Genomic DNA, 128211 nt, shown 5'->3' on the forward strand with positions numbered 1-128211 from the left:
GTGCTCGAACAGCTCATGGCAACACCCACACCCGATGCATGGGCGAAGAGAGGACCACGGGACGCGGAGCACATGACAGCACTCATAAAAAACAAAGACAAGTATTTAATTTTGTAGCCAAGCTGACAAACTGACAACAGTGGAGGCAGAAAAAGTTTAGCAATCAGCAGAGGCGTCGTTGGGAGCAGGGGGTGGAGAGGGAGGGTGCCAGCAGCAGCAGCAGCAGCAGCCACAGCAGAAGCAGCAGCGCATAAATAAAATGAAAAATCTACTGCCTGCGAAATGCAGTAGAGTCCAAGTCGAAGCGACGCTGTACATGGCAGTCGAGTCCTGACTTAGTTACTCGAACTGGCTGCTAGTGTCAAGTGGAGTGCTGCTGGCTGCTATATACTTGGTTACAGTTACATAGCAGCAGCGGAATAGACACATTATGTAGGCTACCTTGAGTTCCACGCATGCGCCAGACAGTAGAGCAGCACCTCGCTATCTCTGTCGGGCTCCCTTCCGCCGGTGGCTTCGGTGGCTTCGGTGGGTGTGTGCTCAGCGACTTCTGTAATAAACCAGCGAACACAGAAATTATAAAGTGCAGCTCTGCGCAGGAATTCTTGAAATGTAAATTTAATGAGCAAAAAATTAGCCATGTCAAGTCAAGTCGATACGAACCAAGCCAAGTCAAGTCAAGCCAAGTCAAGTCAAGCCAAGTCAAGACGCGTCAAGTCAAGTGAGGCGATGACCAAACATGGTCAAAAGAAAATTTACTAGGAAACCAATTAATGCCCACGATTGGTGGGGGAAATGGCAAGAGGGGGGCGCTGCTAAGTGCTGACTTGACAGACAGAGCCATAAACATGTCAAAATGCTTTTTGCAGCCAGTACGGCACAGTCTTATCGCCATTTTTTCGCATTTCTTTGTGAGAGCTAAGGCATTTTTTGCTTTTATCTGACTAAATTGCAACAAAATACTTTATTTAGTTGGCCATGTTCGTGCTCACACATACATATGTACATGTACATACTATATATATATATACTTGCTACTGAAAGTGGCGATCAGGCCCGCCATTGGCTTGGCAGTGGACTTAGAGCACTAGTGGCTGGAAAAGGCCAAAGCAGAAGCTGCTCTTTTTGTTGTACATTACATTTTGGAAGTGCCTGCAAATGCTGTCCTCGTTATACCCTTCACTGAAAAGTTGAAGTTATATTGTTTTGAGCGAGTGACAACATCTTGTAGCATTGATGCTATTAATTATCTATGATCACAATGACGATACGAATCCAAATCGCAAAGTCATTCTTGCGGTGCTTTTTTTTTGAAGGACATATCTAAAATGTCGAGACAGACTATCTCTAATATGTGATAAAATCCTGATGATTCTTGCTTATAAATATTTTGACACCAAATTGCACATTGACAATGTATTTGTTATTCTCCAAATCCTAAATTAAGAAACATTGCTTTGTTATAAATGTTTATGTAATACGGATACAGTTCGTGGCCCATGAGAATGGACATAGTGAGGGGTCCATTCAATCAAAATAATTTCTTAACTGGTTTTTATAAACAAAGTATGTTCGGAGACAACTAGGTATTTACAAAGTATATATTTAAACAACGCACGTCAAAACGTTAGGAGGCAAGTTTTTACGAGCTTGGAAAACACCAGAACAAAACTAGCATCTTTATTTGTAACTGGTGAACTTACTGATAGATCCACGTATGATCAGCACTACAGAATGAGTGCCACGACTTGGCGTATGGGTTTGTGTCTCTCTTATTGAAGATCTGATCAAGCTACACCATCTGTCAGATATTATGCAAAATTAATATGACTGAACAGCTACTGAGTTGGAAACGAAGTGCCTTTGCGAATGATCCAACAGTTGCATTGCAAGGTTGAATTGGTATGGCCATTTCAGACTTCATATTGCTCAATATTTTTCGTACTAGAATCTTTATGAATATAGTATGAAATTATCTCAAATAGATCTGCATAATAGCTCTAGACCATTTTGTACTTAATATTTCAAAGTAATTTTCCTACTTAGATATTCTGGAATTTGCAATAAATTTGAAATTCAAATTTATAATAGAGACACAAATAGACTAGAACTCCCAAGTGGGGTTTCAGCAGGTGTTACGTATAAATACAAAGCTATTAATATGACAAGTAGATATAATTAGTTGTTCACCAACATTGATAATTATTGAGAAATTTACGCAATTGTACATCAATAGTGGAAAATATCATTCTTTATAACAAAACGGTCTTGTAATGAAAGTATGTATGTATATATGTAAGTATAATATAATCAATCAATATATATAATATAGTCCTGCTATAATCGGTCGTTTATTAGGTATTCGAATACTTCAAAATACGTTCTTAAATTGGCATCGAACTTCCATAACAATTCCATACTTACCACATGTATGGACGTACTAGTATAGTACAACTATTGCTTGCATTCTCCTACCCAAAACTCACCAACAACTTGCCAATAACTTGCCACAGAAATGTGCTATATTAAGTGTCCAATGTATAAAAAGGCAACACAAGCTGCCAGCAGCGCTGCACTGCCGCAAAAAAAAATATATAAAAATCTCAAAGATACTTGCAGTCACTGTCCAGTCAACAACAACTACAACAACTACAGATACAACAACAACGAAATGCCAACAGCAAGCATATGCCAAAGTAAAAATGCTTCGCCATGAGTTTCAGCTTCATGCGCTGGTTTATTTACACAAAATGTCAGGCAATGGAACCCAGGTGGCTGCCAAGCTACAACAACACTAAGAACAACAGCAGCCAGCGGCAGACAAACAGGCGTAGAATAGCCAGAGATAAACAGACAAACAGGCGGATGGTCGGTTGGTTGGACAGTGGGCGGGTAGCCGGACACACAACCATTTTGGAATAATAATACACAAACAAACTGACTAAAGAGGTAAACATAATGTAAATTTTGAGCAGCAGTTGCTTGCTGGCTCTGCTGGTGGTGGTGGAGGACGCAGTTGCCTGATAAATGAAGCGCAACATATGGAGCGTACACAGTACACAGGGAGTAAGAGAGAGAGAGAGAGAGAGAGAGAGAGCGAGAGAGCAAGAGATAGGGAACCATATTGCCTGTAGCTGGATGTGCAAGCGAGCTAACAGTAGACTCAGGAACTGCTGAGCCAAACCGGTTCGACTTCGCAGCCAATCAACGAATGATGAAGGCGGCGATGTCAAATACACTGCGCAGCAGCAGCGACTGCGGCAGCGAAGAAAACTCGTTTTTATGGACTACACAGCAGCCAGCCAGGCGGCAGGGCTGTCAGACAGGGAGCTAGGCAGAGGCAGTCAGTTTGACTTTTGCAACGCGTTCGTGCGGGTGTTGCAAGTTGAGCGCGTACGGATTTTTGCTGCTGTTGGTGCTGATTTCTGCCGACGCGTGTGTCACGTGTCATAAACAAACATACATACATATAGTACATACATATGTATGCATGTAATTGCATATGTATATCCTCACACCTATGCATACATACATACGAGTATATGTATGTGTCGATTAAGGAGTTGATTAATAAAATTAACTTCGTTTTCATTTGTGCCACAGTCCCGACAAGTCACGCGCGTGCCACACAAAATGTCAATAGCAATTTTTAATGCGACTCACAATTAATAATAACCAAAAAAAAAAAAATACATAATAAATTGAAACTACTACAACAAAGTATCGAGTGAAAGTGGTGCAGCAAATGTTACGCATACGCCACGTTGACAGTGCCAAATTAGTTGAAACTAAATAAATAATACATCCCCACAGGCGGAGCGGCCGCTCTGCTCTGCCCCCCTTTGCTGGTGGTTATGGAAAGCAACGCATTTGGCAACAGCCATTTGCCTTCACAAGCGCTTGTTGTGCTCTCCGAGGCCGCTTCCGGCTTGCATGAAGCTTTGCGAGGACAACGTCCGTTTCCAGCAAGAGTAAGTAAATACAACCATTCCGAGGGGGGGAGAAGAGGTCAAGTGGTCCAGCGGGCAGGGGTGCGACATATTTATGACAAATGCTACCTCGCTGACTTCGCTTGCCATACAAAATTAAAATCATAAACTGTGCCGATCGGGGCAGTAGCCAAGTAGCCAACTTGGCCACCTATAAATCAGCACACCGGCCAACACAATGCTTATTGTAAAACAACAACAACAACAACTACTACTACAGTCAACAAGCAGACGAAGCATTGTAGCAAACAAAGTTCGATCTCAGCTTGGCAACATTCAAACCGTCCGAGAGACAGACAGACAGCCAGACAGTCAGTCAGCTTATGAGCGCATTGGCAGTGCTTCACATTCCAGCGCACGGAGCAACAACAACCACAACAGTATCTGAAACGGTTCGCGTTTAACCAAGTCGGACTGGCAATTCAGCGATCTCGGAATGCGTTTGCAAACGCCCCATTGTGTGCAGATTTTTGCGACGAACAGATTTATGATAGCTGTCTGATGGACGTAGGAGAAGGCCCGGTCGAGTAGAGAACCGGACCGCTGCATAGCTAAACGTTTTGCGACTACCGAAGGAGGCAGCGGCGGCGTTGCATTCGAGTCCTCCCCGTTCTTGTTGACGTTGTTGCTGTCATCATTTTAAACATGAGCAATAGTCTTGACGCTGATGCTACAAATGATGAAGAAGGGGGAGCTGATCAACTCGGACGAGCTGCCTCTTCGGCACTATGGCGCACCTAACTGGCGTTGTTTGAAACTGGATGGAAGTAGAGTTAAGATATGTTAAACATGACAACAATATGTCCAACGCTTTGGATGTGTGCTCGTTGATAGGAAAAGGAGCACAATGGCATGCTGGATGATCAGTTGGTATAATGCTAGAATTCAGAATTTCGGAAATTAAAAAAATAACTGCAATATCAGACTTTTTACGCAATTAAGTATGAAAATACGAAAATACCTGAACATACACAAAATTAGAGAATTCAGAGCAATCATATTCTAAGCCAGCGCTGAAGTATTAAGGAACAAATGGCATTTGGCCATTTATTTGAATGTATTAACTGCTTTGACTGCTTCTACATTACATTTAAACACTTGGGCGGATTAAATAGATGAATTGGGTGGTGGTATACCTTCATATTTAGCTCCAAAATGTAGATTTGTCGACTTAACCTAATTTTATTGTTTTATTGTCAAAACGCTCAGAAACGACTGAAGTAAATATAATCTAATGAAGTGGCCTTTTCTTTCACATCTTGGATATTCTGAATGCTCTAGTGAATGATGTTGCTAGTCATAAATTTAGCAAACAAAAAACCATTAACAATAAGTAATTTGAATTATTGATTCAATATTGATCCCAAAACATATCTTGTTTTATAAAAGACGAGCTAAGAAACTGTCTCCATCTGCACGAATGCTATATACGCTTGACTGTAATATAAACTTGTATACTTCATAGTCATGGATCGAGAACAATATTCCATTCTGTGTCCATACTATCTAATCTTTCAAAATGAAGTATTTTATACTAGTATTCTTTTAGTCACTATCCACAACTCATGAATGGTATTAAAAATATTTTGATAAAGAAACTCATTTTAAATTATACCTAATTCTGTTTTTACACGGTAGATTGGTTCCAGAAAAAACCGTGCAAAAAGACATTGATCATATGCAAAAATAGGTGATTGGTTCCTTATGTCTGAAATCCTTAAAAATCAGTGAAAAAACAACGATTTCTGTTTATTTTATTAAACCAGATACATACATACATAATGTGCATAACGACCCATATAAGAATGGTTTCATATACATATATAATTTCCATGACATTTTCCAAATACTATAGTGATCAGACATTGTCTGTGTCTATCAAAAAGAGCCTCGATGCAAAGTATTATACATACATATATGGTCTACCATTGTGCTTCAAATTCACACACAAAACACAATATATTCAATTCTAGTGCTGGATTTACGAATTTCATAATTTATTAAAAATGTTGTCCCTTAAGGATAGTTGTTTCGATGGCATTCACAAATTCTGAATAACAAGTTGTTAAAAAGGGTCATCGTTGTTCATCGCAGTTGGAGAAATATACATACATATATGGGTTGAACCTTTCGGAGGCATTTCGGTTGTATTCATAGTTTGATTATTCTATTGGATACTCAAAATTAAAATGAGATGTATAATCGTTGAATGGTTTTATTGGAAGTCCATCCATAACATGTGGACTTCCATTCTGTACTTAATTTAATACTGGCTTAGAACTGAACAGTTACAAAGACATTTTATTTCGACAGTGGCATCTTCTTGCCTTATCGCCTTTGTCATTCATGAGATCGTACTAAGACTTGTAGACTTAAGAGATTTTCAAATACTCATCTGGTCTTCCATAAAGAGTTCTCGCCAGTATACTCATTGCAGATATATGAGCAGGTCACTACATTGTTAAAGCCATACCGAATTGTGAAAATTTTGTTAGCATTCCCTCTGGATTTAGTTTACAAGTTCGTTTCATTATCTTTGTGTCAAACACCAAGTATACAAGTATATCCGACTAAACAGGCAATTGGAAAACCTGCTAATCATAATATTCCAACAAATATTTCACTCTATTCAAAGCACAAGTATCCCTTTCGGGTGTTCGCCACAAAATTTATAGCCATGCGCAAAATCGAACAATAAAAATTAATAATATCAAGTTGAGCGGGCATATTAAATCCAATGTCAAATGGTTTAATGTCGCCCTCACGGCACAGTACGAGAACGAGGACATGCACACATTTTAACCACCATCAGACGGGCGGGTGGACGAATAAAAAAGTCACCATAACAATTTTGTAACCACAACAACGACAACAACAAAGGTAAACAGACGGACGCAAAAAATACTATGGCTGTGGCGCCCCGGCCCCTGCCACCCCGGCGAGCAACGTGCAGAAAATTATGGGACAGGCAGACAACACATGAAATATAATTTTTTCCCGGCACTTATTAAATACGTGTAGCTGTGTTTTTGTTAGTGCGAGAGCGAGTATGTATGAGTGTGCTTAATTTAATTTATAGCAATTCATCAGGAGGTAGCACCAAGTGCCCAGGCAGCCAACCATATAACAAGCAGTCCGAGCGATTAATGGTGTTGGTACAAGTGGACAGCAGAAGGGAATTCAGTTCGAGGCGATCTGCAATCTACGTGAAACCTAGGAATGAAGGCAAATTTGAAAACTGAACCAGCATATCTTTTAATCTTAAATTTCAATTATTTCGCTTTTCTTAAAAACAATATGAATTTACAAGTGAGGTAAAGATATCTTAATGTTAAACAGGCAGCTTAGACTTTTCTACTTAATTTAAAAAAAATGGAGAAATATAAAAAGTTGAAGAACAATTGTGACGGGAAAGCGGGAAAAAGTATACAAAAAACCCATACTCTTAATGACTTAAACCTAACTTAACACTCAACTAACTTAATACCATTTTTTGTTGTTGTTTTATAAATTATATATTGTATTAGCAAAGTCAGGTTTTTAAATATATATGTATGTATGTATTTATTTTAACAAAGCACACTTTACGTTTACAACCGTCTTGCATAAGGAAAGATTAAAAAGTGATGTTCTCTTTATTACTTGTGTACCTCTGAGAGCGAGCATGCTCTCAGTGTGTACACTAATGCTTATTAAACTATGGATAAGAGTGTGTACACCCTTACTTTCTATGGTGAGTAGAGTAACGGCCAGCATCTGTTTCGATTAAACTTTCCATCACTTTTAAATGTTTGTTTGAAGAAACCAAGTATACCAAGCAAAGTATTGGAAAATCGTGTTCAGTTAAAAAATATTATTTTGAAAATTGTTTGACATCATCTGACATTCCCCTAACATAGATTATGGGTGCATGCTTAATATTTTATTAAGTGAAATCAATTTCTCATAAATACAAGTATATGTAGCTTTGAACAAATTCGTTCTAATTTACAAGTAAATGAATAGCTGTTTTTTTTAGTAAAAAAAACTGTTGTTTATTAAAAATGTATATGCCTGTATGTGAATTCTTTTAATTCAATACAATTCTAGTTAAGCCAAATATTTGTATTTTTTATTTGGAAATGAATTTTGAAAATGGTTTTAAAAAATATTTATAAACCTAATAAGATTTTGTTTTCTGGTGCTTAATGGACACATCGTACACACTTCCTTTCCTCTCCCCTTCCTCCTCCTCCTTTCCTCCTCTCATTGTTGATAGTTGGACAAAAAAAAAAAAACAAAACAGTGAACAAGCCTAGGCTTATGCAGCAATATTTCTTACTACGACTGCCAAACCAAGCTTGTAAGTCAAAATTGCCGTTTAGAACCATAAATCGAGGCATTTAGTGAGAGAAAATTGCCAATTGCTGGCTCAAGTTTTTCTAGCTTGGCCACAAATTGAGATTTATTTGCGGCGTGTTGAGAGTCTTTATTTGTGTCTCTTCTACTTTATTGGCAACTTAAATGAAATTGGCAATTGTATGTATAGAATGGCTCGCTGCTCGTTATCGTGTTGTTGTAATTAAGCCATTATTGCTGTCTGCTTGTGTAGCAGAGAGTTGCAAGCCAACAACATACAACATTGTACTTGTGCTATGTATCTACAAGTTTGCTAAGCTGGCCGCTTCGCACAGCTGCCTGGCATTGACACCAGCCCCATGATAAATGCCAATAATTCAAGTGTTAAAAGCAAACAAGCGCATTATGCAAATCTCTGCAATGCTAACAACCCTCAGCGAGGAATTTTCATTTTTGGTAACAAATCACCCGGCTACATTTTTAATGCCTCTAATAGAAAAGCAAACAATGAGAGAGACGGGACGCCAGTAGCTACCAGATTCAGAGGGTGTATGAGCACAAATACCAATGGGGGGGTGGGGAGTAAAACGACACCTGCTGCCTTGATTAACACGCATAAATCAATAAGTGGGCAAATATTAGCGCAACTCATTAAAAACGCATCTCCAGCGCTGGCAGCTTTCCAAGTCGGCACAGCACACAGCCATATTCAAGGGCCACAGTGGTTGACCACTCGAGGCAGTCCCCAGCAGCCCCATCATGGACACAACCACGACCAGAGCTTTGCATGTACCCCCACCAAGCGGGTCACACATGTGTGCCAGACATTTAATCAGTGCCACTCATTGGGGCTTAAGTGTGTTTAGGCAAAGTGCAATTCATACAATGGCGATACGCACGTTGACCAAACAACCCGCCCTCGTCCTGACACCCACCCACCCACTCACCCACTCATACAGATTGCAATTTATAATTGTCTAATGGGTGCCGTGATGACTTGCATTTGTTTGTGGCAACAGCTTTTAAACATTTTGGCACTCATTAGCAACAGGAATAAGAACAATCTGCACGGCCATGGAGGCATATGATGATATGGTTACTGATATGAAGCAATCTGTTTTGGATTTGTCAGTAAGCTGAACTGAGGTGCTAAGTTTTGTGTGTCAACGTTTCGATAAGCGTTAATTTATGGGAAAATTGTCGCTACTACTTCTATGCTTCTACGAAAAGGGAGTAAACTGAGACTAATGATACACAGGGGTATAAAGAAAACTCCTGACATTTCGGCTGCAGTTGTTTTTGAAATCTCAAAGAAAAATACGTCGGTGCTACAGAACTTCGAAGGATTTCATTTATTAGAACTTTCCCTCCCACAGCTGACTGACTATGAAGTAGTCTAAGAAACTAAATAGGGTTGACAGCGCACGAAACTAAACCTGGCAGTTCCGTATTTTCATATTTTTCTGTTCTCGTTCCCAGTTTTAGTAAATTAGCTACTTAGCATAAAATATTATTAAAGAGTTTTTTAGATAATTAAACGCAATAATTTAAAGTTATTTTCCATCAATACGAGACATACGAGATCCCTCCCAGAAGAGATTTCTGTGGCACTGAGAATTGATTTTGAGGCGAAATTTGGAATACCTACATAGTCCATACTTATAACGGACAACAGCATTTTCTGAGTTAGACTATTTTATATTTATTATTTACTCAAATAATTAAGACTGTCATCCACAAAAGAAAATTGTAAGTATAGATAAGTAATAGAACTCAAGTATTGATGAACATAAAAAATTGGAATCATTTCCAAATTGTGGCACCTACACATTTAACCATTTCTTTCCGGTAGCAATTTCATATTTAATAGGGTTGTTTTTATGTTTAATATTTTCACATCTGACTTAAATGCCCTCATTTCTTGCATAGCCTCATAAAACTCTAACCTATCCACTCTTATGGGCACCTAAGAGTATGGGTTTCTGAATGACTCTATAGATTCTGTTCCCTGACGTTGCCCTTTCACAGACTAAGTAAGCGTAAAATTTGCGCATAAATATGCGCATTAAATGGCAGCTTGTAAAAATTATGCGCTCTACATGACTTGGCGTAAAAATTATGCAATTATGTATACGTGTATGTGATGGGTGTGAGTAAAATCTTGAAGACTAGCAAGAGATGCTAAGAAAGAAACATTCTTAGCACAAATAGAGACACATGGGTAGAATGTGTAGAGAGTAGTAAAAAATAAAGATCTCCAAAAAATTACTATCTTTAAATACTGTAACTTCATCGACCAATTTCTTAAAGCATATTCGGATTGCAATATTCTAAAATACTTTCCGATACATACTTGTCGAATCTGAACTATAACTTGTGAAATTCTAATTTCACATATATAATATTTTTATAACTTTTATAATTGATTTTAATTTATATTGAAACTATTAAAAATATTATTTAGATTATTCTTAAAATGGATGAAGAATATTTGGAACAAAATTCTTCCACTATCTACATTCGAATACCTTTAAACCATACAGATCGCGACAATCAGCCTGTTACAATCATTACTCATTTTTTAAACGGTCATCGAAACAATATGATTTAAACAGAGTAGTAAGAAATAAAGAGCTACAACAAATTACAATATTTAAGTACTGGAAATTAATCGAAACCATTTCTTAAAACATTCTAATTGCAGTATTCTAAAATAATTTCCGATATACTGGCGTACTTTTCGTATCTGAACTGTAACCTGTGAAATTCTGTAAAAAATTAATCATTTTGTAATTGTTTTGAATTTTTCATTGAAACTATGAAATATATTATTTTGATTATTCATTAAAGATATGAACTATATTTTGAACAAAATTCTATCAACATCTACATTCCAAAACCTTTATAACTTTTTAGTTCGTTTTACTGAACAACGAAATTTTGGTTTATTACAAAAATATAACGCATTATTTAAATTCATATGAAGTTCATATTTAAGTATCTTTAATCCAAATAGCTTAGATTTAGAAATCATAATTTATATGCAGGTATACGTTATAGGGAACTTTTGTCTTATATACTTATAATACTTGTAAGTATATCCAGGATTCGAATAAAGATATTTTTTTAAGAAGACAAATTTTTGGGATTCCAATCTCGAAAATGTATGTTCGCTATATCGCACCAATAATCTGGCTGATTTGTTTTGAAAGTTTGAAATGAAATAATATTTTGTATGTTGCTATCCGCTGTCTCCACCAAGTATTTTTACTTCACTCAGAAGTTGAAATGAATAAATTTCAACTTTTCAAGCCTTAATTAATGCGTGAACTTAGCACGTACCTATGAAATATCCTAGTTTTCTAAAAAACAGTTTTTATCGTTCCTGTTTAATGGGAAAAAAACATTTGAAATCTAAGAAATGGTATTACATACGGTATAGAAAAAGGATAAATAAATCTAAAACAAAACAAACGTTAAGAATGTTTCCAATGAGGGGGAAATGTTTAATTTACGACAAATAAATGTTAAACGGCGCAAAATTGAGAGATTTTCGAGTGACGATATTGGGGCATAAACTGTGTCATGCGTGCGAGGGGTGGGGGCTGTGCGATTGGAATGGAAATGGGGTGTAAAATAACGAGAAAAATTCGCACCACACACACACACACATACACACATGAGGGCTTTGTAAATGATATGGGGTGTGTGTGTGTGTGTTTGAGGGTCGGGCACCCGATGATAAAAACAGCAAAGGATAAACACTGGGAAAGCGTTTATAACAAATTGAGCCAAATGAGTGTTAAGCGGCAGACAGACAGACAAACAGGCAGGCAGGCAGGCAGACAGACAAGCAGACTGACGAAGAGATGCGACATAAGCGACGACATGTGTGACAAGTACTAAACCCACACACACTCATGGATACATAATTTGCAAAAATTTACATACAAATTTGTCTGCAGTGGCGGACAAAGTTTGCTTGAGTGGAAAACAAAATGCTGGCAAGTGGATGTGGGAGCTCGGGACACTATACAAACGATTACTTGTACATCAAAGTTGCTCTACATGTCTCTCCATTATATTTCTCGGTCCGCTCCTGCAGCTACCTGACGCCAAAGATCTACATAACATGTCACTAGTCGGCAACTACGGCACGCACTTGCTGCACAACTTCCATCCGCATCTGCTGCAGACCCTCAACCATGGTATGCTGGCAGCCAATGGGGCTGCGGCTGCTGCAGCCGCCGCCGGAGCTCCCGCCAGTTACTTTGCCAGCGAGCGATCGCCGCTGGGCAAACACTCAGTGCTTTCCAACTTCTCATTGCCGTCGGCCTTCTCGCCACCCAAATACATTGGCATATCGCTGGATCAGGTGAGTTCAGGCAAAGGCTTCTTTCTAATCGCGATAGATTGACACTTGTCATAATTGGATTTCTTTGGCATCTTCACAGAATCTCTTCAATGGCAGCGAATCCTTTCGCACGGACTCGGCCAGCCCCACATGCACATCACATGAGTCCATGGAGGGCTCACAGGATTACGATGCCGTTGAGAAGGGTGAAAGTCCGCGCAGCAATAACTCTCAGGATCCCCGGGATTTGAGACGTAAGTTCGGGCTGCCTAAAACAGGGTTGGGCTTGTACTTTTATATTTACTTTACAAATTTGCATGTTGCAAATATTTTGCGATAAACGTGAAAAACGTCCGGAGGAAGGGGGCTTGGTGGCTGGGCGAACGACAGCCTTTTTGATAAAAATCTTCCTGTATTTGTTTCAATTCCACTTGCACACATTTTTTTCCTTATTTTTGGTGCGCAATTTTAACGCTTCAGTAACTTAACTTTGACAGGCAGGCAGGCGAAAAGGAGTGGGGCGGCTCGAAGGTCGATGGGCAGGCCGCTGGCAGTGGAGGCGTTTTACTTTTTTATTAGTTTTTCGCATTCATCCAGACATTTAAATCAATTTAGAAATATTTTGTTAGCTATATCTGAGGGCAGTGGCCACTTATCTGGGTTTAAGCTGATCAAAGCCGTTCGTCCGAGCCAAAAGCAGAAATCCAAATGCTAATTGTCCTCACGCTTTAGTTATTGCAAAATTTTAAAAAGTAGTAACGACAGACACAGTCTTAAAGCATAAAACATTTAGATTTTCCACTATTTCCAACAGATTTGTTTGGAAATTTTAAAATTATACCAGAGTCGCATTTAAGTCAAAAAATCTGGTATCTACTTACAATAACCGATTAGAAATTTAGCTTAAGACAGTTTAAAACTAGAAAATCGAATTAGCAGCAAAATAAATGTGTTTATATAATAATTTAAATATTTATTTCATTTATTAAATTCGGAATTGTATTTCGTTTTCTCTCTTATAATTAGAAATTCAAAATAATTGATATTTGGGTCGAACATTCACGATTCATTTAATCAATGCAAATCAATAAATCCAATATTGCTATCATGGATTCTATGGCGCGAAAAGGAAGCAAAATTGGCATCCTTTGTTGAAAAGTAGGTTATCAACTTTTAAATTTAAATATAAATAGCGACACAAATGGATACGATAAGGAATCGTGTACTTATAGTTTTTTGTCATCATCTAATTCTAATTATGGTGCTATCTCTAAGAATTTATGTGCTTTTTTGTATGTCCCTCAATGATCCATCTATCAATATTTAAAATTAACATTGCTGATTTGGCATTACTTCTCGTCTTTAAATCCAGCCATGTAAATACATTCTCTGTATTCAGAAGAAGCAATAGACTTGAATATAAGTATATACATGGTCTATTCAAAAGAAAAGGTGAATTTGGATTTTATAAGTATTTTTTTATTTATCAATATCCATTTTATCCCCGTTAAAACAATCCACCTTAGATATAATGCACTTATACCAGCACTTCTTTGAATCCTAGAAGCACTTCTAAAATGCGCTTTTCGGCATGGCTTCGGTATGGCCATCAGCTCGTTCTTCGATTTTATCTCATCAATTGTGGCAAAACGCTTTACTTTAAGTGGTCTCTTCAGTTTTGGGGATAGGAAAAAGTCGCAGGGAGCCATAAGCGACATGGCATAGTTGCATTATATCTGAGGAGAATTGCTTTGAAAGGGACAAGATATTGATGAATAAATAAATACTTTTCAAAGCAATTCAAAATTTATATGTTTTTGAACAGACTATGTACAGCGATATACACGCAAGGGTTCCAAAACTTTCTTGTAGTATTCCTTAGTAACCGTATTTTTTCATTGATCGTATGCATAAGTTATTTTTTAAATGCATCGTGCATTATATAAACAAAATTTGGTAAAAGCTACCTACGCCCTTGTATATGTTTATGTCTAATTGCATATGGATACCCAGCTGCCGAGGTCTGTCTCTCCTATTTAAAGAACAGTCACTAGTTTACGTTTTCACATAATTTGTCAGCTAAAACTTTTTCACTTTTCATGAAATTATTTTTTTTGCGAGCACACACAACCTTTCCTCAACAGTTCACTTTTCTCTACTTTTGAGAATGCACCTCTGTTCCATCGCTATAATCCCCCTTCCTGCATTTCTACATGAATACTAAATTATTTATCATCGAAACTATGTATATTGAGTTGGACGGCTTTTTCTAGTAAATTACTCATTTTTATCCCAGGTGTTGCACTCTTTTCTCAAAATGTTACAACTATAGGTATAAATCTCATCACATATTATTTAAAGCTCCCTTTCCTGTTTTTTCGATTCATTTTCAAAAGCAGACAAACGTACTCTCGTACCATTATTTGCATTTGCGCTTAAAACAAATAACCCCGCCTCTTACATAGCTAAGTATTTGCATGTGTGTGCCAGAACTTTGTTTGTCTTTGGGATTTAGACAGTGAGACTGGCTTACTTAAGCCCCTTAATTAATTTATATAAATAATACGATTTTAATTAGCTGCGTTTTATGTGAATTGGGTCATCTATACTTGTATACACATATCGATTGTATGACCGATCTGTATCCCCGATATACTGCTGTGTGATAACTAAGATAACGGTTTGTTGCCTTCACACTTTGCATTCCAGTTACCTGCTACCACCACATACATACATACATAATCGTATACTCGCAGCATACCCCTAACACGCGTTGCAAACTGTTTAGTGCCAAAAGCCAACTCGAGGCAACTCGAGGCATTTCAAATATTTATTTTCGTAAAGGGTTGGCGAAGGGTGCCCATAAAGTGTTTTGAGAATGGCAAGCTGCTTATTGAAATGTAGCGCTCACAACCCCAAACTCCAAGCGGAAGCCCAACCCTTGCCGCACTTCACAACAAAGTCAAACCACAACGCATCCTTTCGGCACGAACGACGTCGACGACGGCCCTCTGAGCTAATTACTCTGCCGATGGCTGACTCAGATGAGAGAGAGGCTAAGTCAAGCAAACACGCGACTGCACTTGAGCCAATTATAATTCTAGCCCCCACCCCATCCCCTACCCTCCCCATCCATCTGCTTAACGACATTCTCGTAAAATTCATAATGCCTGCTCATTTGTTGCCGCCTTTTTCTGCTAGTGCTCCTGCATATCCCTTCAAAGGATGCGCCGCACGTCACATGGCAAGTGTGGCAAATCGCTTTGATTGCATTGTTAGTATTGTGATGTATTATATTCAATGCACACTTGGAATTTTCATATTAATTTCTGTAATATTAATGGCAAAGCAGCAAAGAAAAAACACGAAACGCATATTTCATATGCGTGTCCGCCCCTTTGGGACATGTTATGAAATTTTTGGCCAATGTTTAAATGGCAACCGCGGCTGTTTTTGTTGGGCGGTTGTTTTTGTTACGCCATACCTAAACCACATTCATATAACAAAGCAGGAACAGTAAAACATGTTGAACTAACACCACCAAGTCACTTATTTTTTGCAGCCCCATCTGATACATCGTTCAGACGGAATAGTATTGCTGATAGGGTTTATCCAACTGTGTTAGCTGCCCTATTTAAGGCTTATTGCGCAACCTAAATGGCTGTTTAACTAAATGGGGTTTATAAAATAAATGAAGAGCATTTAAAATACGTTGACATTCCTTCTTACTTTCATTTTATTTACCAAATGAAATGATACATTTGGAAGGAAGATTCATAGTTAGATTAATTATAGAAAATAAATAAACATGGAAGATCCTTTTAATTAAATATTGCAATAAGAAGCAACTCATAGTTCATTTAATCGATGTTTAACATTTTTTATAAGAATCAATTTGTTTGTGAAATATTTGTTAAATATTTAAACTAGCACGTCATTATTTGAAAGCAATAATGACAACTTTTGACGCAAAGGAGAGCGAAAAGTAGCTGACCAATTTCCCAAAAACAAAAAAGTGTGCAAAAAGGATATATTTAAAGAAATAGCTTTTTCAACATTTATCACATTGATTATAACGTTTAATGCTCGATTTTTTATAATTTTATCTAGGTTTATCTAGCTCTTAAATAAAATAAAAATACTCCTTCCAATCTTATGTAAATATTTAGAAGAAACTTCGTAGCTGTAACAGAATTTTCATAATATTGGTTTTCATAATATTGGTGCATTTTGTTTGGTGTAGAAGTTAGTTCGTCTAATGTGACTTGCACCTTCACTTTCAAATTCTTGGCCAAATGGCACTACTCGCTCGTCCGTGTCACTGCTGTGTAGCCAGGACTTACATTTTCGGAATCCACACATGCCGGCAGGATTACATTAGAAACTTTACATTTGAAAAGATGGTAGTTTTGTTTAGACTAGTGGTGGCACGGGCAGGCATAGATAAAAACAATGATATATTTACGTAGTTTTTATATACAAGTTGGCAATATTAAAACAAAAAACAAGTATTTCTGGAAAGCTACTTCTACAATTTCGAAATTTACCGCAATTGGTTTAAAAAATGATCAGATTAGACAGAGAAAAAGCCCAGCTGGCAACACTGCTTTCAATCGGCTAACGATTAATCGATTTTGTTTTTGAGAAAATCGAAAAAGATCGATGCAGTCGACTTTGATCATCTTGCAACGCTACAAATAATATTATTACTTAAGATTTGTCATTGATATCATTTAATACCTTACTAAAATAAAGTAGAACATTTTATAATAATAAAGAAGATGTCGCTATTTTTGCAGACTGCAACTCCTTGCTCGCTGCGACCAAATGTTTTTATTCACTCAGAGGGTAGCCAAATTAACGTAAAAAATAAAATAGAATTCGTTAGACTGGTTCAACATTTGAACCAGACTGAACCAACTCTTTGCTTTTAAATACGGTTTTCAATTGGATGAAAAATGCAAGTTGTGGCAAAACCGAGCTGCTAGTTACCATTACGTGTTATTCCTGTATGTGGCAACAACAAAAACAGCCATTGTCAGCAACAATTGCGGCTTGGCCAATATAATTTTTATTTATATATATTTTATATTATTTTAATTGCAGCCACCGAGTCACGTGCAGATCACAGTTTGCATTTATTGTGGTCGCTGTCCGGGTCGGTTTGCTTGGATGCCTGGCCGACTCCGGGTCTGGTTCCGTGCGTCTGACAGTTAGTCAGAGCCGAAACAGGGTAGGGGGAAGTGGAAGTTACCGTGTCCGATATACGAGTCCGAGCAGAATTAATTGACGACTGCTACAGCCACACTAAGTACGTGTTAAAAATATGTAGCATGCAATTAGAAAATGCCAGAGAGAAATTTATGGTTGAATTGAAGGGGGGGGCAGGGGGTAGCAGTGTTGGAATTTTCAATTGCCAAACTTGAATCAATGCGAGGGTTACTCGGGGGCTGTGTGCGGCGGAAAGGGCACACATATTTTCCGGCAGGCTGCGCACATTTAATTTTTATTGCTTTACGCGACTGATTGATGTATGCGGGAAATGGTTAGACTAATGTAATGCCAATAACTACAGCAACAAGCTACACTTGCTACTTGACAGATCTGCACAATGCGAGCAAGGCACACACTGTGGCCTCCTCCTCTTCCAGCTCCAGCTCCTGCTCCACCAGTTCGGTTGTGGCCGCCATCAGCACGGCTGCCTCGATGGCCAACAGCAACAGCAACAACAGCGTGACCGTGAGCACGCATTTGGCGCATCAACCACCGCTATCACACCATCATCATCACCAGCATCATGTAACGGCGACACCCACGCATCACATTACCGTCCACTCCCACGCACACCCACACCCGCTCTCCCACCATGCAGCGCATCATGCGGCACTGGCCAGCCTCAGCATGGCCGGGCTGCGGGCCGTACCCGGTGGCCTAAGCCTGGTCAGCGGTCTGACTGCGGCCGCAGCTGGTGGTGCTGTTCCCGAGCTTTGTCCCGTGTGCGGCCTCAAGCTGACGGCTGAAGAGTGGCACACACATTTTCTCACCGAGCTCGACAGACTTTACAAGCTTAGTGCCGGGTTCGAGCGCGCCAATCTGCAGGCCACCTACATGTTCGCGCCTCCATGTCCGGCACAGGAGAATGCCATTCGCACCAGTCACAATCGCTGGGAGGTAAGTGCCACTTTTTTACCTTAAACAGCTACTATTCATTTCATACTTTAGCATCTTACTGATATCTTTTTCGGTTTTTAATTAGGCCCCAAGAACATTTCCTGATCCAATTGCATGTTTCGAATATGTTTATGTCTCCAAAAATATATCATACATCATAATATAAACGTTAGCTTTTATGCATCGTGGATCTTAATGTGCTTTACCTTGATTTTCTCCAAAAGAGAGAATCATTAATTCTCATTTTCAAACCCCTGTAATTGCAGATATTTTAGTTTTTTATACCCTGTACCCAAAGGGTATACTAGTTTTAGACCTATTTGTAATCAAAAGATCTTCTGTTTCCGTAGTAGTTTCCGAAGTACTTCAAGAACCAATGCACCTATTTAATTACCCAATTCTATTTTGATGCAGACGTTTCAACGAATACGCAACAACCGCCAGAACCGGTTGCGACTGAAGGTGCGGAAGCGCAAGTTCGGCGAAATGTACATGATGGAGAGTCTCTACTGCAGCTCCTGTCCCATATGCAAACGGAAATATGCACTGGAGGCGGGAAAACTGCCCTCCGAGGTGCGCAGCATAGTCCTAAACCCAGTCATTTTCATCTTATATATTTAAACACTTTGCAGGAAGAGGGTAAAATGCAGGATGAAATCGAAACCGTCGATGTGGAGAGCTGCAATGACGACGTGCCTGACTCGGGCTCCGAGCTGCCAAGTACTGCACAGGCTGCTGGCTCAAATGCCCAGTTGCACAGCAGCCACGCACAGCCGGGCAAGCTTGATGGCATACTCTACCGCACGGCCTGTGTCATTAACCAAAAGGACGTGCACAGTGATGAGCAGGATGTGACCACCAACGCCAGCAGCAGTAGCTGGCAATCGGAGGTAGCCAATCAGGCGACTACAACCCAGGCACATATCAGCGGTGAGTAGAGCTACGGCTTAATTAGCCGACACAGAGCTCAACGAATCTCTAAAACCCCACCCACAGTGAAAAACGTCAACGAGCTGTCATCCACAACGCATCACTACTACAACGCGGATTCCTGCGGCGTTGGCGTCAGTGAGCACAGCAATAAAGAGCTAATTATGGATACGGCATCGTGCCAAAACGACAGCGACGAGGATGTCATTGTCGATGATGACGAGACAGTGAAACTGACAAGCAAGTCAACGGGCTACAGTAAACAGTCACGCAGGCAGGAGGAGAACGTGGGAAGCAGCAGGTATGATCCATTGCAAGAGAATCACAAGCCAAATCAATCTTCCAGGCATTAGCTTATTTATGTTAATACCGATAACAATTAACAACTCTTCGGTTTCGTCTGCAGAAGCCTGGAAAATATATCCCCCGCTGAAGAGCGTCCGCGCTCAGAGCCCCAAGTCAGCAGCACCGAACCTGGCCCCATGGAGATCGGTCACAGCAACAACAATAACAATAATCCGAACACAGCCACCAAATATGGCGAGCATATGGATAGCAGCAGTCTCTCACAACTCTCCGCCATGGGCGTGCCGGGATTAACGCAATTGGACACAAAGGTGGGAATTAGTTCGGATTTAAAACCGGACGATGAAAACAAATGTTTCATTTGTAAGGTAATTTGAGTTTGCTTCAGTTCTCTTTAGTCGTCTATGTATCACCGCACCATCTCTCCGCTGCACTTTTGCATGCCCAGATTACGCGTCCCTATGCTTCACAACTCTCTAACCTCAGCTTTCTGTCTTTCTCACCCCCCCGTCTCGCTCTCCCTTCAAGACAGGCATAAAAGATCTCAACACCGATGCATTTCTACGCGGTCGTAACTTCTACTTTCATCAAAGCTGTGCCAATGTTATGAGCAGCTACCGTCTCAACAAGGAGCTGATTAGCCAAGCCCAACAGCGCGCCTCCGAACCCCCCACGACGGCAGCCACACCCCGAAGTCTCTCTCCCGCACAATCGCCCCAACAGAGTGTTCCCTCAAATGTTGCCGAGTAGATGTGGCATGATGGCATGGATGTGGATGTGGATGTTGGTGGGTGCGGCAGTTGCAATCAAAGCGTGAATTTATTAAAATTAATATAAATAGTATATTGAGCGTTACTGTACGAGAATAGCTAATGAGCGCGAAGCCTCTTTTTTTGAGCATTTCATCGTGAGACAAATGTCTGGGCTCGCCTAAAACTAGGCAACGGTTTTTCGCACTCGCCTACAATTGGCGCGCAATCTATTATTTTTGATTTCTGATTTTATTTTTCGGGATCTAAAAATCAAAAAGCATATTCAAATTGCATTCAATAATTGAACTTACAAAACATGTATTTAGCAAAATAATTATATATGTATGCAGTGGAGTTTTGTTTTTAAATATGAACATCCCCGATGTGCTATAATTGTTAAATAAATCCCCATAAATAAGCAATTTAGTTATAAATTTAAGCGTAAATATTTATGAAAAATCTAATAAAAATGAAATAATACAAAATGTGCATAAATTCTTCCTATTGTTGTAAATCCTGCATGTTATAAATCTACCAGCGGCTGTTCGTCTCTAGGAAGGATCTTGAAAGGTTAAGGTATACCAAACTTGGTATTCATATTCACGTAAGCCCTAAATATAGTAGGACAAATGCGTGCTTTTCCTGATAGAATAAATGAACAGCGAGGCAAGCAATGGACAGAAGACTGCACTAATATCGCTAAGGAAAACACAACAGACAGTGTTTCCGTACAGCCAGAGGAGTCAGCTTAAGATGGACTATAGTTTTGAAATTATGCAGTCCAAACGATCACAGATAAGTAAATGGGTTATAAATGAGCAGAATCGGGATTGTTGCTTCAAAATTCAATTTAAAGTTCACTTCAATTGGAATTAAACAATTTTTTTAATACAATAATAATTGTTTTTATTCGCACATGAAGTAGAAACAAACGATAAAAGTTTACAACCAGCTGTCGACAGTGAAGTCAACTCACACAGAAGCTACAATTCACCCCGATATAGTTCGTGTACATATGTACGTAAGATTGAAATAAAAAATTGCAGGAGAACAGTACGAAAATATAAAAATATTAACTCAAACGAGTCAAGTGCTATGTTGCACAGTCGACTCTTGGACACCCTTCACCTAATTTAGTAAATAATTAGCATTAATTACAATTTTTTAACAATGGATAGTTTTTTTACCGCAAATTGAAAGATATTACATTACGAATATGTTTGTAATGTATGCCCGTATGTATCAGAATTACAACAACAAACGGCAGAGATGCCTTTTATTGCTTTAACGTCCTCTGAAGTTATAAACCTGCTTATGTAGCTGTCATGGGACCGATGTATTTGTCTAGTTTGGTGAAAAAATACAATAAATCAGACGAGTTATAAAAAAAAAAACACCAATAGGGAGAAGGTGCTTCGAAAAAAACTATATTTCGTCTGAGTTGGGAGAAAGTGCAAAGCAAGCTTACTATCTCTAGCTGGCACAAGTTAAAATCAGTATTCTGCATCAACCTGTACAGTGTCGTTGAAAACTAAAGGCCCTCTTATAATCAAGTTGTAAGCTTTCACTTCAATCGACTCAAGCAAACGGCATAAGAAACGCAAATGAAAAAGCTTTTTACAGGGCTTGCTTTCAATACAAGTGGCAGTGGAAAATTTTTGATAGATTTCAACAGCTTCGCTTGCTTTTTCACTGATTGTGCTTGACGGCATGATGGGTACTAAATATAAACGCGCTATATAACTTCCTGCCTTTGTACTAACATAACCTTTGCTCAAAAAGATAGTAAAATGAAAGCAGAATAATAAACAAGACGAAGTGTTACAGTTGAGCACGTCCGACAGTTAAATACCCTACACCCAAACAATCTTCCGACGCTGTATTATATGCAAAAGGAAGGTGACTTCCCTAAAAAGTGACATATTTTGATCAAATTAAGAAAAATAATAGTATATTATGCATATTAATTATTAAGTTTAGTTTTTGTTGTCGACAATCCCGGCATTCATCCACACAGACTAACTAGCCTTGTGTCGATTCATCTCGTCATGCCGATGGATAATATGGGGTCGGAAATGGTTCCTTCTGCATGTAGCATACTTTGCACAAACCTCTCTGTACTCTTTTTAGCCTACGGGTGCAGGGTATTAAAAGCGTAACTATAATAAATAGAAGAATATAAATAGATGAGCAAAATGACGCAACTAGGTTGGAACTACGAAGCCGCTACATCTATCTCCTATCAATCCTATCAAAAGAGTACAAAGTTAGTCAACAAACAGCAAGCTACGCTGGGGGTAAAAAGCTTATCAACGGCTGATTTGGTCGCGAATGTGGACAACAACAGCAACAATTACCAGCAATTGCCTGACGAAGCAAAAAGTATAAATAGCGCCACAACGGCACCAGCGAACTTTCAGATTTCCATGGGAGAGCCAGCAATCTAGTGAACAAACAACTGAGTCGCTGACAGTACGAAAATGTTAACCAAGCTGAGCACACGCGGCATTGCGACGCGCCTAACCCAAGTGGCCCAAAAGGCGCAACCGAAGCCGCAGCAGAGCACCATCAGCTCTGAGTCGGTGTTCGCACGTGAGCACAAATATGGAGCTCACAACTATCATCCGCTACCGGCGGCGCTGTCCCGAGGTGAGGGCGTCCATGTCTGGGATGTGGAGGGCAAACGCTACTTTGACTATTTGAGCGCCTACTCGGCGGTCAATCAGGGTCACAGTCACCCCAAAATAATCAAAGCACTAGTGGAGCAGGCACATAAACTCTCGCTGACGTCACGGTAAGTTCATGAATGAAACATTTCGACGATAATTCTTTATGGACGTGCCCCCAACAACAGGCCAATGGCCATGCTTATCGAACCCACTGTGCCTATTTTCTGCTATATAGTGCTTTTATCAGCAGCATTTATTTTTAAATTTTGACTTTGGCCTTGAACGCAGGGCCATATGCCAGAAATCGGTCAGTGCCTAAACTTTCCATTCCAATCGAATGGAATCGCGTATGACCCGCCAATTGTAGTGATTAGCATTAATTTAGATTGTTGCCAAGTCGAGTTTAGGCCGTTTGTGTGTGCTTTAGAATTACTTGTGAAGACTTTATAAGTGTAACAATTCTATCACACAGCAGTTCTCCCTCTCTCTCTCTCTCTTTTATAATAGCGCCCCTAAAGAGATTATCTAAATAATATAACGAAAAATCTGACCAGCAACAATAAAGAATCAAAGCCAAAACGTACACGAAGCAAGTACAGTACTAGTTATTAATATACCTTTAGATTAATTTGAAAATAGCAAAACATTCCTATTGGTATACACTTAAAAAAACTGTCCGAACGCTTCATAGTTAAAAAGGCAACTCGCACTACTTGTGGGATAGTTCCGTAAAGCAAGTATTCTTTCAACTATATACACTGGTCGGCACAATTATTTTGACGAGAAGAAAATCATACATTTTTGTCAATAACTGGTTATTGGTTTAAGATATCAAAGGAAACTTTTTTTCTCAATTCCATATTGGTATTACAAACTTAAAAATAATTCAAAGGATATATTTTTATAAGAACTTTTAAAATTATAAATCAAGGTAATTTTCATGGGTTGGCATAAGTATTTTGACAATGGATATTAACAAAAAAAACAAAGCTTAATACTAAACAAAACATAAGAAATTGATGGTAGATTAATAAAATGTATACCCGCCTTTGGCTTCGATAACTTTTTGAAGACGTCTTGGAACTGAGTCCACTAAATTTTGAAGGACCTCTAATGGTATCTCTTTCCAAAGAGAAGTGACCTCGGAAATAGTTTCTTCTTCGGTTTTATGCAAAGACGCATTTCTTTTACGTTTTACAAGAGACCACACATTCTCAATAACGTTTAAGTCCGGACTTTGTGGTGGCCAATCCAGAGTAGTAACACCAACATCGCTTAAAAATGCTCTTATCATTTTGCTTTTGTGGCATGGGGCGTTATCCTGTTGCAGGATAAATGATTCTCCAATCAGCCTGTCACCGGAAGGGAATGCGTTTTCGTTAAGGGTACTCAAATATTGTTGCTGGTTCATTGAGCCGGTGATGGGAACGAAATCACCTAACCCATTGTACGCAATGCATCCCCAGAACATGACTGAGCCTCCGCCATGGCTCACTTTTTGACATACGGGGATATTTTTTTGTCTTTGAAACTGTGGGAGCCTTACAAAAATCTTTGTTTTTGATGAATTATATTCAAAGGAGCTTTCATCTGTCCATAGAACGCTTCTCCAAAACTCTTTTGGCTTATGCAGATGCTCCTTTGCAAAAGCCAATCTTTTGAGCTTGTTCACCTTTGATATGTAAGGTATGTCCTTCGCTTTGTATGTCTTAAAATCTTCTTCTTTTAGGCGTCGCCGAACAGTACGCTCACTGATTGGAGTCTTGGTCGACTTATTCCATTGATCTGCAGCAGCTTGCGGCTTTAAATGAATATTTTTTTTAAATTCCCGCAATAGGACTCGATCTTCAATGGGTGTTGTTTTGCGGTTAGCACCTGATCTAGGCAAGTTTTTGACGTCATTGTGGGTCTTATATTTGTTAATTTGATAGTGGACTGTTTGCCGCGACAAATTATATTCATTTGCAATGTCTTTTGGTGCTACGCCGGCATTAAACTTCGCCACTATTGAGGCTCTAACAACATAACTTAATTCTGTCTTTTTTACCATTGTATCGATTACTTTTGAATCAAATTTTAATGAAAATAATGTAAAAAGGTCAACAAAAATTGTTACACCAAAGTTATTTTAGTATCACTTGATAAAACGTACGCGAAAACGGCGACAAGGTTTGGTCAAAATACTTATGCCGTGCCTGAATCCGCAGTCAACTCACATTGTCATTTGTAGAAAAAAGGTGTGAAGAGTAATAGACAAAATATTTTGCCTACATATTGTTGTTGCTATGAACTCAATATCCCGTATGAAAATTGTACCGTTATTCCTTGAAACTAAAAGCAACCAGCACCGATAGTCGTGAGTACAGTTCGTCAAAATAATTGTGCCGACCAGTGTATGTATAATATTATTAAGTTAACTTTGCTCTGTCAATTTAAGAAATATTTCAGAAGCTAGAAAGGACTTTTTGTATAAAATATATACAAGTATAACGGCATATTGAAAGATTTTATTTTATTACATGTTACACTTTATTTATTTTTTGCGATATTTGTAAGCCCACACACATGGCAGGCGTTTTTTTGCGTTTAGATGTACATCACTTTTTTATAGTTTATTCAAATAATCTTGTGGACACACCAAAAGATGAAGATGACCCAAGCGCAATCACTCACAGTTCATATTTAGTCCATAAAGAGAAACTAGTGGCGAATTATACGTAAATAATTGTTAGTTTACTACTGCGCAAATAATAGAAAAAAAAAACATCGCAAACAATCAGCGATTCCATAATTGCGCATTTTGTAATCTTATTATTGTCTACTTGCACTCACATGAATTGGAAAAGCTTCTCTGATTTCAAGAGAAATATTTTCTGGATTGTATCTCGAAAGCAACACTTTTTATTTTAAATTGCGTTTCGAGTAAGATTTCTCCGTAAAAACTAAATAATATTCGTTTGGACTAAAAGCATTGAATTTCAGAGAAATAAATTTATAAATCTAAGAAAAGCATTTAGAATATTCTTTTCTAATACTAATACTAATACTAATACTAATACTAATACTAATACTAGAAAAGTGTACTAATTTTAAGAGCGCTTTTAGTTTATCAATTTTTCAAACATCTAGAAATATTATTTTTCTGAGTGTCGGAGTGAGACATCAAAAAATTGTTTACTGCGAAAACAAAAAGCGCGAATTGATTTAAAAAAAAACTCGCGATAAAGTCATCGCTCAATTGCGATCTGACCTGGCAACCTAGAAACTGGTGGAAAAAAACTAAATAAAACCGGCGACAAAAGCAAGACACTTAAAACTCAAGTTCACTTATGTCAACTTATTATGATTATTATTTATGGGGCGAAATAATGATCATATTGACGGCGGTTAAGCGTTGATAGCCCTAACAATTACTCGATTGCTCTATAATTATCAGTAGTGAGGGAAGCAATCTTATCTCTCAGAAACTTTCTTCCTGGTTCGCAACAACTGAACTAAACATCCATATACACGTATGTACATACATATGTTCTCTTTTGTCTATTCCATTCCACACAGGGCCTTTTACTCCGATGTGCTGGGCGAGTACGAGGAGTACATAACAAAACTGTTCGGATTTGACAAAGTCCTGCCCATGAACACAGGTGTTGAGGGGGGAGAGACGGCCTGCAAGCTAGCTCGCAAATGGGGCTACCTGAGAAAACAAATACCAAAGAATCAAGCGAAGATTATCTTTGCGCGCAACAACTTCTGGGGTCGCACATTGTCAGCGATCTCCGCTTCTAATGATCCCACTAGCTACGAAGGATTTGGTCCCTTTATGCCCGGCTTTGACCTCATTGACTACGACAATGTGACCGCGCTTGAGCAGGCTCTGCAGGACCCCAATGTGTGCGCTTTCATGGTCGAGCCCATACAAGGTGAAGCAGGCGTGGTGGTGCCCCAAGATGGATATCTGCGCCAGGTGCGAGAGCTGTGCTCCAAGCACAACGTGCTTTGGATCGCGGATGAGGTGCAGACTGGACTGGCGCGCACTGGCCGCATGCTGGCGGTAGACTACGAGCAAGTGAAGCCGGATATTCTGATATTGGGAAAGGCGCTCTCCGGCGGCATGTATCCTGTCTCTGCAGTTTTATGCAACGATGAAGTAATGCTGTGCATTAAGCCTGGCGAGCATGGCTCCACATACGGAGGCAACCCACTGGGCTGCAAAGTAGCCATGGCCGCCTTGGAGGTACTGCAGGAGGAAAAATTGGCTGAGAACGCCTTCAAAATGGGTGAACTGCTTCGCAGCGAGCTGGCAACCCTGCCCAAGGATGTGGTCTCCACTGTTCGCGGCAAGGGCTTACTCAATGCCATTGTTATCAGTTCAAGTAAGTTAATCTTAAGTTAAAGAGTCTTACTATTATTTTGTCTAACTCTGAAACCCTTTGCAGAACACGATGCTTGGGATGTTTGCCTGAGGCTCAAAGAAAATGGGCTGCTGGCCAAGCCTACGCATGGCGACATCATCCGCTTTGCTCCGCCCTTGGTCATCAATGAGGAGCAAATGCTCGAGAGCGTCGACATTATCAAAAAAACCATTTTGTCTATGTAAACGTCATCATCAAAATACATTTACCTGTTAAGTTATTGAACGCAAAAGTCTGAATTGCATGTACGAATTTGTAATAATAAAATCAAAGTAATTAATTACATCTCTATCCTTTCATGCTCGTAATTAAATCCAACACGAAAAGTAGGCTGCGCACAGGTAATGTAACGATAAAAAATCATATAGAGCTAAATAGAAACCTGAGACGAAATTATGTAGGGGCTGCCACTCAAAAACAATGGATCTTCCAAGAGGTTCGATGGGAAAAAGGGGGAGAAAAAATAAGTTAATGTTTTATAACTCCGCATCCTAAACTTAATTTTATGTTTATTAATTATATTGAGTTTTTGGCAACTGAGGCTTCTTCTTCTTACAACGGTAGAGCTTCTAATTTTTAATATGAAATAGGGGTTTTCAGGTTCCTAATAAATAAAAATACATAATAAATTTCACATATTTGTTTTTGATTTATTATTTTCTTCACACAACCGACTTAGTTTTAAATATACATTATTGTATGTATGTATATTTTTAAATTTCAAATTAAAATATTAGAAAACCTTAAAAATAAATAAATAAAACTACAATAATGTCCATAGCCGTCTCCGACCCGTTGGGGGAATTTTATTTGCCATCTGGTCAGCTATTGCGGATTTCAAATTGAGAAGCCTGTTTTATTTCAAAGAAAATCGGCATTTAGAGGATTTCAAAAGTTCTGCGAGCAAGGGCGTAGGCAGCTTTTACCAAAAATTAAAATTTTGATTAAATAATGCACGACGCCTTTAAAAAATAACTTATGCATATGATCAACGAAAACACTTCAACAAATCCAACTCAGATCCATTTTAAGGCGAAATAGTGCGTCATAAATGAACGTGTGGTCGACTTTATATGGCAAAAGTATTTGTAGGGGGCCCCCCCTGCCTACGCCCTTGACTGCGAGTATTAAAGGGTGGCAGGAAAAAAGGTTAAATTTTTTATGATCTTGATCACTAGTATGTTGAGGATTGTGACCTTTGATGTAGCTTTGAATGAAATTCTGTAGCGGGGGAAGGGAGGAAAAATGGACAAAGGGAGAGTCACCAAGTTTGGTAAATGTGAGCTCAGCCGTTAGACGGACATGACTAGATCGATTTCTCTCATCGGGCTGATTAAAAATTTAAGTTAACGACACAGAAGTTGACTGTCCCGTGCTCGGGCCAACAAATTGCTGATCTAGCGTCTGCATGATTTCCCGTGCACGGCCAAGTGCAGTGCCACCAATTCAGCATAAAACCCCGAGTGTAGTAGCTTAAAGCTTAAATTAGTTTAGTTCTAAAATTGAATTCAAATAAAGTGGACTTGGCACAAGCCAAGAAATAATATTTGCTTATTTCCGTGAATTAATGTTTCTTTAATTTGTGTATACTTTATAGAAGGCGGAGATGCTTTCTTCTCCCAAACCTAATTAATCCTTTTTACCCTTTGTATAAGGGTTCTTTACAAAGCCGTAAAAAGCGCTAGCACAATATATAATATCGTTACTCATCGTTTGCAATATATATAATAGTTTCAAAATTGCCGCATGTATTACTTTGATATTATGGTTGATTTCTTGTATTTCAACAACGATTTAATTAAAATATGTTGGTAAATGGAATTTCAAACTACATGGTATTTAAGAGTTGAGCCCGCTCGAGTCTAGCATTCCTATCTTGTTATTTATTGTTAGAAGCATCGCGATGGCTCACGTCTCGCCACGAAACAATAACAGCTCATACCCATCCTTATAACCAACAGTCAGGAAACGTCAAAGTATTAAAAAGTATTAAATTTGTTACGAAATAACGCATATGATTAACAGAAAACCTTCAAAAAATCCAACTCAGCTCAATTTTAAGGCCAAATAGAGCGTCATAATAATGAATGTGTTAGATATTTTGTGGTTCAGATATTTATTTCTAAAGATTTGAGGTGGGGGGCAATTTTGTATAAAGCCTGTGACAAATATATTATTCGTTTATTGTTTGATTGAATATTTGATTTTGTTTTATTCATTATATTTTTAAAATATTCATATTACTTTTTTGGGTAACATATGTACACTAATATGTATGCCTAATAATTGAACTATTTTCTTCGCAAAACTTGCGACTTCTACATTTGTCCTCAGCTGGATTCAACTTTTAATTAAAATGTAAAAAAATACCAGTCGAAAACGTGCCGCGGTCGTTAGGTAATAAAGTTGGAGCTGCGCAGACAATTACAAGGCGGAAAATGTCGCAACATTTTGCGTTATCAGCCGAGCACTTGAAAGAAAAGAAAGGCGCAGCACATAAAAAACGAATTAACGACGGCCAAGAGGCTACAAAAATGTCAGGACGAACCCATTGCGCCCGCTTATCGGCGAGGCAAAAAGGTGACCACCCCCCGGTCGACCTCGCCGGGCAGCTTTCAACGCCTTGACAAACATATTTCCGCTTATGCACAGGAAGTCGCAAGAGCAGTGGCAAAATCTTTTGGAAAATCTTTATTTTTAATTTTAACGCTTTATTTAATTATGTGAAGCTGTTGACAACAGACTAGACAACTTCAGCAAGTTCAAAGTTGCTAATAAAATGCTTAAGAGCGGCGGGTGGCGCATAATAAAACCCACAAAAAATGGGCTAAAAATTGCATTTTTTCCTTTCTGGGTCCCCTTTTTTTTAATAAAGATGTTTGCTGCCGCATCAAGCAGGCGGCAGCGATAAAAAGCCAAAGATTATGGACAATGGCAGAAGCCAAGGGGCAGACAATGGCAACTGGGCAGCCATGTGGCGTGTGGCTTTTAACACCACCAAACAAAAGCAAAAGGTACAAGTACTATACAAACATTTTAAGCAGCAGTCGCCTTTAAGCTCACACTTCCCCCTTTCCGGGCTGCATTCAAATTTAAAATAGCCATGGTTCTTGGAGCTGGATCAGCCATGCAAACCTATGGTTATCAAGCTCACTGCTTTTATGACTTCATAGATAAGATTTCCTTGTTTTTCAACGCCCTGTGCCCTCCATTTTATGCGCAAAGTTTTAATTAGTAAAGCACCGACTTTGGCCGCTCGAAGCCCTAGTCCTCCCACGCAGTATTATGCAGCTAAGAATCAATTGCACTGGCTTCTCAATACAGACCAAACAAATCGTGCCAACAAATAAAAATCAAAACAGAATCAAATCAAACTCAAGGCGATAAAAATCACAAATCGAAACATTTAACAACTCCCCATGGAGCGGCCACCCAGCAAATTGGTGCTAATTTTCCCGCTTGCTGCTGTTGTTGTCACAAGCTCGAAAGCAGGAAGGTCGAGTAGGAGAACCAGGATGGCAAGCTAAATAAATAGGGCATCAAATAAATGTCTTCTGTATACGAATACGTGTTTGTGTGTTTAAGTGGGTTGGGGAGAACCATACTTATGCGCTCTTCTTAGTCACCTGTTGGGTCCCCCAACGCAGGCTTTACGATGTGCGGCAAATCTTTAAAATCAATATGCAAGTGACAAGCACCTGGGCCGTGGGATACAACCCCACTAAGTGTCAGAAGCTGGTGGCAAGAAGCACGGGAGGTTGCAAGTTAAAAGTTATCTTGATGCTGACACCAAGACTGGGCTCCAATGCCTTGGGTAACAGACAGCTTGGCAGATTGAAATGGTTTTTTATTAAATTACATTTGTAGTGAAATTTTCTGCTCTGTAAATGTTGATGTGACAGCTTAAAAATAAGAAGAATACTTAAGTTTCAAAAGTAAACCAACTTAGAAACATTTTTAAAGAAAGCAGGAATTTATAAATAGTTAAAGTTATAATATTCTCTGACAGGCGTTGTTCAGAAATTTTCAATTATTTCAAATTATCAAATGAAAACATTCTTTTCGTTAGTTTATTGAAAGAAAACTTGGCAAGTAACTATCTGTGAAAACAAAATAAAAATAAGTTACATTTTGTTGCTCAAAAACAATGATTATTGGTTAAGTTGTAAAGTAAAACTCTATATAAATCATTAAACTTTGAGAGAATGAATAAAAATTAAAATTGTTTAATCATGGTGAAAATGCATAGATAATCCTATAAAAAGGATATTGGTAGATTCCTCTATTTCTTAAATTTACTGTAAGAGAAGGACTTTTTTGTTAAAAGAAACAAAATAATCAATTTTAGCGGTACCTGTTTTTTATCAATTCGAAAAATTGTCATTGAAGTTACCTCTTTTTCATGGCACAATTGAAGAATTGTTTATATAAATCAGAGGTGAGTGAGTAACAAAGTTCTAACTGTCCCAGATCCTTGCAGATGGATGAACATATTCATATTGGCAATTCTGGTTCGGTTAATCACGTCAAGCAAGCGTTGCAGACTCTAAGAAATGTTTTATCAGTGTGAATAGTATGTGTTCTAATTCGTGTATTATTTTCTTTTTAGATATTACAATTCCCATCTATGACTAATAAAATCTATTTGATGCTTCCAGTCGTCTCATACTTATCTATGTGTCTAAATAGGGCGTATTATAATACTTTTTATGTAAAAAAATCAACATTTTAATAGGAAATTGTGCAAATTTTTGGCCTAAATGGTCGTAAATTTATTAGAGCTTAGCGGAAAATGTCGTAAGGATCACATGTTCACATGTGTGAGCAGCCAATTTTCGTTGATTAAAGGGATTTGCACAGTAACCGAAAAAATGGCAAAGTGTATATAGCGTGAAAAAAAAACAACAAGCAACAGTGAAAGTCAAATGATAATATGATGAGCAATGTAAAAGGCGAATGAGGGTGCAAAGTAGACAAAGACAACGAAAACGAAAACGACTCGAGCCGTACATTTTGGGGTAAAAAAACGCGCAACACTTGCGGTAAGCTGTCTGGGGGTGTGGGCCGCAATATTTTTATGCTTATGATGCGCACGCTCATTCCATTTTACCGATTTACGTTAATAATCTTGAGGCGACTGAGGCCATAAACGCCTTTGGGGCTGCCTTTTGTAATTATATTGAGTTTAGATTAGATCTATGGTTTTTATTGTGGCCACAAAGCAATGAAGAGCAAATAAGTTACATTACATATATGTTTTTTTTTTTTTTTGATGTTGGAGTTTGTTGAAATATTTAGCGCCAGTTGGTGAGTACAACATTTCAATTGAAGCTCGACCAACAATTAAAAATGGCACATGGTGCTGGAAAATGTGGTGCGAGTACTCGGCACTACAGTTATAGAACTTGATCTGCATATTAAGTAGTCGAACGTAGGAATCAAGCAAATCACGTACCAAGCGAGTCCTTTTTTTTGGTTCTGCGGCGCACAAAATGTATGCAACACATTTTTAAAAGTCCGAGAGACACGTGCATTAAACAGCCCTACAACGGGGACAAGAGTGAAGTAATTTACCAAACTCTACAGGAACATCAGCAGTGGACTTCTGCCGTTTGTCTGTGCCGGTGCGCAATTAGGCAATTTTCCATATGCATGCATATGTATGTATGTTCATGTATATGGATGCGTGTGTGTGTGTAATTGATAAAAAATGACATGCAATTGTCCAACGAGTCCAACGAGCGGTAAAAATACACCAAATTGATTTCTATATGTAATGAGTTCAAAGGGGTTAACACGCACTTGCAGCCTGGCTGTTGTTCAGTTTTTTTTTCTGCCTTTGCGAAACATGCTGACTGCATATTAAAATGTGCGTGGCGCAGTGTGTTGACGTATTTTTATTGTTGCGTGGATGCGCGACCATCAATTTTATGAAGTCAAATTTTTCTGCCGGCAAAAGAGTGCGAGACTTTACACATATTCGTACCTACATACATAATACATATTCGTATGTATGTATATATTTGTGTATGTATGTATGAGTTGACGTATTTACAGCAAGTAATGAAGCATATTATTTTAATTGAAATTAAATGAATTTGAATTCAGGTGAAAAATCTGCCCAATTACATTTGGTTTCAATACAAAATAGGCAATTATTAATATTTTTTAATTTATTTATTATCAGTCGGCCGCAATAAAATGTACAGGCTAACAAAGCTAGTAGTCTATAGCAATTAATAATATTTTAATGGTAAACTGTATTGCTTAAGGGCTATCTAATCAAATTTTTCATGTAAATATATAGGACGGGGCTTAACTTATATGTTTGTACAAATTATGTTATAATGTGTTAAGGGTATTGCTATTATTGAGGTATCAGATTATAGTTACTATATAAGAAGAGTTGAGATCAAAGCGATTGAACGGGGCTTATTATAGAGAAGTTTTTACACATACATACATACATACATACATAGGTATGTATATTTTGTGTCTTTCACTAAAGACTGTATAGAAGTGGCCATTTGGCTTTCGACACAAAGGCTTTTTGGCAAATTGTCGGCAACCTCATGGCATTCAAATTGTCAGTAACGTAAGCAAAGTGCCAAATCCCTTTTTTGAGAAGCAACCCCAAAGATTAACCTTTATTAACCACTTCGCACAGGCCCGTTGTTATGTTCCAAGTCCACAAGTAGAAGCTGCAGCGGAAACAACAACATTAATGCAATCGCGATCAATAGTCTCTTTTGCCCATGCGAGACGTTTTACGACGTGCTTTTGAACGAGCAGTGGGTTTTTCATTGTTCTTCGCTACTGGATATTATTTGAATATAAATTTTCCCGCCACATGAGATATGAAGTCCGTTTTCCTGCAATTTCATTTGCCAACTCTTAGCATACGCGGCACTCTTTACAAAGCTAGTGTAACCACTTTAAAATATCAAACACAATATGCTCTTTTCAAGTGATTGCGTTTCATATTTTCGCCGATATATAAAAAAAAATTGTTTTGAATTGCGCACAAATTGTATAGCACAGCTGTTTGCAACACTACAGCATTTTATAGCACTGTTCTGCTTCCAAAATATACTTGGTATCGGTAACGTAAACAAACTCTAAGGTTGCCACTAGGTATTTAATAATTAGTTGGCAACACTTCTATAAATTATCATTTATTTGTTGTTTCTCGTTTACGGTGGTTTTGGATTGTGAAAATCTCGCTTAGTTGGAAGTATGTCGCAACAACGAGCAACAAGTAACAATGAAGGCCCCAGCAGCCGCGCCCAAAACACATCCTCCGAGACAACAGACACAAATACCAGCGCTATTATAAACCTGGATGACTCCGAGGACGAGGAAGCGGATGACACTGTGGAATTTGTAGGCATTATTTCCCCCGTAAGCCAAACAATCGATCTCTGCCTGTCACCATCCACTTCTGCTGCTGCAGCGGCTGCAGCTGCAAGCACAAGCAGCACGAACTCTGGTGACACACTCCTCAAAACTGCCAATGCGGAAGCGAGTGCAACTGGTACTAGTACATTATTAAAATTAGTATTTCCGTCTTAATATTTAGATATTGACTTGTAATCCATTATATTTGTAGCTGTTGATACAGTTTTGGAGTGCCCTATCTGCCTGCAGTCCTGCATTCACCCTGCACGGCTGCCCTGTGGTCATATCTTTTGCTTTCTATGTGTTAAGGTGCGTATTATTCGGCCGTAGTTATGAGCCGGAAAAGACGTATTGAATTGAGCATTCATGACGTGTTAAGTGGTGCGCACGCCATTGTATCTATGTGGGCACGTAGCAAGTTCAAGGCTAAGTATGCCCGTCGTAGGCGCGTACGCATGTGTTCCGGAATATTAAAACGCTTGGCAATTAATTGGCATCAGCTCGCTTTTTATCTGTTTTAAATAATTTAAACAATTTAAGTAAATTGCAACTTATTTTGATGAGGTATTTTGCCATTCCACTCTTCCAGGGTGTTGCCTACAAAAATCGGCGCTGTGCCATGTGTAGGCGCGAAATACCAGCCGAGTTTTTAGACCATCCGCAACTTGTCAATGGCATCGACGATATTTGCTCGACCCGCGCCACCGAGGATGGCTACCAATGGTATTACGAGGGACGTAATGGTAAGTGTGTTGTACTGATGGTGGTAGTGCCCCAATACTTCACGCCCGTTTCCCCAACCGTCACCAAAAAACGCGTAGGCGGCTGGTGGGCCTATGATCTGCGAACCAATGAAGATATTGAACAAGCCTTCCGAGCCTTTGAAGAATACAAAGAAGCACCCCTACCTGATACGACAACAGATGCAAATGTCAATCCGAATGCAAAAACTGCTTCGTCTAATCGCATAGATCAGCACGACTTCATCCTTCTAAATACGATTGGTATTTCATGGTTCACGCAGCTTGACGGAGATGACGAAGACGACTTCGATGATATGGGTGCAAATGTAGCATCTGATGCCGTCGATCCTAGCAAGTTGCAGCAGCAAATCTGCGGAGAAATCTACATAATAGACTTTAGAAACATGGTACAATTCCAACGCTCCCATCCAACACGCAAGCGCAACATCCAAAGACGTAAAGCCACCAATCCAGCCCCCAGAGCCAAAGGCGTGGCCGGTCTAAGCTTCAACGACAAACATGCCTAGACTTTAGCAACTTTCAATACAACAAGAATATCTGTTTCCCCACCTCCTAACCCCACACAAAACAAAACAAATATCCTTTAAGCAAATGGGATAAAACACATTTAACTACTTCCGCACGCAGGTTGGTGGCAATATGACGATCGTACCAGCCAGGACATTGAAGAGGCCTATAAGAAAGGCGAAAAGTCATGCACTATACTTGTAGCTGGATACGTTTACATAGTTGATCTGGAGGCTCTGCTACAACAGCGCCAAAATGAACCCACTCGTTGTCGTCGCGTAAAACGTGATCTAGCAACGATACCAAAAAAAGGCGTCGCCGGCCTTCGCATCGAAGGAAACACGGTAACCACCGACACGCATTTCTTACAACATCAGTTCGGCAGCAACACAACTTCGACATCCACGATGACGACAACCTCAGCAACTCCTGCCGCCAACTTCATTTCAACCATAGCCGCCACCGATGCAGCCATTCGCATAGCGAGCGACATCATCGGCTCCACGCTAGCGCATGCTGACGAGCTAACCCGAGGCCTTACCGCCAGCAACATAAGCGACAGCGTCGGCGATCTGAGTGGTGAGCATGCGCACATCTCGAACTCATCGATTGCTGGGTTAGGATCGGGGCCACATCACAGTTTAAGTCAGGGCGCAGCCCGCTCGCTTGCCTCCTCGCACTCAAACTCCGTACAAGATCTCATGCGTAGCGCCACAGAAGACTTACTGCACAGCACGCATCAAGTGTTTGAGGACAATCAACATGCAGTTGATCTCTTCGAGCAGACCTTAAATGACATACAGGCACTTACCTTGCGTAACTTAGTTGACTCTAGCGAGGACGAGAACGACGTGACGCATGAGACGGATGCGAGTGAGCAGTTGGAGGCGAGCAGCGAGCCAACAGGGTCACAAATCATTCCCAGTCGCGAGCCCCGTAGCTACAATGAAGAATTTGGTAATGGGCCATTGGAGTTCTAAATACACCTTTCCAAGATTTCCTAATGCTAGACCAGTGCTGGCACAACCTTACGCCTATTTGCGATTGAAGTTCCTTAGAATATATCACTAATTGTTTTTCCAATATAAATACAATGCCGCGCGTACCTGAAAGAAAGAGAGTTAATGTTAAAGTTCTTCATATGCGTGAGCAAGAAACAGTACAGGGTAACAATTACAAACATATTCCTCTGAAGCTATAGCTGTATGAACATATAAAAACTGATAGAATTCAGTAGTTTGAATCGAAATTGTATTTGTAGCGGCATCAAACGCCACCAACGAAGTTGGTTATTAATATTCGCGATTCAGTAATCACACAATGTCCATGCCCCAATTCGAAACGAGTGTGAAAACGACAATACAAGTGGGATTTTCCAATGATAATCTGTTAACACATACATTCTCACATACATATTTATTTAAATCGCCCAAGCGCATTGAAAGAGTTCTGTGAATTATATTTTAGGTTCGTTTTAATTTCAATTAATTAACATACTATTTATGACTAAATTCTTATAGATACCGTTTGTTCCCCGCCATTACTTCTAACAGCGAAATGCCTATTCGTAGTCTCCCTAATATCCACGATATTTATAAAGCTATGCTGAGATAAAGCAGCCAACATGGTAATATCACAAAGACAATTTTCAATACTTGTATGTTTCAAACAACACAATACATATAAGTGCATTTTTAAATACGATTACTCTCCACTTTGAAGCTCTTCTCCGTTCTATGGTGTTTTTTTCGCCCTATTCACATGCTCGCATCGCAGCCTATTCACTCTAAGGCTCTTTAGTCTCAGCTTGATACACCATTCTTACTTGTCTATCATTTTGGGTTTCCCTATCACCAGCTATATACCTATAATGACTTAACCCAATATTTCGCTACATCTAAAATTCCATGGCATATAAGACGCATCCATATTATTAATATGTATATTGCATTAAACATATTACATTTCACATATGGTGACAGTGGCGGCTAGAGCACGTACTTAATAAGATATCCTTAATGTTTTCCTTTTGTGACAAACAAAATAGACAACTTATTTTTTAAACTATAAACCAAGCTGTGCCAATTTGTGTAATTAAAAGCAGTGTTAAACTTACAAATGTTTTTGTATTTTAAGCAACACTTAGATTAGCAGAGTTATAGAAATGTATTGAATTGTGCTTTGTATTAGTTTTAAGCGATTCGACGTCTTATTTTTAATTCGGAACTAGATTCTCCAATGTCATTTATGTTGGAAATAAACATGATCCACAGTCGTAAGACAGTGTTTGTTGGAGTATGTTATTATATAAAAATAGTCAAGTCTAAAAAATAAGGTGATAGAGCCAACATTAAAATATTCCGCAATAAATATACATACGTGTACTATAGGTCGATAAATCACAATTCATATGAGATTTCTTCGGCATCGAAAATGTTCATAAGATGGCAAAGGAGGCATTTTAAATAAATGTATAACTTGTTGCCATATATTTTGACAACCAGGCCTGAGGGGGCCAACCATCCCGGACTCCAGAGGACAATCAAAGATTAACTGCATTAGAAAAAATGATTAAAATAGTCCCGAAATACTTCAGCCGCGCCCGGCATGTCCCGCATTACATGTTCCATTTTTAATTTATAATCCATTTATCATCTATTGATAAACCGGGAAGCTCTCTATTTGAAAATAGTACCTATAAATGTTTGGACAATTTCAGATGAGGACAGCCGATAAAAATCTACGACCGCTTTTACTGATTCCCCACAGCCCTTCTTAGAAGTCTTTTCTCAAATTTTAGTATTACATCCGGTTAGTGCTTATAAGTGCGTACATCAAATTCTATCGTTATAGCTATATTTAAAATTAAATTATATGTTTCATTATGTTGGGTCAAGCGTAAAGGAAGTTATAGCCGTAAATGTAATCTCTGCCAGCAGTTATTTTTACTTTAACTCAATTCTGTACTGCACACATAGACACAATTTTGCTGTAAATGTGCAACGTAGATCCTTTAAGTAAGTTTGAATTCAAAAGGATTTTTTCTTCTTCCAATTTTCTTAGTTTTTTTTTTTCAAATTTATGTAAATATTTTACTCATATATTCATCAGTACAGAATATTTTTAAGTCGGGGCCATCCGTCCTCCTGTTTTTAGTTGCGGTATTTATGTAACTATTTGTAAGTTTTTTAGGTATTTTTTATGAGATAAAATAATATATGGTAATATAAAGCACTCGAAATTAGGAAAAATATGGTTTTCTGATGACAAAGTCAATCTTTGAAGCTATCACCGGACTTTTATTCGATCAAGAACTTTTGGCATGAGGTGGAAGGCTAAAAGAGTAATAAACAAGCATTCCCTCCTGTTACTAGAAATGATAGAATGGGAAACAATTCCCCTGCCACGCCTGGAACTGATATTTATTCTTTTTCGGTTTATTTCGAATAAGTATAAATATAGATAAGCATAAACAAAATAATCATCAACTTAAAATCTGTGGAACTATTCGTTTACTACTTATTGCGTATTGTACTGAAACAACGTGATCCCGAGGTCCCTATTATTTTCAGGTGACTGTCTATAGAAATGTACATAATAATGAAAACTCAGTGCCATTTAGGTTCATGGTTCTGAAATTGTGAAATAATAATAAATGTAATAAATCATCATGACATTAAACTTAATAATAAAAAGGTATGTATGCAGAAAAATTTAAAAAACATGGCCCTGAAATCTTTGTAATTTTATACTTTCAGTGTGATTTTCACAAGTAGTTAACAGAATTGATTTTTAAAGAATCAGTTAAGAAATTGTCATTGATTGAGCCTATTTAGTTTTTTTCCCGCTTTTATTTAATTTCTGAACTAGCCTGGAATCGATCTGCAAATGCTGATCCATTGAGTCATGCACAATGGTCCAAAGAAAATACCCCAAACACGTTGCCAGCACATTAATTTACTCGGCTGGACAAACAAGAAATCGACAGAGGCAGGTAACATGTTCTGACGAGGAGCAACGACGATGCGAAGGGGAATTAGGGATCTTTAGTTTGAAATGTGTGCGGATGAGTCATCTTTGTTTACATAGAAATTATGCTGCATACCTGATGCAGTTAAATTTTACAAACAGCAAGATCAAAAAGCCAAACACTACCACTTTTTTTCATGCACATGTCGCATTGTTTGCACGTGCAATAGGAGAACAATTGAGTTTTATCTGAGAAACAAACTACATACATATGTATATCGAAATACATATGTATATGTATGTGCATTCATACATAGTATGTATACACTAGTATGCGTAAAGTGTCAATGCGTGGGTGAAATTCACTGCAAATCTATTTTTAGACGCATCAAAGCATCGATCCAAACAAGTAGAAACGCACACAGCGCGGAGGCTAAAAGCTTTGAAATCGTGATCGTACATGCTGGGCGTTCTATGCTTATGCCTCTGAAGGTATAACTCGAACTTTGAATGAAATAAAAACAACAGCAATAACAAAACCACCACCTTGCTGCTGGCCAAGTGTATTGGTGTGACTTTGTTGGTAATGCTGCTCACTTGACGTCGTTTTCGACACTGTTTTCGGCTCGCTCTCCCACTCTCACACACACATGCGCAGTGCAAGAAACAACGCTCCAAACTAAACTGGTTTTGAGGGAGGAAATTGGCCCGCCGCGCTCCCAGCCAGTCTCAGAGCGTTCGCCCGAGAGTGGCAGTGTTCAGTTAATTTGTATCTACCTTTGGTGCGGACGGTTGGTCGGAACAATCAGAAACCACTGCGGACGTTATCTAAAGCGCAACTTAAAAACCAGTCTGTAATATTGTGAAAAATCGTTTCAAATATTTATGAAAAACTGCATTCAACTCACGGGAAAAGTAAGCAAATGCAGTATATTAATAATAATAATAAATACCCGCAAAAATGTGTGCAAAAAGTGCAGTGAAATGTGTTCGGAAAAACAATTTATTGATTTTCTGCCTTAGCTTTACTTCAGGCACCACTGTGAAAGAAGAAGAAGTACCACCAACAAAGCTCTAAGCTGCGCTATAAGGTTTCTATGTGTGGGAGCGTGAGCACGCGAGTATATGTGTGTTTTTTGTCTTGGTGTGTGTGGCAAAATTTCATTATGTTATTGTTGCCATTATTATGTTCTAGCTTTAGCCAAGTTAAAAAGGCAAAGCACTAAAAAGAACCGAAGAGCAAAGTAAAACTGGCGAACGTAGAAATACAAATAATTATAGCAGCGAAAATTGAATGCGCTTGCGAGCTCTGCATGTCTGTGTGTTTGTGCTCTTTCTGCAGTTTGCCTTTAAAGGCAATAAATCCAGCACAAAATTTGAAAGTGAAATAAAAGACTAGGATACAGAATTGATGGACGGATAAAACAACATTGCCTTCTGAGCCTCTTCCTATATGCATATGCTTGAATGAATGCACATACATATATATGTATGTATGTACATTTTATCACAAGCAGCTGTAAATGCATGTGTGTGCGTGCGGCTTTAACAGCCCCTCCGCACTCTACCGAGTGCAGCACTCTTTTTTGCGTGGGTCGTCCCTTGTAATATTCGCTTTAGCCTTACACTGTCGCCTGCCAAGCGTACTATGCTACCGACGCCAATTCGACTGCTCCTGACCCGGCGCTCATCCACCTTACACCCACATAGCCACATTATTGATTTTATTCGCTTTTCATTGATAAAAGATTATCATTTGGGTGCAGGGTAAACAATTTACGCATATACATACATACATATGTACTATACATATGTAAATATGTATATAAATTTGTTCTGGGGTTATAGAACTACTTATTAGTATAAGCTGCGAACATATTAGTTTACATGCTTCGTAAGAAAAACAAGTTGAATCCAGTGAGGGGGGACCTTCATACCAAATTTAGTAACTACCTCAAGCATGTTCAAATCGGCTCATCTCATTATGCTGATCAAGAACATTGCATGTTTATACTTTTGTGACCAAAGCTGTAAGACGGTATAAACTCTTTATATGCATACATAGTTCCATAGCTTCAAGAAATTCTTCTGTTCCTAACCAGTGATGCTTCAATAATACATCTCAAAAATATATACATATGTTTGTATACGATAGATTAAAACAAAAGTAAAATGAGTCGACGAAAAAAATAACCAGGAAAAAACCATAAACTAGTACTTAAACAGTAGCGTATCTGTTTTGGAAAAATAAAAAAATATATGTATGTTTGTTGGAGACGAAATGTAATATCGGTATTTGTGAGTAGTCTGAATACTCCGTGTTGCTTCTAATGTCGATTTATTTTGAGAAAAGCCGCAATTTCCCGAGATTTAACTGTCTAAAAAACGCGAGCACACCGAAACATAAGCCCATTATGCGTTAAAAATTTAAAAACGGCAGCCTGTTTTAAATTTAACATAGGAATCAATCTATTCTCACTACCTACTGTATCTGAAAGAAGAAAGGCACACACCTGAACGTCTCTCCCGCCTTGATCCACAGCTCCTCCAATATTCATTCAGTATGTCTTAAGGCTTCGGGAACCAAAACAATTCCAAAACCTAACGGACCATGCAACCATTTAGCGACAACTTAAGCAAAAGTCGCGATGATTTGGTCAGTGTTGCAGCTTCGCAGCGCCACCAACAACTACAGCAGCAGGGACGTAGGAAACATCATGGCAGCAGTCCCAATTTGTCGTTGGATCAAACCGATAACTTGCGTAGAAGGTGAGTGCGAAAAATTATTAAAGTTACCTGCATAATTTGAACACGTGCAAAACCTAAGTACTGTTGTGAAATAATCGCCACTGTAAGCAAATATGTATGTACTTATGGATATTTTAACCCTTTTGCAACCACTGGGAAGTTGTTGCTTAAAATTCAAAGAGATTTTTTCAATACTTAAGATCAGACAAATATAACAAAATAACCATTCGTTCTACTACACAAAAAAATGATACAAGTATACACATAAAACACACAATTTGAAACATCTATGTATGTATGCATACTCTTATTTGAAAATACGCATGTTTTTAATGATATTAGTTTATCCAGTTCATGACGTACAAATCAAGTCTAATTGGCTCAAGGGAATACGAGTTTGCACTCAAAGTTATACTTCTAACACTTTTGGAAATTGAGATGCATACATATGTATGTATGTATATATATATACATTCTATATAGTACAAAGCAAACGAGATAGACTCAGCTCCTTTCCTCAATAAATGTACTTTGTCGTGGAACATAAAGTTAGGTATGTACTATGTTTTTGTTCGTACATTTTTGACAAAACCGTATTCTCTTCCAATGTATACAAATTCCAATATATACTTATGTAGAGCAATCTAAGCTCAATCTAAAAATGAAACAGGGATCTCTGAATGTATAAAAGCTAGAATAACCAAACTTGGAATTCATATTTCCCTAAGCAAGTCATGATTTTTTTCAATTTTTTTTGTGGTATGTTCATGCATAAATGCGTTTATGAGCTTTCTTTTGATTAACCCCATGATTGATTTATTTTTTGTGTTTACGTAGGTTTATAGAGAAATATTCGGTGTATAAAAGTATAAATGAGTACAATAATCGACGATCTTTTCATGATTAGTTAACACATCTAAAGAAAACTGTTTGCCAAAGAGGGTTAAAGAAAATCTTTTTGTCCGTCCACCGCGCACCCGTACGCACTACCCTTTCTATGACAAGTTTTGTGTTATTTGTGTTTCTTTGTACATATATATATGTATGTATGTATACGTATGAGAGTACGCACGTATGTATGTATCGATCATGTGCACAACCAGGCAGCCATGAAAACAGGTTTCTAAAGTTTCGGGTGACCATTAGCGTACCGACAAAGGCAGCAGCACCAAGACGAACGCCTATTTGTATACGCTACAACAATTCGGTCACCCTAACGCTCCACCAAGAGCGCGTGATAACAAACTAAATCGAGAATCAGCTCCATACCCCAACTTTGTATGAATGTATGTATGTGTGAGTGGGAAAGAGAGTAAAGGCACAACATCTCATGAAGCTTTGCTGATAATGCGAAACCCAACAAGGCAGTCCATTCGACTGGCATACATTTTGAGCACGTTATTGCGCTCGCTACTCAGTCTGCGAAAATCAATCGTTTACTGCGGTCGGACGGACGCGAGAAAACCCGCATTGAGCCTGCCTTAATGTGCGCAGCGTCATTAGGCTCAATGAGTACATATGCATGTATGTATGTATGTATGTACATGAATGTGTGTATGCGTGCCTACGTGCGAGAAAACAAGACGCAACAACAAAATCGCTGCTTATCGCCAAATCAGTATCTTGCGCCTGTACGTGTATGTGTGGCGCAGTTTTTGGACACCTTTTGCAAAACAATTATTACAACTTCGCAGCACTTAAAATAAAACGAAAGTGTTACGGGTCTTGTTGTTGCTACAAATACGTATTGTAATTATCACTCTACAGCCCGAACAAATAGCGTCAACGGTGGCGGAAACCAACAAGAGAGTTTACCATTTACCTTGACGTCACTTTTTTTTTTATTGTTTTTCATTGTGCGGCGACAAAAACCAAGCACAGTAACAACAAGAGCAGGCCGTGAGTTTTTTGACCAATTCGCAGAGCTTCGACTGCTTTGCCACAACTTGGCTTGGTGACGGTGGCTGGCGGTGCTTGGCACGGCGACTAGCTTTGTTGTTGTTGTTTTTGCAGTGCGTATAAATTGTTAAATATACATACATATGTATGTATTTATTTATATTTTACTACGCACGAGTACAAAGTGTACAAATTTGCATTAATGCAGAGCGTATGAATGAACAAACACATCCGAGTATGTATGATAAAGCAGATAAAGCGAAAGAAAGCAAAAACTAATTACGAAAACAAACACAATTAACCGTGAAAATTGTAAAAGGAAAATAGTGCAAATAACAATATGGTGTTCTACATTACGTCTCTTGGCCGAAAATCTGAGCCGCCTGATAAAATTATAACGACAGAAAAAAGGTAAAATAGCAGTTATTTTGTTGAATCTTATATACATACATATGTATGTACATATGTTATAAGTATGTATGAACGTGAACGTTGGAATTTAAAATGTGTAGAGAATAGACGTCAGAAAAGTCGGTTTTCTATGGTTCTTGCCAACGTTGCAGATTTGGCCGCCAGCTTGCACTGGTTTTCTGACTCACTGGCCGACTACGCCAAGCAAGACCGCTAAAAGCATTCCACAATCATTTAAAACTGATGAAAAACTCACAAAAATTTCCGCGTTCTATGTTCCGTTTGAGCTTTTAAAGTACCTGCAATTTATACAAACATTTGTAAATGTTTATACATACATACATATGACGTACGTACATAACTAACTGTCATAATATACAGAACATGCTGCACGGCCGCTATTGGCGTACCATATTTTATTTAATTAATGTGTTTAACTTTGATAGTAAACACAAAAGGTTTTTGACATCGGCTGAATCCAAAAGAGCTGATGGGATGAGCATAAAGAGGTGACAACAGACCGGTAGATTAATATGTGCAAATACATACATACATATACATATGCGTGTGTGGTGGTGCCTTTATATGTATGTATACATAGATACATAGATGGGTAACAGGTAATTTGCCTATTCACACGCGTCACAGATTTCTCCTCAGAGCGGTTGTTGCTATTGTTCACCTGCAAAAAAAGAGCAATGCGTCGTTTTCCTATCGGCGGTGGTGGTGTACTTTTGTTTGTTTATCTTATCGCGCAAAAAAGCAAACATACATTCCAAGCACGGCACAAGTTTGACAGTCTGTAAGTGTGTGTGTGTGTGTGTGTGTGCTCGTGTGGCTAGAAATTAATTTCGTTTGGCAAAGAACTCAAGCGCTCGTTTTGTTATTTATTTGCAACGCCTAATCAATGTACATACATACATATGTATGTACATATGTATGTATATGCTGCTTCTTTTTATGTGCTCATTGTTTCAGCTCAAATGTCAGCTAAAATAAATAAGCAACAAGATAATAGGACGAGCATACATATGTACATATGTATGTATGTAGAACAAAAACTCTGAAAACACTAGTAAACTTTAACAAAATACAAATGAGATCTTTAAAATCTGAATTACCAAATAATATATAATTTCTCGGGTCTGTTATGCATCCTTCTCTGTGCTACATACAAGTACATATGTATGTATGTACATTTGCACTTAGCTAGTAAATATACCTCTTTACGCTTGGATGTAGGTCGTAATTTAATTTTAATGTTTGTCCAAATAAACACACTGTCTTATTTGAATTAGGTTTTTCTTGAAGAAGATTAGATTAGAAATGATGTGAAATTAAACGGTATGTCAAATGTCAGCGATGATTCAGTAGTGTTCTCTATTTAAACGCCGTAAGAAGCGTCTTATTTCCAGGTCTGCCTTCAAGCTTAGGGCTATGTCTAAAATACCTTGTTCCTTTTCATGTCGAAAACTTCCTCATTCTTCTGGCCGCCATACTAGGTAAACAAACAAAGTAAAATGGATCGGTTGATGCTTTCTTATAGAAGTACAGATCGTTCGTGGATTTCTTTATTCGATCCATGACATTGTAGTCCTGGTATAGTTTTTAAGCGCATTGGTTTGTTCCTGCAAGTGAGTCCGACTCCGTTATTCTAAGCGTCACGATTTCGGGAATCTACTTGTAGTACTACATTGTATACTTTACCAGTTTGGGTTGTGGGAATTTATCTCAGCAATAGGCTGATGAATCCCACGAGAAACATGTCCACACCCAGTTCAGCTACAGATTGGGTGACCACAGTGGGGAGGATCTTGTTCAAACTATCTCCTTTGTTTAGAAACGCTACCATAAAGAAATCTTTGAAATAGAGTGATCTGTAAATTTTTTTTTACTCTCCGCTTACAGTTGGCATGTTAGGCTTCCGATTGCAGTTGTACTTGACGTGTGCTATTTTCCCTGCCTTAGGGATGACCACCGCCTTTAATGCTCTTCAGGTCAGGAATATAGTAGACATTTAATCAGCTTTTGAGTATTGCTTGCAACTGTTTCATGTAGGTGTGATGGGCATTGGCATTTGCTCCAGCTAGCTAGGTTCGTTTGCTTTTGTCTTTTTTCTTTTACTGACGCAAAAGGCTGATAGGCGTTATGTCAACATCACTAAACTGAGGGGGATTAACGGCATTTACGCAAATATTATTATATGGCTATAGAACACTAATTCTTATTTTCAACAATATGTATATCATTTTTCTCCCACCCATGCAGCATGGCCTGTCTACAAGATGAATTCGGTCACTTAGGGCTTAGTACCGATCTGCCATTCAAATCCCCGGACTCTCCGTCTCACTTACAACACCACACCAACTATGCCGAGATCACAGATAGCAGCGCAGAGAACACATGCCAGCAACGATGGCCTCATAATAATACCGGCGCTGCTGGCTTTTTCGGACATCCTGATAAGCCCATTGGCTGGATGTATGGTCTGCTAGGTTGCATGAAGCCGGTGCTCTCTTTTATTGGCAAGGCTGGCGTAATCGAGGTCAAGCACCAACGCAGCGAGGACTGGGAGATACCCTTCGAATCTATCTCTGATCTGGTATGGTTGGGCAGTGGGGCGCAAGGTGCTGTCTTTAGCGGCAAGCTGAAAAACGAAATAGTGGCCGTCAAAAAAGTGAAGGAGCTTAAGGAAACAGATATAAAGCACTTGCGCAAACTGGACCATGAAAACATCATCAAGTTCAAGTAAGATTAGTTGATATGTTGCTGTCGTACGATCATACTACTTCTTTCTTTTACTTTTTGCAGAGGCGTTTGTACGCAATCACCTGTTTTTTGTATCATCATGGAGTACTGCCCTTATGGTCCGCTACAAAACATACTCAAAGAGGAGCAAAACATGTTGCCGTCCCGCTTGGTTTCTTGGGCTAAGCAAATAGCCATTGGCATGCAATATCTGCACTCTCACAAAATCATCCACAGAGACTTAAAGAGTCCCAAGTGAGTAGTATACTACGAAACATTACTTTAGTGCCATTCCCATCAAACCCTTTCATTTTCTTTCCACTTAGCATACTGATAAGTACAAATGAAGTTGTAAAAATCAGCGACTTTGGCACCAGCCGCGAATGGAACGAGATTAGCACGAAGATGAGTTTTGCCGGCACTGTGGCCTGGATGGCACCTGAAGTCATCCGGAATGAGCCATGTTCAGAGAAGGTCGACATTTGGTCATATGGTGTAGTGCTTTGGGAAATGCTCACTTGCGAAATACCCTATAAGGATGTTGACTCGTCGGCCATAATCTGGGGTGTGGGAAACAATTCACTCAAGCTTCTGGTTCCCAGTACCTGTCCCGAAGGCTTCAAGCTTCTGGTCAAGCTTTGCTGGAAGAGCAAGCCACGCAACCGTCCATCGTTTAGACAAATACTCTCGCATCTGGACATAGCCGGGCCAGAGCTTTTGCGCAAAACGGAAAACGAAAAACAATATTTTGAAACACAAAAGTCGTGGAAGGAGGAGGTTCGCTCGCATCTGAAGGAAATCACCCAAAACGGTACCAGCATACACAAATATGAGCAGGATTTAATAAAACGACGCAAGGCGGAGTGGAGACATGCACATGACATACGCATGGTGTATGAGGACAAGTTGGAAAAGACAAATCGATTGTTCTTCGAGCTAAGCGAATGCATGTCCCAGCTGCAGGAAAAGGAAAAAGAGATAGCTGAGTAAGTTGAATCAAATGACAACCTTATCCTGGCTTGCCTTTATTCATAAACGTATTCCTGCAGACGAGAGCGTAAGTTACCTGGTGGTTACAAGCCCACGAGGCGTCTCGGCAATACGCTAAGGAAGATGCAACACTATCGTCGGCGGCTTAACGCCCCAAATACGGGTATACAACAGCAGCAGCAATCCACAACGCCAGATCCCGAGACGACCCCAGAGGTATGTTTATTTCAATTGTGGGATCTAGATAAGACTATTTTTCAGCGGAAAACAAAAGGGGATTTTCTTTTTTCTGTTGTATCATAATTTAGTTTTTATTTGAGGTATTGTTTATTTTATTTTTATTTATTTATTTATTTGTAAGCCTTTTGCTACCGTAAAAAGTATTGGACTACTTTTAAATTATTACGCTAGTCATTACTATATATATAAGTATGCTAGAATATTAGGGCTCTTAGTTTAATCCAGGAATCAAGGGTCAGATTGTATATTTTATTGGCGTGCGTCGTTAAGTACGTCTCTTCTTTTAATATTGAAAAATACCGTGCTATGCTATTAAATGCTACTTTTATCTTGTTTTGATTTACAGAATCACAGTTTCCAAAGATCTCTATTCCATAAAATAGCAAGGGTGTCAGGCATGTCTTGGCAATAAGGAGAAAGAAAAATAAAATAAAATTTTATTGGAGTATTTTTATACCCTTCCCTCTGATGTGTTGTTTTTTAATTTTTTGATAATTTGAAAATGAAATCATGTTTATCTGCCTACTGAGGAACAAACTCACATTGTGGAATTCCTGCTAGCTCGTCCCCAAAGCTTCATATGAGTCAAAATTAATATTTTAAGAACCATTAAATAGTTCGTTCAAAGCTCAGTCAATCTTACATCGCTTTGTCGCAGATTGCTTCGATAGTTGTATAAAAAGATATTGATATTGATATTGACAATGATGCACAATTTGCGTGAACTAAAAATGTAACAACTTTAAAATTTTTAGTAAGAGATAGGTAGCAACACGAAAACATAGATCCGAACAAGAATAACAACTTTATGTTAGAGGTTTAGAGCTTCGGCGGATAACTCAATTACATCACGATTGTATTTTAAATTTTCCAATTGCAGAGCCCTGTTAAATGCGTACTGTACGCCCAGTTAGACAGCAATTGCCAACCCAAATCCTACTGCGCTGTCGGAGGCATGGGTAACAAGCCGAAGAAAACTTGGCGTCATAGACGAAACGGGTCTGGTTCGTTTGCCGCACCGCCGAAGTACAGTCCAACACGCGACCGGCGCTATCAAAGTGAGCCGGAAAACCGAAAGGTGCAGCTAGTGGAGCGACAAACTCAAACGGACGCTATGGATGTAAGCGAAACGGACATTAGTCCAAGCGGCGAATTGCCAGTAGCGCTTCTGGCCAACAGGTCGCAGCCCATAGATGTGCCGCCGCCCACTCATCGTCAACTTCCGCTGCAGCTTCAGCGCGTACGTGAAATGGCCGCCGCTCAGGAGCAGGCTAAGGCAACTGCAGCCACTGCCACTAGTCCATCGAATGGAAATTCGCTGAGCAATAGCGAGCTGACTTTTCAAGATGCCTGTTCCAGCCCTGATCAGCTTATTGACGATGTTATGAACAGCAACGAGCGGCTGGATATTGCAGAGTGCTGCAGTGATAACGAAAACTTGGAGCGTCTGAATCGAAAAGTCATTGAATTCATCAACGAGAACCGTTTGTCCATACACTCCACAACGACCGAGAATGGCAACAGCCATGTGGCTGGGGAACGAACAGACGTAGGCGTCAATAGCAGTCCTTGCCTAAGTCGCTGCAACAGCACGCAGGGAAAATCTTGTAGATACTCCTCCCGTCAGCCACATCAACAGAAGGCGCTCACCGAAACCACAGCAGTGGCCAACTCAAATGCGAATGGCGAGGCTCACGAAGAATTTTGCGAGGACAGCTGGTCTGATGAGGAGGGCGAGGAAACAGATTACAACTTTTCACTTAGGCGCCGAAGGTGAGTTCAATAAACATAAGTACGTTGCGCACACCCAAATCTTATATGCCCTTCTTCTCTCACTTTGATGAAACTTGTAGACAGAAAACAAAGCAACATCAACAAATAATAATACTGTGTGCAAATTATGGACTAATTGATTGTGTTATAACTTGCTATTAAGAGATTAGATTAAATCAAGATCAAAAAGTATAAAATAAATATTAAAAACGATCATAACTGCTAGAACTTCGATTGGATGCAAGTCTGAAACTTCAAGCTAGAACAATTGATAGGCTATCGCAATATGCTAACCAAACCATTCTGCACTGCTAACATATCCGGGGAAATCCGAAAAAATCATTTGAAACAAGAAAGGAATGCTAAAGTCGAGCAGGCTCAACTCTTAAATACCCTGTACCACCCCACAAAAAAGAAATTAAATTAATTAAATTAAATTAATTAAATTAATTAAATTAATTAACTAAATTAATTTAATTAATTAACTAAATTAAATATAAAATATTCCATACATGCATAAATACATTTACATTTACATCAGAATCGTGTCTATGCGTGTTTGTGTACTTGTACATATGTATGTATGTGTGCATTGGGCCTGGTTATATGGCTATAACTTTTCCGATCATTCTATCATAATGAAATGGTATACGGATATATAATCACTAACCTAATGTGACTACCAAATTTTAGTTCAAAATTCCAAGAATTACGGGAGTTATAGAAAATCGTTAATAGGGGGGAAGTGGGGTGGTGGATCAGAAAAAATGAACAAACTCGTCCTTTCTCGGGCTCAGGAGAATCTGTATACCAAGTTTGGTTATTCTAGCTCTTATACTTTCGGAGATGCTTGCGTTCATACAGACAGACAGACGGACATGGCTATATCGATTCGGCTTGTCATGCTGATCAAGAATATATATATATTTGTGGGGTCTACCAAGCCTCCTTCTGTGTTCCATGTGCACTCGCTCAAAACGAATATACCCTTTTACCCTTTGGGTACAGGGTATAAAAGAATTGCCACAGCTATAACGAAGCTACGAGCACTTGTCCCGTTTAATAACTTGGAAGTCTACCATTGTACGCTCCGTCAGTCAATAAAAGTTATAACTTTGTTGCTTCTATCAATATATCGTATTGCTACGTCGATATTATCGACTGCATTCTAAATTTCAATAAAATAGTTGCATTATTTATATCCTTGGCGATAATTTAGGGCTTCAAAAATGTATATTTTCTCAATTTTATATTAATACAATAGTCTAACAATGCCTTTGGTATCGTATATACAGACAATAATATATAGCATCAAACTAACCGATTGGCCCTGATCATAAGCATGTAAATATCTAGAAGAACTAAGTTTCTCCCAAAATATTAGACAAAACAAAAAAAACGTTACTAATAAAAACCGCAATTAAACACGTTTCAGCATTGGTCGGCTGCCCATTGGACGAGGTATGCGAACACGTCGTAGCTACAAGGCTCCAGTCTCCCAGAAAATTGCCATACACAAACGCAATCCCGCCATTGCATCAGACGAGGAGAACACTTCAGAATACAGTCACTCTCCCTCGAGTCAGCACTCAACATTGGAGAGCAATGCTGATGTCCCAGCAGCGCTTAAAATTCAAAACGCTCCAACTACAACGACGACCAGCGACCCAGACTCAAGTGATTCAAGCGGTGAAGAGGAACAGCAGGGTCCTATCACTGCTGATGTTGCAGTGGCAATTAATCCTTCCAACATACCTATGGGGACTGTACGCAGCAGCGATATTATATCCATACCGACCTATGAGGCTGACGGCGCCGTTAATATGGTTTAACCTACTACCCAGCCTAAGTTAATTCTATATAACATAACTATCTATATACTCAAAAACTCCCTAAAAATGTATGGTATTATCTTATAGGTATAGTACTTATGTATGTATTTGAACTCGTGTACATGTATTCGTCTCTCTAGTTTAAGACATCGAGCGTTGACCAGTCAAGGCGTTGACCGCTTTATGGTCTGATCGTGTCTGTTTCAGGGTAAGGGTAACCTTTTCTGTCATATTTTCTGGAGATTTGACCATGATCGAATTTCTACCATTTTTTGTGCTGCAGCTTTATTCAAAATGCAATTAAATTGTTATTGTTTTAGCTGTCTTGTAATATATTTAAATGCCGTAATTTTATATATGTACTATGTAAATAGAATAAGGTAGTTCTCGATCTTAAGAGCTTATCGCAAAAACGTCAACGCAGTTTTATGATTTGCCCACCAGATAGTAAAGAGCCAGAGCTAAAAAGAAATGGCCTTAATAAGGAAAAATATGAAAAATAGTCAGGGATATTTTTTATAAAACAAAATTTGCTGAAACAAAATGTTCAAAGAAGCGCATCAAACAAACTTGTAGGTCCTCCCCAGTTGTAGGTCCATCTGGTACTCTAACATCCTTTCAAAATGCAAAACATTTAAAAGCTTCAGTGCCTTAAAGCAAAATTTTAAATATTTAAAATTAGATATGTACATAAATGAAATCATTAGCCAGCGGCTTGTCGTGGCTTCTACGCTCTTTCCAGGAGTAGGGATTTTCTTTATTCCTGATTACGTTATTCTGTTGAATATCAATATTGTTTCGAATTAATGTCAAAACAATTATTACAATTATTATTGTAATTATTTTTCGAGCTTTTGTCTGTCTGCCACATATACAATTTTTTACGCTTCACATAATTTTATTATACTGTGCTTATAGCCTAGCCGGCAGTAAAACTTACCTTAAAAAGTTTCACCTCTCTCTTTGGAAATTGCTAGCATGTAAAACGAAATACAAACTTAAATAAAACTCAACAAATATACATATACACTCAATATATAGTATATACATACACACCAAACAGACTATATATTTACACCCTAGTTGGATGTTTAGCTCTAGTAAGATGCGTTGCTTGCATATTCCTCTACATTATGTAAATGTACTCTATATTAAGTTTAAGTTTAACTACTCATACGAATTAGCAATATTATTAATAAAAAAAAAGCAAAACGAAACCGAAATGGAACTTTTGTTTATTTTTACTATATAATTTTCAATCCTTCCCTAGCACAGAAGACTTAAGAGGTAATAAGAAACATGCATTTTATCTAGGACTCATCATCTTCTCAAATGTAATGTTATGTCCAAATTTGTTTGACATCTGTCGATTCCACTGGGCTTGTCCAGTCCAATGCAGTCATCAAAAGAAGTATGGCTGTATAAAATATTTTTTAATTTAATTTATTTTTACAATTTATTCTCGACTGAAAACAGCTGAATATCTTAGTAGTACATACAAATATGTATTTGATAATTGATATTCATTATTAAAAGGGAACGACAGTGATGATACTTATAAAAGTACATATATAACGGCTCTTTCGTACAAACTTGGACCAGAATTTTACATGGATTAAAAAAAGTACATGGATCTCTATAACCAAGTGACTTTCCGAGCCTTTCAAGAAAATATGGGACCAAATCCCTTCCCCCCTTTCATTAGGCTTACACAGCAATTTATAATCGAACTGTAAAATAAAAGGGTATATTATTTATGGCATTAAAGATTGCATAGCATTGCTACAAAATCGAAAGCCCATTATAGCAGCCGTTTCTTTTGTGATCAGACATATAAAAACAACTCTGAGCTGTTACAAATTTCTTGTTAGTTTAAATAAAAATTAGATCTTAGTTTTATTGAAGAGATAAATTTTCGTGTTTATAAGAAAATGTCGCAACAAGGCAGATTTTCAGGTGGCGCTTGCTGTAGCTCTCCGCGTTGCCCCAAAGACTCACAGCCCGTCTGTAAGCCCCCGGAGGAGCCCTGGTAAGAAAAACTATAAAATCCCAAGATGGCCACACGTATTTACATTAATATTTATGTTGACCGACAAATCTTATATGCTAAATGAAGCGCGGACAAGTTAGTTAACCTCACGGCCGATTATCCCATTTCGCGTCGCAATTGCGTCATCTTCGGCGGTCATGATGAGCCCTACTATCCACCCTTCGATCCCAAGGAATGTCTACGAGGTAAAGTATCACTATTGGCATGTCTGTTCCGACTGTATTGCTTTTGTTTGCATGTGACAGGTCGCCGATCCAAGTACGATAACTCCTTGGGTCATCCAGTTGGGGTAGTTGCGGGTCTGGTACCCAGCAAGCCGGGTGTGCCCAATGTTGAGCTGATGCGCTACGCGGGAAACCTCAAAGGCTTTGCCGTTACCTATTTTACACGACGCAACGAGTGGCAGCCAGAGCTCATTGATCACATTTGCGTGGAGGGTCAAGTTCTGTTTGCTGATTCGGAAACTATGGATAATCCAAACGGGACGCTACGACCAGAAGTGTACGACGAGAACGAACAAAGAATAACACGCCACTTTAAAGTAAATGATTATGAGTTTGCCATTGAACTGGAGGTGCCTTTTGAGCTGAGCCCCTATTCCAACACTGTGGCAAACTTGCGACCCATAATGCGAGCCTTCTTTCGCAAAGCCCACTTCGGAGTGTTCTGGACTCCCAATTGGTATTTGCTGATCTGGCGCGACAAGGGCATCTGGATGGTGTTGGACTTGAATGGACGCGACAAGGACACATTGAGATCTAATCATGACAGCGGGTTTCCTATGCTGCTTGTGCTAAAGTCGATGGACAATGTAATATATTTAATCAAGAATGAGAGTAATCTAGAGCCCACAGATACTTTTAAACTGCGAGAAATTTTGGTAGTAAGATTGGTCACACCCGGTGGCCAGAGCCAGGAACGGGAGCATGGCACGCGCATTAGTGAGTTCGATGTAATTGCTTCGGACTATGCTTATCTCAAGTCAAATTTGCATCTAACACTTAATCCAAAAGATGCGCTACGTAATCGTAGCGCTCTACCGGTAGCTGTTGCTACAGCCCTAGCTTCCAAGATAGATCATCCGGCCACGTGGGACCAGAAGACATATGACAAAGTCATGTGCTACGGCGTCAACATGTGCAAGAACTGTTGGGACCCTTGCATAGATCTCAATCAGCCGCTGGATCTGGATACATTTCCTCGCCAAATCCGCATGGGCCAGTTTGTGGGCGAGGTACTGCTTTCTCCCAACGTGTATGAAGGCTGGTGGAAGTGTGTACCTATGTACAAGTATAATGACTTTCACCTAATGCTGGAGAAGGCGCTGGATGAAAACGACTATGTCATCTTCCAGATCAACAACCAAATGTATTCGTTATGGAAGAAGGGTGACTTTATATATTTGATGGATCCCTACAGACATCACATTGTTGGCCGCATACTCGAGGAGGGTGAGGATCCGAAAAGTGCTTCGGTGCGCATGTTTGGAAACATGGATCGCCTGTTAAGCGTATTCCATCAGATACTCCTCGAGTCTAATCGCTCAGCCATCTTTCACATTCACACTCTCAAGATCCGCAATATCACAGAGTGTCCACCAGGCACTGCGCCTGCTTTATTGCCTCCCGACGAAGAGGTTGAGGTGCAGTCGTTGAACGAGACTATATTATTTGATGAGAACTATGATAAATGCTTGGACGAACTGGGCGAGATCAGCGACTATGACGAAGACTTGGCCTCGGAAATCGAGCCAATCGAGGAGGTCAGCTCATCCGAAGAAATGGTCGAAGAGGAAGAAGGCGGCGAGGCTGGTCCGGCCGAGGGTGGAGACGAAGAGGAGGATGACTAGTATTACTATGACATTTTTACGCATACAAAATTCTATATTATATATAAATTTAATGTATTTAACTGCGAATTTAAATTACATACATAGCTTAATTACTGGCGAGAGAAAGAGGCCGCCAAGGCATACGGGGATGACCATTGTGTTCCTGTGTGTTTAAGTGTTTTACGATTTGAATTTGAGTTTTCCTTTAACATATTGATAGTTCGGATATATAGTTAAAGGCCTTATGTGATCCGTGTCGTGCCATCATATTACATACATTACATAGTGTGTGGAGAGGCGCCAGGTCATATGCTGATGTGTTTTATGTGTTTGTTGCGAGCGTATACTAGGTAGACTTCTATCTCAGCATTCCATGGCCAGGGAATTGGAGTTTTCGTTCAAAGCCCTGACGCCATTCTCTATAGGCATGGCGAGACTGTTCTCATCCATGGCAGCGTCGTGCTGCACGTTCACCGAAGTGGAAGGCCCATCTCCATGGGCATAACACATTTCATCATCATGGCCATTCTCGTGACCATTTGCATTACCGTTTGTATTACCGTCATCCCAATTAATTTTAAATCGAGTTACACGCGGCTTGCTGGCCAGAATGTTGCGCGTTAGCTTATCGAAGAGTGGCTTTGGCGGAGGATTCTCGCGCATTTCCTGATCAGCGTAGTCGTTGTTTACATAGTAGCCGACACGCACAAATTCCTGGCCACGATAGGAGCAAGTGAGCAACACTATTGTCACGCCCACAGCATCTTGTTCGGGTATTTTTGTAAAATCAGGTGGATCGGCTTGGAAGACAAATATGTGGCGTCCTTCTGGCACAGGACCCACATAAATGGTGTCCAACACCTGGTCATGCTCTTCGGACTCGGCAGAACCCACGTAAATCATTTTCCACTCGAGATCTTCTTTCAGTTCCTCAATGCACTCAAACGTGAGCTCAAACTGAAACGGATTGAAGAAACTGCTTGGGTTGTCCAGCACGACAACGTTGGTAATGTGAACCTTAGCCATACTGACAACGGCAACTGTACTCGCGGGTGCTCCAACAAATGTGACGCTTTACCTAGGGCGCGTTTTTCTTTTTTGTTCAGCGGCTGCGTCCCTGGAGTAGTTGGTCAAAATCTACGAGTGTAACCAAAATTAGCATAATGCACAGAAAATCGCGCCAATACTAGCACTAGTTCACTTATTGCTTACTTAATCGTTATTTTTTGCAATTATTAATAATAACTTTTTCGATGTCGTATAAAAACGCTTGTGAAATTCCTTCAACAAATAAATTACTGTGCACAGACAGCAGCTGACGGCTTTATTCCCGCCAATTCCAGCTGTCAACTACGAAGAAGGACTGCCAACTTAACATTAGTCTGCAAATATATATACGTATGGCAGCGCTTTTTGTCGAAGCAGCTGTCGCGGCACACAATAACAGCGCTGTACTTCTCCACTCCGTGCTGATTTTTTTGGGAAATAGTAATTTAGAGCTACATACATAAATAATGATACACCTAACCGAACAAAACTATAATGCGCGCGACATAATCCGAAACATATTCTCGCCACTCATAGGTGTGGTGAGCAGCCATATGGCAGACGAAATTTGCCATCGAAACAATTTATCCTTTGTGGACTTATTGCAGCCATTTGCGCGACTCCCCAGTGATGGTAGGTCAACGAACTCTTTTCTTCCTAAAACACTAACTTGAAATCTTTTTCAGCACATTTTCGCGACGTTTCGGGAACTAGCGTGTCCATACGTGGATTACGACTTAACTTCTGTGACGTGGACTGGCGACCACCCCAAACTGTACTGGCACGGAAAATGCTGAACGAGTCAGTGACAAATGCACATAATGAGAAAACAAAAATAGTGACAATAGGTGAGCATCAACAAAGGTTGTTAAGCTGTGATATAACAGTATCCGAACCTTTTTCAGCTGGTATCGACCTAGAGTTGCCCAGCGCTGAGCCTTGGTTTGAGCAGTGGCGAGAAACATTCTTAACTGTGCAGTTTCCTGCGGAACATGAATTCACTCGCCATCTTCTCAGCTGTTTGCTGGTGCTGTCTAGCGCGGATCCTCAGATCGTGGAAACGGCGCATAAAATGACGCAGCGCGTGCAACAAATGCAAAACATAACGCCTCAGAAACTGCCAAAATGGTTCCATCCCACCCAGGTGCTCAACAGCTATGTCGTGCTGCACGAAGCCAGTCATGGTGATTTGTCCAAAGCACAACAGGGCTTTGAGTTGATTAAGTCTACATTTGGCGACAACAAATGTTTTCTGATCTCAATCAATTCACTGGAAGCCAACACAAATAATGACATACCAGATCATTGGGCGCGTTATATAAAGCGGCAGCCCAAAGCAGACACTATTGCCAATGAAATCAGTGCGCCCAAATCACCACAGGAAGCAGTCTCGGTTATATCCATGCCTTCAATTCAAATGTCACAGTTGTTGGAGGGCGCTGCAGCCCAAGAGGCTGGTAGTGACCTGACAATGCTACATCCTCTCAGTCCTATGCAAGAAAGCGCAACAGAGGCAATTAACTCAAAGTTTTCCATCAGCAACGAAAGCATTGCGTCGCAAACCATCAATCCCAATGTATGGGCTGCAGATTTTGACGCAGATGCTCCGCATGGCAGCTGCTTAAATGCCCACGATGTAGAAAATCTCAGACACTTTGTACAGGACTACGCGGTGCGAGCGCTCATACCGTATATAGAGCAACTAGTGGGAATACTAAGCGAAGGCGTGACAAATAAGAAGGGTGTCAGCAAGTCGCTGCTTAGTGCAACGAAGCGTTGGTTTGTAACCAGTAAACCTGGTGCCGGAACTAACAATCAAAATGCCGTCATGTGAGTGGTTACATGCTGGCTCGCTAGATTTATTCCCTTATGAATTTCATATGCTTTTTGCAGCTACACCAACGAATCGGCAGAGCTCCAAACGCGCAAACTTGGAGACCTATACTTTATGTTTGGTCACTATAATTTGGCATTCCAGGCTTATCATCAGGCTAAGCGTGATTTTAATGCGGACTCTGCTTGGCAATATTATGCCGGTGCCCTAGAAATGGCCGCACTTTCTGCTTTCATGTTGGGTACTTCACATCGAAAGACATACGATTATATGGAGGACGCCATTGTGTGCTATTTAACGGTGTGCAAGTGAGTTATCATCCCATTTCCCTATGACCAAATGGAATTTAATCCAGCTTCTCTTTTTATCTAGGCTGCAGCAATTTGCGACGCGTGCCACCCTTATGAGCATGGAGTGCCTAAAGACTGCACGACAGTACTCCGAAGTGGCCAAACAGTTAATACGAATGACTAGCGAGGAGTCTGACCTACGCTCGGCGCTGCTTTTGGAGCAGGCTGCTTATTGCTTCCTAGTCACGCAGCCGCCCATGCACCGAAAGTACGCCTTTCACATTGTGCTCGCGGGCAATCGCTATTCACGGGCCGGGCAACGCAAACATGCCTTTCGTTGCTACCGCCAAGCCTACCAGGTCTTTCAAAACCGTCACTGGAGTCTGGCCGAGGACCACATACAGTACACGGTTGCCAAGCAGGCTTACATGCTTAAAAAATTAGAGGACGCGAGTCGTTCATTTGCCCATCTTTTACGACCGGGAAGCCTTCAGAATGCTCAGCAGCAAAGCAGTTTTCTAAAGGAGTACATACAAACGCAGAATGTAAGTTCACTAGCATTTTTGCCAATTGGCCTGCAGAATTAGGGCATAACAAAAAAGTTCACCTATTTCTGAAATTGCTAACAATCTTATAATCTCGCTGTGATTCATAATTATGTTGCCTATTGCAGGAGCTCGTCAAGCGTAGTCCGGAATTGGGACTGCTTCCACATGCTCTCCCTCACGTTGAACAACAATCTGTGCGCGTATTGACTTTGGTGCAGCCATCGAATGTGCCAGCGCCCCAGGTACCTGCTACCAACATTGATATAGACTCAGATCTTAGTACTGATGAGTCTATTTGGTACAAAATCGAAGAAATGTTGGTTATCACGGCCGCCTCGAACAAGCCATTTGTATTCAAACCTTCGCAATACCTATACAATAAGGAACATCCAGCCACGGAGTGCCCACTGGCTGTGCAAGGAGAACCTATTGAGCTGGCCGTCACATTATCGAACAGCGTGCGCTGCAGTATAACCCTTAATAACATCGATCTGCTCTGGCGCCTAACTCTAGACAACGAGGATGTGCTGTCGAACGTTAGTGTTTACGAGCAGCAGGATGACAGCGCGAGCAAGGCTGCAGTCAACGCAGCCATCAAAACCACCTGCCTCGATACCATTGTTTTGGAAGAGCAGGCTGCAAAAACGCTTTACTTTAAACTGACTCCAAAACTAACGGGTCGCCTGCATATTCTTGGTGTGGTGTGCCGTATGGCTGCGTCTACAGAGCCCAACGCGAGTCTGCTGGGGGTCTTACAGTTTGAAACACAGCGTATCAAGCCTGCTACAGCTAAGCAGTCCACACAGACGCTTCTTGATAACAGACTCAGCATTAAACTGGTCCCACAAGTGCCCTCACTGAGTGTTAGCTTTAGCGTCGTGCCTGGTGAGATACTGGCAGGTGAAATTATACCTGTAAGCATTACGTTACGAAATTTGGGTATTGCGCCCATCGATGACATTTACCTAGGCACTGATGACCCGCGCTGCATCACGCTCTTGGACCAACAAACGGATATTCCTCTCTCTATTCTGAGCTGTAAGTAGTGCCCAGTGAAACTGTTTTATCATTAATTTACGTTTCATACGGAAAGTCGATAAGTAATTTCTTGTTTTGAAAATCATTCCCAATCATTGCGCATAACTAACTCATTAGTTCATATTATCTTACCCGACAGCTTTACGAGATCTGTCAAACGACAATCTGGTAAAAGATAAGGAAATACGACGCCAACGCGTTTTTCGATTATTACAACGTCCAGCTGGACAAGCCGCTTTGAATGCACAGCAGTGCCACACCGTCTCCATGTGGCTGCAAGCGCCGTTTACGCCAGGCGACTTTACGCTGCGCTTGCTCTTCTACTACTCCCTGCCAGCACCTTTAAATGCGCACCTAAAATATCGCCTAGTGCGTCATATTTGGAAATTGAAAGTACAGCCTTGTTTGCAAGTCAACTCCACCTGTGTCATCAGTAATTCCGTAACCCGAGAACTAGGTGTCGATGTCAGTCTTAAGAACGTGCACGATGAACAGAAGGCTGGGAAAAAATCGGAAGTTTACATCAATGCATTGTCGCTATATTCTACCGACTATGATTTGAATGAGGACAAATTATACAGTAAGTTGTCTGAGTTTAGTAGTCGCCTCGTTCTGCTAATTTAATATGTCCATTTTAAAGTCATGAACAACATGGGGGTCACAACTGGGCAAGCTGGAGCCCACTGCCTCAAACCTGCTACGTCGTGCGGTTTCCAGTGTCGCTTACAGGCAAAGCCGACGCCACCACCATTCACAGGCGTCCCACCGCTAAAGACGTTACTGCAGTGGCGTCTCACACGCATAAACATTCTGCCTGCAGATCATGCTCAACAGTTGGAGCAGCAAATACCTCCACTATACGAGCCGCATGGCTTCCTGACCAACAATGAGACAGTTTATTACAATATAAGTATAAGCAGCGAGGAATTCAATGCTGGCATTGCTTCCTATACGCCACACATAACTCTGGCTCTTAATTGGAGTGCGCTAGTTCAGAGCGGGACAATGCAGCGAATTGCTAATGGACTGCATTTCATGAAGCTGCATCGCTTGTACGAAACATCTAGCTGTCCGAAGAATGATGCTGTGGGAGAGGCGGAGCTGCGGAACCGTCTCTCCATAATGAGCGAGACTAGCAATACAAACGATAGCAGTCGTGAGTTTGCGCTTCCTGAATTTTTCAGCGAACGGTACGATGGCAATAAGAATAACGATAGTTTTGATGATGAAGAGGACTACTGGGCTCCAAATGAATGCAACGTCAGCAAGCGTTGCCTGATAGAAGATGAAAGTTTTATGCTGGCTTCAAAGGCATAAAGCTTGCAATAATACCAAATTCTGAACATACCATCCTACGATTGGGACATCTAAGTTCATATTATGAATTGTGAATGCATTATATATAAAGTGCAATCGGCTACAAATGGCGGCTCGGCCAAATGATCTTATATACATACATACAAAGTTTTTTCCATTTTGTTTTATTATTCTTGTAGTTGTGTATACATATTTATGTATTATTAGCAGCTAAGTCATTAGACTATTTGAATGTCTTTTGTGTGATAATACATGTTATTCTTTAAGTTGATTGATTTAAAAAGAGCGAATAATACATTACGTGCTAATAAAAATGCTTAAAATCGTAACACTAAAATAGATTAATTGCTTTTTGGTAATGCCGTTGTTGCTGCAGCTGCTTTGACTAGAATACAATATAACCAGTTGCATTTTACTTCTGTACGATGTTTAATGTATGTATAATGTGGCAGCGAAAAGTGAACTTATTGGTTGGTGGCCGGGTAAACATTGTTTAAGCGTTTATCTAAGCACTTTTTTTGCTTATATAAACCCGGGCAGTGGCATATAGTACATGCGTACAGGCGTATATATTGCCCAGAGCACTGCCAAGAAGTGCTCCAATAACATTAGGTATGGGATACAACTGCCAGTCGCGGCCCCAGTCCAGGGGCGCCACAGCACTTCCAGCCCAGGCGCCCAGAATGCCACCAAGTGCATTGTATTTAAACAGATCCAGCGCTGTGTCCTCACACTTAGTGACGAACTCGGGCTTTTCGCAAAAACAAACCTGTAATGCGCCTCCACCGCCTAAGAGAAATACGGTCGGCGAAACCGTCAACAGTGTCAGTAAAAGCGAAAGCACAAATGTTTGCTCGTAGTTGGCCAGTACCGGTGCGCCCAGTATGATGCAAATGAAGGCATACAGTAGAGTGCACAGAAACTGCAACGTAAGGCCTCCAAGTAGCTCCCTCGGCGTGAAATAAGCGGCCTTCTTCTGGCGCTGCTTGGTCGTTAGCACGCCGTCCTCGATGCGTCCATAAAAACGAGCCAATACCACCTTCAGCAGTTCCCCCGTAAACACAATGGGCACTATCAGCGAGTCTCCAAAGCTACCCAGATGCGCCCAATTGCGGCGATACTGCATGTAAGCCATGCAAATCAATGTTGTGGCCAAGCTAAGGGACACATGGAAAAGCTGATGCTTTGTCTTCTGTTGATCGAACCTGGTGGCCATAATGTGTTCTAATCGCGTGTCGAACACGGTCTCCAAATATGACAAATAGGTATAAGACACTACCAATTACTTTGTGTAATGGTAGTACAAAGCCTACGCTGTTCCCGATTGAAAAAACGAACCGAACGTGTATATCGTAAGCGCTTTTCAGAAGTTATCAGAATTATTAACGCCTATGAAATCGCTTCTCCATTTCCGAAGTTTATGACTATTTTGTAGCACGATACGTACGAAAAAACAACTGTTATCGAAATTTATATGTAGCTAGTGCCGTACATTTTCGGGTAATCGATGTTAACTGGCGACACGTCTATTGCAGGTGTAATTGTGAAACTAAAATAACAATAATAATGATTTTTATGCGAGCGAAGAAACAATAATCTTATATATTATATACTATACGTATTAATCAATGGCCCAGTTATATATAATATATTGATGTATTTTATTTTTTTAAATAATTTATTAAATAATTTATTTTGTGAAATAATTAAATTTTGCTTATACAGGCGTTCAAAATATAACATAAAGCGAAGATTATAAAAAAGAAAATATGAAAATGAAGTCAACCGTAGGGCACTCATGAAATGATAATGCCCATCCTATGCCTATCGATGTCGCAACGATAGAAACTTCAAGAAAATTCGACAGCCCTCGGTTCCGCCTATCACATAACCACTTCGTTCAATGTGAAACTTGTTCTTGTTTTAATTACATATATTTTAAGTATTGCGAATCCAAATTGTTAAAAATGTTAGCGCGAGCAATACGTATGCGTCTCCTGGTGCGCGGACTAGCGACCGGTGCAGCCGTTACACGCTCTCGTCATGCGCCAAGCGCAATTCTACAATACTTTGATGAAATGCGTATGGCCCGGCACTTGGGGCGATATAATGGAACTGCTACTGTAAGTGTGATGGTGCAGGCCAAGCGCCATTGCAGCAGCAAGCGCGACGACTCTGATGACGAGGTGACTGCTGAACCGCCGCCCGACGTTATGCCCGAACCCGATACTCAGCTGCCAGCAACGGTTGCAGTGCCGGATGTGTGGCCGCATGTGCCGATGCTGGCCATGCGACGTAATCCGTTATTCCCTCGCTTCATGAAGATAGTAGAGGTATGCCAGTTGTCAGACTGTCTTTGCAGACGTATTCTACGTGTACTTCTTTACAGGTTTCGAATCCCGTTCTCATGGACTTGTTGCGTCGCAAGGTTAAATTAAATCAACCCTATGTTGGTGTTTTCCTTAAGAAAAACGATGGTGAGGACGAGCTAGTACATAATCTCGATGATGTCTATGGCATAGGAACCTTTGCACAGATACAAGAACTGCAAGATTTAGGCGATAAATTGCGAATGGTTGTCGTTGCGCATCGTCGTATACGCATTACAGGCCAGGTGATTGAGGATGTTCCGCCACCAAAGCCAGGTATGCGTTTTCACTCTGCTTGTGCCCAATATTGTGATAGTTGCGTTGTCTCTTAATCTAGTGAAAATGACAACTTTGCATTATCCACTATTTAATATTAAATTACGCATCCCAGCTGAAGATCAAGGCGAACAAATGCCCCGACCACGGGGACGCCCACCGCGTAACCGTGTACCTCGTCGTCAGATTGGCAGGGATGGCATAACCCGTGACCCAGCTGTGGAGGCAGAGGAATTAGTCCAGCAACAAACTCATGAGGCGCCACTGACCAGTGGAGTCGTTTCAAACACAACAGCGACAGAGTCACCACTAGCCAGAAAGCAAGGGGACAAATCGCCGTCGGAAGATACTGCTAAAGCAAGCGATAATGATACCGCCGCTGATGGAAAGAAGTCTGTTAAAGGCATACCAGTGCTTATTGTGGAAGTGGAGAATGTGAAGCATCCCACATACAAACAGACCGAGGAGGTCAAGGCGCTCACGCAAGAAATTATTAAAACGCTGCGGGACATTATTACTATGAATCCACTGTACAGGTAAGTGGTCTCTAGGGTAAGTCGCACGACTGTCAGTTGAACTAAACCACGTAGTCGCGGTCGCCATTCTAGAGAGAGTCTGCAGCAAATGTTGCATCAGAACCAGCGCGTTGTGGACAACCCGATTTACCTGTGCGACTTGGGCGCTTCATTATCGGCAGCTGAGCCAGCCGAATTGCAAAAAATTCTTGAGGAAGCAGATGTAAGCGAAATGATGTTGATTTTACATTTTTTAAGCTAATCATTAATGTTCTTGCAGATTCCTCAACGACTACTGTTGGCCTTGGCTTTGCTCAAGAAAGAACTGGAACTTTCTAAGCTGCAGCAAAAAATAGGACGCGAGGTGGAGGAAAAAGTCAAACAACAACACCGCAAATACATTCTCCAAGAGCAGTTAAAGGTCATCAAAAAGGAGCTGGGAATTGAGAAGGACGACAAGGATGCCATAGGAGAGAAGTATCGTGAGAAACTCAAAGACAAAACGGTACCTGAAAGTATTATGACTGTGATCGATGAGGAACTTACTAAGCTAAACTTTTTAGAGAGTCACAGCTCAGAGTTCAAGTACGCATATAAATATGATACAGCATTTCTGGTTCTTTATCACAAATATTTATGTTACAGCGTAACTCGCAACTACTTAGATTGGCTCACCTCTCTACCCTGGGGCGTAATCAGCCCCGAAAATTTGTGCCTAGAAAAGGCCACCGAAATTCTTAACAACGACCACTACGGTATGGAGGACATTAAAAAGCGCATATTGGAGTTCATTGCCGTAAGCTCTCTTAAGGGAACTACGCAAGGAAAAATTTTGTGCTTCCATGGACCGCCTGGAGTGGGAAAAACCAGCATAGCTCGCTCTATAGCTAGAGCATTAAATCGAGAATATTTCCGTTTTAGCGTAGGCGGTATGACAGATGTTGCAGAGATTAAAGGACATCGCCGAACCTACGTGGGTGCCATGCCAGGAAAACTGATCCAATGTTTGAAAAAAACAAAGACGGAAAATCCGCTGGTGTTGATCGACGAGGTTGACAAGATTGGCAAGTGAGTAGGAAGGAGTGCCCGCATAAAAATTGTATATAATGTTTTCCACCTACCAGGGGCTACCAAGGCGATCCCAGCTCGGCTTTGTTGGAGCTTCTTGATCCGGAGCAGAATGCCAATTTCTTAGATCATTATCTCGATGTACCAGTGGACTTGTCGCGCGTCCTTTTTATTTGCACTGCAAATGTTATCGATACTATCCCAGAGCCACTGCGCGACCGTATGGAGCTCATTGAAATGTCAGGTTACGTAGCCGAAGAAAAGGTTGCCATTTCACGTCAATATCTTATACCGCAAGCTATGAACGATTGCGGCCTAAAAGAAACACAGATAAGCATTACGGAAGATGCGCTGAACATGTTAATTCGCAGCTACTGTCGTGAATCTGGAGTACGAAATTTGCAAAAGCATATTGAGAAAGTCATACGCAAAGTGGCTTTCCGTTTGGTAAAGAAAGAGGGCGAACAATTTGATGTAAATGCCGAAAATCTGACCACATTTTTGGGTAAACAAATCTTTAGTTCGGATCGCATGTACGCCAACACACCAGTGGGCGTAGTAATGGGGCTGGCCTGGACTGCTATGGGCGGCTCCTCGCTGTACATCGAAACATCAAAGCGCAACATACGCAGCGAGAAACCTGAGCCTGGAACCGGTGCTCTACATTTGACCGGCAATTTGGGCGACGTCATGAAGGAGTCGGCACAAATAGCTTTAACTGTTGCGCGGAATTTCCTGCATCATCGTGAGCCCAATAATACATTTTTGGAGCAGGAACACATTCACTTACATGTACCAGAGGGCGCCACACCCAAAGATGGCCCAAGTGCGGGAATAACCATCATCACAGCTCTCATTTCATTGGCGACAGGCAAACCAGTGCGTCAAGATGTGGCGATGACAGGCGAGGTGTCACTCAAGAGCAAGGTATTACCTGTTGGCGGAATCAAGGAAAAGGCCATAGCGGTACGTTTGTAACAACGTCTAAAGCAATCACATCATAAGTTATTATTTATTTTTCTTCTCAACAGGCACGTCGCAGCGGAGTCACCTGCCTTATTTTGCCAGTTGACAATAAGAAAGACTTTGAAGAGCTTCCTAATTTTATAACTGATGGACTGGAAGTACATTTTGCGGGCACCTACGATGATGTCTATAAAATTGCCTTTTCCGACACAGCAACCACGGCTAGCAGCAGCACAGGTCCTCCTGGACAGCCCCAGGAGACGGTCGAAAAGATACCCAGCGCAGCTACAGCGAAGTCTCCAACATATTCCTAATTAATGCTTAGCATAAGGGGTGGGTCGGGGCAGAGTCAAGGTAACAATCCAGGTTCATAAGTATAAGAATGTTGTTTATTTTTAGTTGGTAAGCCATCTTACCAAGACTTTTTTAAGTGAAACAAAAAGTAAATTATATGTTCACAGACACATAGAATCAAATAAGATTAACAGTTCGTTTAGCTATATATCCGCATTAGATATAATCCACTCCAGATATCGGTCTACCCGGGTGTACATACCCGGTCGGCGTGGCTCACCGCAGCGTACACCCCAAGACACAATTCCAATAGTCACCCAACGTAAATTGGGAAGCTGCACCAGCAAGGGACCGCCGCTGTCGCCCTGGCATGAATCCTGACCACCCTCGGGCTGACCAGCACAAATAACCGTGTCCGGTATTCGCTCGACCATGGCATTTTTGCAGTCCATTTGCTTCCAAACAGGCAGGTTCACCTGCGCATGTACGTGTAGAAATAAAATTATAACTCTTAACTCATATTGAAATTGTAGGGGTAAGAACAAGACTGGCGAATTTCCAAAATGCTACTTAAAACAATTTAGGAAATAATAAATTTCTAAATAAACAAAAAAGCAATTACTCTTAACATTAATCAATATAATAATCTACATATATTAAAATGGAAGTATCTATGTATATTCTCTATAGACTACGAAACCGCTCAACCGATTTTGATCAAATTTTGTGGCAATATTCAAAATAGTCCCGTTGGTAATCCTGTGAAGTTTCGCGACGATACATTAATGCGATCAACCTTTTCTGGCTATTTCTGCACATTTTCATTTGTTCGACAGTCAATTTTTCATTTGTTTGTCAGCGTTTCATTCGTAAATAAATAAAATTGTACATCGAATTAAAAGAAATGCCACAAAACAAGCATCTAATAGTGGAAAAAATGAGCTAAAAATGCCGATGAACGACAATAACGTTTACAAGATCTTCGCAAAAGGACATCCATATATAATGCCATAGAAACGGAACAAGAACGGGATTCCTTTCGCTATTTGATTAATTTGATTGCTTTTAAGCGATACAATTAAGATAAATATTTAAATCTCCACACATGTTTGTATATAAAGAAATGGAGAACTCCAATAAGGAATAGCACCTACCTCCATTAAGACGTTGGAATGGGGGCCTCCGAATGTCTTCGTGCCCCATCCAGTCACAATAGCGCCTCTCCCCGTCCAATCCTCGTTTAGTGGTGGCATGCACACTGGCCATATATAGGTATTAAACAAGGTAGCGCGTTCAAGGCGTATGAGAGCAATATCGTGCTCATAGGTCAACGGGTTGTAGTCCACATGGGTCGCCATGTTGCCGACTCTGAAATCTCGAGCGCGTGTTTCGTTCGACTGGTGAGTGTTATACTCGCCCAGCCGCACGAACATTTGGTCCTTTTTTAAATTGTGCAGGCAGTGAGCTGCCGTCAATACATGACGGTCCGTAATGAGTACGCCTCCACACCAGACATAGGGTATGCCCTCGCGAAGAAGTGCGGCCATCCAGGGCCACTCATCGGGCTCGGCGGGACGGCCACCAGTTATTCGGGGAAACTGGCGTGTGGTGATTCCACATCCTCTCTGTTCCGGTCGGTTGACAATGCGTGGACTCTCCTCCTCGGCTGCATCAACAAATTGTGGACTAAATCGCAAATTGGAGCGCTGTTCAGTGCAGCAAATCCCGATGGAACTGTTGGAACAGAAGTGCAGATACATACATGTACTCGTATGTGTGTCTGTTTATAGGGCTTATAAAATTCTTCAATTCAGAATATTGTCCATAAATATCTGTAATCTCTTTTTTTTTTATTAAAAGCAGGGACTGTAATGATTGTGTTATTCTAAAAACTACAAAATAAAGATTTTTTAAATTATTTTATTCATTTGCTCACAATATAATGATTGATTTTGAGTTTTATTTTTCAACTTAACTAATAATCATTATTTTTTGAGCAAAAAAATAAAACCCTTAAATAATGATAGTTCTCTAAGTTGCGTTTTTTAAACGTCAAGTTGTAATTGTCCCAGCCTTTTTTCATAATGTGAAAGGACAAAATTTATATATATGTATCCTTAAACAATAAGTCAAGACCAAACCCTATAGTACAGTTTTGGTCTATATACTATAAATGAATGATTTTTTCGTTAAAAAAAAGAAAGTAATCATCATTTGCGGTCTCTGCTGAAAAGCATATATTTTCAACTCAACTGGCTAACAAATTCTTCCCCGTCGGGTCAGTGCCTTTAATGAAGATGTGTATATTAAAACAATGGTGTTTCGTACATTTATACCCTGCACCAAAAACGTACACCAGTTTACCCCCCAAGTACATACATTCGCACAAAGCTATAGTATATCCTACTGTATTTATAAGGTAGCTACACTGAATAGGTATCGAAGAATACGAGTTCTATTAATTGATATCTACGAAAAATTGGAAGTAAATCTTTTAGATTTTTTTCACAAACCTCTTCTCAATAATACAGAGCTGGGAAACCAAACGCCAAACGTCGTTCTTTAGTTCGGGCATACGGCAATAGATTATGTGGCGACACCGTCCTGTGTCGCCCAGTGAGGTGCGACAGGAGCCAAAGTCCTTGTTCTCCTTCATGGGGATGGGCAAGTCAGCAATATTAGCTGTAAAGTTGTGTTCAATTGTCCTTTTAAACTTACCAATAATTCCGGGGCTGCTTGTCGTTTGGATAGACGATGGCGCATCAAAAAATTGGCGGTATTGTTGGTTTGCGTGTCGGGGGCATTCTCCATTGCCCCCCATTGGAACTCGTCGTTGTCAGCTAAATCCATCAAATCTGGTGTGCTGACATTAGTAGGCGGTACCGTTACGCGTTGTCTATTAATTACTTACCTATATAATCCACGTTCTTGGCCCCCACCAGCAAAAAGCTGAGAGCAATTAATAGTAGCGTCCAGAACTTGTTCATTGTAGCTGAGAATTTAGTATAACTTTCAGCAAAGATTTTGCGATTCCACAGCTATAATTTTTTTGAAGCACATATATGTACTATGTATATATGTATTTGCTATATGTGCGAGTATATACCGAATTCAGCTCCAAAATTATCGCGTGCTGCTTCCGTTGGCAGCAACCACTTCCAGATTAATCTCTATTTTGTTGCCTTCGCCAGGCTTGCGAATCCGATATTTGTGCTGAAAACCTCAAGCTGAGCTCATTCACATCTCAGTTCACCTTGCCGTGACTCGTTTGAGTGTTGACAATTTTGGATCTCCTTTGGCCAGCAACAATAACTGCCTCTACAATCGACAACAGTTGGCTAAATGATGAGCCTCAGAAAGCAAGCAAGTCGCGTACTTAAAGTTTTCGATCGAGTAGACAGCAAAACATGTTCCGACAATTGAAAGCTATGGAGAGCGCAACCAACATTTCTGATATACATATGTATGTACGTTGATCGATATATGCATACAGATGTATACAAACGAATGAGGGCTTGCCAGCCAGGGAATTGTTTAAGATATGAGAAGCTACCAGCTTATCACTCGGACAACTCCCTCTCTCTCCCTCTTTGTTTTGTTTTGTTTTTTTGAACGCGCCAATTGCATTTTATCTGGCAAATTAGCCAGCATGTTCCCTATTCGACATTTGTTGTTGATTCAAAAGCGGACTCAGAATGTTGCGAATAAACTTATTTTAATTTTAGTAAAAAGTCGGACGTGCCGTGCATTTGAAATGATGCGGTCCGACGACTTTTAATTCCATAGAAGTCGTACAACTATTACAAAATGCAATGCTTTGTAAATAGCCGGTTGGATATAAAAATATATATGTACATATATATGTATATAAATGTGTGTACATACTATGTACGAATGCGATTGCGAGTATTGAGTTTCGCAACCGGATGAATGAGTTAATAGTACCCTTAGTTTTAATTGGTTATCCAAATGGTTAACTTTTGTTTCTCCTCCCACCCTCCATTTATAATTTCTAAAATACGATAGGTTTTCTTTTCAAATTTCAAACAGTGTTACAATTTATTGCTGATATTGTTAACTGGATACAATAGATCTCATATACATACATATAGGTTGCCTTATAGCAGACATAGTTTATTTAGAAACACAAAATTATAACTAAATTAATACATACTAGTACAAGTATATGTGTGTGTAGCTAAGTATAAACAGAAAATGCAAATGTTTGAGGTTTCTGTTTTTCTTCTTTTTTTTTTTGTGCTGGCATCACAAAAAAGTCTATAATTTAAGATTTCTTATAAAAATTGTGTCAAATATGTTTCTCAAGTTAGATATAGTTTGTAAAGATTTACGGTTTTGGTACTTGTGCAAAGCAAAATTTGCTCGTTTTTTTTTGTTGTTGCGGTCGCTTAAAAGGATTTCACAAAAATACATATATAAGGTGAGGAAACCTATTCGGTTAGAAATGTTCAGTTTGCCTGTATTATTCGTAAATACGGGTCTACAGGTCGGAATACTTTGTTTTGTATGTATGTGTATAAAATCAGTACACGTTTATTTTATAAGTACTATATATAAGTATGTATGTATGTACGTGTGCATGTATTTTGAACCTTTGATTTCAAACATTGAACGACTATATATACACGCACAGCTAAGTAATTTCATCTACACATTCAAATGTATGCATGTACTATATAGTATGTGTACATATGTATATTCTGAGATGTATGTATGTAAGTAGAGAGGTTAATGATGTTTACGATAGTTGGAGTTGAGCGGCTGGAAAATGTAGCACAGCTCTGGTAAATTGTCCTTAATTGCAGATCATTTTCATTCTTTATGAATGTCTTTTAAATATAATTGTGTGTAAATTGCATTTATTTATGTATCGTATGCGTACAATATTGATTGTGTTTGCCTCGAAATTCGGGTGTTTTTTTTTTCGCTCGGTGTAAATTTTCTTTGTGCTCTAGCCTAAAAGTATTACGTTTTTTGATAGGATAGTTGCGGCGGGAGATCACAAGGAGTTTAAGAATGCAACTGAATTTAACGTTTAACGAGTATAGGGCTTGAAATATGAATAATTTCAATCCATTACAGCCTGGAAAGTCTTTTTTAAAAACCGTGAGTTAAATAAATACAAAATATTGAACATGCCTAAAATGGAATGGTTTTCGGGATTGAGAAGAATAGCGAATGGACTCTTTATTAGGTTAACACATAACATGAGCTTTCCACATCTCCATGTCTTTAATTTTTCTTTGATTTTGTTGCCCTTCTTGGCTTATATTAGTCTCTTACCATATTTCTGATATAAACGTATTCATGTGTCCAACTCTTTTTGCTTAGTTTTTATTCTTGAGCTTTGACTCGTTTACTCCACCAGCCGCGCCCCTCCCTCCACATCGTCGGCCATTGTAACACCCTTCCCCTTTTTCTTCGGATCCGCATTACAACTCTTCTTCTTGCCGCTGAGCGCCAGAATTTCCGGCTCACCATCTTCGCCCTGGGACTGTTGTCGCTTGTTGCCTCCAACGCCGCCACTACCGCTGCCGGAGCGCAGCTTGAAGCGCGTCGTCGCAGCTGCTGCATTGTTGTTGGCGCAATTACAAATCGCATCGAAGATCCGGACGACGAATCCGCGCGCCCGATTGACAACCTTTCCATTCTTAAAATCTGGTATGGCGAAACCTTAGCATTTTAGTCAGTGACGAAATACATGCGATTAAAGCAAAAGAAACAAGTGGTTGTGATTGAATAAAAGACTTTCACAAAGGTGCAGTGAAGCGGACATAAGACGAACAAATACACACATGCATACATACATGTACATATGTATATACACACCTGGACAGAATTATAGGTGCAAGCATTTTTTTTTTCCAAAAAAAAAACTTTCCTTTCATTTATATTTTAATTTTTCTTAAAATATAAGTAAGCTTTCAACATAAACGTACTTTAGCGTGAAAACAAATGATGAACGGCTTTACAAACTACTTGTAAAAAAATTAATTAGCTTTGGGTTAATTCATAAAATACAATGTTTTTCGGTTCGTCAGAATAATAGGTGAGCCCAACAAAATTTGTAAAAAATATTGAAATTTTGTTATTTATGATCCCGTATTTTTCGTGAAATTATTAGATCGCCCTGAATATCCGCCATTATTCTTAACGATCTTTCCCATTCATGCAGACATAAAGGATACCAACTACTGACAAATCTGAACAGGAACGTTATGCCAAACTTAACAGGAATGTTATGCCAAACGGATTTACTTGGCCTCTCAAAGGCGTATGTATGTATATGTATGCTATACATATATACATACAAGTAGAAGACAATACACAATCACCGTCCATGTAGTGGCAAAAGCTCCAGCACATGGAGCTTAATATGAGCTTTTTATTGGCCGCTCCGATCAAGGCAGTATTTAAACACGGTTTCAAAATTTGAATTCAGATTTAGAATAATGAATAAATTCTGTCGTCTCCTAGAAAATCTCTTGTGAAATTTGATGCTATTGTTGTTCATAAAAATGTCGGTGCAGGACATTGTAGTTAATTATTTGGGTTCCTGTCGTGTTGCTGCAAAGTTGGTTCCAAAGGACCAAAATTTAATACATAAAAGCAGCCGCGTTGACATCGCCACAAAGACATGATTTTTAACCAAATACGAAACGCATACCATCCTGATATAGCCCCCTCCGCCTTTTATACGCTGTACCCGTAGAGTAAAAAGGGTATATTAGGTTCGTGCAAAGTGTGTAATAGGCAGAAGGAGGCATCTCCGACTCCATTAAGTATACATACATATATGTATATTCTTTATCAGCATGAAGAGACGATCTGGGGTGAACGCCTAGATTACGGGAACGGCTGAGCGTACATAAATCAACCTTGATATGTCGACTCTCTTAGTCCCTAGTCAACACGAGCTTTTTTTTTTTTTCTTTAGAGAGCTGGATCAAAAGCTGCAGTTGATAGAGATTCCTTTAAAGGGAACAATACAACTTTCCATGAATAACTTTGTATTTTTAATTTTCTGAAAATATTCTGGGAATTTTTTGATCAAGGCAAAAAGAGCATCTTAGGCTGGGAAGTGCCCACAAGACGTCGAGAAGCTATTACATCCATAGAATTTGTAGCGGTGTGGACCCTGTACTCGGGTATTTAAGAGTTGAGTCAACCACTTGACAAACATTCCATTCTAGTCTGATATTAAGAATTATTTTTATCATTTCCAAGGCAGAGAACATTTGTTCTTAGGAAGAAACTCTCTATACAAATTTTAAGGGGATTTCGAATTTTGTTGAGTATAAAATTTTAAAGAAATTATTATTATAATCGAAACAAATGTTTAAGAAGGAGCCACATGTGCCGGATACATGTTGAGGAAGTCAAACATGATGGACGAACACATCGTTAATCGTAGGTAAAAGTACGAGTACACGTTAGTTATAAATAATTGCGGACCACGTTTGAGCTTCCCTTTAAACCTTTAAGAAAGAGAGTGAAGCTAAGACGAACCCTCCAATATGGCGATAACTCTGACGCCATACGATGCTTTTAATTGCGGGGCGTGGCAAACAGTTTTTAATTAATAGTCTGCAGTCGGAAGTTGGCGTGCCAGCATCCCCAGGTAACTTATAAGTGGCACCAACGGGCGTGCCCGTTGCACTTGCTCGCTACCATGAAGAGGCATAACAATCGGAATGCGTACGCTCTGCTGTGGAGCGTTTTGTGCTGCTGCCACCTGCTGCACCCATGCCAAGGAGTCAACATGCAGCAGTTTCTGCAATCGCTCGACATGATGCGCAACGGCTGTGTGGCCAAATTTAAGGTTCCTATTGAGATTTTGGACCGAATACGAGATGGCGATTTTGATCTGGAGCCGACACAGGACTTGCTGGTGAGCCCTGTGCGTATTATTTCATATTTAGCTCAACCATACATGATCCTTTTAGTGCTACACCAAGTGCGTAGCCCAATTGGCAGGTACGGTTACCAAAAAGGGCGAATTCAGCGTAAGCAAAGCATTTGCTCAGATGCCTATTATTTTGCCACTAGAGCTGCTGGAGCCCGCTAAGGCAGCGCTCGGCCATTGCAAGGATGCGCGTAAGTATGGTGGCTAACTATTGCAAACATATCCATACATATTTATAAATATATATACATATGTATAAATGTATATACATATGTATAAATATATACACGATTTGTGTTGTCTCGACCATTTACAGAAAAGGACTACAAGGACTCATGCGCAAAGGTGTACTACACCTCAAAATGCATTGCGGACTTCGATCGTGCTAATTTTAAATTTCCATAGCTTGCAGAAAATGTAAAATATCGGTACTCACTCTGTCGCTTTTCCTTCCCCTGTAATTGTTAAGAGTTACATTTGGCTTCAGCTTTCCGATGTTTTGAATAAATGATAACCTACCTGTTGCGATTTGCTTGCCTCTAGTTTATTTTGCTGCTTGCTGGCCTCCGTCTCAGCTTGTTGTACCACCTCGTCGATGAACTCGTTCAGAGCGGCCATGTTGCTGGAATTTTGTTTGAACTGCTCAATCCGTGTTTCGAGTGGCTCCGCTTCGATTTTGTCCATATTGTCCGGCGATGGGGACTCCGGCTCCGGTTCGGCAAAGCGTGCGTGCATTTTGCTTTTGACTTAATATCAATAAAGATGCAAATAATGGTGCGTTGTTTGTCTAGAGACAGCTACCCGAAACTCTATTGTGGTATATATGTGTGTACAACGATTTTGTTTTGTTGTGTATGCAACGGCAGCGGAGGTCAGAGCCAACAGCTACTTTCGTTGAACTGTGCGTGCCGAACTGTGAATTGCTATTAAATTGGGAAACGGAAACCTACCCGCGCCCACTACTCGAAAAATCAATAGAGAGCCACTTCACTGGCATCGCACATGCGTGCTGCATTGCGCGCCAAGTAGAGACCGATGAGTGGTTGGGGAAGGGTTTGAATAGTTGCTGGAAGAATTTATTTATTAAATGTAAAAGTCGTTTAATTAAAGCACAACACGTTTAATTATTTTGTCTATTCTAAATGCGACAGATCATCCATCTCAGGTGGAGCACGTACTATTTCCGTTTCAATTATTAAAGAATGAGGATCCAGTGTACTCTAAAAAAGATATAGAATTTCATAGTCTCGTAAGGTGCTTGAAAAAGTGATCGCAAAGAAACGCCTGTGAAAAGAGATCAAGGAAAAGCAGCTTCAAATTTTTCAATTGCGTAAAAGAGAGGTAATTGGTGATACAATATACCTGTCTATGGATAAAACTAACCATCTATAGTTTTATTTAAAATACTAATGAAATAGAATAATAATAGCGAGCCTATTTTTAGTAGGGCAGGAATATAATTACACATCTCACGGGGATGGTCATATTCTTCAGCAGAGTAACGAAAACAATCAATCTTGCGAACGGAGTAGAATTATTTTAAAATGTATATCCCGATAATCTCGATTTAAACTTAACACAATAACTTCAATTCACCTTATACAAATTTAAGATTTATTTATATTAATAAAATTTTAGGGAACGTTTCTTTGCGACCATTCTTTGTTTATACACTATATTAAATATCTCTAAAATTTAACCTACATTGTCGTTGTTCCGCCCAACCAATAGACTGCTGCTTGCTGCTGCCCCACTGCTGCCAGAAGAGTTCGAATTTGATGCCGTAGTGCTATTGGCCGAAGAGAGGACAACAGTTTGGGGCGACGAGCCTCGATGCACCACCTTTGGTTGTGTTTGCTGCGGCGAGTTCTGGGTGACAATAACAAATTTCTGGGCTGGTTGGGATGTTTGAATGGCGCGTATTTGAGGCAGAGCTGTAACAACTGGGCTTCTGTATAACAAAAATAGAAATAAATGAGCTTTTCCCTTCACTTTATATAGAAACATGCAACACACATACCCTTGTCGTTGTGAGCAAGGAATAGCTACGCGCCCAATTGTTGTGGCTGTTTGAGCGGCACTAGTAATCGGCGCCGTGTTGATTGTGTTTGAGGAGACTGTGACAATTGATGTGGCTGGAGCATTGCGCACCTTTATTACTGCCTGGCAGAGTGACGGACCTAAGAAGCCAAAGTCATTCTTATACTCTTCAGCAATATCTGGAGCGTTTCGCATTTGCTTAAGAATAGGGGGGCAGCATTTTTGAAGCATGGCACGTATGTGGCCGGCGGCTGTTTTGTCCGTATTGCTCATTGAGGTGCCAAGCAGATGAGGTTCGATGCGTTCTGATATGAACTTTAGACGTGGTACAATAAAAACCTTAATAACCTCGCCGCCAAGTTCAGAGAGACCTGCGATAGAGCCATAGAGAGAGGACAAATGGGTCTTATCGTTCTGCAGTGCCTTGCTGAAAATTCTGTGGGGAGAATTATGTTAATAAGTATAAAATGGTGAAAAGACGCATGAACATTACCGAGTTACACGTGTTTGCAAATTGTTTGTCAATGTGTTGAATGTCTTGCAGATCTGTGCCATGAGTCGAGAGGCAAAGTCTCGGAGGGCCCAGTGGTTATCCAGTTCCGGACGCATGCACAATTGTTTAGAAACAATGCAGGTCATGACCGAGGGTATCAACTCGTGAAGCTATTGAGCAGAAGGCAGTTTTATTTAATAGGAATTAAAAAATATTTGTAGTGCATATTACGTATTTCTCTAAATAGAGCGAAGGATTATCCAGCAACGCGCGAACCATTCGCATAAGGTAGATCAAGAGAGCCAAGTTGTTCTGCACAACATTCACCTTGACGCCTTCAGCAACAAATGTGCACATGCGTGGAAGCATCTCATGCAGTCCAGGATCGGACCCCAGTGACTGCAAGGCTTCACCACGGCGTGGCTCATCCGAGCCGACACATGCCTCAGTAATCTCCTTATAATACAGCTGTTGCTCTACGGACAACTCATGGGTGGCAAGTTGCTTTACGTGAATAGTCTCTACATTTTTAAGTTTGTGTATTTTTCCAGTGGTTGGCTTGCCGGCAGCATCTTTGCTTAGGCCCTGGTCGAGTTTAATGACAGGGTTAACAGAATCAAGAAATTGCGAATCCTTTGATAGCGGCGGAGGATTTTCTGGCACTGTGGGCTGTATGCCTTCTACTACAAACCAGTGTGTTCGCAGAGTCAAATCGAGAGGAATTTTTACAGAGCTGTTCGCCGTTATTTCACTCAAATCAACTTCCTTGTCTTCCGTAAAGTGCAATTCACGACCACCGCCGGACGCAAAGCGGAAGGGTATAAAGTCCTTGGCTACAAACCCATACTGTGGTTCTACATTGCGCACTTTTAGTGACGTATCTATGTCCTTAACCGACAGCTTCTGACGCTTTGCATGGAGCATACACTTCCATCCATCTTGCACCATCTTCTTAATTTTGCACGACACATCCTCGGCAAGCTCTTTGGCTGCATCGTCAGATAGCGATCCAACTCCAATACTTTCAGCCATTACTTTAATACTTTCGGCTGAAAAGGTCGAGCCATACAACATGCTGCTCACTGCACTGTTGGTGCCATTTTTCGATGTAGTGCCGCTCATTTTTTCGTAAAAAATGAAGAGCTCCCCACAAACAAAATTTTTTATTGCACTATGGCGTTCTTCTTCCTTTAGTAGTGCTGCAAAACGACAGAGTTATTCTTTCTGTTTTGTTCCATTCCTCATTGTTTCACATATTAAGATATCGGTCGCCTATCGTCATTATTTAGAGTCTCTAACGTTTCATTTCTTTATTTATGTTCGTACGCGATTTTGTGGGTTTTTAGTTTTATTATTGCAATTATACAATATACAATGCAAATTGTTGCCACCAAAATGATCACAACGAACAATCGCCATAAGTGCAAGTGAAAACAATTGAATGCAATGTGCAGAACATGCTAAGCAATGTTATTCTATGAGTTTTTGAACAAAGCAGCAGTGAAAATTGTACAGCCGCCATTTTTTTAACAAGCCACCGCGAATGCAATGAATAAAGGCGCAAAACTCGATCACATTAGTTATTTTTTGATCGTTTATTCCGACTGCATAAATTAAAGTCAAAAGTGAAAAGCTACGAGCTGCGAAAAAAGATCAAAACATAACGTAAGTTTCGGAAATTGTTTTCTACGTCGCTTCTCGTTCCCCCGCCCAGTCACACACATTATGCCCATTTGCTTGCCGTCTGTGGCTGTCGCTTTCGACGACGTTGTCGTCGTTTGTGGTTTGACCTACTTTAATACGATTAAATATAAAGCACTGTCAAAAATTGTCTGTGCCACAATTAATGTTGCAAGTTAAGGTCCCACCTCCACCGACACTTACTCAAATGGGCAGCTGCAGCTGGCTGCCGCTTTACACGCTTCAGTGCTCCCCTTGAAACTTGCGTCCTAAACACGTATTGAACGTAGTTTTTACATTTGCAGCGCGCCCTCGAGTCGAAATATGAGCAGTGGGCAAAATGAGACAGCAAGAGCAGCAAAGGTTTTGGAAACGCAATGTATACAAGAATCCGGCAGTGAAAATGAGGTGAGTTTGGTGTTACAAAAGTAGCAGGATAATCCGTTTTAAACTAAAATGTAGAATTATCAACAGGAAACTGACTCTATTACGGACCAATCGAGTAAATCCTCAGCGGCGCAACAGCAACATGAAAAGTCAACGAAGACAGCCACACAATTTAGCGTGCAAAGTTCCGATACCGATGGGCTGCGCATGAGAATATCCGCTATACGTCCGCCCACAAGCACCACTTCGGGAGTGGCAACAACTACATCAACGACAACGAGTCTGAGCACAAACCATAGCAAACTTTCAGAGTTAAAATCTTCATTAAAGGCCCGCAAAATGTCTGCGTCTTTGGCACTGCCTACATCGGCATTAGCCCATTTTAGCGATGCCACAGAATCGGGCTGCTCAGAGGCAACAACAACAACTATTGCCCATGGGATCAAGGACAAGACTACAAATGCTACAACAACGGGTACAACAGCAACCAAGAAGATTAAAGTGAAGCGCAAGAAAATTGCACAAAAGAACAATAACAGCAATAACACTAACAACAACAATAATAATAGCAGTTGCACTGGCCATAGCAAACAAGTTTCGAAAAAACCGCGTCTGCAATCGGCATTCTCTTCGGATTCGGAAGACGATTTGCCACTTAAAATACATCAACAGAGAGCTCCTCGCCTGTTACTCACCGCCATTGGCCATGCCAGCAGTAGTTCCTTCCTGCAAGTTTCAAACGCGCCAGGAAGTGATAATATTGGTAACTCTTCAAGTGACAACGAACTGCCCAATCTAGTCAAGGCGGCCATTAAGCGAGTTGAGAGCGACACGGAGGACACAACAGTAGAGGGTAGCTTTCGCAAAGCGGCCAAAACGAAGCAGCTTCCCCAATATCAGTCCACCTTGCTCCAAGACTTTATGGAAAAGACACAAATGCTCGGCAAAACTGCTGCTTGTGCAGCGACAGCAGCACAATCGTCTCCAGCATTGGGCAGTTCACAATCGGACAGCATGGCTTCAAGCATAAGTCGCAAGCGACGAGGACGGCCAAAGAAGCAACTCAGCACAGCAGTAGAAACAGCTTTAGCTATTGTGCCTATTAATGAATCTGCAGACTCGGGTGTAATCTCAACCACTAGCACTACACAGAGCACAACGCCCTCACCAAAAATGCAAGTGAGCAACAACAACAACGAGAATCTTTTGCCAACTTCAGCCAAGCCGAAAATCGACATGGCCTATCTGGACAAGCGAATGTATGCGACAGAACGAGTTCTTTACCCACCGCCACGCAACAAACGGCGCCAGGGCAACAAGAAATCGCAAAAGGAGGAACTGCAACTGGATCCAGTCTGGCGGGAGATCGATGTTAACAAAAAGTTTCGCCTGCGAAGTGTGAGCGGCTACAAAAGTGATGGTGGAGGTACTGGCGGTGGAATAACCACAACCATATGCAGCAAAATACTGGCCGCCAAGAGCGGTTATGTGTCAGACTACGGAAGTGTCCGACATCAGAGAAGCACGAATGCGCACAACTCGGGGTATAAGAGCGACGCAAGCTGCAAAAGCCGCTTCAGCGTCAAGAGTTGCATGAGTCGGCGTAGTCGCGCCAAGAGCTGTGGCTATCGCAGTGATTGCAAGGAAAGTGGCAAGTTGGGAGGTGGCAAGCTGCGGCGCAGGCGTCGTGCGTCCATGCTACTGAAAGGCAACGCAGCTACCGCCAACTCTGGGATTACGACCAACCCAAGCGACGAGCAGGACATTCTGCAGCTAGCTGGGTTGTCCCTAGGCCAAAGCAGTGAGGAGAGCAATGAATACATTAGTAAGCCTAGCCTTCAAAATTTGCCCACGACTAGTGCAAGCAAAAAGTATGGGGAGATAAATCGCTATGTGACCACCGGGCAGTATTTCGGACGTGGCGATGTGGTTGCGGGGGCAAGCAGCACACATAATCCGGATACTTTTATCAACAAGATGCTATTGCAACGTAAGCATTCCATTGGCCGTGAGGGCGGCAAGCCAAGTCCGCCCGCCGTAGGGAAAATTAAGAGTCGGCGGTCGTCCGCAGCCAGTATGTGCAGCTCCTATATCTCGGGTACATCACGTATGCGTCGCAGGCATCGACGTAAGAGTCTGTGCTTGTCGCGCAGCAGTACCAAGATGCTGAATATTGATTCAAAACTACTCACCGAGATCGACATTATCACGAGCACTTTCCACACACGCTGTCGTATACAGGACGATCGATTGACCGCCAGTAGCGGCAAGGAGAAGCTAATGGCGGAGGCTAACAAGCTTCAGCAGACGCTGGCGGGCCCGCTACAACCACTACTTAGCGGTGGTAGTTCCACGGGAACAGGATCTACAAATAATGTGGGCAATGGCAAGCCGCTGAAACGAGCGCTTAAGAAACGCAAATTGAGTGAGCCTCTTGTAGATTTTGCTATGCTCTCTGCTGGAGTTAATGCGAGCGCTAGTGCTAGCAAGCGACGGCACAAAAAATCCGCCGGCACAAGCTCCAGCCCCGACGATCATAAGCTGCCGCTCAAGAAGCGTCACTACTTACTGACACCTGGAGAACGTCCGCCTGCTGATGTAGCTGCAGCCTTTGCAGCAGGTAATAGCAAGCTGAATGCGGAAGCTTGGGCAGCAGCTGCGGCGACTGCAAAGAGCACCGCTTCTACCAAATCTCAGGCGCAGTTTAATGCTCGCGCCGCCAACTGCAAATCAGCACTGACGCCTAAAAAGCGCCATCTCCTCGAGTCCTCTAGCCGGGGTGAAAACTCTTGCAGTAGCAGCTCACCTCTACGTATTGTTGTGGACACCAATTCCATCAGTGGCGGCAAACTGTTGGACATTAGTCCAAGCTCCCTCTGCTCACTGAAGCAACAGAGACGACAAAGGGTGGAAGTGAATAAGCAGAAGAGCAGCGCACAGCAGCCAATCACAGCGATGCTGCAGTCCCCTGCATCATATCCGCCGCCGGGTATCTTTGAACCCTCTGTGGAGCTGGAAATTCAAATACCTATGGCTAAGCTTAATGAGTCTGTTATCACCAAGGCTGAAGTGAGCTCGCCGTTGCTAACGCTGGACATTAATGAGGACCCAAAGAAGGAGCAGTGCACGCGCGTTGTAGAGTCGCTGCTACACAAAACTGGCGGACATGTGCTACTCAAGCGTAAGCGAAAAAAAATCAATCGAACTGGGTTTCCTACAGTGCGTCGCAAAAAGCGTAAGGTGAGCGATGCTACAACATTGCCGGAACAAGGACAATTGGATAAGGAGGAAACCGAGCAGCAGCCAGCGCCGCAACAGGAGAAAATATCACGCGAGACAAGAAGCAGCACGGCATTAATTGGAGCAATGGACTGTGAGCGCGTGCCATTGACAGGCGAGGCAAGAGAGACTTTTGTTGCGCGCAGCAATCAACGGACGCCCAGACTCTCCGTGGTGGCGCTGGAACGGCTGCAGGGTTCTCCGAGACCAACCACGCCCGCCAAATCTAAAACCGGAAAGACGCAACCACAAATGGCATTGGAACTAAGAAGCAATTCCCTCAAGCGAAAAGGACGAAAGCCAGATGTGGTATCGGTTCCTGGTCCCAGTTCCAACGTTAAGCCAAAGATGCGTGGTCGTCCGAAGGCAACGCAACTTAATGAAAAACCAGCACAAATAGCTCCCAAAGCAAACAATAAGTTTCAAACCAACATTAAGCTGCCGGCCGGTGTAGATCCTAACACGAATTTCAGCTGCAAAATCCGCTTAAAGCGGCGTAAAACCTTGATCAAACCATTAGATACAAAGGAATCGTCTGAACAGGTTGACGAGCCGCCCAGTACAGCAGAAGAGATTGATAAAGAGGCAGCTGCCAAATACAGTGGACACTTGCCTACGGAACATGAGCCGCTACCTTTAAGCGAGGCACTGAGACCAAATCAGGAGGAAGCCAGCTGCGATGACACCAGCGACGAGAAATCCTCTAATGCGTCTAATATCACAACAGTAACGGCGGCCCGAAAACTAAATCGCCTAAAAAAAAATTATTTGGTGGCTGGTTTGTTTTCCAACTATTACAAACAGTCCCAAATGCCACCGCCTCCGAAACTTTCCAAGAAGATACCAGGTCAGTTGGAGGAGCTTCAACCAAACAACACCTCCTTATTACCGCCGCCCCCCTATTGCGAACGCTACCATCGACGAACTCAGATTGACTTTGAACTGCCTTACGACATCTGGTGGGCCTACACAAATGCCAAGTTGCCCACGCGACAAGTGGTGCCGTCGTGGAACTACCGTAAGATACGCACCAACGTCTATGCTGAATCGGTGCGACCAAATCTCGCTGGCTTCGACCATCCCACGTGTAACTGCAAGCCGGATGCTGCTTGCATGGACAATTGCCTCAACCGCATGGTATACACAGAATGCTCTCCCAGCAATTGTCCCGCAGGTGACAAGTGTCGCAACCAGAAAATTCAGAAGCACGAAGTCGCTCCGGGTGTCGAGCGTTTCATGACCGCCGACAAGGGTTGGGGTGTACGTACCAAGCTGCACATACCCAAGGGCACCTACATCCTGGAATACGTCGGTGAGGTAGTCACGGAACGCGAGTTCAAAGAGCGCATGGGAACAATTTATTTAAACGACACGCATCACTACTGTCTGCATCTGGATGGCGGTCTGGTGATCGATGGTCAGCGCATGGGTAGTGATTGTCGGTTCGTAAATCATTCGTGCGAGCCGAACTGCGAGATGCAAAAATGGAGCGTCAATGGTTTGTCGCGCATGGTGCTATTTGCCAAGCGGCCCATTGAGCAGGGTGAGGAGCTGACGTACGATTACAACTTCTCGTTATTCAATCCCTCCGAGGGCCAGCCATGCCGCTGCAATACACCGCAATGTCGTGGTGTAATTGGTGGAAAGTCGCAGCGAGTGAAGCCACTGCCGGTGGAAATCAAGCCGGTAGAAAGCACGTCCCCAAATACCTCCAAGGATGCGCGCAACGGACGTCAACGGAAGCACAAGGCACGAAAACATGCCCAACGACAGCCAACAAAGGAGGTGGCCGTAGCGCGTGTACAACAGCTGTCCGAAAAGGAGAAAAAGCTAGTAAAGCAGTGTAACATCTTTTTGGTTCGCAACTTTGAAAAAGTAAGTGGCTAACGATAAAGGTAACTTGAAACGCAAACACTTTATATTCGTTTAAGCTGGAGATATATCCGTTAACTTTGTTAGAAATATACCCTTTGTATCGGTGCTACAATATATTATTTTTTACTTATATAATGCTTCTGGGGGAATGAGAACCAAAATTGTATAATTGTCTAATAATTGCCAATTAACTTTTCTATAGATACGCCGTTGCAAAGCAAAACGTGCAGCGAAGGCGCCAGTTTCGACTGATGGAACCGTCTCTGAAAGGCGACCCTCCACTCCCTCCTCCTCCGTAACATTGGCTGCACAAATATCTGCGCTCTGTACACCTCGCAACATTAAAACGCGTGGCCTCACACACGCTGTGCAGGATCCTGAGGTTGAGAAAATGGCAAAAATGGCCGTTTTGTTGCGTGACATTTGCAATGCGCTGGAGGCGCTCAAGATGTCCGAGTTGCTCAGCTCAGTGGCGACAAGTAAAAAGAAAAAGGCATTGAAAAGCGTAGCCAAAGTCGGACCGCGTGTGGAATTCAAGACCATACAGGCACAAGTAGAACAGGGCCACTATAAGACACCGCAGGAATATGACGAACAAATGTTGCAGCTCTTTGCCGATGCACGCCAGACCCACAGTGAGGATGAGGGCAAGGCGAAAGCTCTGGAAACGTTGCTCGAGTGCTATGAACAGCAGAAGCATTCAAGTTATGCCCAGCTTCTGGACATACTGGGTGAGGCGCAAGCGTTGCAGAGCTTTAAACCCAAGCAGGCAGATGTTGTCAAATTGGCGGAACCGCAAGAGCCAGCACTGAAGAATGTTGCAGGGGAGGGAGAAGTGGAGGTGCCTGCTCAAACACCACCGCGACCAGCTGCTACTTTGAACGATGACAACGAAGAGGACGTCATACGATGCATTTGTGGCCTCTACAAGGACGAGGGACTCATGATACAATGCGCAAAGTGCATGGTCTGGCAGCACACAGAGTGCACCAAGGCAGATATCGATGCGGACAACTATCAGTGCGAGCGGTGCGAGCCCCGTCAAGTTGATCGCGAAATTCCGCTGGAGGAATTCACCGAAGAGGGTCACCGCTACTACTTGTCGCTGATGCGCGGCGACCTCCAGGTTCGTCAGGGCGATGCTGTCTACGTGTTGCGCGACATACCGATTAAGGATGAGCAAGGTAAAGTGGTGCCCAGTCAGAAGCACACCTATGAAACCATTGGGGCTATTGACTATCAGGAGTGTGATATCTTTCGCGTTGAGCATCTGTGGAAAAACGATGCTGGCAAACGCTTTATATTTGGGCACCATTTTCTGCGGCCGCACGAAACTTTTCACGAGCCCTCGCGTCGGTTCTACCCCAATGAGGTGGTGCGCGTCTCGCTGTATGAAGTGGTGCCGATTGAGCTGGTCATTGGACGCTGTTGGGTGCTGGATCGCACCACATTCTGCAAGGGACGGCCTATGGAGTGCACGGACGAGGATCATTGCTATATATGTGAGTTGCGCGTTGACAAGACGGCGCGGTTTTTCTCCAAGGCAAAAGCCAACTATCCGACATGCACTAAGAGCTATGCGTTCCGAAAGTTCCCTGAGAAGCTGAAAATCTCAAAAAGCTATGCGGTAAGTCCACGGTCATTATCATTCTCGGCAATAGTCTAATCCTAAACCTTTTTTTTTTGCAGCCACACGATGTGGATTCCTCACTGTTGAAAACGAAAAAGCAAAAGACTGATAACGAAGTAGGAACTCTCTCTTCACTGAAATTAAAGCCGCGACTTGAGCAGAAAACGGGGCAAACTGCAAATCAATGCAGTGGAAGCGTTGGCGGTGGTACACGGAAGCCCCGCACAGCCAATAGCGTAGTAGCAACGACGTCGCCAGCTGTACACATCATTGCCCCGGCTGTGCCTAATGTGCAGGTGCGTGAAACTATTGCCAATAATGTACCTTCCCATTAATAACTTATTTACGGTCATTGTAGCTTGTTAAGAAAAAACGCATGCGCTTGGAGAATATCTTGATTACAATGAAACTCAAATGCCTGGATGCACAAACGGCACAGGAGCAGCCCATCGACTTGTCGTATTTGCTGTCTGGACGCGGAGCACGACAACGCAAGACAAACAACAACCATCTAAATTCAGCTTCCCCCTCCGCCTAGTGGGCGCTTTTGAACATCGTTCGCCAATTACTGCACATAAATCTAGGCACTCAAATACACATATACATACGTGTGAAAGTTATATATTAGCAATGTACATATTACTTAGAGGCAGCACTATTTAATACATACTTATTAACATATATGAATAATACGCGTAGAATTAGAACGCTTTGAGTTGAAAAGCGAATAACGGTGATAGTAGTAATCCTAGGTTATAAATTGTTATGAACAAATTTTCAGTGCATGAGAACTTATTACAACTTGATAATTATAAGCAATAATTTATGTATGAGAAAACCCCAAAACACCAACAACGCCCCTTATAGACAAATGACTTATGTATGTATGTTTTTAACTCGTTTAATCTTATTCTATTGATTTTGTTTTACAACAAAAAATCTAAAATTAAATTGTTATTTTAAATTATTATTCCTATTATGTTATATCCGTGGCAGCTTCATACTGTGTACAATTATGACAAAATTTGGTTATAACTTTAAAAATCTTTATTTATTTATTTAATCTTATTGCCTTTAGCAAAATGGTCACGAAAAACGAATGCAATCTCATTGCATTGGCGCATAATGGTTGCAAAAACCAAGAGTTGTCTTCCAACAAATCAGGCCTCTTACAATGCATAACTTCACGCAAAAGATATGGAACTCAAACAGTATTCCCCGATGACAGCTCGCCTCAGAGCAAGGACTTCATAATGGACAATACCACGATTATCAAAGGAAATTATCAGCATAAAATTGAATTTAAAGCGAATTTGGTTTGATTTTGACTCAATTTTGGTATGATTGCTACAGCGTCGTATGCATAGTTCCAAGTTTCATCTCGATTTATTATGCATTGTAGCTTGTAAGGGAGCATTGATTTACAGATTTCAAGGCGACGCTATTGTCCCAAAAATGTAGTTTCTTTTAACTAAAAATGATCTTTTAAAAAAGTGTTAACTGATCCATTAGAACTGCCAACAGCATCAACTATGTCTCTGATTTTATAATCGACGATTTTGGAGCACCAAATCTTCGATTTGCTTAATATGTTGTTCATCAGTTAATGTTCTCGGTCGTCTTGGATGTTGTTCGTCTTCCACGATTTTCTTTTCATAAAGTTTAAGCGAACTTCATTGAATAATTAAAAAAGAAAACCAGCCCACAAAATAAGCAATGAGATAGTGCTGCCAACTTGAAAACAAAAAGATGTGTCACCATCAAAGTTCCCGCTCTATTTAAGTTCAAATTTCCGGGTTATATTTGATCAATTAAGTAGCAGTCACTGTACTATTAGTTTAAAAATATTTATTAGCTGCTAACATATATACGAATGAAATATATATTTTTCATTAACTGATAATGCCTACACTATTTAATTCAACATTTGAAATGCGCGCCAACGACAACGATTCAATTGGCACAACACTGCAGGCAGTACTTCAAAAGATGGCGAGTGGGTAGATCCGTTCGCGTTATCGTTATCGCTCTTCTGTCGTTTCGATGCTGCCATCCTGGTACGTATGGGTTTTCTCGCAAAAGATTTAGAGGAAGTAGGCATAATTTGTTAACAGAAGTTAATATTAAATCAATTAAATTGACAGACACAGCAAATAATTGTAAAGTAACCAATAGCAGCCGTAGACGTTGGGTTGCACGATCAAGGTCAAGGGTAAACGTGTAATTTTCGTGTCTCTGCTGTTCCAAAAAAAAGAAGAAAAGAAAAATGAGTAAATACACGAGCATATTGAAACGCGAGTTCCCAGCAATGGACAACGAGCTCAAGGATTATGTTGAGGGTATGTTATACGTGTTTTGTTTGATTGACATTGCTAACAAGTGTCCTTTCAGGCGTCCTCACGGGTAGCGTGGACGATTTCGAGACATGTGATGATATTTTCGATGCTGTGGGTGATATTTTGCAAAGCATTGACATCGAAAAATCTGAGGATTGCATACGGGCCCTTTGCGACGAATTTTTCACTATTATGACTTCAGGCGACACGAAGAACGTGGAGCGCAAGGTGCTGAATGCGCCTGTCAACATTGCAGGTTAGTAAAAGTTTATTTGTTCACAAACAACTTTTTCAAATTGCTATATTTTTAACATTTTACTAAACATTAATTTATTTAAATACCTTCAAATGATTGAAAAATGGCAAAGAAATGGCAAAGAACATGGAACGTTTAGATAAAGACATGCAAAGCATATGGGTGGTCAACAAGGACGGTGGTAATGTGAGTATGCCCATATTAAAAATCTAAAAGTAGCTATAATGGCCCCTTACAGAAAGTTGACTCAAAGAAATTGGAAAAGGCCGAAGCTAGACTGCAGCAGAAACAGGAAAAGCGGCAGGAAGTCACAAAGCAAGGTGTTGTACCTGTAGCAGTAAAGCTACAAACTGCTACTGCTTCACAGGTGACTAACAAAAAAAATACAAAAATGGACCAAAAAGGACTTAATCGGTCAATGGATATTAAAATCGAAAACTTCGACTTAGCTTTCGGTGAAAAGTGAGTAAGCTAGCTTTTCGACACATACGTATTTCTTAATTACAAATAATTAACCACAGAGTGCTGCTTCAAAATGCGAACCTCCTTCTCTCCTTTGGACGTCGATATGGCCTAGTGGGTCGGAATGGTCTGGGAAAGACGACACTTTTGCGAATGATAGCTGAACGTCAGTTGCAAATACCCTCACATATATCCGTGCTGCACGTAGAACAGGAGGTAGTGGGTGATGATACGTCTGCGGTAGAAAGTGTTCTGGAATGCGATACGGAACGCACGCGTCTGTTAACACGAGAGAAAGAAATTCTCGCTGCATTAAACAGCAGTGTGCAAGACGCATCTCTGAGTGCGGAGTTAAGCGAGACGTATGCGCAGCTACAGAATATTGAAGCTGACAAGGCGGTGGCGCGTGCATCTGTGATACTCAAGGGTCTTGGTTTCGATGCGGACATGCAGCTGCGACCGACACGCTCGTTTTCGGGCGGATGGCGTATGCGTTTAGCGCTGGCCCGAGCTCTCTTTTCTAAGCCCGACTTGCTGCTGCTTGATGAGCCAACGAACATGTTGGATATCAAGGCCATTATTTGGCTGGAGAACTACTTACAGACGTGGCCCACAACTATTTTGGTTGTTTCTCATGACCGCAATTTCCTGGACACAGTTCCAACAGACATTGTGCATCTACATTCCCAAGAACTGGAGGCGTACAAGGGCAACTATGAGCAGTTTGAAAAGACAAAGACGGAGAAGCTTAAATCCCAGCGACGTGAGTACGAAGCACAAATGGCTCATCGAGCGCACGTTCAGGAATTTATAGATCGTTTTCGCTACAATGCGAATCGCGCCTCATCCGTGCAATCGAAAATCAAAATGCTTGAAAAATTGTAAGTATTTAGTATCAAACTTCTTTAGAGCTTCCTCACATTTTGAAACTCTAATTAGGCCAGAACTAAAGCCTGTCGAGAAGGAGACTATTGTCACATTGAAGTTTCCCGATGTTGAGCCACTGAACCCACCCGTGCTGGCCATCTCGGAGGTGTCATTTCGGTACAACGAAAGTGACCCTCTTCCCATTTTCAAGGGCGTCAACCTGTCGGCGACTTCTGATTCACGCATTTGCATTGTGGGCGAGAACGGTGCAGGCAAATCGACGCTTCTTAAGATTTTAGTCGGCCAGCTGAGTACCATTCACGGTAATATTGTGCTTCACCGTGGCCTTCGCATCGGCTATTTTGCCCAACACCATGTGGACCATTTAAATATGAATGTAACTTGTGTGGGGGTTCTGGCTGAACTGTTTCCCGGCCGACCAGATGAGGAGTATCGCCGGCAACTCGGTAGCTTCGGTATATCTGGGCCATTAGCGCTGCAGAGCATTGCGAGTTTGTCAGGAGGACAAAAATCACGCGTAGCTTTAGCAAAGATGTGCATGGGTACGTTATAGATTGAAATCACCTCTAAAGTCGTCCCGACAATGCAAATTTTTATATTTTGCAGCGGAGCCAAACTTCCTCGTTCTTGATGAACCGACCAATCACTTGGACATTGAAACAATTGATGCGCTGGGCAAAGCCATTAACGCATTTAAAGTAAGTCTCCTTTTCCCTTCTCCCATCGAATATTGATCACACAATATATTATGGTTTTCAGGGTGGTGTCATTTTGGTGTCTCACGACGAACGTCTTATCAAGGTCGTTTGTAAAGAACTCTGGGTATGTGGAAATCGAACTGTCCGTGCCATCGAGGGTGGCCTGGACGAGTACAAGCGGGAGGTGTACAAGGAAATTGAAGCAAATAGTTGAATTTAATGAATTTTATCAATTAACTTTTGAACCAATTTAGCAATAAATTATGTCATTGACATTCATAACTTCTGGCAAAGCAACTAAAATATATGTATTATAAAACGTTAATTGCATTTTTAAACTTTAGAAAGCACAAGTTTTTCCATATAAAAAATAATACAGTATTTTAAACATTAACTAGATGGGCGAAACAAGTTTTCTTCTTAGTTCGAATAAAATTAGTGTTAGCGCTGATGCCACATTTAAGCTATCGATGCCGGCTGCTAGAGGTATATAGACACACCTGCCTTTTGTCCCAACACTGTTCATAAATCTGTAAAGACGTTAGGGAGTTTTAGAAATTTTATATATTCATTATTAATTAACATTAAACTTACTTATACGCATCTTCGCTAACTCCATGACTTTCTCCTCCAATAATTAGAATGTTGTAAGCACCGAGGTGACCCATATTTGTATAATCTAGTACACTCTGCTTATTTCCTAATTTATCCAAATTATTTTCTGCAATGATTACGTGGCAATCATCCGCATCTTCCGGGGGAATGGTGAGCGCCAACTGATCCCACATCACATCGTCGCGTATGGGTAGACGAAATTGTCCGCCACAGCCCCCGCGTAAAGCTTTTGACTCCCAGGGATCGCAGCAGCCGTGTGTGACTACCACTTGGCTGACCGGCAGGGCGGCGCAGGTCCTTATAATGCTCCCCAGGTTGTTCGGCTCGCGTATGTTGTCACATACTACCATAATCGGCAGAGGTGCAGACCCATTCTTCTGCAACGTCTGCTCCAAGCCGTGAGCTGATGGCCGTTCAAATATAGCGAGGAGTCCCGGTGGGGTCATTAGTGAGGACCAAGTTTTCAGGTCGTGTTGTGGCACCTTATATATCTTTGCCTTGTGTTCGCGCTGGGACTGCCGAATCTCTTCCTGAAGCTGTGTCAGGTGCTCCTTCTGGCTAAAGAGAAGTGCGTGCATATGTAGGCCACACATAAAAGCCTCCCGTATTAACCTTGTCCCCTCGATAATAATTTGTCTTTTCTTGTCGCGCCGTTTACGCGAGCGCACTGTTGTTAACAGAGTACTAAGCATTGGATCCTGCAGCGTAAGTCGTGCAAACTCTAGATCCAGATCGGTGTCCTTTATGAGCGGGGATGGGAGACGAGCAGCTTTTTGTGTTCTTTTGGCCGCCACAGTTGCTACATATTGTGGCTTTTGTTGTTTGTTCGTAATTGGCTTATGCTTGCGTAAAGCATCGTGCTTTAAAACTGGTTGGTGCTTCACTGTTGAGTTCTCAAATAGATTTGCCTCGATATCGAGTGCATCTTTTATGTCCCTTTGGTCGATGCTTGCGCTGCTGCTTAATCGCAAAATATTGTTGTTGTTGCTCACATGTTTGATATGTAAATGAAAACATCGGCTTAAGGCAACAAATCTAACCAACATCGTTTCAAAATAGATAAAATTATAAAACCATTCGGCTAGAGATGGGAGCGTGACACTCTATTTACCATGCTGTTTGCCGGTTTCGTGTTTGTTAAAATTTTCCAACCAATTGTTTTAGTTTCAGGGTTATGTGTACATATGTGCTTTGAAAAGTTTCAAAAACGCACCAACTAGTAATGGGAAAAAGGTGCAATTCAAAAGTTCCAGGACTTTTATTAAAAAACGAAAACTATTTTTTTTTTTTTTAATTTATTGGTCGCTTTCAAAATAGTCTCCTTCCGCCTGAATACAACGTTTTGCACGTTCAAGAAGGTGATCGAACGACTTTTTTAGGTCATTGTCGGTATAGCGTTGAGGATGGTTTTAGAAAGTTTTAGAAAGTTTTACCAAGTTTAAAACAAAACTTAATGTTGGATCTTTGTTCGATGTTCATTTTCCGACCAACACTACAAATGTAATGTCACATATAGCGCGATATACCAGCTGTTATACAAATCAGCTGTTATATAAATTCCATACGACAACACAGCGGCTGGTAATATTTAAATTTAGCTGTGAAATAGACTTCTCTAACATACAGACAAACATTTATTCACGTACATTTATGCATGTACACACATATGCATTCAAACAAAAATACGTATGTTCATATTAGCAAAAGTTACTAGCCGCCTGCAAAAAAGTAATCTAATTTGAATAGCTGTAATAGCAACAGATTAAACCATTTTCCATTAGGACTAGCAGGTCACTAAAGTTATCGGTAATTTATCGAAAATTTTCATATCGAGTGGCAACATATTGAATAATTTTTGTGTGACAACTCTAAATTTAGCCCATTGGCCATTGCATAAATTGAGCGACTTAGATTGACCGTCACTTTTAGTATATTTAAATTCATTTGGATCGGATCCTAATACTAGCAGAATGTTAAATAAATCCTGTCATATTAGCACACTCGCGCAGCGGGCTGCCACAATACTGACGCAACGTTCTTTTAGCCGCACGCAACAAATGCTCGATACTATTAAAACTCATCAGGTGAACAACTTAGAAAGACGTTTTTTGGTCTGGACGGGCAAATATAAGTCTCAAGCGGAAGTTCCCGACTTCGTAAGGTAAGCCTGTGCTTATATGAAGAAATAACAGCATTGACACTCTTAATTTGTAGTCAGGATGTGATGGAACGCTGCCGTAACAAGGTGAGAATTCGTATTGCCAATATAATGATAGGACTGACTGCCCTTGGCTGCGTTATTATGGTCTACAGCGGCAAGGAGGCAGCCAAGAGAGGCGAGTCTGTGACCAAACAGAACCTCGAGTGGCACAAACAGTTTAATGAGTTGTCAAAAGAGACGGCACCAAAAAGCAATTGATACATAAGTCGACTGGGCTCCTCCAAACTCCACTCACCCACATCTACATATGCACCAAAGTAATACTGAACCTTTGGATATTTTATTTGCAATTTTGTGTTCCGATTAAAACGTAGATTAAAATTTGTATATACATATATAAAAGATCTTTGTACAGTGATATTTGAGAACTCACTTAAATTTAGTGAATTTAGTTGGGATTTCCCGTTGTTATGCACATGAATAAATGCTTCAAGGCTTATAGCCGCCCTTAGTTTTTAAAAACATCTGATTCGCCCAACACAAAACAGGCGACGCATTGGATCAACTACCGGGCCTGATACACTGCGCCGTCGACACCATCAACTGCGTCGGCGCAGTGAGCGTGCTGTGGAAAGTGCCCGGATTGGGACCGCCACTCGAGAGCCACACGTAGGAGGCAGCGATTTAAATGGCGATGGTGGTTGCACCAACAGCCTGTTTGGCCGCCGCTCGCTTTTCACTTTCAGTTTGTCGAGAACATCTGAACGTTTCACAGCGGGCCGTCCGTCAGCAAGACGTGCTATTCGTGCGTGCAGCGGAAAGATTCCAAATTGGAAAAAAGCTTAGAGTAGTGTGTAATGAAAAAGGCATAATCAAAATGCGCGACGTCTATGAATAACGCAAAGAAAATACCAAAGCCAAATGGAAATGTTTAAATTACTAGGCAGTAGCGCCGAATACCGAGTGTAAAGATTCAATGCAAACGTATGTAAATGTGCTAATACGAGGGTGTGTGTGTAAGTGTACATACATACATACATATTTATGTATATTTGAGCCGAAAACAGCATCAGTCAATGAAAAAAATTAATAAAAAGCTAATGAACTAATTGTTTAACTTAAACACAAAAGGCAGATTGCCGAGCAGCAGCACTACAAAAAAAAAATCCATAAAACTACGTGCTATGAGTGAGAGTTTTTTCATCATTTGTGCGAGTGCGTGTGTGAGGGGCAACATTCATTTGCTTTTGATTTGTGAAAATGTGTGTATCCGCGAATGTTGTGGTTGTTGGCCTGACGAAGGCGTCGCACGACGATGACGACGACGTCGACGTCGTGTAGGGACATGGACACGGATACCCGCCCAGGGTGCACCTTTAAGCATTCACACACAGACACAGAATTGGCGCACTGAGACAGAGGCAGACAGGCACGTTAAGTGTCCTTGTTAAGTGAAAATAATTTTTATAATTACGTTGAATTTTTAATTTTGATAGCGCGGTAAAAGCCAACTACTTGTTGTTGTTTTTGCTTTGTTGCTGTTGCTGGCCTATTTAATGTACATCATCCTCACCTGCCTCCTCCCTTTTGAATGCATGTGAATAGAAAGCAGCGGTGAGAACAACAACAGGCACCAGCAGCAGCAGCAGCAGCAGAAAGTCATTCAACAAACTAACATGACGGTCGCGCGGCCGTTGGCTGAGCATGAAAGTGAAGGTCGTCTGTAGGAGAGAAAGAGCGCACAGTAGCCGTAGCTATGCGAGCGCCAAGCGGTGAGTGGCGTCGGTGGTCGCGCGTCAGTGGGAACAGCAGCAACATCAGTCCAAGAACAGTCCATTTGCTGGCGTAAATGTGCGAAAAATCCTTGGCTTGGTTTCGGTGCAACAACAATGCAAGGCATACAACCACACACACACACACACACTTTTGTACATATGCATATATATGTATATGCAAGTATATATATATACATATGTATGTAAAGAGCATAGCTTTCTGTGCCTGTGTGTGTCTCTGATGACGCGTTTATCCTCTTATCTATAAGCATGCCTGCACACATACATTCGCAGTTAAGCATATGTATATGTACAAGGATGTATAATTTTACATACGTATGTATGTGCATACATTTGTATTTATGCAGATATATGTATGTATGTATGTATGTATGTATAATCACATTTCACGCATGAATAACTCACCTACAATCGTGTCTGCTCAGGCCCTTGCCTTGGGTCCCATGCACGTCTCGGTGCGTTTTGGGTTCGGCATCCACACTGTTCCCAGTTCTCCTAGCGGTCTTTTTATCCCTGCGGCAGTGGCGCGTGTAATGCGAGGCGAAAGTTTTGGTCAGATAGGGATAGCTACCAATGTGGGCGGGGACATGACTGACTATATTTGTTATGGGTATTGCAATTAATTTGAAACGCCGGTCGAATCAGAGCGCATTTATGTAACTCAAGTCAGAGACGTGCTCAAGTGGGCAACATGCACAAACATACAGCGATACTAGGCATGAACCAGACTTGTATGCAATCTAAATAATAAATCAGCTTGGAATCGTATTCCAGTTGTACATATGTATGTGTCCGAATTTTCGACATTCTTAGCAGCATTACGTATACGCCATGGTCGACAACACTCATATAGTATTACATTTTAATTGAATTGTAAGCATACGTGGCATAAGGCAACTAATCGAGTTAGATACGTATGTATAGATGTTGTCTATTACGAGTACGCGACAGAACAAGCTAAGAAATTATCCCTTTACAGTCTTTTATAACATAATGTTGTTTCCTCCATGGTCCATAGCCGCGAATTTAACCTTTTCTGCACTATTTAATTATACACAGCAAATAACTTTTTACTTATTCCACGACTGGTAACATGACAAGAAATGCATATACGCAAAACTGTCATACAATAAAAAAATATAGATACAATGATTAAGGTCACATTTAGTTTGTCTTTACATATTACATGCAGGAGGAAAAAGAGCCAGCTTTGATATACACATATATACTTGTATGTATGTACGACTATATACTAAAACAAACATTTCACATTGAAGAGGATATTTAATTTTAAAATGGTTGGTTGTTTATTAGAGTTCTGGCGACCGATTTTTCGTAATGGAATATACGCTATATTTTATATATACGGGTATATTTTAAACAAGCCGAGCATTCTAAAGTTGTACAGTTAGATTTGAATTACCTGAAAAATCATTGGGAGTTGGTATTGTGTGTAAAATTATCGTTCATTAATAATGCAGAATTTCAATTTTGTTTGCTTAAAACGTAAATCTAAAATTGTATTGTTCATGCTTTTATAATCGTCAGATTATATCAGACTCGTATCTTGAGGTAGATTTGATTTATTTATCTTACTTTTAAGAACAAAATTATTAATGTTCAATAATTTTAATTACAAAATTGGAAACTATGAAAAGTATATTAAATAGTTAAAGAACATCGCATCAAATACTGCATATTTGATTTCGCATTAAAATACATTATAATTGTGTTGTTTATACTTTTATAATCGTCAGATTATATCAGACTCGTGTGTAGAGCTAGAGTTGATTTATTCATCTTACTTTTAAGAACAAAATTATTAATGTTCAATAATTTTAATTAAAAAATTAGAAACTGTGGAAAGTATATTAAATAGTTAAAGCACATCGCATCAAATTTGCAGCGCGCATTATATATGAAAATACATTATTATTGTGTTGTTCATACTTTTATAATCGTCAGATTTTACTTTGATTAACAAAATTATTAATGTTTACTAATTGTAATTAAACAATTTTTAATTGGTGAAAGTATACTAAATAGTTAAAGAACATCGCATCAAATATGCAGCTCGCATTGTAATCCTCTCAAACCACTACATGACAATCTATTTCAGAATAATCAATGAAAGCAGCACATATGGATACTAACGAGTACACACCCACAAGGTTCCAAAAGCCAGATTCAATAATTCAGTTGCCAGTTGCTGTATGATTGCTTATACACATGTGCATGAGCGGTACTTAGGCCGTCCGTCATCAAATTATGAAACGCTGTCCACAAGTGAGCTTCCGACTTTTTGATGTTAAGCCGACCAGGCAGTTAACCAATCTGCAGCGTCCCATCCAAACACCCACCGCCCCAATCACACAAACAAGCTCTTGGGTAAATGGGCAGGCGCACTCATAAGAAGGCAAACAGACATAAAGACAACCAGATATACAAGTACATACATATGTATGTAGGTCTAAACATGGCTGTAGAGACGCACTTAGTGTGGAGGCAGCACAGAGTACTCTCCTTCTCTCTGGTTCTTTTTTTCGCTCTTGTGCAATACTTGTATATAGAAAATGTTTTATAGTTTTTAGTCGGGAAATTAAAACATACAAAGTTGTGTGTAAACAGAATGTAGCAACGCAGGCAAATAAATGAAATCGGGTGGGTAAACTTTTGGGTGGTGTTTTTAAAAATAGCGCGGCTGAATGTAAACATTGTTTACTTACTGTCAATGAAATACAAATTCGAAATGCACTAGGCCGTAAAAATGCGTTCGTACCCGGAAAAATGCATATTGCATACAATACACAAAATATAATTAGTAAGCTTCTACATTGCCAGATATTTATACTCGCTACCCCTTTTATACCCTCTAACCGAAAGTTACGAGAGCAAAGTGAAAAATGTAACGGGCAGAAGGAGGTGTGGAAGACTCAACAAAGTACATCTATATATTCTTGATCAGCATGACAAGACTCGATTAGGACATGTCTTTCCGTCTGTCCGTATGGACACCAAGATTTCAGAGACTATAAGAGCTAGAGACACAGGTGGCTTATATGTGTACACAAGTTTTCACCCATTATTAAACCTAAACAAACAATTACTTCCACATTTGTTGAGCTTCCGAAATGAAAATACACATGAAACACGGAAAAAATCGGAAAATATAACAATAAATATAAAAAGTACTCTCAAATAGGGGAAAAGGAAGCACTTCCCTGTTTTTAAATGGGCTGCAAAAATTCCGCGCGCTTTTGAAAGGCAAAATATGAATGAAGTACAAATGGTACCAGCTCGTTGGCCTAGAGTGTAGGACTCTGCATCGTTTTTTATTTAGCTTTGTGAACATTCTGTATGGCTGGATCTTCATTGTCGTTGCTGTTGTGCCGTTGTTGTGCCATGTGTTATGAAAAAAAAAAAAACCAACCTTGAGACAGCATCAACAAAAGAACAACAGACACAGTGTGCAGAAGAGGCATCGCTAAAAACGTTGGCAAATAATTAGCCGCTTAAAATAACAAAACATTGAGCCAGCAACGTGTGTGAAATAAACTACGCAAAAAATTAATGAAGCCCAAAAAGGACGTGTGGCGCCTCTGCCTAGACGACGGCAGTCATTTACTCACCCACGCGCCCATTGGCGAGACTGTTGGCCCAAATTGGGGGCCTTGTGTTGGTGGCTAGCATAGTAGGTATGAGATATGGTCTTGGTGTAGGTTTTTTCCATTTTCTGTTGCCGCTGGCTGCTGCTGTAAGGCGAACTTCATTTAATGTACCATTTGATGTTTGACAATTTATTTTGATGGCGCACAACACGCACATCGTTGTATAATCATAGCCTAACAACAGGCGCCGAAGTCGACCTACAATTGGCAGCCAACAGTCAGCAGGCTACATTAGCCTCATCAGCCTTGGCCTGGCATCAACGTTAACGTCACAGCCATCAACCACAAAAGAAAAGCAAACGGCATTAATTAATTTCCATTTAGTTAAAAAGCAAGGCCGCTCACCGAAAATATTCGATAAGATAATATGGCATTATGGCTTTAGGGCGCGATATCGCTAACAGAGCATCGGAGGGTGGCTATCTGGTTGAAACTGGTCTTGTGTAGGTGCTGGTCCACGTTAGTAAATAATCATGGGGATTTTTCATAGAAGTGCATTAATTACCTTGTTTTTGTTTACATTTTTCAGAACAAAATTTTCAATTAAAATATCATCTGAAACAATTTGCAATTTGTTCGTTTTGGTGGGACATGATTCATCCACGTGGGTGTAACTCACGAAAACAATTCCAACAAAAATGGAATACTACATATAAACGAGCGGGCCTACTTGTATTTCTCAAAAACCCTAGACATACTCCTACAAAAAATATAAACAATGATTAAAATAAAGTAAACGTCAAATTTGTGCTTATGTACAATTTCAAGTACTTTCCGAATGTAATTGCTAAATTTCAGTATAAAAATAACTAAGAATCACCGGAGTTATATAAAGCCTATTAATGACTCTTGATCTGCTTAGGGCGTAGGGGAATATCTTTATCTTTCTGAGATCCCTTTCTTCATACAGTCGGATAATAGCGCATGGCTGCATCGACTTATCTTATTAGACTTATAAAGAATATATATACTTTTAGGGGATCTGCTAAGCCTTCACCCTTTTGGTTAAGGATATACAAATCCAGTGACTGTCGACAGCAAATGTAGCCATAACTCAGGACAGAAATTAAGGTTTTCTACATGTTTATTGGCAAACATATATATAGTATATTATATTAATGAGTTTAGTTGGTTTTAATTCAAAGAAGCTTTTTATATTATTTATTTTGACAACATTTATAAAATAAAGATAAATATAGTGGATGTACATAATATAATCAAATAGGAATATTAACCACTAAGAACAAGAAAAACTAGATCCGGAAGCGGCTGCACCCACAGAAACAACAATTATAAGGTAGATTCTCCTACAAAACGAGCCTATTTCTGATTTTTTCTCCCGATCCTCCGGTACCCATACTATAGTTATAGTATGTTTAACTCTCTACTTATATTTTCACAAATTTCTTCAACAATACTTTTCTGAAAGAAGTTATAGGTGACACAAATGTATGCCATAAAGTCTTTTAAAATCTTCTAACCTACAGAAGACCTTCATTTGGAATTCTACAAAGTGTGTTCCAAAGTAAACAGGACTTTTTAAAAAAAAAACGAACAAATGGTTTTTTCGGCAAAATCAATTTATTTTATTCAAAATAGTCTCCTTCTGCTTCAATACAGCTTTCTGCACGATATAAAAGCATGTCGAACGAGTGTTTTAGGTCGTTGGCCGGTATGGCCGCCCGTATGCCGGTGCAAGAATTTTGAAAGGCCTCTACGTCTACATAACGCTTTCCTTTCATGGGCAAATGCATTTTTCCGAAAAGGTAGAAGTCGCACGGTGCCATATCAGGTGAATACGGCGAGTGGTTAATGGTTAAAATGTGATTTTTGGTCAAATAATCGGTCACAAGCGTCGATCGAATCTGAGCAATTTTTGGTCGTTTATCAATTTGTGCGGAACAAACCGTGCACACACCTTTCGTAAGCCCAAATGTTCAGTCAAAATGCGATAAATCGATGTTTTGGAGATGTTCAATTCCATTTCCAACAATTTCAATGATGATTTCGGCTGATTGTTGATGAATTCACGCACAGTTTCGATGGAATTTTCGGTGATCTCGAATTTTGATTGGCCCACATGTTGATCGTCATTTATGTCCTGACGGGATAGGTAATTGAAACGTTTCGGTAAAAGTTTTACCAATTTTAAAACAAAATTTAATGTTGGTCTAATTTATTTTCACACCGATAACACAAACATGCTGACACTTAAAACGCAATAACTTCACTTCCAATCGATTAAATGTCATGAAATTCTCACTGGACAATCGATAAAAATAGCAGATTCTATATATAAAGATAGCGTCACCAGGGGGCGCTAGATTCAAAAGTCCTGTTTACTTTGGAAAGCACCTTGTACTAACTTTCGAACACCTTTCGATAGCAAAGGCAATTATAAAGAATGCCTATTGCTATGACAACAGAACGCACCTTTATTACAAGTAGAATGAAATCTAATCATAATACAAGTATATACATACATACTAAGTATATATGTATTTGGAGCACATATATGCAAGAAGTTATGACAATGCCAGCTGAACTTCTGCGACCATTAAATACCCGAAACTTTCGTGTCAGCGACAAATATAATATAAATCAAAGAGACACATTATGTGGACTTCAAAAGCACGCCAGCGCCATGACATTTATGGAAACAAATGGCTTTTTGTCATACTTGTAAGCTCAAGAAAACTCCTGCATTGCCAAGTGAGGGTAGGTAGTAAAAAAATTCAAATACCCAGACATAGATAAAGAAAGGCAAGCTCTCAAAGTAAGCAAAATGTGTTTGTTCTTTCAATTGTAGTTACAGAATACCTTTTGCCTCAGCGCATCGGAAGCACCGCATGCCTGTTCCTCTAGGAGAAGGGGAGTCAGCCTCCCCGAGACCATCCACGCCCACGTAGACAGATCTTACCTAGCTTAGCATTAGATTACTAAAAATTTACAAAATTTTTAAGCTTTGGAAGCCATAACTAGTATTGGGAGTTCTGGTGGTTAACTTTAGTCATTTTTTTTGTATACACTTGTATAATAATATAAGATTGGGAATGTCGCTTTTTCGATCGCAATTATTATTTACGCACTCGTATATAACATAAAGGAGTTATTCAAATGGGGTTTGATATAAATACATAGTATGTGTTAAATGGTCTGGCGCTAGATTTGTATTCGATTATAGAGTAGATGTAAAAGAACGCCTACTTAATCAGATGCTAAAATAATAACCACCTAGCTAAAATAATAGGTAAGACACTTAGCTAGCCAGAAAAGATATACTTAGTAGCCTTCAGTTCTTTAACTATCAAAAGCTGCCAAAAAGTGGCTATTGTTTTAGCCCTTTTGATCAAAAAACGGTTAACTGTTATTTATTTTTTAACTACCAAGTATTTGAAGGAATATGTAAATAGACGGGTTTATTTTAGTCCAACTAGGAAGAGGTGATTAAAATTGCTGTCTGAATTATAAAAAGTGAGAACGTTAGAGTCAAGCAAGCCCGATAGTGAAATTCCTTTATACCCAAATGCGTTCTGTTAGATCAATTTGTCTCTACATGCTAAATGAGAATATATAGTATATATCCGAAGGTCCAATATGCTTCCTTCTGCCCATACCATACTTTGCACAAACCTACTCTTTTTATTCTTTGGGTAAAGGGTATACAAACATGGCTATTATGTTGGTTGATGAAGCAGTAAAGTAACTTAGTTGGCTTCAGTTTGCTTTGTTTCTGGAAGTGGAAGGTGTTGATAAAAGAATTCGCAATTTGGAATATGTATATCGGGTTGGAATTTTGTTTGCATCTGTCTTAAAACTTAAAATAGTCAATTGGCATTTAATTTGTATGTTCAAATATTCATTTGTCAGGGTATCATCTACTCTCCCACTCAGATGGCACTTTGTCTGCGCTTTACTGCCGCTTCACTGTGTACCAAAAACTTTTGGCAATGCATATGTGTGTGTGTGTGCGTGGGTGTGCGTGAAAGTAATTGTAATAGAGCTGTGGAAAAGTTTTAGCTGGCCTCTGGCTTAGTCGTGATGCCAAGTGTATGAGAGTGTATGGGCCATGTTGCCTCTTGTTCGCCTTGACTTGTTTTCTAAAACTTTTGCCAATGCAGCACATAAATTTCATATCCCAGCGTGAACATAAAAGCAAAAATGACAGCAATAAGTTTAAGCAATAAAAAGCTATGATATTACCAATAAGCAGCGTAAAATGGCAACGAGACAATTATAAAACCAAATTTAACAACACGCTGTGAAATGGTGTTTTAAACTAAATAATAAGTATAAGTCTACAAAAGAGCTCCCAGCTATTCCAAATGCCAACTACATCGTAGCAGTCGAACACCGAGTCCAGAGATATCAGAGGCATCAGCTTTAACTAGAATTACAGATCGCAAAGCAACGCAACCCAAGTGCTTAGCATAACGCATCGGATAAGTTAACGGCAACGGCAACGGCAAAGGCAAAGGCAAGGGCGCCTTCTTCCCGCGCAGCCACCGCAAATACCTCACACAAACATCGCCGACACTGAAACATTCCACCACACAGTATGGCCTCGGTCGCCGCTTGGCTGCCATTCGCACGGGCGGCGGCCATCGGTTGGGTGCCGATAGCCACTCATCCACTGCCACCGCCACCCATGCCCAAGGATCGGCGCAAAACGGACGACGAGAAGCTGCTAATCAATGTCTCAGGCCGTCGCTTTGAGACATGGCGCAATACACTGGAAAAGTATCCAGACACATTACTCGGGTCGAACGAACGTGAGTTCTTCTACGACGAGGACTGTAAAGAGTATTTTTTTGATCGGGACCCGGACATATTCCGCCACATATTAAACTACTATCGCACTGGTAAGCTTCACTATCCCAAACACGAATGCCTCACCAGCTACGACGAGGAACTGGCATTTTTTGGCATTATGCCCGATGTGATTGGCGACTGTTGTTATGAGGACTATCGCGATCGCAAGCGCGAAAATGCCGAGCGTCTGATGGACGACAAACTCTCAGAGAACGGCGATCAGAACTTACAGCAGCTGACCAACATACGCCAGAAGATGTGGCGTGCCTTCGAAAACCCCCACACATCGACCAGTGCCCTGGTCTTCTATTATGTGACGGGTTTCTTTATTGCTGTCTCAGTCATGGCTAATGTGGTGGAGACGGTTCCGTGCGGCCATCGACCAGGACGTGCTGGAACCCTGCCCTGCGGAGAGCGTTACAAAATCGTCTTCTTCTGCTTGGACACGGCCTGCGTTATGATCTTCACGGCCGAATATTTACTGCGCCTTTTTGCGGCGCCCGATCGCTGCAAGTTCGTGCGAAGCGTCATGAGCATCATTGACGTGGTGGCCATTATGCCGTACTACATCGGACTGGGCATCACGGACAATGACGACGTGAGCGGCGCGTTTGTGACATTGCGCGTGTTTCGTGTGTTCCGCATTTTTAAGTTTTCGCGGCACTCGCAGGGTCTGCGCATCCTGGGCTACACACTTAAATCGTGCGCCAGCGAACTGGGCTTTCTCGTCTTCTCGCTGGCTATGGCAATCATTATATTCGCCACGGTCATGTTCTATGCAGAGAAGAACGTGAACGGCACAAATTTCACATCGATTCCGGCTGCCTTCTGGTACACCATTGTCACAATGACGACGTTGGGGTGAGTATGCCTGATCTAATCCTCGAGGTAACTTGAAAATAATTCCAAACTCCATTCCTTGCAGTTATGGTGACATGGTGCCCGAGACAATAGCTGGCAAGATTGTGGGCGGCGTTTGCTCGCTCAGTGGTGTGCTGGTCATAGCCTTACCTGTACCTGTTATTGTATCGAACTTTAGTCGAATTTACCATCAGAACCAGCGTGCGGACAAGCGTAAGGCGCAGCGCGTAAGTTGAACATATCTTACATACTTGTACACGGCATATTATATCCATCGCATCTCACTGACTCCATACTATGGAATCATTGCAGAAAGCTCGCCTGGCACGAATTCGCATTGCCAAGGCCTCGTCGGGCGCGGCCTTTGTCAACAAGAAGAAGGCCGCCGAGGCGCGCTGGGCCGCGCAGGAGTCGGGCATTGAGCTGGACGACAATTATAGAGATGAGGACATATTTGAGCTGCAGCATCATCATTTGTTGCGCTGTCTCGAAAAGACAACGGTGCGTATGCTTAATGCGAGTGTGATTAGAGTGCTTGAGGTTTAGCGTTGGCGTCTGTGCAAGGGGTTCCGAGTTCTGTTCCGTTCGACCGTACATATACATATTGTCCTTTTAATTTATCACACATCTCTTCTCTTATTTTCCGTTTTCATTTGTTTTATTTTCCAACAGATGTAGCAACATTTGAACATCTTTCTAATAGCCAAACACTTTCATGTTTGCCTTGTGCTTGTTAGGCAAGCAATACCAAGCCACCACAGAACAGCAAGAGCAAGAGAAACTACAACTTTAGCAACTACCCGTGCAACAACAGTGAGCACACAAAACACACACATTAGCAACAGCAACAACAACGACAGTAAGAACGGCAAGGATTTGTTGTTCAAGTCAAAGTTTTGTGCGTGCTCCGTCAGCCTTCCTTCGTTCCCAGCATTTGTATTATAAACAACCAAATTCGTTAACGCAATTCTAGTTTTTATTGTAATTTATTATTTTTGTAATATCTGTATAATTGTCTATGTATAAGCTGTATGGTTTTATGTTTTCCTTTAAGTTTCATCTTTCTTCCCCATCCTTGTGTACATGTTTGTTATTAACGAGCGCCAAGCAAGAAGTAACTAAACGAACAAATATTCAATAATAGGAACACATGTTCCATAAATAAAAACAATTTCAAATAAAATGTTATTAAAAGCCCAAGAGCGGCCGCAGTAAGTGTTTTACGTTTGTACTTTTGTTCCATCTTTTGCTCTTATGCATTATAAATAATTTTTATGATTTTCTAGCAGCTGCAATTTCCGTTGTTGATGGGGGTCTGAGCACCCATCAACGCCATTTACTTAAAACCTTAATGTTTGTTTGTTTACGACTATCAATAGGTCATTGGACCAAGCAAGAAATGCTTTAGAGCAGTGCTTAAGTCATCCATAAAAATTCCGATGGTGCCATGTGCCAAAAAACTGCTGCCAGCATAAACAAAAATTTAATCAAAATCCAAGAACTGGAAGTAAAAATTTAAAAAAGCGAAAATTTGAAAGGTGTTCTAAAATTTCAAGACTGTTTTTTAGTTAAGTTTTTAGTTTCAAGGGGATGAACAAAAAATGACATTAAATTATCTGCCAACAAAGTACTTCAAGACTAAACTATTTTTAAACTCTATTAAATTTATTTATTGACCTTTTCATAGTAAAATATAAGGCAGGCCCATTTTACTTAGGACAATACTTTTAGAACAACATATTTGTATAGTTTTTCTTAAAAAGTTTTTATTTAAAGAAACCTTAAGTAGAAGCCAATATTTTGTAAATTAAAATTCTGTAAAAACCGATTACTTTTTTGTTTGTATATACATTGAGACTGATCTACCACTTATACACAAATTTAGGCGACAAATTATTTGTAGATATCGTTCGTTCAATTGTCTAGCGCTCTACTGTGCGATTTATAAATCTTGGCGATGTTTATAAATATATACATATGTTCATTACTGTTTTTCTATTAATTTTTGTTTTAATCTATACTTAATACGATGTTTTGACTAGGCAGAATTTAAGAATGTAAAAGAAGAAGATTAAATGAAAAATGGGACAATGAAATAATAGCAATCTCATACATTTGAGTGTGTGAAGCAAGATGGCCATAATAATAATATTAAATAAATAAAAGCTAGTTACAAATATCACTTGGGACAAATCTGGCACAGCAATCGTATTTGAAGAAAAACGAACAAGTCCAATATCCATATCCTCTCATCGAAACAATTTTCATCTTATCATTAAGATAAAGAGATTTGACCTTCAAAATCCATAAGAATATTTTCGAAACGAGAATAAGCAAGTTCCTTTATACTATCGGGTTTTGGCACGGGAAAGGATGCCTCATTTGTAGAATAATTTGATGCTGACATGGGATTTCGTTTTGTTTCAAATTTTATTGGCATTTTACATTAAAAGGTTACTCGAGTAAAAATCGATAAAATGAATGCCGTCGTTTTATCCAGCTTGCGAATAAAGTTGTATAAATTCCAAAACCAGTTCAAGATGCGCGCGCATATAATCAGCTATCCACAAGAATAAAAAAATGCTCATCCTGCGCTTCCTATTCAGACTCCTGTTCCTGTTCCTGTGCCTTGTGCCCTTTGACCGCAACCCGCTGCCGCGCCTCAACACCAGCTGCTACATGTGCTATTTGTACAATTGTCATTGCTTACAGAAAAACTAACTGACAAACAATTGTAAACCGTTTCCCCGTTTTGCCCAAACACGTGCATAACACTTTAAGCGTTCGAATGTTTATATCTCCTGCTTTATTGTTAATGTCGTTCTCTCTTCTAAAATATGTATATTATTATGCGACTACTACCGTGTTTGTGTTTGTATACTCCATGCTTAATACCCTACCTGCTCCTCTTCTAATGTAAATTAATGTGTACATGTTTTATATCAAGAAAAGCCAAACAATGTATTCTACTTGTATGTTCTCTCCGTTTCTCTTTGTACACTTTACCGCTCTCTCTCACTCTCGCTCTCTCTCGAATTGTATGGTTATCGAAACCGCAAAAGGATCGTGAGTTTGTCGAGTTGGAAATACCATATAACGGGCAACCAAAGCGACCGGGCTCGCCCTCGCCCATGGCGAGTCCTGCACACTCGACCAACAGCGCGGCGGGTCTGCTGCAGTCGTGTTGCGGACGCTGCTGTTCCCAACGTTATCAGGTAAGTGGTCTCATGTATATATGTAAATGTATGTATAAATACTATATATACTTAGTATGTGTATAAGTAGTGTGCGCCAAGTACAGGTGGGTGGCAAATATAACAGTATTATGTGACGTTTGTGTATACATAGATGATGTAAATTCAGTGCACCGTTGTAAGAAAAAAGGCAATCATTAAATTGTATACTTTTGTGTTATTTTTTAAAATTAAAAATATGTACTATATTTTAATGACAGTTGGCAACTTCATCCAGTTTTACATTAAAGGGGAATACAAAAATATAATATATCTATAGGATTTTACTTAAGCCTATGTAACTAAACAGGATGAAAATTATTTACAATATTTTCAAATTACTATGAAATATGCTTGAAGATTATGATATACATATGTAATTTATTTAAATATGGAATCTCGTGGGGATACTTCTGTGCAAAAGAACGCAAAATAACGTGCACGCCCCAAAAGTATGCTACAATTTTGTACGCCCTAGCATACTTTTGGGATGTATTTCTTATTCTTTTGTCTCGAAAGCCTATACATTCCCTAAAACCAAACCGACTATTCTAATGCACTTTTCTATCAATTTTGATTATTCGCAGGCCTGCGGCAAATACATGCCTGCTGCAAGTAACGCTCAAAACAGCCAAAACAATCAGCCAATGGATGGTACCTATCTGGTAGAGGCCTCTTTCTGAGCCAGCGGCAGGCCAAGTTGGTCGCACAATGAACAAATGCTGATGCTTAGGTTTAGTGGGAATTGAGAAGTTTTCAAGCTTGTTGATTTCATTGATTGTCGACATCGCTCGTCTTGGCCAGGGAAGCCAATTCTCAACAGTAATCTAGAAAATAAAATCTGATTTTCAAAATTTCGAAAATACTTAATTAAATACTTGCAATTTAACACGAAAAGCTAACAGAAAATATTTAAGTGTGTAAAGTGTAATTATAGAAAGAGGTGGAAGCAAATACGAAAATATGAATGACAAGGAGGAGGAGGATGAGAAGCAAGAAAAAACAAACAACAATAAGCAACTTATGAAATTTGGCAAAATAATTTTAAAATATGAAAATCAGCCAACAAGCAAAGAGATAATACTCGTACTTTTAATTGCCAAGTGGCAGAATCGGATTTGATTAGAATGGTCCCGTATTAATATGCAACACTATTTACTTTATATAGGTGACAAGGTAACAACAAACACAACAACAACAACAACAGCAGAAGCATTTTAGAGGAATTTACTATGTATGTTTTTAAGCGATAAGAAATAAACCAAATATAATTGAATAGAGTGCAAGTACATACACGTACATAACCGTATAATGCAAAACACATACATACATACATAACATACATACATATGTACTCAAGCAGTTGCATTGGGTCCAAAAACGAAAAACACAAGAACAAAAACCGAATAAATGCAAAATACTTGTACATGTACTTAAAGAGCAAAGCTAGCTTTAGCGGATGTGTGTAGTGGAGAATGAAGAGGTTAAATTATTATAAATAAAATTTACCTATTTTTTAAATGATCTGTAGTTTAGTATGTATGAAAGTTTAACAAAGTTTAACTAGCCACCATGTTTTCAGCAGTTTTAAAATAGGCAGGATTGTCTGTTGCAGCATCCTCTCTTCCCTTTATCCATTCAATAGTGCGAAGGTTTCAGTTAACTTTTCGGTAAATTATGGAAATTACACAAAGCACAAACTCATAGAAAACATCTTCCAAGAACTAAGTTTATCTGCTAACTAACTAGATTTACAAGTATATATATATATATAAATATATATGTAGGTGGAGCTTTAAATCGAAGCACTAAAAAGAAAAGCATGAAACTCTTAGCGAATTCTAACAAACTCAAAGTAAATTAACTAATTATAATTATAAATTACGATTTAAATCAAACTTTTAAAATTAGTTCAGAAACAAAAGAAAAAAAATACAAAAAACTATAACGGAGCTTGTATGTATGATAAATTTATTATTATGAAGTTGACTATTGAACTGTATTATTCTTAGCATTGTTTCTAATTTCCTTATTAAATTCATTTAAGTTAAGTAAAAATGTTGTACTTAAATCATTGTTGTTGGTACTCGTAGTAACAACTAACTTCGCCGACTAAGCAAATTAGATTGATAACTCCAAATCGAAATATAAAATATGGTAAGATTGGACAAAAACAGCTAACAAAATAACAATTGTGAAAACAAAGAAAAACTTTCTAAATACACGTACAATATAATTAGTCGAGCGTATTGAAAACAAAACATAACAACAACCAAACGAAATGGGTACTCAAAAGAAAAACTTTTGTAGCGATATTCTAAAAGAAATTCATCTATTAAGTAACGTAACGAAAGCATAAAAACATTTCCTTTTCATTTTTAGTGATAATTCTAATTGAGTAACGAAACAACAAAAACAACAAGAAACCAATCTGCCATGTGTTTCTATTGCAACAGAACAAAAGGAAAACTAAAGATTAATAATAAAATAAATATAGAAATCTGTTTACTTCCACAACAAAGCCAAGTAAGTTCGCAAAGTGTCGAAGTATGTAGTTTTTCGTTTTTTCGCTTAACATTTCAGCTACAGACGACGCCCTTCCCAACGATCGAAATGCAAAAGCTGAGAGGTGCCGAGTTATTGAGCAAGTAACGGAAATTCCCACCATACATCATCGACTATATAAAGGTAGCTATGTGTGTATCCGCATGAACATACGTACACATATACATAGTACATACATATACAGGTAGAGTGTAGATATATACTTGTCTACATATGTAGTCCGTCCAGAGCGAACGTCTGAGCCGACTAGTGAGCAGTTGCGTGCTAGCGCCAATGTCTGATACAGCTAAGTCGTTAGATATGCAATATACAGTACATATTGTATTGTACACTACAATACTACAATATACTTGTATGTGTTCGAATATTTGGCTTTAGTTCGATGTGTCTTGCTGAGTCGCAACAGCTGTTGCTCTGCGAGATTAAGTGTATGGGTGTATAGTATGTCGGTGTCTAAGTATTTACATGAGCTTAGTCATCACCTCTATAATCAAATCTAAGTTGGAAGAAGACGGTGAGAGGAGAGTAATGAAATAAAAAGTTTTCCAATGCTTTGTAGAGAAATTGAAAAACAATCGATTTCTTTTATTTGTCAAAACCATTTTTTACTATAAGTGGACTTCTTAAGACCTTAGCTGGTAAATTCCGTTGCAAATTGACAAGTCAGGTGTGAAGACCCTTGTTTTGGCTTAGTTTAGAAATAACACTGCCAGCTTTCCTATTATTTATTTAACATGAGCTGTGATATCTAAGTAGTAATTAACAAAAGCCGATCCTAAATAAACCAAATCGAATACATTTTAATAACCGCTAATAAGCTTTCATTTTAGTTCCTAATTTATGTTTAAGTTCACCAATTTATTATGACTTGATTTCTTGTTTAAAATCAATGTCGTATATAGTTTTATCACATATTGTAGCGCAGGCAGTGCCTATTTTTGACTGACTGCTGTGGGACGCATCATAATATTTTATTCCCGTGACATATGTAAGCCGTAGAATTTGTAAAATATGGGATTTCTTTCATGCAAATCGCAGTTTTTATTCTGTGGCAAAGGTTAAGGTTAGTTAGTGCGAATGTATGTTACTATATATACAGTGAGAGGCTATAGCAATGTTTTGTCTGTATTGAGACAAGAATCTCACTCCCTCTCTCCGGAAATGACTGAATTTCCATTATTATCGTTATATTATTGTTTGTACGGTATTTATACTTTTACTTTCAGCTACACTTGACTTGACTTATTTTTATAAACGTACTTTTTCCGACCTCATAAAAAATATACACATGTATATGTACAAACATTTCCATTTAGTCTTTTACCTGTTTGAACACCATGTCTGGTATGTACACTCCTCTAATCCCTTAGTCAACACGAGTTCATTTTATTTAATTTCTTTTTAACTACTTTCCCTTCGTTCTCTACAGAATGTCATTATATATATATTTATTTATTTAAGCTCCCTTATAGGTGTAACCAGTTAATCATAGGAAAAGTTATTAACGAAACAATTTTACGTTAGATCTGAGCCTACTTATACTATGTATATGTACATACTCCATCCTGTGATTAAAAGGACACTTTTAATTTAATGCAAATTTATTTTAATTCAATATTTAAATTTAGCTAAAAGCCAATTTTAGTATAATAAAATAATATTGAATATATACTCATAATAATAATATTCAAGAAAATATGACGAGATGGAACGTTATAGATATGTCCGTCTGTATGCAGACTCGTTTTAGCAATACGCAGAAGAAGAATAAGTATTACAAGCCCCATTGTGAAAACTCACTCTTAGTAGAACGACTGAACGACTATCTGAAGACAATTTGGTATCAATGAGTTTTGTATAGTGATGCCTATTATCTTACAGCATTATAGGCTGTTCGATAATTCCGATGATCTTTTTAATGCGATTGGTAAAAGGCGCAATTTAACAAATAGTGGTCTTCTGGCCATGCCTAAAATTAAACAAGTTCTTCACATAAGAAATTACGTTTTGGTCTAGTTTGGTAGCCGACAATTTCTTAGGGCTGTGACATGCCTATGTGTTCTAATTGAAAGACTTATAGAACGTGTTTGTGGGGTCTCAATGGTCGCGCTATATTCTTTATTTTTAGGGTGTGGCACGCATACACATGTTCTAATACTTGTATAATAAACCTTTCGGGTACATAAAATGGATGGCTCTAGTTCTTTTGGAGATTCATGCTCACTCTGTATGTATATACATACATAGTATTTGGTACTATTGCTGTCATCGGTTTTGATAAACCTCAGCCATACTCGTTTTGGTTTCCAAAAACCAGCTTCTCATTTATAACATAATAACTGAATTCACTGAATCTTGAATGCTAGAGTTAATGTCATACGTAAACGTTTTAGTAAACCAAGGTAGATACCGAAATGCAAAAATGAATAATCGTAAATTCAAACCTACTCTCAGAGACAAGTTTCTAAATCGTTGCTTGGTTGGTAATAAATAATTATTTTTGCAAATATTTTTCATTCACACAGTTGAGACAGAGAGAATGTTACAGTCGAGCAATCCCGACAGTGAAATACCCTGTACATAAAACACTTCGGCCACTGTTTTATACTCGAATGTGTTGTTATCAGCGCAGAAACAGAAAAAAGCAGAATAAGAACGAAACCGGTAGAGCAGCTTAGGGCATAGTGCTCTGGCATCAATTATTTTGCTAATTACTTTCCTAGAATTACCCGATCTGAATTAAATTTAAAGTATAGGTAGAAAATAACTTAATTATAAAATATATAAAATACATATGCAATAATATTTTGTTCATGTAGCTTAGGAGAAATATCTGTAGCTGGGAAAGAAGGGAAACCATCGTGTTGCCTTGGGGCAAGGGAAGTCTACATTCGGTAAATGTGGGCTCAGTCGTTTCCGATCAGATATGCGGATTAAGAATATATGTATTTATATAGTTTTCATACTTTTATGCTTTGGTACAGGGCATTAAATAGTGCGCCTTCACGGCCACATACAATTTCAAGTATGGGCAGCGAAGCACGGTTGAGAAAACATTCGATGCAGTATGTATGCGTGTTTGTATGCTGGCCAGACGCTAATATTAACTTCGGTAAGCTAGCTTTATGACGTTATTTATCACTCATACAGCTAGATAACCAAAGACAACATAGCACCCTGTATAATCAAATCCTAGGCGACATAAAACGCCCGCGTTTCTCAATCGGTTGTAAATATTGAATTTCGTCTTTTCTTGTTAAATTTCATTTTTATTTTTTCGCATGTAGCTTGTATTTTGGCCAAATGTCACTGTGCCTACTTTATGTTGGTATTTAATGCTTAAATATGTTTTTTATTTATTTAATTTTTGTTGTTGATCATTTGTTGCCATGACGGAGTGTTGGCCTTCTATATGGCAATCACTCGGGGCCAATTGCGCGAGTTTGTTTTTTATATAATGGATTTTATTTTTACGGATTTTTCTGTTGTTTTTTTTTTTTTTTTTTTTTTTTTGCCATACTCATACTTGCAATCCAGTTTTATGCCGCATATTTACTCGAGGTTCCAGTACTGCCAGCTCGCTTGGTTCGATTCGCCCACACGAGACTGTCGTCATCATCGTCGTCGGAGCCGCCATCGTTTGCTGACGAACGCCTGCGCAAAACTTTTGACTGCAATGCTACGTGGAATTTTTATGCATTTTGCATAGACTGACAAGTCGTGAACGCCTTTGCTATTGCCGTAGTCTGCTCTGACTTGACTGAGAGACCCCGGGTAAGGCGATGCTGAGCTGGGCGGCGGTCAGCAACGATGATATGAAACGCTTCTGGAAAGGTCAAAGATCGACGCGCATTCGTCCAGAACTTTTTTTCGAAGGGTGAACGGCAGGGAGGGAATCGCTGCAATGATTTCTTATGCTTCGAAAAATATTCCCATAAATATGCACGCTACTTCACCCGCCTCTCGCCATTCCAAACAATTATAATGCCTGAACGTCTCAGAGTATGTTGTCTTATTCTTATTGTTTCGGTTGGTCAAGTGACTGTAACTGGAACGAAGTCGTTGTTGCCATCGCCGTCGCTGAGCTGAAGTGGACGGAACTTAACTGGGTGATGGTGGTTGCATTGGCATTATAGCGCCGGTGTACCGACGGGCGAGTGAGTAAGCCAAGTGAATGGCTGGCTGCTCGGCTGGCTGGTCTTACTTACGTCTACTTCTTACTAGACAACAACTGACAACCAGCAACCAGCAACCAACAACCAACAACCGACGAGGTTCCGTCGTAGGTTCCCACAATTATGCGCCTCGCTCGCTCGCTCGACTCCACTCGCCACTCATTGTAATAATCGTTGAAACATAAAACAGCGGAAAATGTTGAAAACCAGCAACCAGCAATACGAACTAAAACAACAGCTACGAAAATGTATTTTGCTTCGAAATGTCTTACTTAACATTGGAGCTACTTTAGTCGAGTTGTGCAATGGACATGAGGACAAACAGCCAACGGCCAAAAGCCAACGTCAAAGACTCAGTTGGTTAACTGGTGCAATCAATATCGATCAAGATATCAAGTGTTTATTTCAATCTTTAAATTGACTTTAGAACTCTAAATATTGAGAGGCAGATTTCATTCGGTTGAAAACGATGAAAAAATTTCAACCAACTAAAAGACTAACCAAAACTAGCTTTGCTATAGGGAAATTATAGCATAACTTGAAATCGAAGATAGGGGTTTTGGCTTATCCCGATACGGTCCGATCATTGTACAATGCGAATTGGTCAGTACTTTTCACTATTTCATGCTTACCAACTTTATAAAACGTGGCCAAGCCAGTTCAGGCCTAGCTATAAGCTATACGCGACGCACAATATGTCATTGCTGACGCAATTTTAAATCTGGTATACCAAATAGAGAGCCCTGTCTTCGTGTAGCGACTGACCCCAAAGCAAATATTTCCAAGAACAATTCACACATCGCACGACGACTAGCAAAAAATTACCATATATTCAAATGTGTCCAAGCAAGAGATGCGTCTGCGGCTGCCGCTGTGGTTGATTAAGCCCATAAACGAACTGGGGACTAAAGCTACAAATATTTACCCAGAAACAGGCCGTGGACAGCGTGGTCAGCGTGGACAGCGTGAACAGGCCTAGAACACGTTTGGCAGTCAAAAAAATTGCCTATGCATAAGTTGAGGGCGCCTGCGTATACTTGAAGATTCTGGAAGCGTGTTCAGCCGGATGTGTGTAGAGTTTAGCGCGACTTTAGCAACTGTGAATAAATGCCATACCTTGGAGTCATCAGACAGGAGTCAAAGTCAGGCGTCAGGAGTCAGTCGCGACGGTAGGCAATAAACATGAATTCTTATCGAGCTTATCGCGCGTTTTAATTTTGATATGCACTTGGTTTTCAGGACACTTGAACCGCACTTTGCACAAACTGAGGGCTAGTAAAAAGCCTAGCCTAGACCGGCAATGAGGGAACTCTTAAATGCTTTCGTTTACCTTTTTCTAAATGCGTTTGCCAAAAGGTTCATTTCAAATTGATTTCTACTTGTATTTCTTCTTATTTTGCAAAACATTTCTTTAATTAAAACATCCCAAATGCCACACCATTGACGACAGCGACCAGCTTCACATCCAGACCCAGTGCAAAGCGCTCTCCGCCTCGCTCTCCAAGTGTGTTAACAATTTTTTTTGTAGTGATGGCCGTCGAGACAGCAGCGCACCGATTGCCTTTGCACACACCTTCAACGCCGCCAAACGCTTCTAAACTAAATTCAGATTTGGTAAAAATACGACAAACGAGCTCCAGATCAGCTTCTCGAGACGGCGTAGACTACACCGACGACGACGTCAGCGGCGGCAGAGTAAACGACGACGCAATCTTGTATATAAGGCTATACGCGTACAAGTACATATGCATATGTTTGTGTGGCATTGTTGCTGTTGCTCCTGGTGTTGTTGCTGTGGTGTTTGTGAGTCGCTTTTGCGTTGGAGTAGCTTGATCTGAACCGATCGCTTACCTGTGCGCTGCTCTCGACAACGCCGACACCGACGCTGTCATCAGACCTCAGTCGTCGGTGTCGTGCACACTCAGCTTGGTACCTGATTTTCGGGTTTTTTTTGCCTAAGAGAGCGCCTATGATTTCCCGCCAAATGAGAGACAGGTAAAGCCAAGTGCATGGGTGTGTGTGCGAGTGTATTAGTAGCCAGGTGTACGTACGTACATACACACATACATACATACATACTCGTACATAAAGGCAACTTGGTTCAAAGAAGTTGCTGGGGTTTTGTATTTTTTAGGCTTAATGATTGTCTGTCCCTTTGTGAATCTTATATATTTGTACGTATTCATAACGTAGCTATTGATTTTTAAATTTCCACAATGCGGGTGAAAAATGTTTAAATTGCATACATACATACATATATACATACATACATACACAGGTCTATTGTACATGCTACTTAGTTTAAGCCAAAATTATAAATACCTGACTGTGGGCGATTCGGGTTGGTGTTTTAAGGTAGGGCTTCAGCGTTCGGCCTAATCTTAATACTTCTATATGTCGTCCTAATCGTGTAGCATTATGGGTAAAGGACTCCAGGAAAGCACAATAAATACTAAACATAAAAAAAACGAGTCAAAACCAGTTGGACACTGCAAATTGCTGGACCTATAGCTATGGCGCAAAAGGGTAACAAAAGGCTATTTTGAGCCAAGGCGAATCAAACAAGAGGCACGAAAAAGAAGAGTGCAGTTTTGTTCGAGTTTTTGATTCAAACTGAAAAAGATCTTATACCCATTTTCAATTTTCCGATCCCCATTTGGAAGTCCCGTAAAGGGATATATTACAGCATGTAGAGTATCACAAATGTTGAATAAAACGTACAATCTATATCTATAAAAGTTATTACATCAATTTGCTGGTTGTTTCCCATTTGAGCTTCATAAATATAGATGTGTCTTTTAAACGTTTATTAGGATAGACATCTCATGGTGGTGTTGTTCTTTAATATAAATAATATGCCTTGAACAAAGATATTTCTGCTTATTACTAAACGCATAACAATAGCATTTGAAAGCTTTCCTGAATATGCAATATTATGTGAACAGAATAAACTGCGAAGGTGTTTTCTAAACAATGCAGTCAGATCTGAAAATACTGAATTAACGCTTTTATTCTCATAGAGATCTTTGGCACATCGTTCATTAATCTTGCAGTAAAGAACAAAAGTACAGCTCGCAGCCGCTGTAGCGCACCGCCACGCAACATTCACCAGAAAAAAAATCACTTTTATGGCAAAGATCAAACTGGCAGAAAAAACGACGAAAGGCAAAAACAACAACAAAGTCGAGAAATACGTTACCAAGGTAGGCCGACAATGACGACGACAACAGCAACAGCAACAGCGACGAAGACTGCGGCCGGCGACGACGACGACGACGGCAACGACAACGCGTCGTTTGTGGAGACGCGCGCTGCGCATGCGTGGCAATGTACAGCCCAAGCTAAAAGAAATGGCCGTTAAAGTTGCCAAGCAAATGGCAAACAGCAAACAGCAGTGGCGTAGTTGTGGGGGCAGCCCGTGGAGCTATGAAGTAGAGTCGTCTCTACGTGTGTAATGGCGAAAGCACGTCTCGGTGTTGTCGCCGCCCGTTGGCATCATAAAAAGAAGTCAATTGAATTTAAATTTAAAGTACATAATTACGACGAGGGCGTCGAGGGGTCGGTGGTGACGGGTTCTCTGCTGGGACGGGGACTGCGGCGCAGCTACTGCTGCCGCCTTTCGAATTTCACAAAGTCATCTGCTGTGGGGGCACCACAACGTTGCTGTTCTTCATGTTGGCTGTGTTGTCTGTGTGGGCTTATACATAACTTTTATGTACATTTACCTGTATGTGTGTGTGTACAAGCAGCACGCGAAGCACATACTCGTACACACAAGTATATATGTGTATATACACACATATCTCTTTAGTTATGTGTGTTTGTGTACAGCTCTTTGATTTTAAACGTGTTTAAATTTAAAGATCAAATTGCTTGAATTTTGCGCGCTCTGCTCGTGGCTGATCGCTGATGGCTCATGGCCGTCTTTATTTTCAGCGCGTACAGTTAAGGAATTTTAAATTGTAGACAAAAACCGCAATGCATACTCGTAGTACAATAATCAAAAACTGAAACACAAACAGAATCGACATAAAGCAAAACCCCGCCGATCGCTCTGACCGATTTTGTGAGTCACTTTGAATGTCGTTTGTTGGCAAATATGGTTGCCGACATATCGTGTGCTTTAGCTCCACGTTTAGAAAGTAGCGAGATGAGCACAAGTTCGTTTGGCTGACACATTACCATGCCCGCCCACTAATGAGTTTCTTCGCTGTAAATCTACGGCTTTTGCCGCTGACTAAACCCATGTAAAAGTTCAAAGCAAGCTAAAGACAATAATTATAAAACATATTTGAAAAATATTTCGCATGCCAACTGTTTGAACTGGCACGAAACGAAAGACTTAGACAACGAACTTGAGTTTAACCTATAGACATTAAAAACATCCATACCGTTTCCAACTCTCCCTCTCTATCTTTCTCCATTCGATTGGCATATTGGGTATCTGCATTGCTTGCACTCTGTATAGCAATTGAAAACCCCGGTAATGCTGAAAGAACCAGCAGATCGGCGGGGGATCGGGCCCCATTATCTATAGCGCAAACGCGAGATTTTTACTTTTGTGTGGTTATTTACTTGTCGGAGATCATGAAGAGAAAACATTTGACTTGTGGATATACTCGTATCTAAATATCAATATAATCCTCTCAACGAGGTACAAAATGTAGTGGCGAAATAAGCAATGCAACTCTAATATCAAATTTGAGTCGAAATAATTAAGCAAAGTTAATTGTATTGCTTTAAAAATAGCAATTTGATTTAAGAATGGGGTCGCAATTCTTTAGGCATAATAACTGCGTTCGTCACGTAACGTCGTGAATATGTAAATCCCAAATTTCGCTACATGTCATTCGTTCCTATATTCTTTGAATGATCGATATCAACATACTGTAAACATTTCGTTACAATACAAGAACTTATACACCAGTAAAGAATCTGAACAGAAAAACACGAATAAATAGATAAACAGACTTAAATTTGTATATCGTGTGGCTGAAGAATTAAATCTGTATTTGCCGAGAAATGGGTATATCACTAGGAATGTTCAACTGCTTTTCTAGAAGTTGGAGGGGGATGAGGCGGATTATGGACAGCTATGAATTCAAACAAAGAATCTCGTTGGCTTAAACCGAGATATCTTACAGCAATTACATATATGTGGGGTCTAAAAATTGTAGAGTGCAATATGTGTATACTTCGAGGACGATGAGACCACAGGACATATCAGCAGAGCACCATGGAAATATAATTTCTGTCCCTAGGGCGGATCAATGCATTCTTTGGAGCAAAGGCAAAGAAGATACTTATTAAGGAGGTATTTTCACAGAAATTACATGAAATGAAAAATGCGCAATATTCAGACAAAAAGAAAATTATGATTTCTTCCCAATATCGGAGTAACTTTGCTTGCTTCATTTTGCAATGAAGGAAGCTTTTAACACTGTGTGAGACCTTGCTTGCGATAAAGTTTTTTTCACAATTGATGTAAACCATTTTTTTTGGGTTTAGTTTTCTCCAGTTCCATCCTAGCTCATATTAACGTCATTTTTATTTCTTGCAAAATGTATAAGCATCTCCATTGGTATTTTCCGATGCCCATGGCTCTTATAACAGATTGCCAGTCAGACAGGATTAAACTTTTCTTGTTCCTGTAGTTCCAGGTCTCTCGCTATCCTAAAACTGAAGCTTCAATTGCAGCCCATTGTATTCAAAACCTTCCTCCTAGTGCTATTATTTGTTCAGTAACGTTATACTTAAGTTTTCCAATGACTAGGTAAATGGGACTAGTTACTTTAAGGAATTGAAGTTAAACCTACTTTTGAATGTTGAGCAGATAACATTTATTGTTGCTTGAGAATATGGGATTTTACTGTTTCTCCAGGTACAGTTTTTGTATACTAAAGCATCCAAGCATACTGTGGTGTATCATACGCCTGTGTGATCCGTGTTCGTCCGTCACTCTTGATAATTGGTTGAAGCATCTGTAGGATGGTCTTCAGTATCAGTGGTATTTTTATACCCAAATGCTAAAAAGATTTAAAGAAGCCTGGCCGCCAACATATACTTGTATATATATTCTTGAACAATATGACAACAATCAATAATACCCAGTACTAAGACTTAGTGTGATCGGACAATTTGGCATTTCCCCAAAAACTCCACTAAGAGTCACTCCTTTTCTATTAATTTTAGGTGCACCTAAATTTTTGAAAAACCATCTTGTTTCCTTATCAATGTATTTTAATACATCTAATGTACCTGAGGCTTTAGACATAATATATACCAAATCTGATGGTATTATTTGTGCAAATTTGTAGTGTTTCATAAAGGTATGTTTTATGTTGTATTTCTTTAGCTTTTATTGTTTATGTTTTCGTCACTTAAGAAGTAGGTTTCCCTAATCAAATGGTCAACAAATATGCCTCCATATAAGCCACAAGTCCCCCAGACTCGCAGTGAAATAAAATGATTTTGCAAAGTATGTAACAGGCAGAAGAAAGCATCTTCGACTCATAAAGCGTACATATTCTTAACCAGTAGACGATACAAATTGAACTAACCATTATCTATTTATATGTTGTTTGCTAAAGTTTATCTTTTATCCAAAAAGATTAATCGTAGGCTAGGTATTATCGAAACAACTTTACTTGTGGTATGTCTGAGACCGTTCTTGTTCCCCTTAAATAATAAAAACTAAAATTTTACGTTTTTCATCCTTCACGTTACGGCAGCATATTGTGCTTCAATCAGGGAGTCATATACATAAATGGTGAAAGGATAACTAGTTTTTCTTAAAACACACATTTTAAAATTACATTTTAGCAAGAGCGTGCGCAGCTTTTACAAAAGGGGTGCCAAAAAATTAAACTAGCTTAATGAATCATATGAAAAGACTTCAACATATCCAACTTAATTCCATTTTAAGGCGAAATAGTGCGCCATAATAATGAACGTGTGGTCGACTTGATATGGCAACATATAATGCGTACACCCTTGCATTTCAGCATAGAAGATAAATGAAACTAAGTACAAGAGGTATATAAAAACTATTTTAGGAAATTTAAATATTCAACCTTGCTTTAGAGCTGGCAATATTGTTGGTTTGCGTACAAAATTAGCAATTATTTTCACTCCTAAAAAGCTGACTACGCCAGCTATATATTTGTATGTATGTACATATCGTAACGAATTATTGGTTAGAACCATTTCGTAACCTGACATAACATGATACAATCAAAAGCTGAAATGGACGTGGAGTAACAAAACAAACCAAGCTCGCTAATCTGTGGCTAAGTAGTCACCCCATTGATAATGGTGCCCTATCAAGCTTAAATCAATATGCATTGAAAATGTCTGCGCATTAAAGCCTCAGTTTGAACCACATTTGTTATATACGATTACAATAGCACATGAAGGGGGTACGCTTTTCGTGCGGAGCCCAGAGCCAGAACTAATAAAAATTCGTTAAACAAAACATGTTTTGGTCCAAACAAAGGCTTACATACATTTGAAAAATGTACATAGAACGAATAAGCGGACGAAAAAAACCCAAAAAGTCAATAATCTGATTGCGAGGCAAGCAACAAGCCACAGAACCAGCGACGGCGTTGGCGACGGCGTCGGCGTCAGCAAAGCAGCGGCGCGTTCAATTAAAAAAATCAAATTAATGAAATAAAAATAAATTAAGTAAATGTGGAGAAGAAGCAAGGCGAGCGAGCGAACGACTTCAGCTGGCCCAAAAGAAAGCGGTTCGGTACGAGCGGCGGTGACGACGTCCAAAAGTTATAACTTTTCAGTTACGAGCGAAACTGTACCCCCTTTGCGTTGGCCGAGACAGAGATGCTGTGTGGTGGTTGCGACGGCGACGGCGACGGCGCAAACGATCGAGCAAAGCGTACGGGCCAAGAAAAACACAAAAGGTGGCAGCAAACCGGCAAGATCGATACAATTTTTGGTACCAGCAGCAGCGAATCAGCAAGCCAGGGTTTTGGGCATTAAAAAGTCGGAAAACAGTAACAATGCTAGACTATACGCCCAAACACACATACATACACACACACTCGCACACACACACACACACACACACATACACAACAAAAGGCCAGCAGTAGCAGCTTCACGTGGAACGAGATCATTGCATTTTTGCTCCCTCGAAAGCCTGTTTCGCCCAGCATGGTAACAAGTTTGACTGAGAATTCTAAAAATAATGCCGGCCGGTTTGTCGCTTAAAAAGAGTGGGTATGCATACACATACATACATATACTATATACGTATGTATGTATGTATGTACCATATGTATCTATACCTGTAGTTGCCGTTGTGTGTGCGAGTATAGTATATGCGGCTACAAAAAATAACCAAAATGAGTAACATTTCAAAGGAACGAACAAAGGATGCCCATGCAGCCAAGTGCCAAGTCACTCGTTTCATCTTACATGCCTGCCCATCCCGGTTTCCTACCTATCTGCTCGCCTTTTAGCCGTCGCGACGCGCTCTTGCTGCCTGGGCCTGTCCGAAGAATAGCAGCTGCAATGGCCAAAGGTGCTGCCAAGTCTTGGGCTCGCTTGCCTTCTTGATGATGATCATGACGCTGCTAAATGCTGATGCTGATGCTGTTGCTGGTGCTGCTGCTGCTGCCAGCATGGGGGTTGCGTGCGTCTTGACCGTCTTCACATCTTAACATTTGTTTGTAACAAGTAACGCGCAACTGACCGACTACGGTCGTGCTCCAGTGATGAGCAGAAAAGACCGTGATCTGGTGGTCACGATTTAAAATCACCTGCTAGCATTTCCAGAACTTATTCAGCATTAAATTGAAGATGTTCACTTTTTCAAATGGCCACGCCTAGCTGTTTAAAATGCAAGTTCTAATTAAAATGCTTCATTTGACAATAAATTTAATTTTGTAATATTCGATTTTGCGAACAGGTATTTGTTAGGTAATAACAATTTTTTAATTATTAGTTTATTCATTTGAACTCAGCTCATTGATAAACCTACATAATTTCCATTAACGCTTAATTTTAATATTAAAATCAATTGTAGTTTGTGTGTCTTAAACGTTTACTTTAAAATGCTCATATCGTTCATGGGAAAAGTTAGGTTATAAATAATTTGTAAGAAATAATTTATAATATATTTTAATTAAACAAATTTCTATATATGTTTATCTCTTTTAAAAGATTTTAGCTCTTATATGATTATACATCTACCGCCAAGTTATTGCTTTGCAGAGTTAAATATACCATTATTACCTTCTTGTTTAATTTCAAACAAACTACCTTCGGTCATATTTTCTTTGGCCATAGAATTGAATTACACTTGAACTACAATATAGTACATATATATGTACATACAAGTAGTTAGTCCATTGTTTTAATTGTATTATTAATAACCGAAAACAAATGTCAAGACAGGGATTTAGGAAAACCACAACCACATTGTGAAATCACAGTTTTTCTCATCACTATCGCCAGTCATGTCAATACATACATACCCAGTCACATAATTTCGAGTTTGTTGTTCCGTAATAAAGAGTTACCTGCTTGAGCTACCTGCGCATAGGTAGGCGTATGCATGTGAATACATATATCCTTGCCCTGCAGCCTCAGTTATGGCTTAGGCACCTTTGGTCCGGTCAGCTCAGCATCAGGCATTCACACTCATATACAAATATATATACTTGTATATACATATGTATGTATGTATGTACCTAAGTATGAATATAAAGAATTGCTTATTAATGTACATACATGTATGTATATAAACAGTTGTCTAAATATATAGATACACATACATATATGAGTATGTATGTATGTATGTATATATTGTAGTCTTGTTGGTATGTGTGGATGCATGACTTTGCAACTTGGGGTAGCTAGGCCGCAGCGTCATCGTCGTCTTCGGCTACGTCTGCTTAATGGTTTTAGGAAATCGAAAATTAAATAATTTATCTCGATTTTATGACGTTACGAGCAGGTTTTCCCCTATTTATATGCGTTCTAATGCAGCTCGGGCAGAGTTTAAGTCACTCAATAAATCGTGGCCATAGATTTAAAAGAGTGGCTTTTAAATTGTTTAGTCTCCTTTATGTACATAGCTATCATTTGTGTAGATGAGCTTTGTACCCGTGTCTACATATGTATATAAGAAGTTATTTACATTCATATATGTTCATATAAAGGCGCATTTACATAAGTACGTATGTATGTATGTCCCGAACACGCAAGCGCCCACTAGTTTTTAAATCGAACTAGCTAAACTTTTCTAGCTCCTAATACTTTTGTTGTACTTACCGCACAGCTATGGCGGAAAGCAGCTTCAAGCAGGTTGTGGAGAGAGAGCCAGGGGTAATGCAAAGAAGTGCTAAATTTAACTCAATCTCGGCTGGACCAAAAAGTCTACACTAATGTAGACGAGATGTTGCAAGTTCTGTGGCGAGAGTAGATTGAGGAAGGCCCTTCTCGACTCACAACTGATAAGCAACTCTTGTAAAATGTATTTTCCCATTAAGCTATTTAGATGATTTACTTTACTACTTACAAGTATAATACTTAATACCATTCCAATTATTGTATGGATTTTCCATTGTTTTCAAGTGTTCTTCTGTTGGCTGCCATTTTGATTTGGCCTTTCGAAAACTGATTCAAGAAGGGTGGGGCTCTATCAACTACTCTCATTATGTTTATAATTTATGCACATATGAAATGGGGTCTGTTATGAATTGTGCCTTCGTATGAGAATTACGACATGAGTAAATAAGTGCCGTCTCAAATCGTTTATTTAAGAATGGATTTAGATAAAACAATGCACATTCTGTAGGTTTAATATTTGAGAAGGAAATCGAATACTGTAATTTAATGCGAGTTATTTCCCAAACAAACAATTGCTTGTTTTAACTCTCAATACTGGGTTTTCACTATTTCTTCAGACATAGAGCTGGAATGGCAAATACCTTGATATCCTCATAAGTAGTAGTAGAAGTAATATTTATTTAAGTAAAATCCTATTTGTGGCTGATGGTTAACTCTTGCACATATTTTTAAATGTTTGAGATTTATTTTAAATTGTAGATCTATAGCTGTAGGTCCGCCTGTATGAGCACCGAGAACTTATGACCCTTACCCGTCCTCTCCATAATCCAGAAGGGTACAATAGTTTAGTGCAGATGTATATAACACACAGGAGGGGGAGGAGGAGTGGCTGATCCCATATAATTAATCAAAATCAGAAGTGTGTATATGCTTTATAACTTTTGGTGCAAGTTAAATAAAATAAATTTAAAACAATCCTTTTTTAGTAGTGTGTCTAGAGTATTTCAGAGTTGGACCCGTCCAATTCTTGTTTTTAAATGTAATGCTTAAATATATACGTAGATTTGATTTTAAACTGTCGTAATGCTTATTCCAAATTGAATATAGGTTTCTTATGGTCCACGAGAGATACTAGAGAAGAGATACACAAAATACTGCTTGACTCAATTGTAAGTCAATAATCCACGGCATATTCAGATATTTTGTAATACTTTAGTAGTGTGTCTAGAGTATTTCAGAGTTGGACCCGTCCAATTCTTGTTTTTAAATGTAATGCTTTCAAATATATACGTAGATTTGATTTTAAACTGTCGTAATGCTTATTCCAAATTGAATATAGGTTTCTTATGGTCCACGAGAGATAATCCACGGCATATTCAGATATTTTGTAATACTAACTCCCAAGTATTCAATCACA

The 128211-nt window shown here is 39.9% G+C and overlaps 18 protein-coding genes across 30 annotated transcripts; 12 read left to right on the forward strand and 6 right to left on the reverse strand.

The window, feature by feature from the left end:
* The first annotated feature begins 3843 nt into the window (after positions 1 to 3843).
* LOC115620308 (protein Teyrha-meyrha) lies at positions 3844 to 21036 on the forward strand. 2 transcript variants are annotated; one of them, XM_030513505.1, is made up of 9 exons: positions 3844 to 3971; positions 12433 to 12702; positions 12782 to 12935; positions 18284 to 18852; positions 19267 to 19425; positions 19485 to 19782; positions 19849 to 20083; positions 20189 to 20399; positions 20617 to 21036. In XM_030513505.1, the coding sequence occupies exons 1-9, from the start codon at positions 3855 to 3857 to the stop codon at positions 20836 to 20838; spliced, it is 2235 nt and encodes a 744-aa protein (XP_030369365.1). In that variant the 5' UTR covers positions 3844 to 3854; the 3' UTR covers positions 20839 to 21036. The 2 variants fall into 2 exon arrangements, with proteins under 2 accessions (XP_030369365.1, XP_030369355.1); XM_030513495.1 differs by having other exon boundaries at positions 3855 to 3973; positions 12405 to 12702; positions 20189 to 20456.
* Positions 21037 to 23285: 2249 nt separating this feature from the next.
* LOC115620320 (ornithine aminotransferase, mitochondrial) lies at positions 23286 to 28212 on the forward strand. Its single transcript, XM_030513517.1, has 3 exons — positions 23286 to 23634; positions 27068 to 27882; positions 27946 to 28212. The coding sequence occupies exons 1-3, from the start codon at positions 23321 to 23323 to the stop codon at positions 28104 to 28106; spliced, it is 1290 nt and encodes a 429-aa protein (XP_030369377.1). The 5' UTR covers positions 23286 to 23320; the 3' UTR covers positions 28107 to 28212.
* Positions 28213 to 35101: 6889 nt separating this feature from the next.
* Positions 35102 to 38805, forward strand: LOC115626669 (E3 ubiquitin-protein ligase RNF146-B). Of its 3 annotated transcripts, XM_030522111.1 has the most exons (5): positions 35102 to 35455; positions 35531 to 35628; positions 35909 to 36062; positions 36141 to 36469; positions 36711 to 36920. In XM_030522111.1, exons 1-5 carry the CDS (start codon positions 35158 to 35160, stop codon positions 36792 to 36794), a joined length of 963 nt encoding a protein of 320 aa, XP_030377971.1. In that variant the 5' UTR covers positions 35102 to 35157; the 3' UTR covers positions 36795 to 36920. The 3 variants fall into 3 exon arrangements, with proteins under 3 accessions (XP_030377971.1, XP_030377956.1, XP_030377964.1); XM_030522096.1 differs by lacking the exon at positions 36141 to 36469 and having other exon boundaries at positions 36711 to 38805; XM_030522104.1 differs by having other exon boundaries at positions 36141 to 36851.
* A 2541-nt stretch (positions 38806 to 41346) lies between these two features.
* LOC115633208 (mitogen-activated protein kinase kinase kinase 13-A) lies at positions 41347 to 54412 on the forward strand. Of its 3 annotated transcripts, none has more exons than XM_030530602.1 (8): positions 41347 to 41474; positions 43102 to 43328; positions 47886 to 48365; positions 48429 to 48620; positions 48692 to 49351; positions 49415 to 49571; positions 50476 to 51368; positions 52804 to 54412. In XM_030530602.1, exons 2-8 carry the CDS (start codon positions 43171 to 43173, stop codon positions 53198 to 53200), a joined length of 2937 nt encoding a protein of 978 aa, XP_030386462.1. In that variant the 5' UTR covers positions 41347 to 41474; positions 43102 to 43170; the 3' UTR covers positions 53201 to 54412. The 3 variants fall into 3 exon arrangements, with proteins under 3 accessions (XP_030386462.1, XP_030386455.1, XP_030386471.1); XM_030530595.1 differs by having other exon boundaries at positions 41433 to 41474; positions 43021 to 43328; XM_030530611.1 differs by lacking the exons at positions 41347 to 41474; positions 43102 to 43328 and adding an exon at positions 45156 to 45617.
* Positions 54413 to 55067: 655 nt separating this feature from the next.
* LOC115623545 lies at positions 55068 to 57156 on the forward strand. The gene is made up of 3 exons (XM_030517935.1): positions 55068 to 55229; positions 55317 to 55435; positions 55496 to 57156. Exons 1-3 carry the CDS (start codon positions 55132 to 55134, stop codon positions 57097 to 57099), a joined length of 1821 nt encoding a protein of 606 aa, XP_030373795.1. The 5' UTR covers positions 55068 to 55131; the 3' UTR covers positions 57100 to 57156.
* Positions 57157 to 58422, reverse strand: LOC115623553 (histone chaperone asf1). Its single transcript, XM_030517948.1, has 2 exons — positions 58294 to 58422; positions 57157 to 58218 (listed from the first exon to the last, which is right to left on the reverse strand). The coding sequence occupies exon 2, from the start codon at positions 58105 to 58107 to the stop codon at positions 57445 to 57447; it is 663 nt and encodes a 220-aa protein (XP_030373808.1). The 5' UTR covers positions 58108 to 58218; positions 58294 to 58422; the 3' UTR covers positions 57157 to 57444.
* A 122-nt stretch (positions 58423 to 58544) lies between these two features.
* LOC115631310 (trafficking protein particle complex subunit 8) lies at positions 58545 to 63465 on the forward strand. 2 transcript variants are annotated; one of them, XM_030528028.1, is made up of 8 exons: positions 58545 to 58761; positions 58815 to 58976; positions 59034 to 59958; positions 60022 to 60270; positions 60335 to 60797; positions 60926 to 61838; positions 61978 to 62418; positions 62479 to 63465. In XM_030528028.1, the coding sequence occupies exons 1-8, from the start codon at positions 58596 to 58598 to the stop codon at positions 63153 to 63155; spliced, it is 3996 nt and encodes a 1331-aa protein (XP_030383888.1). In that variant the 5' UTR covers positions 58545 to 58595; the 3' UTR covers positions 63156 to 63465. The 2 variants fall into 2 exon arrangements, with proteins under 2 accessions (XP_030383888.1, XP_030383896.1); XM_030528036.1 differs by lacking the exon at positions 62479 to 63465 and having other exon boundaries at positions 61956 to 62148.
* On the reverse strand, positions 63304 to 64605 carry LOC115631325 (uncharacterized protein C1450.15). Its single transcript, XM_030528049.1, has one exon. It carries the CDS (start codon positions 64369 to 64371, stop codon positions 63661 to 63663), a length of 711 nt encoding a protein of 236 aa, XP_030383909.1. The 5' UTR covers positions 64372 to 64605; the 3' UTR covers positions 63304 to 63660.
* A 480-nt stretch (positions 64606 to 65085) lies between these two features.
* LOC115621365 (lon protease homolog, mitochondrial) lies at positions 65086 to 68849 on the forward strand. Of its 4 annotated transcripts, none has more exons than XM_030515032.1 (8): positions 65086 to 65488; positions 65545 to 65800; positions 65862 to 66336; positions 66391 to 66538; positions 66596 to 66900; positions 66961 to 67383; positions 67440 to 68349; positions 68415 to 68849. In XM_030515032.1, exons 1-8 carry the CDS (start codon positions 65123 to 65125, stop codon positions 68661 to 68663), a joined length of 3132 nt encoding a protein of 1043 aa, XP_030370892.1. In that variant the 5' UTR covers positions 65086 to 65122; the 3' UTR covers positions 68664 to 68849. The 4 variants fall into 4 exon arrangements, with proteins under 4 accessions (XP_030370892.1, XP_030370970.1, XP_030371044.1 ...); XM_030515110.1 differs by having other exon boundaries at positions 66409 to 66538; XM_030515184.1 differs by having other exon boundaries at positions 65916 to 66336.
* Positions 68717 to 71968, reverse strand: LOC115621640 (venom protease). Of its 2 annotated transcripts, none has more exons than XM_030515451.1 (6): positions 71750 to 71968; positions 71555 to 71681; positions 71362 to 71498; positions 71157 to 71293; positions 69798 to 70377; positions 68717 to 69119 (listed from the first exon to the last, which is right to left on the reverse strand). In XM_030515451.1, the coding sequence occupies exons 2-6, from the start codon at positions 71628 to 71630 to the stop codon at positions 68847 to 68849; spliced, it is 1203 nt and encodes a 400-aa protein (XP_030371311.1). In that variant the 5' UTR covers positions 71631 to 71681; positions 71750 to 71968; the 3' UTR covers positions 68717 to 68846. The 2 variants fall into 2 exon arrangements, with proteins under 2 accessions (XP_030371311.1, XP_030371238.1); XM_030515378.1 differs by having other exon boundaries at positions 68847 to 69119; positions 71555 to 71635.
* Positions 71969 to 73056: 1088 nt separating this feature from the next.
* Positions 73057 to 77478, reverse strand: LOC115630566. Its single transcript, XM_030527185.1, has 3 exons — positions 77090 to 77478; positions 77007 to 77025; positions 73057 to 74337 (listed from the first exon to the last, which is right to left on the reverse strand). Exons 1-3 carry the CDS (start codon positions 77303 to 77305, stop codon positions 74021 to 74023), a joined length of 552 nt encoding a protein of 183 aa, XP_030383045.1. The 5' UTR covers positions 77306 to 77478; the 3' UTR covers positions 73057 to 74020.
* On the forward strand, positions 76263 to 77098 carry LOC115630576 (general odorant-binding protein lush). The gene is made up of 3 exons (XM_030527197.1): positions 76263 to 76555; positions 76611 to 76761; positions 76887 to 77098. Exons 1-3 carry the CDS (start codon positions 76337 to 76339, stop codon positions 76973 to 76975), a joined length of 459 nt encoding a protein of 152 aa, XP_030383057.1. The 5' UTR covers positions 76263 to 76336; the 3' UTR covers positions 76976 to 77098.
* Positions 77479 to 77640: 162 nt separating the features above from the next.
* On the reverse strand, positions 77641 to 80255 carry LOC115628797 (transcription initiation factor TFIID subunit 6). Its single transcript, XM_030525009.1, has 5 exons — positions 79335 to 80255; positions 79104 to 79273; positions 78591 to 79046; positions 78275 to 78521; positions 77641 to 77790 (listed from the first exon to the last, which is right to left on the reverse strand). Exons 1-5 carry the CDS (start codon positions 80223 to 80225, stop codon positions 77704 to 77706), a joined length of 1851 nt encoding a protein of 616 aa, XP_030380869.1. The 5' UTR covers positions 80226 to 80255; the 3' UTR covers positions 77641 to 77703.
* Positions 80256 to 80459: 204 nt separating this feature from the next.
* Positions 80460 to 88924, forward strand: LOC115621413 (histone-lysine N-methyltransferase ash1). Of its 2 annotated transcripts, none has more exons than XM_030515064.1 (6): positions 80460 to 80768; positions 81089 to 81191; positions 81246 to 86324; positions 86527 to 87951; positions 88014 to 88250; positions 88313 to 88924. In XM_030515064.1, the coding sequence occupies exons 2-6, from the start codon at positions 81108 to 81110 to the stop codon at positions 88490 to 88492; spliced, it is 7005 nt and encodes a 2334-aa protein (XP_030370924.1). In that variant the 5' UTR covers positions 80460 to 80768; positions 81089 to 81107; the 3' UTR covers positions 88493 to 88924. The 2 variants fall into 2 exon arrangements, with proteins under 2 accessions (XP_030370924.1, XP_030370932.1); XM_030515072.1 differs by having other exon boundaries at positions 81258 to 86324.
* A 1072-nt stretch (positions 88925 to 89996) lies between these two features.
* Positions 89997 to 92887, forward strand: LOC115633738 (ATP-binding cassette sub-family F member 3). The gene is made up of 9 exons (XM_030531211.1): positions 89997 to 90011; positions 90099 to 90293; positions 90346 to 90546; positions 90659 to 90732; positions 90785 to 91008; positions 91068 to 91889; positions 91948 to 92438; positions 92503 to 92594; positions 92656 to 92887. Exons 2-9 carry the CDS (start codon positions 90221 to 90223, stop codon positions 92806 to 92808), a joined length of 2130 nt encoding a protein of 709 aa, XP_030387071.1. The 5' UTR covers positions 89997 to 90011; positions 90099 to 90220; the 3' UTR covers positions 92809 to 92887.
* A 16-nt stretch (positions 92888 to 92903) lies between these two features.
* On the reverse strand, positions 92904 to 94277 carry LOC115633739 (rRNA methyltransferase 3, mitochondrial). Its single transcript, XM_030531212.1, has 2 exons — positions 93189 to 94277; positions 92904 to 93124 (listed from the first exon to the last, which is right to left on the reverse strand). Exons 1-2 carry the CDS (start codon positions 94253 to 94255, stop codon positions 92989 to 92991), a joined length of 1203 nt encoding a protein of 400 aa, XP_030387072.1. The 5' UTR covers positions 94256 to 94277; the 3' UTR covers positions 92904 to 92988.
* An 819-nt stretch (positions 94278 to 95096) lies between these two features.
* LOC115633835 (UPF0389 protein CG9231) lies at positions 95097 to 95871 on the forward strand. Its single transcript, XM_030531325.1, has 2 exons — positions 95097 to 95370; positions 95424 to 95871. The coding sequence occupies exons 1-2, from the start codon at positions 95180 to 95182 to the stop codon at positions 95626 to 95628; spliced, it is 396 nt and encodes a 131-aa protein (XP_030387185.1). The 5' UTR covers positions 95097 to 95179; the 3' UTR covers positions 95629 to 95871.
* A 312-nt stretch (positions 95872 to 96183) lies between these two features.
* LOC115628719 (potassium voltage-gated channel protein Shal) lies at positions 96184 to 111473 on the forward strand. Of its 2 annotated transcripts, XM_030524927.1 has the most exons (6): positions 96184 to 96354; positions 104956 to 106507; positions 106572 to 106734; positions 106820 to 107008; positions 109570 to 109722; positions 110328 to 111473. In XM_030524927.1, exons 2-6 carry the CDS (start codon positions 105393 to 105395, stop codon positions 110421 to 110423), a joined length of 1716 nt encoding a protein of 571 aa, XP_030380787.1. In that variant the 5' UTR covers positions 96184 to 96354; positions 104956 to 105392; the 3' UTR covers positions 110424 to 111473. The 2 variants fall into 2 exon arrangements, with proteins under 2 accessions (XP_030380787.1, XP_030380779.1); XM_030524919.1 differs by lacking the exons at positions 109570 to 109722; positions 110328 to 111473 and adding an exon at positions 107180 to 107529.
* Positions 111474 to 128211: the final 16738 nt, after the last annotated feature.

This window comes from Scaptodrosophila lebanonensis, unplaced genomic scaffold (genome assembly GCF_003285725.1).
Source record: "Scaptodrosophila lebanonensis strain 11010-0011.00,11010-0021.00 unplaced genomic scaffold, SlebRS2 tig00000001-arrow-pilon, whole genome shotgun sequence".
Classification (NCBI taxonomy): domain Eukaryota; kingdom Metazoa; phylum Arthropoda; class Insecta; order Diptera; family Drosophilidae; genus Scaptodrosophila; species Scaptodrosophila lebanonensis.

What these genes read in the sequence shown, in the direction of transcription:
- LOC115620320 (XM_030513517.1), top strand. Translation starts at nt 23,321, where the DNA reads ATGTTAACCAAGCTGAGCACACGCGGCATTGCGACGCGCCTAACCCAA. An exon ending in AAACTCTCGCTGACGTCACG is followed by an intron (nt 23,635 to 27,067) that starts GTAAGTTCATGA and finishes CATTCCACACAG; the next exon opens with GGCCTTTTACTCCGATGTGC. An exon ending in TGCCATTGTTATCAGTTCAA is followed by an intron (nt 27,883 to 27,945) that starts GTAAGTTAATCT and finishes AACCCTTTGCAG; the next exon opens with AACACGATGCTTGGGATGTT.
- LOC115630566 (XM_030527185.1), bottom strand. Translation starts at nt 77,305, where the DNA reads ATGCACGCACGCTTTGCCGAACCGGAGCCGGAGTCCCCATCGCCGGAC.
- LOC115621413 (XM_030515064.1), top strand. Translation starts at nt 81,108, where the DNA reads ATGAGCAGTGGGCAAAATGAGACAGCAAGAGCAGCAAAGGTTTTGGAA. An exon ending in AAATCTCAAAAAGCTATGCG is followed by an intron (nt 87,952 to 88,013) that starts GTAAGTCCACGG and finishes TTTTTTTTGCAG; the next exon opens with CCACACGATGTGGATTCCTC. An exon ending in CGGCTGTGCCTAATGTGCAG is followed by an intron (nt 88,251 to 88,312) that starts GTGCGTGAAACT and finishes CGGTCATTGTAG; the next exon opens with CTTGTTAAGAAAAAACGCAT.
- LOC115628719 (XM_030524927.1), top strand. Translation starts at nt 105,393, where the DNA reads ATGGCCTCGGTCGCCGCTTGGCTGCCATTCGCACGGGCGGCGGCCATC. An exon ending in ACAAGCGTAAGGCGCAGCGC is followed by an intron (nt 106,735 to 106,819) that starts GTAAGTTGAACA and finishes GAATCATTGCAG; the next exon opens with AAAGCTCGCCTGGCACGAAT. An exon ending in GCTGTTCCCAACGTTATCAG is followed by an intron (nt 109,723 to 110,327) that starts GTAAGTGGTCTC and finishes GATTATTCGCAG; the next exon opens with GCCTGCGGCAAATACATGCC.
- LOC115623545 (XM_030517935.1), top strand. Translation starts at nt 55,132, where the DNA reads ATGTCGCAACAAGGCAGATTTTCAGGTGGCGCTTGCTGTAGCTCTCCG. An exon ending in AAGCCCCCGGAGGAGCCCTG is followed by an intron (nt 55,230 to 55,316) that starts GTAAGAAAAACT and finishes TGCTAAATGAAG; the next exon opens with CGCGGACAAGTTAGTTAACC. An exon ending in TCCCAAGGAATGTCTACGAG is followed by an intron (nt 55,436 to 55,495) that starts GTAAAGTATCAC and finishes TGCATGTGACAG; the next exon opens with GTCGCCGATCCAAGTACGAT.
- LOC115633208 (XM_030530602.1), top strand. Translation starts at nt 43,171, where the DNA reads ATGCAACCATTTAGCGACAACTTAAGCAAAAGTCGCGATGATTTGGTC. An exon ending in GAAAACATCATCAAGTTCAA is followed by an intron (nt 48,366 to 48,428) that starts GTAAGATTAGTT and finishes TACTTTTTGCAG; the next exon opens with AGGCGTTTGTACGCAATCAC. An exon ending in AGAGACTTAAAGAGTCCCAA is followed by an intron (nt 48,621 to 48,691) that starts GTGAGTAGTATA and finishes CTTTCCACTTAG; the next exon opens with CATACTGATAAGTACAAATG.
- LOC115623553 (XM_030517948.1), bottom strand. Translation starts at nt 58,107, where the DNA reads ATGGCTAAGGTTCACATTACCAACGTTGTCGTGCTGGACAACCCAAGC.
- LOC115626669 (XM_030522096.1), top strand. Translation starts at nt 35,158, where the DNA reads ATGTCGCAACAACGAGCAACAAGTAACAATGAAGGCCCCAGCAGCCGC. An exon ending in TTTGCTTTCTATGTGTTAAG is followed by an intron (nt 35,629 to 35,908) that starts GTGCGTATTATT and finishes CCACTCTTCCAG; the next exon opens with GGTGTTGCCTACAAAAATCG. An exon ending in GTATTACGAGGGACGTAATG is followed by an intron (nt 36,063 to 36,710) that starts GTAAGTGTGTTG and finishes TTCCGCACGCAG; the next exon opens with GTTGGTGGCAATATGACGAT.
- LOC115630576 (XM_030527197.1), top strand. Translation starts at nt 76,337, where the DNA reads ATGAAGAGGCATAACAATCGGAATGCGTACGCTCTGCTGTGGAGCGTT. An exon ending in AGCCGACACAGGACTTGCTG is followed by an intron (nt 76,556 to 76,610) that starts GTGAGCCCTGTG and finishes TGATCCTTTTAG; the next exon opens with TGCTACACCAAGTGCGTAGC. An exon ending in CGGCCATTGCAAGGATGCGC is followed by an intron (nt 76,762 to 76,886) that starts GTAAGTATGGTG and finishes GACCATTTACAG; the next exon opens with AAAAGGACTACAAGGACTCA.
- LOC115633738 (XM_030531211.1), top strand. Translation starts at nt 90,221, where the DNA reads ATGAGTAAATACACGAGCATATTGAAACGCGAGTTCCCAGCAATGGAC. An exon ending in GACTTAGCTTTCGGTGAAAA is followed by an intron (nt 91,009 to 91,067) that starts GTGAGTAAGCTA and finishes AATTAACCACAG; the next exon opens with AGTGCTGCTTCAAAATGCGA. An exon ending in ATCAAAATGCTTGAAAAATT is followed by an intron (nt 91,890 to 91,947) that starts GTAAGTATTTAG and finishes AACTCTAATTAG; the next exon opens with GCCAGAACTAAAGCCTGTCG.
- LOC115621640 (XM_030515451.1), bottom strand. Translation starts at nt 71,630, where the DNA reads ATGAACAAGTTCTGGACGCTACTATTAATTGCTCTCAGCTTTTTGCTG. An exon ending in AAGCAGCCCCGGAATTATTG is followed by an intron (nt 71,294 to 71,361) that starts GTAAGTTTAAAA and finishes ATCCCCATGAAG; the next exon opens with GAGAACAAGGACTTTGGCTC. An exon ending in ATTCCAACGTCTTAATGGAG is followed by an intron (nt 69,120 to 69,797) that starts GTAGGTGCTATT and finishes GTACATGCGCAG; the next exon opens with GTGAACCTGCCTGTTTGGAA.
- LOC115631325 (XM_030528049.1), bottom strand. Translation starts at nt 64,371, where the DNA reads ATGGCCACCAGGTTCGATCAACAGAAGACAAAGCATCAGCTTTTCCAT.
- LOC115628797 (XM_030525009.1), bottom strand. Translation starts at nt 80,225, where the DNA reads ATGAGCGGCACTACATCGAAAAATGGCACCAACAGTGCAGTGAGCAGC. An exon ending in CGCTCTATTTAGAGAAATAC is followed by an intron (nt 79,274 to 79,334) that starts GTAATATGCACT and finishes TCTGCTCAATAG; the next exon opens with CTTCACGAGTTGATACCCTC. An exon ending in TTGGGCGGAACAACGACAAT is followed by an intron (nt 77,791 to 78,274) that starts GTAGGTTAAATT and finishes TATCTTTTTTAG; the next exon opens with AGTACACTGGATCCTCATTC.
- LOC115633739 (XM_030531212.1), bottom strand. Translation starts at nt 94,255, where the DNA reads ATGTTGGTTAGATTTGTTGCCTTAAGCCGATGTTTTCATTTACATATC. An exon ending in GTTAGCGAAGATGCGTATAA is followed by an intron (nt 93,125 to 93,188) that starts GTAAGTTTAATG and finishes ACGTCTTTACAG; the next exon opens with ATTTATGAACAGTGTTGGGA.
- LOC115621365 (XM_030515032.1), top strand. Translation starts at nt 65,123, where the DNA reads ATGTTAGCGCGAGCAATACGTATGCGTCTCCTGGTGCGCGGACTAGCG. An exon ending in GCTTCATGAAGATAGTAGAG is followed by an intron (nt 65,489 to 65,544) that starts GTATGCCAGTTG and finishes ACTTCTTTACAG; the next exon opens with GTTTCGAATCCCGTTCTCAT. An exon ending in GAGGTTGACAAGATTGGCAA is followed by an intron (nt 67,384 to 67,439) that starts GTGAGTAGGAAG and finishes TCCACCTACCAG; the next exon opens with GGGCTACCAAGGCGATCCCA.
- LOC115631310 (XM_030528028.1), top strand. Translation starts at nt 58,596, where the DNA reads ATGATACACCTAACCGAACAAAACTATAATGCGCGCGACATAATCCGA. An exon ending in TGCGCGACTCCCCAGTGATG is followed by an intron (nt 58,762 to 58,814) that starts GTAGGTCAACGA and finishes AATCTTTTTCAG; the next exon opens with CACATTTTCGCGACGTTTCG. An exon ending in AACAATCAAAATGCCGTCAT is followed by an intron (nt 59,959 to 60,021) that starts GTGAGTGGTTAC and finishes TGCTTTTTGCAG; the next exon opens with CTACACCAACGAATCGGCAG.
- LOC115620308 (XM_030513495.1), top strand. Translation starts at nt 3,855, where the DNA reads ATGGAAAGCAACGCATTTGGCAACAGCCATTTGCCTTCACAAGCGCTT. An exon ending in CGTCCGTTTCCAGCAAGAGT is followed by an intron (nt 3,974 to 12,404) that starts AAGTAAATACAA and finishes TACATGTCTCTC; the next exon opens with CATTATATTTCTCGGTCCGC. An exon ending in AACCCAGGCACATATCAGCG is followed by an intron (nt 19,783 to 19,848) that starts GTGAGTAGAGCT and finishes CCCCACCCACAG; the next exon opens with TGAAAAACGTCAACGAGCTG.
- LOC115633835 (XM_030531325.1), top strand. Translation starts at nt 95,180, where the DNA reads ATGTTAAATAAATCCTGTCATATTAGCACACTCGCGCAGCGGGCTGCC. An exon ending in GAAGTTCCCGACTTCGTAAG is followed by an intron (nt 95,371 to 95,423) that starts GTAAGCCTGTGC and finishes CTTAATTTGTAG; the next exon opens with TCAGGATGTGATGGAACGCT.